Raw genomic sequence first — 144,179 nt, forward strand, 5'->3', positions numbered from 1 at the left:
AAATTCTTCATCCCACAGCTCAGAATTCGGGGTGATGTATTTATTTAGGAAATAAATACACTTCACAAGCTATAGGTGTTATATGTCTAGGAAAGCTTGAATGCAGCCAAGGTCATGAGAAATAACCTAGGGAATACAGGCAGACATGAAGTAAAACTTACCTTGCTTATAGCCAAACTGATAAGACATCTCATATATATTCTACATGCAAGTATAAACTGAATTTCACTGTAATCTGCACCTTTAACTTACTCTAAACCATAAAACTGCAGCAATGTGGCTTGAAAGGTAAATATGACTGACTTCAACCACACCTGTCCCGATTAAAGTATGAACACCCTACCATCCAAAATCTTTTGCTACATACACTTCTGATTAAGAAAGAGTAAGAAGGAGCAGAGAGAGAACCACGGCCACCGCCCACAACAGAACTTCAGATGTTCCGCAGAAAAATAAACGAGACTTAATAAATCCCATAATCTTGGCATGTGTGTTTCTGAATGTTCTCTCTTCCTTCAAAAGATGTATAACCTAAGCGCTCCAGCAACAATCAGGTTCCAGGCAGACAAAAAGACCCTCAGCACAATTCATACATAGATGACAGGAGTAGAGGGCCGAAGTGAGATATGAGCCAAGACTTGCAGGCTGGCTCCCAGCTGCTTTTGCTTTCCCAATGGATAACAGATACTGCATCAAGGCACACAATGTCATGCCGGTGAATTTGCTGCTCTCTGAACACCTCATTTTTCTCTTCATCTGAACTTATCTCAAAAGCACGCAGTTCACTGTCCCCCTTCTTTCTCTTCTGTCCTTACTCATGGCAAGGGAAATGGGAAAGATAGCATGGCTAGTTATTGTTAATGCATCTGAAAGTGCCGACATTAAAAAGGGGGTTATTCTGGAACATGCCACGGTTTTCCTTGCTATTCGCACAGGCAAGTAATGATCACCCTGATAGCTTCTCTCTCTGAAGTCGTAATAAGCTTACAAATGAACCCATTCAGCACATATTAAAAAGCAAGGGATGCTCCTTTGATTATGGCCTTTATGGAAATCTCTGAGTATTTGTTTTGTCGCTGCACAGCCGCAATTAGGACGTGCTGCTGGGAGCCGGCTCAGCTGCCAGAGCGGTGGGGTTTGGAGACACCTCCCAGTGCCATAGCAACACATCCACCTCTCCCAGCATCGGTCACAGGGAACCTGGCTGCGGTCGGTGTGGCGGGCAGGCAAGTGCATTTCAGTGCTTCCAGAAATTAAGAAGTAAAAGGTGCCTAATTAAACTTCCTCCACTGATGCCTCGACCGTGTTTATGAAGCAACATGGATAGCGCCACGCTGCTGCTCTCACGAATGAGAGAACACAGTACGTGTGCTGACTTTCTGCGGTCCTGCTCAGAGCACAGTGTGGGGTCACACAGCCACCAAGCATCTCTCCATACCTCATTCTCCAGCTGCTCTATGTACCCCGCTCTGGGGGGGGGGCTTGGTGTTGGAGGTACCTCCTTCACACTGCAGAAAAACTGGGCCATCAGAGGCATGTATGTTGAAGAGTCTGAAGGAGGCGATAGCTTTACTTTCCTGAGGTGAGAATATGGGGGAACTTGCTTCCATTGCCACCTATAGCACTTCCCCCACAACACCCTCATCCTTCCTCACACAGGGAGGGGAACCGAGTAACCTTGCAGAAATCTCCTTACCACTTATCTGCTCAGAGGCTGATCCAAATCCCACTTACACTGCTGACAGACTTACTTTTTTCAAGGGAAAAAGAAAAAGAAAGAATTTTTAACCATGGAAAAACCTAGCACAATCAGAGATGTAGTCTCCATTAAAGTTTGAATCTTGGTCAAATATTTCAGGCTAGCTAAAAGTTGAAAAATCATCCTTTTTTCCCCTTAATGAAGTGAATGTAACAAACAATATGCCTGCTTTCCCATAATATCCTTTAATTCCCTAAGCACAGTGCATCAGCGGGAGTCTTAAGTGGAGTGACTTGGGGAGCAACTCACTTTTTGCACACACAGACAGCAGCTTGCGTGCTGATGGGTGACTTTCACCCATGAAAAGTGTACGGCCTCCTCTCAGGCAGCTGGCACTCTAAACAAACCGCTTCTGCTTTGCCTGAAAGGCAAGACCTTTGTATGGAACAGATATTTTCTACATCTCCAGGAGACTGGCTGGGGTTAAAGCAGGTCAAACCATGTAATACAGATAGCTTTGTGTTGATACTACCCACGGTGCCTGTTAGGAAGGCTATAATTGTAAGAAACCATTTCTCAGGAAGGATATTTAATACAGTGCCAAAGAGTCTCCGCAGGCAGGCTTTGTTTTAAGGTTTGTGAGCTTTAGGGGGGGAAAGGATTGTATCTCGTGTTGCAAAGTGGTTAGGGGCCAGCACATTTTTAGCTCTGTTGTAATCTAAATAACACATCATGACAGCAGTGGAAACTTCACTACCAGCATCACTCATGAGCAGACTGGGAATAGCCTGGGGCAAAACCTGAAGCACCATCAATCATACATATACATAAGAATTGGCATCCACTGACAGGGTATCATAAGGACACTTTCAAAACTGAAACAGCAAGTTTAACCATGGAAATACCTGGATGCTGGTAAATTTTCTTTTACTCAGTCTTCACTGATATTTTACCTGCTGGAAGTCAGGAGTTAGAAACCGAAGACATAAAAACTCCTCTTAATTTAAATCATGAGGGATAGAATGATTTCAAATCTATCAGTGAATGATGAAGGCACAAGCAGGTCTCGTGGCCTTAAAACAGTACAAAGCCTGACTTGTCGCTGGGCTGCCAAGCACCTTGCTCTTCACTCCCAAAAAAAGAGCACGGTCTGATCCAATCTGGAAATTCCTATTTTTACAAAATCTAGGCAACCTCTTTAAGAAGGACAACAGAATATAGTCATAAAACCAGATCCCCTGTGAGGGGCTGGACCCCACAGGCTTGACCTCTGTGCCAATCAGGACTGGACTGAATTTTGACTCCAAAGTCACACCAGTTTTCAGTGGCTGAAGTTACCTATATCAACACCTTTGCTACGTCTCTTTTCTTGGTCAGCACGAAATTTGAAGGCGATGTTGCTTTTCAGTCAAAAAAAACCCAAAAAGATACATTTAAAAGTATCAAAATCAGGTTTGCAGGGAAAATGGCCAAAGGAGCCCAGGTTTAGGCTGAGAAAACACAGGGAACAACAGGATGTTCAAGCTATTCTCAGCACGGAGAGACGGTCCTTCTGGGGCATTGTCCCTGATAGGTTGCAGAGTTGCTGTGAGCTCTGTATCAAGGACAGAAAAGTTGTCTGAAATGACAGCATTTAACAGCCTCTCCTCCCATCACTGCTGTCAGCATAGGAAGAATAATCTTTCTGAAAACATTGTGGAGTCTCACTGTACAAGTGCATTTGTGAATAAATTTTGTGACAAATTTCAAAACAAGATTTGTGGTCACCATTCTGCATGTCTGATGATACAAAGCCACCTTGCATCAGAACATTAATACCACTTAAGCCTTAGATTGCTTTCTACATTACAGTCTGAAAGCCCTTTATGAAGCTCCATGTCCTTTATAAAGCTGATGTGGCTTTGCTCTAGGATAGCCTGCAAGCATCCTGTCTTCAACAGCTTCTATGGTCCCCCATGTAGTGCTCAGACCACTTTATAGCTCACCGAAACTCACAGGCTCTGGCAAGTCATTTCAAGTTGGTGTGTCATCCTTCTGTAACACCCATCACCCTGTCCCCCGCCCCATATTTAATATAACTGATAAGAACACTTACCTGCCACCCATGGAATCTGAGAGATTTAATTCATCCTATGAGAGTGCCAGGTTGCCTGCACTGAAAGCAGTTGATAAAGGAAGTATCCAGCAAGACAGCATTCCAAGTATTGTCAGTTCTAATGACAAAAAGCATTTTGCTTGTTTCGCCACCGGTGTTATTTTAAAGTACTCAGGTACAAAACCCCAGGTGGGGCCCTTCACAGTTCTGAACTCATGGCAATGGCATAGGGAAAGGTCAGCTGGTTTGTACCCCACCTTTGCCACACTACCCACAATGATGTGCTCAAAAACATGGAAGCATCCATGTAAGAGCTGATGTCTCCAGAACGCCCTCCTGCAGCCTGCCACCCCCTGCAAGTTTTCTCTGTGGGTTCACGCTGTCATCCCCTCACTAGGAAAATCCTAAGTGAAGAATCTATTGATAAGAGAGACATGGCAATTCCATCTCGAAAGGAGACACCACCCCCCACAAAGCTGAGGTACCTCTCTGACCATCATTACCAGTGTCCCCACACTCCTGGATGGCACAGGTGTTTGTTTGCTGAAGGCAAAGGGCACTCTGGATAGGAGCTGCGAGCTATTGCCAACCACATGTATTTTGAAACTTGACCTTCAGAGCAGCATGCCCCAACGCCACCCTGCCCTCTGGTTCCCCATATTTACAGCCCTTGGAAAACTGGTTTGTTCTTACATCTTTATTAGTATGTTAATCTGCACACAGGGTACACTCATGTAAATTGGCCTTCCGGTATTCCTCTTTACTGGCACCAGCCCCATACTGCTCGGGGCCCACACTTAACCAGCTCCACCCTTTCAAGCTGTGCACCAGGAGAGCGCAGCTCAACTCATGAGAGGGCAGATGAGGCACCAAGGATGCACAGAGAAATACAAGAGGTGGGAGATGTGCTCAGGGATCTGTTGTCATGATAGGCTGGACTCCCTTTCTGAGCCTCCACACTACCTAGGGGCCAAGCAGAAAGCTGGTGGTGACACTGGCCTACCCTGTAAAACCTGACAGAACAGCTTTGACTTTGTCCTGCAGCCGATGGAATGTGCAGAGGCTCACCCTGTCCTGACTGACCAAACCACCACCACCTCCAAGTGCAGGCTTGCTAGCATCTCTCTCTTGCTTCAGATTCACTGCTTTTATCTTTCATTTCCTAACTTCTCCTCCCTTCTGCAATGCACAGTCTCAACACTGTTTACCTGCACCTCGCATCGTGCAGCACATTCATCCTTCCGCCATCCGATTTCTGCATATGCACTGTCATTTAGCAAACCTGATTTTGCTCAGAAGCACCCAAACCCATCTGCGAGTCAAAAAGAAGGAATGAAAGAATAAAAGTGAACTTGAAGCAAGGCCCATTAAAGCACTTTACATATCCTGTATAAATACCAGCTCCTGAAATTAATTTTTTGGTGTGACATCTTCTCAGATAATATATTACCTTTCCATTATCCCAGGGTGAAACCTCCCAGGTTTCTCAGATAATGCATACCTGCTGCTTTCCCTGCTGTCCTGGGAAGATTACAAATGAATTAGGTGACTCCAAAGCGTTCTGAAGTAATAGCCAGGATAGCCTTCTGGTAAAGACAATTTGGAGGTGACCAGATAACTACAGAATCTATCAGTACTGACCGGGGGGATTAATTTCTGCAAATCAATGTAACATCCCTAAGCCTACGCCAAGCATCCAGAATAATGACTTTCTCATTCTTTAAATCTTTACTGTTGGCTCAGTGACTCTGAAATTAGTCCCTTCTACTGGACTACTGTTTGCTCTAGAGATTAAAAACAAACAAATCCATTTTAGGACTGGAAATTTTTTTAATGTCAGATCGCATTCAGGCATTTAACAGGGGAAAAAAAAACCTATTACGCTGCTAGATATGGTATCAGCAACTAACCTAAACCCCAAACCTGATTTTAATGAAGGCACCGACATTTGGCTGAAGACTTTGCCTATCTGCTTCAAGGGGTATGATACATTCATAGGAGTCACGGGCACGATAGGGAGGAATTTACCTCACACATCCACTGTTTATTTTAAGGACAGAAAACGCAGGATTTATTTCATGAAGGCAGCTTTAAGTTACCACCTGTGGCTATTACCTCAGCTTTGCTGCAGACCTCCATTTTACAGTCTAGCTGTAGAGGCTTATAAAAACAAAGGAATTTGCCTGGGGCAGAGGGTGCTTAACCTCATCGGGTTTGGCAATATCTTCGCTCAGACTGCCCTTCATTCTCCCAACCACACAACCAGACCAAAGCCTCATCAGAGGGGCAGCTTTTGCTCCAAGCAAGGCCACATTTTTCTAACTGAAATAAAATGGCATCCCATAACTATGTTCCTGTTACAGCACCGGTTTCTTTCCTGCTCTATCTGAAGGCTTAGTGAGCAATTTAACAGAAACTTTAGAATGTGGGAGCTTTTTTCTTTCTAAATATGATGTATCTGATCTGTCCCTTTGGTAACAAATCTAGATGTAGACACACCAGAAAATTTGGTTCTTTCCCATAAAAATGGACTAAGACCTATTTCAACCACACAGGTAAGAGCTAAACTAGCAACCCTGCTATCCTGGTTTTGTGTGGAAAGGTTTTGGTAGATGGGGGTGCAGGGGTACCTTCTGTGAGACGCTGCTAAAAGCTTCACCTAGGTCCAACAGAGCTGGCTCCAAGACAGACCCACCGGTGGCCAAGACCAAGCTAATCATGCACGGCAGTAGTGCCTCTGTGACAACTTATTTAAGAAGAAAAATAAACCAAACCTAGCAGCAGCTTTTGCAGCTGAGGAGTGAGAAGATGTGAGAAACTCTGCAGACACTAAGGTCAGTAAAGAAGATGGGGAGGAGGTGCTCCAGGTGGTGGAAGAGAGATTCGCCTGCAGCCTGTGCAGAAGACCATAGTGAACTAGGCTGTCCCCTTGCAGCCCATGGAGGATGATGGGGATGATTCCACATGCAGCCTGTGAAGAACCCACGCTGGAGCAGGTGGAGACACCTTGAGGAGGCTGTGACCTCCACGCTGGGAAGCCCATGCTGGAGAAAGCTCCTGACAGGACCTGCTGCCCATGGAGAGAGAATCCCACACTGGATTGGGTTTTCTGACCCCATGAGGGACCTACACTGGAGCAGTTTGTCAAGAACTGTAGCCCATGGAATGGACTTGCTTTGTAGAAGTCCATGGAGGACTGTCTCCTGAGTGAGGGACTCCACGTTGGAGAAGGGAAAGAGTGTGAGGAGCCCTCCCCCTGAGGAAGAAAATTCAGCAGAGACAACACACAGTGAACTGATCGCAGTCCCCATTCCCTGCCCCCCTGTGCCACCCAGGGGAAAGGGGTAGAGAATTTGGGAGTACAGTGGAGTCTGGGAAGAAGGGAGGGGTGAGGAGAGGTGTTTTAAGATTTGGTTTTATTTCTCATTGCTCTACTCTCCTTTTCTTGGTAATAAATTAGATTATTTTTTCTAAGTTGCGTCTGTTGTAATTGGTGAGTGATCTCTCCCTATCCCTATCTTGACCCACGAGTTTTTTGTCGTATTTTCTCTCCCCTGTCCAGCTGAAGAGGGGAGTGATAGAGAAGCTTTGGTGGGCACCTGGCCTCCAACCAGGGTCAACCTACCACACCTACATAGCACAGCACAAGGTTTCTCAACATCTGTCCACTTTAAACAGTGTCCAGCAAGAGCTCTCAACCAAGATAACTTACTCCAGATACCAGAGCAAAATACCCTATAAAGACTTTTTGTCCCACCCCACCCGTTTAAATCTGGGCCCTTAAAGCTTTACACAGACACTACAAACCTTGACCAAAAGCAAACACACACACATCACCAAACAAACAAAAAGGGCACTTCCTGTGAATGGATGCATGTCAGACCTCAGCCATGCACAGAAGCTCTTGTGCTTGGAACTGCTTCAGGAAAAAGGGGAAAGCCACCACAGCTGGGAAGGCCGCTCCTGTGGCTTCAGCCTACAACCCCCAGGGAGCCACAGGTTGTAAGAAGGTTGTAAACGGGCCCTGCATGGTGCTTGCCTAGTAGTAAGTGATGATGAATGAACAGGCAGCCCAGTAAGTATGTAACAGATCACCTGGGGGTCATCATGTATCTCCGCAGCAAAGGGAATGGACCACAAGGAAGCACAGCTGCCCTGAAGAGCGTGTGAGAGCACCTAAGGCAGGCTGGGGCCTCCCAGGGAGGGTTACAAGTTCCCCTTCCTACAAGGACACTGACTTGTCAGGCAGAGGTTTAGGGCAGGGACATGCTGTCATACACAACATCAGGATCATGAGAAGACCTGCAAAAGTTGCAGCTTCAATTCTTCACTGATGCTGGTTTTCAAAATACCAAAGGCAGCTAATGAGTGCAAACAAAAGAAAGGTCTTTTTTTGTCCTTCCAGCTTTGAACAGCCCAGCGACAGGAACTCTGCAGACCTTGGGTATCACACAACCTACCCGAGAGGTCAGGCCCTTTATCACAAGGTCTCTGCTCAGCAAGAGCCAAGCTCTTCCAGCTCCTCTTAAGTGACTCCGCTAGTATTCATCAAAAGGACAGTAAAAATGACAGCAAATGTTTTGCTAATAAAGCCTGATTTCTAAGATGCACTATGAATAGAGGAGAGGTAGCTTAATTAAACTAGCAAACCTAACTGAGGCCACTGCTATGTTGTTGTTTTCTCTTTAAGCAAAAATAGTGTAAAGTGACTATAATTGGGGGCTGGGGAGGGTAGGAGACAAAAATAAATTTAAAAAAAAAAGGCAGGAGAAGCTGTTCTGCTTTTGCATAAGTCTGACTGCATGATTATAGGATGTTGGAGATGTCGAAGAGGGGGCTGCTGAATATTTAACCTTAGAAATGGAAGCTTGGTTGTCTCTTGTCCTGTTAACATCCACGCATATCTTCCATTAACTCTAATTAGGGCTAACAGGGTGTTCATGTAAGTATCTCCATAATTAATGTTAATAGCAGTTACAGGCAAACGTTGATAGAAGATGAAATGCCAAGTTTCTTCTCCGGAGTTAAACACTCGGCAGCCTGTTTCTCATTCCCATTTCCCCCTGTAACGGCTCCCTAATCAATCCCACGTACCCCAGACAGTCTTACAGCACCATGTCCTGCAAGAGAGACGCATCAGCTGTGAGAAACAGTGTGTGCTGTTATTTATACAGAATATACACTCAGGCACACAATGCCTGGCACGTTGTTAGACCGGATTGCTTCTGCAGGCTCACAGCCATACAGCTACTGCAACAACATACTAGCAGCCCAGACTGACATCCTTTCTTCCTTCAAGATGCCCAGGCTTCACAGAGGAACAATATTGTTTCTATCTTATATTAAGATAAGTCATTTTCAATTAACAAACCAAAAAAAGCAAACAAGATTATAGCAACAACCTCAATTATCCTTATTATGCCATTACACCACCCTTAGTTGATAGGCTATGCTATATTCCCACATCAGACATTATTAACAAACCATTAAATTTGTAAATGGGAACAGCAAAATTATCTGCCATAATCAGAACAGTAATAATAATGCACCTTCTATTGTGCTTCTGGCTTGAGCCCTGAGCTCTGCAGCAGCAGTTCATTTAAAAGCATCAACAGACTGCTTCCAGCCAGGGGTCATTTGCTACTACAAAGTCTCAGTCTCTGCTCTCTTACCCATCCTAAGTGGAGAATCTCCATCAAACTTGTTTAATTCTGGAGCAGAGAAGATTTATAAACTCCCTTCAGTTGGGAAAGTATTTATAAAGCCTCAGGGAACCAGAGGCGTTTTCCCTCATGAGTCGTAGATATTATTTGTAGGAAACTTCTGATGCTGAAAGCCTTTGCCAGGGACTTCACAAAGGGGGCAAAAGGCACCAGAAGTGGAGCGGAGAGGCTGTGCAGACAGCCAGACAGGGAGGAAGGAGCAGGACAAAATCCCGCTGGTGCTGGCCGTTGGAGCTGCACTTGTGGAAAATCTGACTCATGCATCTAAGCCCTCCCTGCGCCCGAGCACTAGTAGTTTCTGGTCCTCACATGCTTTGCGGCAGCTCCAGTCACTAAACACATGTGGGCATGAGTCCCGCTGAAATTAATAGGTGCCTGCTCTAAAGGATGAGGAAAAAAATAAATCAATTTGTGTATTTGTCAACTCACCTATATTCACCTCATGTAACATTAAAGAAGCGATGTCTCCAGAGACTAATCTTAAATCAGAACTGGACATATTCTGGCTTTGCTATGTGAAAACAACCTTTTTTTCCTTGCTTTGTTTTCTGCCTTGGGGAATTAGTGACTCAGGCAGGATGCTGAAGACTCAGTGGGATTTATTTTTCATCATGTTGAGGGTGGGGTTTTTTTATCAGACATGCAGGCTTATTAATGCAGTTCCTCCCAGAATAAGATTTTCAACAAACAATTCTGTCTGGTGGAGGTTACTGTTCAGGAAAGCAAGGGAATAGGAAGCACAGAAGGTGCAGATCTGAGGCACGCTAGCCGTCTGCAAAAGAGCCAGAGCCACTTATCCTTCTAGCACACAAACCCCTTTGTCATCCCCTTCTTTGATCAAAGGGGAGGGTCAAACACAGGTCCCACAATGGGCCCTGCTCAGGGCACCCACACATCGCTTTTTATTGCAGCACCAGTCCCCACAGCACATCCTTCCTCTTCTGGTTCCACATTTCACCCAGAGTCCCCTGGAGATACATGCTATGTCTTGGACTGAAGCACCCTCATTGCTGCTGAATCATGGGACCCCACAACTTTGTAAAAGACTGAAGTATCTACAGGGAAAACCCCTCTCCTTTCCTTAGTCATATTTGGTTTACCAGAGGTACTTTTCTGCACCCATGCTGCTATTCTGAGAAAAGGAAAACAGAATATTCACTCACAGGTACAAAACCAGCGAAGATTTTAGCTACAGTCAATCTAACTAAACACAGCACATTTCTTCCCAAATTAAGGGTTTCTTTTTGAATATGCTTTGAATATTTATCATTTACTGGTTTTGACAACCACCAGGAGCCGTGGAAATCTATTTAACAGCAGAAGAATCAAGAATGACCAGAGCTCTGAGGACTTGCAGTAACACTGCTCTGCTCTCCCCTATGCCTGTACTCCTGGCATTTAAAAACACACCATGAAAAAGAAAACACAGTAAAAGTAACGCTCATAAAATTACATTTTAAAATCAGAGCGTTGTGAAGTAGCAGCTACAAAATGATGAGGTGAAACACTGAGCAGTAAGTTGCCTAGACGTTTTTATAGGAATTGGAGTAAATGTCCAGTAAGCGTTCGAGGAAATGGGAGTTGATTGAAACTTCTGACTACCCTGTGATGGCTGGTGCTGCTTCAGCATCTGGCCAGCAGGCTGACAAGGATATAAAAACGAGAGCAGGAGGGAGATCAGCCAAGTGCAGTGAACAGTTTGTAAGGGGATAGTTCATCTTTTCTTCATTATTAGTTAGCCTTGTGAGGATGTTCCCTGGTTATGCTGGATATCCAGTTAATTTTATCCAGGGCTGTGCAAAACACAAGCCTGTATTTGCAATATAGGTGGTATAAAGAGGGAGATCTTATTGGAAGGAATTTGCTTTCACTAGCTTTTTTTTCTTTTTCCTCAGCACAGACAAAAATGACAGGAAAAAAGTTTGATGTGCAGTTTTTTGGTAAGACAGCTTAGCTGGAAGCTGCAGGCATGAGTTCTGAGATGTATTACATAACTTCTTCAAATACTTTTGTCTTTTTGTAGGTCTGCTGCTCAACTCACCTCTACAGTTTTTCTTTTATATTCAGAGAAAAAGTGATTGCCTTCCAGTACAAACTGCGTATAAACACCTCTCATCCTTGGAGGTATTTAAAAGATGGGTACACACGGGGCTCAGAACACAATTCATTGGTAGCCTTGGCCGTGATACGTTAATGGTTGAACTCAAGACCTTAAAGGTCTTCTCCAATCTCAATGATTCTCTGCTTCTAAGTGCAATTTTGTGCAGTGAAACCTAGGGATGCTGATATATGAACTACTGACATATGAACAGCTCGTTAGTTTCTGATACTACACAGAAATTGACCTTCTGCAAATATAACGACCTGGATAGCATTGTTAGTGGTGTTGAGTGGGGAGGCGGGGGTGCTACTTATCTATTTCTTGTCATTCCGTGTGATGGATTACCCATGGGCTTCCTAAGAATTTGTTGTATCTTCTAGATGAAGCCCGAATCTCTCCACTGAGAATTTCTTTCAGTTTGTGGAGAGAGAATTGTTGTTTCATTCCATTTTAAGAGTGAAAACAGGTATTTCGTGTATTTCTGTGAACTTAGGGTGGAACTCTTAATCAAACAACAGAGAAAGTTTTAACTAGCCAGACGTGTGGCTGATGGGGCATTAACTTTGGATACAGAAGATTCAGGCTGATGTTCCTAGCCTGCCCAGTTCACACCCAGGAAAAGAATTAACATGTCCTCTGACCCACACCAGCAGATTAATTGTGAGCCTATCAACCCAAAAACTTCACAAAGCCAAACAAGGTGGTTCTTAGAGAAGGCATCTTGTAGTGACAGGGACCTACATCTCCTTTTATTTCTTTCTTTACTTAAAACGTTTATATTTTTGGACCACAAGAGAAGAAAAGAGAATCTCTGCAAATTCTCAACACCTTACATCTGCTTCAAGAGACAAGTGAAAAAGAACAACCCTTTTCTGCACAGTCCTAACGTAAAGATGATGCAGCGTTTTACACAGATTAAAGTTTCTAGTAATTTGAGGCTGAAAGCAATGTTTTTCAGTGAAAGGCATCAGTTTTTTGCTTATGTTCCTACTGAAAAGGTCACTTGTCATTCTATTGTGTACACTTTAGGAAACCTTTAGAGAGCTTAACATGGAAGACAATACAGGACTGAATACTATTTAAAAGTTCTCTTTGTAGAGAAAGAGCAAGGGACACTGCCTAGCCCAGGCTGGTATTGCTTAAGAACCAAAAGTAACCGCAGGAAGCCATCCCCATCCAGAAGCCACCAAAAAAAAAGTATTTATTTTCTGTCTCTCTAAAAGAAAATAAACCCCAGTCATAATCATCCTAACCAAAACAGATACTTCAGGTTGCAAACACTCTCAAAGCTGCAGCGGGCAATAAATCAGACTTGTCACTTCCAGCAACTGGTCTCTGGAGCTGTTTGCAACATGACCATAATATATTAATAGGAGGCTTTTTCCTGGTGACCCTCAGAGCCACGATTCCTTTGTTGGCTCTTCTTTAAACAAACACTCCTGTAACCTACAGGTGAATCTAAATTCAGCATTAAATCCTAATTATTTTCCTCTAATTAAAAACTTGAGGGTAGGTTTGGTTCTGATAGGTTGACACACCATGTCTTGCTCATTTAAAAAAAAAAATCAATTCAGTTCACCCAACTCGAAGTGTGTATATATATGATGTGTCCACTACATTAACTCATCATTAGCATCAGATAGATCACTCTGAATGGAACCAAAACCTTCTGCTTCCCAGGCAAATTGTCTCAAAAGAAAAAAAAATGGGCAAAAGAAGCTTCTGAAATGCGACGAAAGATCAGTAAAATGCTCTGAGGCCATGCCTAAACACAGCTGTACCATCCCATCCCTTCCACACCACTCAGAAGGGTAAGAGAGCATTGTCAATAAAACCAGAGAAAATGAAGCCTTATACATCTTAGATGTCCCACAGCTGGAGGGAAAGAGAGTAGTGAAAGTCCACTGATCTTCTGCCATTTCTCTTTTCTTAGTTTCAGTTTTGAATTTTGGATGGCACTGAATCTAGAAAGAGGGGTTAATTGTTTAACCTTACAAATATAGCTAAGCCTTTTTTGGCATTGCCTTTCCGCCTGTTTTTCAGTTTCCCAAAGGATTTGAAGCTCAACACACTGCTCAACTCTTTAGCGAGTGTTGTACCTGTGGATTCATTAAATAAAAACCTGGGACAAGACTCCGAGCTTTTTACAGGATTTGGATCTACCTGTTGTTACGTGCTGTGGGAAAAAAAAACCCAACACAACTCCCACGATTTCACTGAAATAAAACCTGAAATCAGGTTCTTTTGTTTTTCCTTTCTCCAATGCTTCGGTATTGTGCTTCTATCCCACCATATGCTACTGTAAGCTGGCTAGAAGAAGAGGTGGTGTGACAAAGCTAACTCTGGTTTAGAACTCTTTCAAATTATTTTTTTTTTTTGTCAGAATTTGTTCAGTTCCATAGCTATTTGTTTTCCTTTATGTCATGAGTTATGGTTTCTGTCCCAGTAAAGAGGCAACTAAGTAGCAATGATTCCTTGCTCTCTCGATAAAGCTGAAGTTTAGCCCAGCCTTGTCATTTATGTGGATCTATGTATGGAGGTAAGAATCTAATCTCTTCTGGTCACTGTATTCTAAAGCTCCTTCATGCTGAAATGGTTCCCATAAAATGTTACTCTACTCTTCATTCCAGCAGGAACCAGAGCACACACTCACTCCTCCCCTCTGCTCTTTCACTCCAGAAAATATACAGTTCACGTAGCCCTTTTGCCTGCTGTCCACACTCAGGAAACAAAAGAAATCAGGGGAGAGAAAGGGGTGTGTGTCTTTACTTTTAAACAGGATTTTTTTTTCTAGGGTGCAAGCTGTTTAATACAACAGGCTAGAGGGACATTAATAATAATCATCAAATACCATGTTGGGTCTTTCGGTCCAATCTTTCCTGGCAAAAGCTCCATCTAGACAAACACACACTCTAGACAAGATGGCCCAGCACTCTGTCCAGCTGAATCTTAAGTGTCCAATGTTGGGGAATATACCACTTCCCTGGGGACATCGCGGGGGTTGATCATTCTCATTGTGAAAAAAATTTAAGATACAGCATTTTATTGATAGCCTTAGTTAGCATGTACTTGTTTTACCGAAGCAAATAAGCTGGTAAAACACCTAACAAAGTTCTTTATGAAGACAGGAAGAAGAGATGAATAAGCAACTTCCATGACAAAACCCCTGTACCACTCTACAGTGATTTTATGTCTAACCACCTTCAGTCCTTTCTGCTTAGAGCAGACACTAAGCCTCTGTGAATAGTGTTATTTGCTGACAATCAGTGGCTCTGTGTGCATATTTTCATACATATATATGTATGTATATATGTATATTTATACACACACACAGAGCCAAGACAAAGCAGATTCTTCAGCCTCTCAACAGTCGCCTCATGAGGACTCTCAGTGAGCCGCCCCTTTCATCCTCTGCCATTCTTCACACGTGTGCGAACAGAAATAAAAAGAACAAACTAGAACATCAGAATAGTGCACTCAAATCATCAATCACTCCGCGCTGATTTCACAGAGATGCAAATACCTTAATAAATAATGATTTCTAAAGACCTAGGAAAAATTACCCCAAGATTCCTGACCTTCTGCTATCTGTCTTGCAACTGTCCAGTTTTTCAGTCTTCCAACTGTTTTGTTTGTAACATTAGCTTAAACTTAGGTGCTCTCCTCCTTCAGGAATAAAGACAAGCCAACCATCATGCAGGACAGGCTTTCTACTGTTGAGTTCCATGTCACAGAGATTATGATAACCTGTTTTTAGAAGGCCAACATGGAACCTATTTAAGTTCAAACCCAGTCCCTAGTAAGGTCAGTGGGAAGGTCACTGACTTCAATGTGGCCTTACTCAGGTATTCATTTCCCCCTCGCTGCATTGTACTCAGGTGTTTTCTCATCTTAAAGCCGAATGTATAGATTCTTAGATCAGATAGTATTTCTTCAAACAAGAGAAAGCTGGTTCCTTATGAGAGACCTTGCGTGCTATCTCTGTCTAAAGGTTAATTACCGTCACTCACTGACACAGTTTCCAAAGTGCTGTCGGAAAGAGCACAGCGCTACACAGGCACACACAGCAAAACCCATCACATTACAATGCCAACAAGCCCAAATTTAAAGTAACTGAGCTTAAAGATTAGTTTTTTACTGGTTTTACTTCCCCTGTTTGGTAAATGGCATAGACATTTACACGTGTGCTATACAACGGCGTGTCCTCCTAGCGATGAGCTTTCATGTGCTCAGCCAAGGAGAGAGGAGAGCGCTCTCACCGCGCAGCTGGCATCGCCCTATCTGAACAGGGGAATAATGCATGACTTGGCCAACCGCTGTCACCAAGCAGCGATGTGTATGAAATGCAAAAAGCATTTTCATGTTTAAGAGGAAATACTTTATTTTAAATATTCAACAGTCACTGTCATCTTCGTATTGTTCTCCCAGGGTCTCAGCCAGAGGGAAAGCAGCTCACAGGCTCTGATGCCGCAGTTGCCAGGAAGGCTACTTGTCAGCAGTTGTAGTGTGAGCAACAGCAGGAGGCTCGGAACAAGCATGTGAAATAAAATGTGTATTCAAGAGACAGCACAATGGCTGGCTTTTTAAGTGGCACGAAGCTCTTCACCCTGCGGGAGCCCTCAGATCTCTGTGCTGAGCAGCTGGGTTGCACTTTTCTCCTATCAATAATAATGATAAATAATAATAACGATAGCAAAGTAAAAGGAAACCCTGAGCTTACAAGCTGCATCAGGTGGACTTAATGCTCCTGCCTCCAAGCACGCAAGGCTTAATTCCCTCTTCTCTCCAGCCGCAGCCCTATTGTGGGCTGGCTGGGGGGCTGAGATGCAGGGCTGCCCTGTATCCAGGCAACCGGCACCACTGAGGCTCTGCAAACCTCTGCAATGCACTAGGGCAGGTACCCCCAGACTGCACAGAGTGCGGGAGAGAAGGAGCTTACCCAATTTTAAAGAATATAGGCAGAGAATAAAACAAGATTTCTAAGTCCCTTCTGACAAACAAAAGTTTCTAGGTCTCCCTGAGGCTACCTGCTTTCCTGGCACTGATTGCTGGGAAGGAGACTGGGACAACCCACAAAACTTACTATGACTTGTATTCCTCAAGTTCACCTCTTCCTATTGCAGAAACTTTCCAAACTTATAAGCCACCTGTAGGTAGCAGTCTCAATTCCTGGGGCTGTCTTTTGGCCAAGGAAAACCTACCAATTTCATGATTAACAGGCATGCATAAATATGGCACCAGAGTTCAAAGATGGTCTGTAGGAGAAATAGTCAGCTGAGAACCAACGATCCATCAATCCTTACATTCACAAGGGAAAGAAGTTCTACGTCAGCCAGGGGATAAACTTCTAGTGCCAGGGAGGTGAGAGGGAGTACTGACATTAGCTTGAGCGATACCCAGATTTCACTGACAGTGCTTCAGAGCAGGTTTACTTATGATGCTCTATGCCACTGTCCTGCCCTGTACAGCTGATGTTGACAGAGATTGGGATGGCCTTACTTCGGCAGAGGTTCAGTATTTAAGAAAAGACCAGAGAACACCATGAACTAAGAAAGTTACAGACAGGAGCTAAAAAGCACACAAACCTGGTCCCTCGGCATCTTCAGTTCGCAGATGGTCTACTGGCCGCTGGCATTCAAAACACAAATTGCAGAGGATGAAGGGACATGAAAGGGAACTGAGATATGCTCATAGATCTTCTGTAGCGTTCAGCTGCCTCCCAAACAATTGCTGGAGCTGCCATATGGACATGATATAATTGCAGATATAAAGGGAAGAATGATCATGAACAGAAGAAAGAAGTGTATGACAAATCACCACATTAAGATGCTCTGATTCAAACCAGACTTAATTCAAAGAAACCCTGTGTTTACTACAAAAAAGAGGTCACAACGGCCCTTTCCCACCTTACTTGATGCTCTGTCAGCATTTTAGGATCTTGGCCGTAACCAACATTCATGATACAACAGTACAGCAAACACAGCAGTCTAACCTTCCTCACAATCCCAGTACTGACATACTATTCCTTTCAGGATTTTTGCTTTGATTCCCAGTGACTAGAAACATTAAACAAACACAATTTATAAGTACATGAAATGCTAAAATCAGAAACGCTCTTTGGGACTTGGGAATTCTCATGGCTCTTACTGTAACCTCAGCTCCCTGCCTGTGTCTTCCCTCTTTAACAATTTATATAGCCTCACTGCCTTGGCAAATACCTCCTTTTCCTTCTAGTCACAACAGCTGCTATTGCAGGAGACAGCCTGGAATACAGTTACTCATCAGGAGAGGTAAAGAACTACCTCCCTGGAACACAGCCTCACCTCCACTTGAACTCTGAGGAAAAATAAATACAGTCCCTCTTCACTCCTTTGCGAGCAATGACATGAAACATCAGAAGGGACTGGCCAAAGTCCACATTATTCAGGTGTCCTCAAGGTGTATCCAATTCCCTCTCCTGCTGCGAAGGGCAGCTCTAGTGCCAGAGGGACGGATTCTTTGCAGTACAGGGGTGTCTGCCCCAGCCAACTACACCGAATTTACAACTTGCTTGAGTCAGAAGTGTGAGCTGAGACCTGGGTACCAGGTGCTTATGGATTTTAACCCCAGTTCACCATTCACTCAGAGAGGAGGCAAGCACTCCACTCAAAATTCTTATACATATAAAGACTGTCATGAATCACATAAAACTTCTCTAAGGTCTTTCCCCTCCCCAACATGCTCTTCCTGCAAAAAGCCCCTTGTAACACCACCTTGCAAAAGCAAGACAGCAACAAACAGCTGACTGTGGCAGAGCTGAGTTCCATCAAAGAATCTGGAGGCAAAGGAAAGAGGAAAGACAGAAGAAAGCTCGGGAATGGGACAGGCCAGAGATACAGCATCCCGCAAAGCTGAGCACGAAGTCTCTTCTGAGATAAGGAGTGCTCCAGATCAGAGGTGAGAGCAAAGATCCAAGGGGACAACTTAATCTTGATCTAGGAAACTACTGAGACATTCAGACCATGCTTCAGCAAAGCCCTACCGCCACTGGTTTCTTCAGGACCTACTACTTTAAACACCCATTTAAGTGCTTTAGAGACAAAAGGCCAGATGGCTTGGCCCACTGCAAGACCAAACTCTTCTGCCTGGTGCAGGTCTATGCAATTGATCCCTTGTTTAGAAATGCAAACCAAAATGAGCAGCACCAAAAGACACAACAGAGCGGGCTCAGTGGAGAAGAAACCCAGAGCAAGGCTGATTGATTATTCCCAGAAGCACTAACAGAGTACGTGCCTGGGACAACAGTCCCAAGGAGTGCGTGGAAAAGTTGGGAAAGCTCACCGAGTCCTCCCTTGCACCCACAGACCTCCCTGACTGATGAGCATATTTAAAACAGTTCTGTAAAGCTACTACAGCCTGGGTCCCTACTAAAATCAACACTCCCTTCCCACATCTCCTCCCCTTTGATTCAAGCTCAAATCCCAAATCTGGGGCACCTCCGGTATGTGTATAATGGTATCTGTCCAACATTCCCCAGTAATTGCATCACTTGGGATGGGGAGAGAGCGGCTCACTGGGGAAGGCATCATGAGAGATGCAGGCGAGGGAAACGAAAGACAAACAATATATTTGGAGGTTTCAAACAGAGCCTACTGCCAGTGCTGAGGCCAGCCATGTCAATCCTCAGCTGCAGTCACTGTGACACAATAAAATATTGAGAATTAGCAAAGAAAACACTTAATGATAACTCTGAGCACTCGTGCTTTATTTCTTGACTCGCACCTGAGACTATTCAATGACTGAGAGGTGGATGGGAAAATAGGACTAAGAAAAGCTACAGCAAACAGGCCACCTGAAACTGCAAAAGCAAGTCATCCTGCCAGACAAACCCCAAACTCTTCCAACAACAGAGCACAAACGAATTTTGTATTAGTAAAACCCAAGAAAAATCACTCTGTCTCAGTGTCAGAAAGAATATATCACGATGTTCAATGGATTTTGTTGTTTGGGTGACAGAACAAACAAAAAGAAGAGGAGAACTGTTTCGGTTTGAACTGGTAGACTTCTCTTCTGAAAGAAAACAACACAAAGGTATTTCTTCACATCAGCTCCCCAATGTTTTGTTCAAAGGTGAAACTATTTTCCTCTCCACGCACATTCCCTAACTTAGAAAACGAAAACACAACCTCTCCCTCTACCCCTAGACACCACACCAAACACAGTAAAACACCTTCTTATAAAAAGTTCGGATCAAGATTTAATAGAAAAATGTGATTTTAATTTTAAATGTTGAAAGGATCAACTATGGCATTTCTAAAACCCAAATATACTACACTCAAAGAATGAAAGAATTAGATGTTTGCAAATACATACGTAACCTTTTTGTTGACTGAAACTATTCACTTAATTTGAACTTGATTTTCTGAAGATTTATTGTATATGAAAAATTAGGCAAAAAAGGTTTGTGTAATCTCTTTCATAAAATTGATCCACTACAGAGATGTTATCCTCAGACTTGCTACACGCAGCTGATTTTCTGTTCACAGAAGATGAAACATCATATTGCTAGACCCGAAGCAGTTAAAACAGTACTTTTAACTTTGTACATCTAATAGTCAGGACTACTGAGTACCCCTAAGGATTTCTATTGCTAGTCCTAAACGCCTGGACTCAGGTTTATACTTGCATCTAACTAGTTTGAAGTTTTTCAACTACTAATTTGCCAATTACATCTTAAAAAGAAAAAAAGCATTTCATTACTCCTTTTTAAAAGCCACTATCACTTATCCCCTTTTCCTTGTTGAATATACTCAAATTTATCCACCATGTAGTCACACTAAGTCACCAGGAGAATCAGAGCTTTACTGTAATGATCTTCAGGCCTTTAAAATGACTATACATTTGTTCATGTAAGTAGTCCGAACATACAGTCTTTATTTTGTACGCTGGCTTTTGGCAGGAGGCGATGGAATAGCGGAACGCCAACTCCTGGTTCCAATAAGTTCAGTGAGTGTTTGGCCTTCAGTGCTGCTACCAGATAACACAGAACTAGGAGGTGGAAAGGGAAATGGAAAAGCAAAGGCAGCTTTGGCAAGTGATTCCACTTTCCAGTAACGTGATCCATATGCTAAGCCAACTCAACTAACAGTCCAATAACTTGTGATAAACTTACAGCTCTATTTTGAAAGCTGAACACTTAGGCATGGGAAAAAAAGGCAAACTGAGTCCTTTTCTTCTTGTTGACTGAGTTCTTGTGGGAGACATAGCTTAAAATTGAGGATATTATTTTTAGTCTTCTTGAAATGTACTCTTGGATGTACTCTGCAGCCACAAAGGTTATAAATGGTATGGGTCAGTTTGAGGGGGGCAGTGACAAATTCTGCCTTGACATACATGTTATCTGTACTGCACTGATACCTGTCTGTCTCTCTCCAGCATCAGCAGGGGATACCTGGACAGCAGGCAGAAACACCCAAGCCAAATAAGCTATGCCGCAGAACACAGGTCGGGTAGCCATAAACTCTAGTACCCTGCCATCAACAGTCACCAGGGAAAGGTGCCAGACACAGTTTGAGATGGCAATTACAGAACTGTTAGTTCCCAGGAAGTTTCCGATTACCCTCCTGGGCCCAGGGGCTGGCTTGTGCCACGCAAGGAGGGACTGGGACTGTACATTTCAAGCCAGTGCTGCAGCCCATCAGAAAATTAGTACCCGGTGAACATAGTGGGATTTGAAAATAAACCTTCCATACATTATTAAAAAAGGAAGCTTGTCTTGCTTAAACATACTTGTTTGGAATTTATTAATTTATTGCCCATGCTGCTGGGGAGTTGGTCCACTCACACCCTGCTTTGTCAGAGAAGTATCATTTGCAGACAGTCCCATGTTCAGCTCAAGACCTCCATATGCTGGGCAATACATTGCCATGATATCCTCTCCCCATCATTTGGCCACAAAATGCTTGCATGTCATCTCCACCTTACATCTCCGGCCACACACTAGCAAGGAGAACAGCCCTGACCATCCAGCACGAGCATGTTCAAGGCTGCTCAGTTCCTAGCATCTTAGCAGTGAGCACTGCCAACAGAACTAACATCTGCTAGGGTTGCAGCCCACATCCATTAGTAGCTAACTGGAGAACGAGCCCTTTTACAAAGGACAAAGCAGCCATTAGATTATCATTACCTTTACAGTGCACCAGCCTGTCCAGCGGATGACCTATGTGTAGGCTCTCTCTTGTGAAAAAGCTCTCAAGATTTTAGAGTAAACAGACACAGCAAGGCAAGCAAGAAACCTCAGCTTTAAAACAGGTCAGGGGACTCAAGGACACAACCTTTTTCACATTCTACAAGTTTTTCAACTGTTTTTCAATTTTTTAATGTAAAGCGCACAGACATGTTCATGTAAGCAGAGGGAATTTCTGGATTCTCTCTTTTTTTCCCCTCTTCCCCCATTATTCCTTTGACACAGAAAGGATGACCAATAAGAAAGGAATAAAGAAATAAAGAAAAAATAAACTCATGTCTCCAGAATGAAAACTTTTTCATCTTCAGGCTTCTCTGAAAAGGAATGCAAAGTTTCACAAAGCCAGTTTCTACACAAAATTAAATACCTCTACCACTTTTTCCTGCAAGACAAAACTTACCAGCTGTATTACCATCCTCACACAGACAGGGAAGAGGCGCAGGCAGGAATGAAGCTACTTTCCACTGTCAGAATGCTGGCTATGCGCAGAGCTAGTAATTGAATGCAAAACTCCCCAAACCCAGTTCACTACTTCTAGGGTAATACTGTCCTTATTCTTGACTCAAACAGTTATCACCTTTCACTGATCCCAGCTCTTGCTCATAAGCCCAAGGAAAAAAAAAGCTTCAAATACACGCAGATATACAGCTCTTATGTATCTGCTTCCGGAGAAATCTCTACAGCGAGAGAATAATTCTAGCAGCTCTTAACACTAAGTCCCCAGCTCCACACGATAGTTTTCAAAATTCACAAATCAAAAGCAATATACTTCTGTAGGTCTCAAAATAAGTGATGCAAAGCCTTTCCGCTGCCATTGTGAGTGATGCTGTGTCTCAGCCACTCCACCCAGAACTCAAGCATGGTGACGAAAGGCAGCTTTGCTTTCCTGCCCTGTCACACCAAGGTAAACCCCAGTTTTGCGTGACAAAGCACCTGATATAGTCAGGCAGAAAAAAAAAGGCTTTACATTAACTACTGTGGCATTAGAATGAAGTGACAGGAACTGATAAAGATGGATTTGTAATGACAATTTATTTCCTCCTACTTTATTATTACCTACATGTCACACTAGCTCCCAACTCCATAAGAAAACACTCTCAGCCAAAACCAGTCCCCACACGCACCGCAGTTAACCTCAGAAGCCCTGACTCCAACTCTCTGGGGCAATACCTCTGGCAGAGCCAGCAGCAGTGATGTTTGAGCCCTCTGGCTATTTGTGTCACCTCTAGACCCCTGTGAATCAGAATCAGCAAACAAACATGCACCACATCGCTGGCAGAACTAGCCTAGAACACCTTTAGCAGCAGGAATTAAGAGCTGAAACCTCCTGCTACCCCAGCTGAGATCTTGAGCTGGGTTCCTCAGCTCCTGGAGCCCAGGGCTGGCTGCTGGCCAGTGCCAGGCAGGCTCAGGGCTGGCAACACACTCTGCCTGCCCTCTGGTTGCATCACCAACCTGATGCTCACCCTTTACACTCGTCTTTGACTGATAAACGTGCATACAACAAACGCATGATCATTGGCCATGACAGTTATTAGGACAGTTATAAATGTGAGCAGACTGTAATCAAAACACGAGGCCTGGGAATTTGCAGAGGGCTGGAAACAATGGCTGTCAGGTGAGGGGCGTCCTATTTGTCTGCGCAATGTTAACTCAGACATCCAATGACAGGCATGTACTTGTCATAAGTCATTAGCTGCTTCATTGGTAAATTGAGAACTGAGCACATGGGGCATCGCATCGTTCCACACCACTCACTGTCAGCGATATCTCCTCTTCATGACACAGTGGACAGCATTTGGGAGGCACCACATTATCTTCTGTGAAGAAAAGGCTATGTGAGGGCATTCCCCTGGCACACTAGTGCAAACTCAAGCATCTTAGTAAACCCAGGAGGCTGCCACAATTGTGTATCTAGTATGAGCGCAATTTATTATATGGAAAAATTTTCGTGGAGACTCATTTCGCAGAGGTAAGAGAGCAGCACAGCTTCTCCAAACAATTTCACTGTCAGTCTAAACTTAAGGAAAATTAGAACTGTCAATACAGCATCTGCTTCCTTTGGTCAACACGGCTTCTATTGCCAGGCTTTAAAAGAACCTGAACCTCATTTTCACAGAACTGTGACTTTTTTTAAAAGTTGTCCAATTGTTCAACCTTTTAAGAAGGAAAAAAAAAAAGTGCATTTGCCAACACTTAACACAGGGGATGATGATAAAATACCAAACAATTTTCTGCAAAACCATGTTTATAGAAAGCATATTCCTTTTCCCCACTTCCGTAATCACAGCTCAGCACTACACAGATTGAGGATTATGACGTGATGGCAGTAAATGAACCCCCCATTTTTTTGCTGCTGTTTCTGAGAGGGAGTGGGGTTTTATGTGCTTTTATTTTTTAGGGACTCCTCAACAATGTCAGTTGCTGAACAGATTTTTACAGGGAGAATCAACAGGGAGTCAGAGGTGATGGAGCACTGCTAAAGATTGTATCCCAAGTGCTGATACAAGCGGATACAAGCAGAGGAGTGCCCAATTTCTGTACACATGCTCAAGCACACGCTCACCCTCTCCAAGAGCTGGCTGTGCTCCCAGGTCCCACACCTATGCTCTTCCCATGCTAGACTCAACCTCTGCTTTCTGCAGTCGGCAAATTCAACCTTATTTACGCTTGTGTGGTTCCACCCATTCCATTGCAGAAGTCACGAAGTGGGTTTCTTTGGACTTCTGACTTTTGGAAATAAGTGGGCAGTTTCTGTTCATCAACATGAAGAGCTGCACCAGAAAACAACCACAAAACCTCTGAGGTGTTTTCGGTCCTTTTCCCAAGCCAGCACACGTTGAGACCCACCCCTGTTGCCTGTGGAAGCACCTCAGCCTCTGAGCTATTGCTGCAAGGAGCCTTCTTTCCCAAGGGCTCAAATGTTTCTTTCATCCCCCTTTAGAGATAATCAGACTATGGTCACCCCCAGCGGTGGCCTCGGTCACGGAGCAGAGACCAGAGGAAGCTGGTGGCCTAAACTGGTGCACATCACTCACTCGGCACATCAGCGGACATGGACAAAGCACAAGTTGGGAGCAGGAGGTTCAGGTCTTTGCAGCCCCATGTCCTCAACTGACACAGCACAGTCAGGATTAGCACCATTTCATGAAACACGTTTTCAGGCAGAGAGAGGGAGTGGAAACCCCAGGTCAGCATCACCATTTTTTTGTCCCAGCTCTTGAGCACAAAATCATAAGGTTCTGGTGGAAAGAGATTTTCACCCCATAAAATTTCAAGTGCCGAACTGGGTCCATCCAGTGCTCACATCAGCCCTGGAAATAAACGCTGAATAAATATCAGGCTGTGAATGAACAGGGAACAGAGGGGACACTGCACGCCTCTGTCCCACTGCCTAAGCATCCTCTCTAAAGCAACAAAAATCAAAAGGCAGAGAGGACTGTGGATGATCACATCATCATCAACTCCTGCCATTCTAGCTGAACCTCATTTGCCCTTTCTGCTTTGCATTAATCACCTAAATTGTGATAAAAGGACCACTGTGAAATCTTTGGCACAGATCATGCCTGTATACATGCATACTGTAGCCTACTGCTTTCCTTCTGCCCAGATCCTCCACAAAAGCAGAACAACTTTCAGCAAGGGAGGGAAAAAAAAAAAAAGAGAAAAAGCCAACTGTAAAAAATCAATTTTTAGAAAGAATGTGGCATGATGCCATTTTCCTTATATGGCAACTGGTATCCCATGTGGAGTCTCAAACAATAGCCAGCCTGGCAGGGGGTGGAGTAAGGAGAGGACTTGGGGGAAAAAAATTATATATATATATATTCCCTGCTGGCCCTCACCCCCCATTTCCTCTTGGATTTCTTTGTGACTGCACTGAAAGGGGTCAATAGCTCCCAGCTTGAGAAATGCAGCTTTTGAAAGGACTATCACCAGCATCTGTATTTAAAGAATGTCTTTTACTTCACAGCCCCCCCTCACCCCCCAGCTAATACAGTTCTTTTAAAAAGCAAGCAGCAAGATAAACTTTCAGGGAAAAGAAAAATGGAAGAGTAGAGGAGAAACCGTGTCTTTCTGCTTTGGTTTAACTGACACTTTCACTAGACACAAAAAGCTTGACTGGCAAAGCAGGGACAGGGAACATAAGCTGCAGATGATCTAAAGCGCTACGGATCATTACATCCTGCTTCAGTCACCATCTCCCCATCTTTTAAAGTCTGCTACAAAACCACATGAAGCAGCCAAGCAGCAAGCTGGAAAAGAATTTCAACCGATTAAAAAACCAATGGGCAAATTAGCACTGGACTTCTGGAACACATCAAAGCTTTGCAACTCAATCTTCGGTGTTTAACAATTCTGATCTGACGCAGACAGTCTAGTCAGACTTTAATAGGCTTAATTAACCTATCTTGATGATGAAACACTGGACTAGTGGCTAAGTCTTATTTAGGCTATTTGAAGAAATACTCCTGAAAAGCTATGGCGTTAGAGCCAGGGACTTATTGGGAGGGAGGAGGAACAGGACTGAAACCTTCTCCTTCAGTGCGACTGGACACAGGTCACACAGAAAGCTGGCACATGTGCAGTTTTTCAGGACCCCTGGTCCTGCTGTACACTGCAGCCTCATTCAAACATCCAAGAGCAATTATACCACTTTCTGTATTGGGTTGTGGTTTTTTAATTCACTTTGGAAGTGGATGACTCCAAGTGCCCACGCAAAGAGTTTGCACGGATCAGTTGTTGCTGTAGTTTCCAGGTGTGAACAGGTCAAAATCTCCATCCATGTCCTTTAGAAACTGAGTAACAGTTCCCACTACTAAAACTTTTCCAGATTCAAGGAGTAAAACGGATGAAGTGTCACAGAAGGAAGCTCTACTTTGTGTTGAATAGAGAAAGTCTAAATAAGACCAGCTATGATTTTCAGGCTTAAATTTATTTGACTTTATATTCATCTGGTTATCTGACTGGAGCTTTTCAGTAAATATCAGCAGAATCCTACAATATTCACCAAAGACAGGCCTGAAATTCACAGATGGAAAGGTGCAGTGGTCCCTCCAGCAGCACCACACAGAACAAAAAGCCATTTCATATACTTCTTACCAAACTGTCCAAGAGACAAGTCAAACATGAGGTCAGCAAACACTCCAGAAACAGAGCAGCAAATAGCTTTTGAGAGTCTCTAGCATAAGCAGCATATGACTTTGCAGTTCGCTTCAGTTTCCAATCACCCTGTCTTTCTCACAGGCATTCAAATACATTACTCTGTGCCTTATCAGATCCCGAATTAGTATTGCAGAAAAGCTCCTGTGAGCCTGAGAACTCTGTAGTTCAGAGACATTTATGGGGCTGTAATGAGTACTGACAGATAAGCCACACTCATGCATACATGCTTGCAACTGATGTCTGGTTTAACACAATACAGCCCTAAGCCTTCATAATACAGCCTCGGAAACAGAATCCTCCCATCGCCTACTACTAATTGCATCTGCAGTGGTCAGGGGTTGAAAGAGAAGTAAGCAGATTAATTCTATTAGACTGTGGAATAGTATCCCAAGGGGACAAGGGAAAATCCCATCATTTAAAACAGGACTGGTAGACGCTGCTGGGAATGATGTTACACACTAGTAGGGGATTAAGGGTTTGGACTGAAGGGCCTCATCTTTTCTAGATCTGGTTTCCATGAGTCACTGTGATTTGAACTGCAGGGCTTTTCTGTTTGTTTTTTTCACTTCAGGATGACCTGAAACATCTTGCCCAGTTGAAAACTAAGTAATTTAATTTCTTACTTAACCCCTTCTTCCCCAACTTCTACGTCTTTATTTCCTTTCTCAAAAAGCTTTCTGTTCAAATTAAGGTATTTTTCAATACAAAATAGAACAAGAGGTCTAAGTTCTATTTTATTAATACCCCATCTCTAACATTTTTCTTTTTTCAGCATATTCCTCCCACACTTTTAGCCTGTATTTATCTAAGCTCTATTATGAGCTGTCTTGATCCTCTGAAAGTACATTTTTACTGAAACCACTGCTAGTACATGCTGTACATATCACGTAAGGTTTCACCCCCACAAAAACGATGGGCAGAGGTGGTAAAGCCCCTCCTGTGCAAAATAAATGGGAAAAAAAATCCTCTGCTCGTCCACTGCTGCACAACCGGAGCCCAGAAGCAGCAGAGCCCAAAATCAGAAGCATGCTCTGCCTTACCTGTGTGCTGCTTTGAGGGGACAGGCCTTCAGAGAAACACTTGAGTCTTCTCAAGAAGTCAGGTCGTACTAAACTCGCATCAGTCAGGGTCCTTGTTTTCAGGTCCCTAGCACCGTGATCCAGGCTGGTCAACCTGTCAGAAACAGCAATGACAAATGCCTAAGATGCACATCTCCATATGGAGCCAGAGAAGGAAATTGTGACCTTGCTTTAGTCACTTCTTCCCACTTAGGTAAAGGTCAACTCTTTCTTGCACACCCAAAGAAGGTGAGAGGAGGGGAAACGTATGCCAGAGACCCTGAAGACCTCGGCAAGGCCCGGACTGAATGCAAAATCTTCCTCCTTACTTTCCAGTCCATTTAGATGGGGCAGAAAAGGACTTTTGACCAGAAGGCTTGAAGAGGAAGAAGACTATTTCCAAAAGAGTGGAGCAACAGTTACTCCTCATCTCCCCCTCCCGCTCCCCAGTGCGGCAGTAGAGAGTCACCAGGGAAACAGGAGAGGACAGGAACGCCACAGAACATACTGTGAGTCCCTCAAAAGCAAGTCCAGGAACACAGGATGGAGTAGGGTGTAAAACATCAAAGCAGTTAAATGTTTGAGACACATACACACACATACTATGCAACAAATATGCACATACACGTGCACTTAGTGGACAGACGTTAAAGTACTACTGTATGCTGAATGGAGGGCACCAGAAATGCTAAGAGGGCAAAGTGATGGAGCTAAGAGGTAGGTAAGGGTGGAACAAAGATACCAATGGAGCCAGAAGGAGAAGGGTTCAGTGGAACATCCTCAGGTGGTAAAAGCAATATGCAAGTGAAAGAAGGTAAATCAGAGCCTGGAGAAAAGCAGAAAAGGCCAGTGGGAAAGATCATGCCAGATCTTGTCGGTTTTCTCCTTGCAGAAGTCAGCCAGACCCAGGACACAGAGGTGGAGCCAGCACTTAACAGAGCAATCACTCTGTAACGGCTTCTCTCTGGAGAACAGCACCGAGTCTGGATCTCATTCTCCCTGACAGCTCTAATTCAGATATGAAGCTGGCGCCACGCAAATCCATTTCATAACATTACTTCTCTCCTCTGCAGTCTACCTTGCTGCTTTGCTCTCCTTTGAAACCAAACCTCTGTACACTGCCCAGCCCCTCCAGCATCTCAAAGCCAGTGCCAACTGTCCACATGCAGCATCAGGGAGCATCAGTTCCCACCCCCTGCCCCCCCCCCCCCCCCCCCCCAGCTCCTCCCAGGGTCATGACAAAAAGCTGGGGGAGAAAGTCCTTTCACAGCAACTCCACAAGCAGTCCTCCAAGGCACTGAGATGTCTGCAGCTGGACATCTCAAGGTCCCCTTCTCTGTCACGATCTCCAGAGAAGCCAGCCACACTGAGCTGAGGCAGCATTTATTTGTCAAGCCAGCAGATTACAACGCCACTAACAAGCTGATTGGGAAGCGCTGACGTCACACCAGACCACACAAAAGGAAATCCCAGCCATGCGCGTGGGTTCAGCAGCCCCTGCTCTCCTCCACAGAAGTGCTATTTTCACACTCCCCACACTTCCCTGGGACAGTGGAGAGGGCTGTGGGACACCAGAGTGCTGCACACTGCATCCGGCCTGAGACACCCTGCTGAGGAGCACTCTGCACCCTGGCCGTTCATTTGACAATGCACCAGAGGAGCAATGGGGTCTAGTGAGCAGACCAGGGACCCACCGAAGAGGCACTTCGGCAGCTGTTCTCCTTGCCCCTGTCTCTGGTGGGCTCGCATGCTTTCAGCTGAGCTTCATCTTCCTGTGGTTGTTGACTAGCTTCCTCCCTGCCCTGTGCAACCTGACATTTCAAATACACATATGCCAGCCACATCTTCACTTCTTTGAAGGGGAAGGGTCACTATTTGGGAGACCCAAGTGCTCACACATAGAAAATGCGTACATCCATATACTTCTGCACAGGACAAACTGTCTGCTGCATCATTGAGCATGGTCCTGGTCCTTTCAGACATCAGTATTGCAGCCTTTGGAGACAGGGAAGGAAAAAAAAAAACCCAAAGTTTAATTTATTCAGATTTGTAAAGCGCTCTGAAACCACGAGATGGAAGGTGTCAGAAGCAGGTGTACTGACAGTCATCAAAAATTTGATTCAATGGCATTTTTAGTACCAATTTTCCCTTTCCATTATGGAAGAACAACTGTTTGCTGTCTGTGTAGGCAAAACCCATTCATCCCCTATTACCATTCCAGCTGATGTACCATTGTCATCAGAAGCAGAGAGTTCTAATATATTTAGGGTTACTAATACTGTATTTTGTCTTCTGTGTGTGCTCGCTCAGATGAGAGGTTTCAATCATCTCTATTCAAGGAATATTAAGAAGCAGAAGATATCTCAGGTCATCTAAATCCTCCTCTCCAGTGCAAGATCATGCCTCTCCCCCCCCCTCCCTGCTTTGTTTATATCTAATCCAATTGAGAGTGTCTGAAGCAGCGGGAATATTCTCCTTCCTCCTGGCAGACAGCAGAAAAGCCTGACAGAGAGCTATCTTCAAGACTTGTTGCCTGCATAAACAGTCTGATCTTTTGTTTTAGTTAATGTGATTCCTTTGCATCTGACTAGAGCAAAGGCGGCGGCACAGGGGAAACCTGAATACCGACAATAAAAATCAGGGACTGCATCCAGGGTGTATTCAGAAGGACAGAGGGACAGCAACACAAAGGGATGCAGCCCTCCTTTAGCGCTGTATGTGAAGCTTCAAAGAGGAGTAGAGCCAGTAGAACACGGGTCATCTGGGCTTAATACATTTTTAATATGACAACAAAAATAAACAAAAGCTCAATGTGGAATTTCTCCTGTCCCCGACCTTACAGTCTCTAACTGCTGCTGGCTGCTATTAGAGACAAGACCCTGGATTAACCAAGCCCTGACCCACCCTAGCAGCTCTTGGGTGTCTCTTCCACAACACCACACTAAGGCACAACTCTCAGGGCTTTAGACTTTGTGGCTCCTGAGCTTGATTTGATTTAAAGGGGTTCAAGAGAATCTGATGGAATTAAACTTTCTTTTTTAATTTTTATTTTAAGCCCAACCCTCACCACAGCTTCCTCCCCACTTCAATGTTCATTTGCTTTGGGGGCCTGACAGCAGTATATTTTGCAAACAACATTTTTTTTCCCTCCACCTTCATATACTGCTACAATTACACACATGCTTGTGTAAAGCCACTTAATCAAGCATAAGGAACAAGAGTCTGCACTATAAACTGACACCGAGATCAGGAGAAACACAAAGGATTCCCATTTAACATTTTATACATCACAAGTAACACCAAAACAGATGTAAAACAAGCCAGTTCCTCATTATATTTTACACTTACCACAACAGAAATCTTTGTACACTAGATGCAACTGAAAGGGAACTGTGGAGTTGGCATTAGCCTGACAGATGCTGAGATGAGCTGCACAAGAAAGGAATACCTCAGCCCAAAACACCGCATGTTAAAAAGGCATCTGCTTATTGTTTGATATGTGTATTTATTTACATAGACAGCTTACTGATGCTGAAAGCTTGGGCAGGGTGGTGCAGGCTGGCATTTTTAACTCTCAGTGGGCATCCAGCATGCAGTCTGCTATCCTTTAGTCACATCACAAGCTTCCATTTTATTGCTGAGTGGTGGCAAAAGGGGGGGAGTGGGGAAGGGGTCCCCTCTGCTGCACAGACTTGGGTTGTCCTCCCCCCACCGAGAAGCTTGCTCTCAGCACACACTGCAGAGCTTCCAAGTTCAGCCTCCACAAGCATGCTCCCCCTGGGGCTCACCCTCCAACTTCTGGGGCCTCTGTGCCTTTGATACAGACATGAGAAGAGTCCCTCAAAAGCAAGTCAGGCGCTGCTTCTTGTGCATAAAAAGAGATCTTCTTTAACAAGAAAGAAAATTAATTAAGTGGGTAAAATCCCACAGGTTGCAACAGCAGCTGAGGAATTATCTTTCTATCAGGTTGGTAATGAGGACTAAAAAACCTCACACAGACATTAACAGCTTTATACGGGCTCATTGGCATTCCAGATCAGATGCAAAGCTTGGCATTCCCAGGAGCAGCAGATGCAGCTCCAGTTACAGATCAGACCCTGGGCAAACCACAGTTTGCCCTGCTGAAAAGAGTATCACCACGGCGCCTATGAATGAACAGTAGGTTCCTATCTAGCAGAGTAACTTTTTCCCACAGAAACTATGCCCAGGGAGACTGTAGGTCAAAACATCCAATTTCACCTCTGAAACCTGTGTTTAGAGATTTCCTCAACATGGTAGGCAGAGTGAGAACAGTCTGGGCTCCTCACCATAAGAAGGACATTGAGGTCCTTGAACGAGTCCAGAGAAGGACAACCAGGCTGGTGAAGGAGGGCAAATCCTATGAGGAACAGCTGAGGGAGCTGGGGATGTTTAGTCTGGAGAAGAGGAGGCTGAGGGGAGCCAGGTGACAGGAGATAGGACAAAAGGAAATAGCAAGAAACTGTGCCAGGGCAGGTTCAGATTAGATATTAGAAAAAAAAAAATTACTGAAAGAGTTGTTGGGGCCTGGAGCAGGCTGCCCAGGGAGGGTGTTGAGTCACCTTCCCTGGATGTGTTTAAAAAAAGGGTAGATGAGGTACTTAGGGATATGGTTTAGCTTAGGACTGGAATGGTTGGACATGATGATCTTAAAGGTCTTTTCCAATCTTGTGATTCTGTGATTCAGTCAGAACATGTCTAGGTGTACATCAAATGATGAGATCAGACACTGCCCATCCTTTACGTTACTGACTTCCTCATCCATGCTGCTGGCTGTTCTAACACCCACAAGTACTATGCAGTTCCAGCAAAGTAACACAGATTATCATCCCCGACGCAGAAAGACTACCCAATTTGGGGTCAATAGTAAGAAGGAAAGCGGCAATGCATTCATGTAACCACTGCAATAGGGATCACTACATGAAGAATCAACCAAGCTTCACACTAAACTGCACCAAGTTACTAAAAGCTACATTTCAGAAATGCATTAACTTCCCTGGCTACTAAGGTGAAGGTTCCCCCCCCCCCCCAAAAAAAAAAACCCACCCACATAAAAAAGAGTAAGAAAAAAAATAAACTACCGTCCACTTTTCAAAAAAAACACCTTTGGACATCTTCCTGCCTTTTGTTACTATTCATATCACAGGAGTCCCAAGAGGCCCTCCCTGAACTAGGCTGTGTGGGAAAAAGGAGGAGGAAAAAAGAAAAGCATGACAGAGACCCTGCTCAAAGAGCTTTTGGCCTGAACAGACAAAAGGCAGAGAAAAAGGAAATACTAATATTTCCCTTGTTACACATGGGAAGTAGAAATGCGAAGTGGTATCAGTGGTAAAAATCAGGCAGGAAGCTCGTGACAGAGCCAAGAAGGGAGTAACTTCAGTCTCAAGCCTGTCCCTTCAGTATAGAGATCAGTGTTTTGTCCCTTCTCACTCTCCTGTCTTTCCCTGAAAGTTTTTTTTCTTTTACAGCTTGTAAAGTACATCCTTAGAAGAAAAATCCCCAGTGTGCTGATATGCCTTCTCACTGTCAGGGGGAGAAGGTTTCAGGATTCTGGATGTAAATGAGCACAAAGAATTCTCAGCTGACACCCAAAAACACTTCCCCAAAGGGGCCAATTTCTCCCCTTTAAATGAACAGCAAATGCTGGTGTGTGCTGTTCATTTTTTAATATGCCTCATTGTGGGGGCTTTCAGCTGACCAACTCAGTCAGAACTAAGCCAGCGCCTGTCCTTCTGAAGCAGATGTTTCGCGTTTTACCTTTGTGTTATCAATCAACAAAGACAATATCCCAACCAGATGAGACAATTATTTTGCAATTACACTGAAATGAAAGATACTTCTTGCAAAGGTTTTGCTAATTACCCAGGCTTACCAAAGGCTAAGGATAATGGAGCATTTTACCTCCATTTCTGCCTCTCATTAATCCAAATGCCCTCAATGCCCTAAACCTACTGAAAAAAGAATTGGATGGCACTTCCTGAGCAGTAGGATTAAATTCCCCGTCCTGAGGAAGCAGGTTGCCTAACAGAAGTATTGACATTATTAATAGCAATTTTCAATCATTTTACATCATCTTTTAACAAGCACCACTACTTCCTTAGCTCCTCTTGGGTTTGAAACATCTGTAGTCCATAAACAACAACAGTTACTCTAATTGCTTTTCAAGTTATTCTTTCTTGTTTGACTCAGAAATAATGCGTTCTGTCAGCTTGAACTGTTAATTTAGGTTTGCTGCTGCTGCTCTCTCCCCTTCCCTTGAATAAAGGACTGGCTGATCCCTGGGATACTGCGGCACGGCACTTGGGATATTCACACTCAAGCTGTCACTCTATTAGCTCTGACAATCCAGCTGGTTTGTATCAGGGGGTTTTAAGACTCTCATCTACCTCTTGTTTCTCTTTCCTCAGATTCACCTGAGCAGACACATTGACACCTCTGGGCAGGATGTTCCCAGAATTATGGGAGCATCCAAGGGTGGAAAGAAAACAGACGCTCAAGGCAGGGCAGCACACGCTGTACGTGGAGCAGTATGGCTGTTACTAGCAATTCAAACATCTGCCGGCAGTCAGGTTAGTTTGGAAAGGCTTTGAATCCTGCTTAGGAAACCTTACTCCATGAAGGTGCCATGAGCTTCCTCACACGGTGTGAGATCCAAATATACTCTTACACATAAAACTCAGTAATGTACAGTACATGTGGGGGGATTCTGGTACTTCAAAAGATTTCCCAGTGAAAAAGCTAATACAGAATGGAGAACTTCATGGAGTTGTGTTAGCTCCCTGTTGGAGCGCTCTGTTGGTTGGCTGTAAGTTCTGCATAGCTGATACCTCTGCTTTCTCTTCTTCAGATCCCCTTTCTTGAAACAATCGCCAGATTCCTCCCTCAACTCCCCCCCCCCCCCCCCCCCCCAATAAAAAAGCCTCTTAAGACCTGATTGTTTTTCTTGAAAGACACAATAATTTTGAAGGACTTAGCAGCAGTATTTCAAGAGGAAAAAGCACACAAAACCCAATAATCAAATGGTAAGGGCCAAAGAGAAAGCCACAGAGAGTTATGGAAAAGGATATGCAATGCTGTTCCATTATCCTCTTGAAATGAAGAGTAAAAGCTTGTGAAATTCCATTCCAGTGCCTGCAACTCCATCTAAATCCTCCTGACCACAGTAACAAAGCTATTACATACCATGCATCCCAGCATTTTCATCATGCTCCAAACATCTAGCACATGGCTCAAAGGTTTCAGCCCTTCAGACTAACCTTGTGATCAGCACACGAAATCAGATTGCTAAATGCAAAGAGAAAAGGAATACTATTTTCCAAGACACGGAGGAACCTACTCTGTCCCTTCAGATCCTTCGTTATTTTCCCCATTGATCAGGTCAGGTCTCCTGGCCCACATGGTGCATCCCCCTAACCTCTGTCACTCAGCATTACACCTTCTGCTGCTTTCAACTGCCTTCTTCACAGAACGTGAGGTGGCTCTAGCTGTGCATAATAAACCATGACAAATACCTGATTTTTGCAAATACCCACACTTAACCTCTGGATAAAGGCTGCAGCAGAAGGGTGCAGTGCAAATACAACTCCTGTCCAAGTCAGTCCAGTCAGCGCAGCTCTAAACATATCCATGAAGAAACTTTATTAGGACATGCAGGACACATACCCCACATGGAAACAGAGTTAACCTGGCTTGGTTGGAAATTACATTGTCATTGTGAAGTAGCGCTCTTCACGGGAGGAAACTGTAGTAAATCAGGAGCTGAGCCCTGCAGAAATAGCTACTACATTTTCAAGTACCAAGAATCAGACGCCGGAATATAAATACTATTAACAACATAAACCTTAAAGGGCTCAAAAACATGTATTCTGTCCGCACAACAGAAAGGCACCTATTCATCACAGAAAGACACTAACTGGAGAGGATGAAGAACATACAGGCTCAGCCAAACAAACTGCAGCAAGGAAGAACTCCAAGTTAGCACCAGGCAAAGGGGTGCATCCATTCTCTTCTTCCTCTCTTAGAAAAATAAAGATTTTAAATAGTGATATTTTAACACATAGGGTGTTCGTTTTTTTCTTTTTACCTTCTACTCCCTACATGTTCCAGGAAAATAAAAGAAAGAACTTCTGATCACCAGTCCATCAGGAAAGAGCAAATCTAACAGACTTTTTTTCTGGAATGCAATGTAAAAATGGCCAGAGCTTTTCCATGGTCCAAAAGAAACATGACTACCCGTAAATGTATTAGCAATTCCAGCACGTGTCAGAAATAGGGAGATGAGGTAATTCTTCCCTTAGCTAAGGCTCAGTTGTGCAAGCACCTTAAAGTCATTCTGTATGGTGTGGCATTCAGCAAAGTTGTAGTACATCAGAACGGACTAAGGAGAAGACGGCTATTTATTTCTTGGTGGTATTTTCTCAAGATGGTGCTTTTGAGAACTCATCCCAGCTTTCATTACTAGGCCATGTCCCTGTTTCCAAATGTTTTTCATCAGCTGCTTTCCCCCCCAATCCGCCCCTCTGGTTTTCTCTTCTGCCCTCTCATTCAACAGGCAGAACATGATACTCTGCGTGTTCTCCGACAGCACTGAATGAATCCAGCTCCCAGAGCTGTAGCAACAGAGCACCATCTCTCTGAAAGCTGCAGAAAGCAAGCTCTTTGGTTCACTGGCACAGCGTGCCAGCTAAGACACATCGCTTCCTGGCTTTATTAATACAGTTATTAAAAACATGAGAAAGTCTTTTCTGTTGAAAATCACTGTACTGCCAAGGAACATCCTTTTGGAGGACTTTGTTAGGCAGTTAGTGAAGAGGCATTTCTGAGCCTGCTGAACACAATAGGAGGAGGGCCAGCCAAGGGAAATGACAATTCCATGTCTGTAATGGGAGCACCATCAGATCCCAAACAGGTAGGGAGGACATTTTCAGAAGTGATCAGTGGTTTGGGGACACATATATGTAACTGTCTCAAGGTGGGTAACCAATAGTCTTCAAAGCATGTAGAAATGCACAGCCATTTCTGAAAACCTGGAGCTTTCAAAGTGTTTCAAGTGAAGCAAAAGAATTCTTGACCCATTCCCAAAACTTTTATGTGCCAGTGAAATAAACTGTGGGACCTTTGCCTTGTTCATTTACCCCACAGTTATGAAAGTGTTTCCAAAATACTGCAAATACTGATATTATCAGCTATGTTGCTTTTGGAGCCTGGTCACAGAAGAGGACGTGGAAGTCAAAACACAACAGCCTGAGCAGTTGAGAGAGCTTCTGACTCTCAGGTTTCCTCCTGACAATGGGACTGCAAATACTCTTTGCCACTGCAGAGGCCATTCCTTCCACGCGAGACTGTACAGACTGCTTTTCTACTACAGAGCTGCCAGCAAGGCTCTTCAATGCCTTTGCAGTGAACACAGCCTTGCACCTTGCCTTCTGCCTGACCTTCCCCCAGGCTTTTTTTTTTTTTTTTTTTCCAATTTCAGCCTGATTTTTTTTCAGCATTTCAATAAACAGTGTATCAGCACTTCAGCATTTTGTACTGGGCTAGAAACAGTGAGATTGAGAGACAGGGGAAAGACCAACACTACCTGTAAGAGTTTGACTAAGACAGGGTGTGAGCTTAAAACAGCATATTAGACTTGCAGTTAACCACCGGAGCTTTTACTCGCCCTTGGCTTTTGACTGCACCATTCCACAAGAGTCTACAGGAGGAAGCATCCCAGCTAATTAGGCAGAGATTACAATCTAGAAATCATGACAAGGAAACACTCAACTGCACAAAAACTCTCTGCTACGTTATCTCTTTTGGACTCTGGGTCACACAGAAAGGCTCCCAGCACAGTTACGGCATAGCCACTAAGACAGCATTGCCTGCTCTGGACAGCTATAGTTCACTTTGGGTTGAATTAGGTGTTTAAAGGTCCTCAGAAAGCAGTTCCTAGCTGTGGTAATGTGAAGAGAGGTCCTCCAAGGGGCAACCTTTGTTCACTTTTGACTCACCTGCTGAAAGTTGTGCTTATAATCCATGATTACTTAAGTCAGCTCTAATGTCTGGCTACCAGTTGGCAAGCTGTAGCAGTCTGCAGACAGCTCAAGCTAGGACCATGAATAAATAATTTCTACCAGCTGATTAATATTTTCTGATAAAAAGAAGGCAGGTGAGAAGGACAACTAAAGTCCAGGCACCAGCTGACATCCCAGGAGAAAGCAGTCAAGAGCAACATTACAGCACAAGTGTCTAGAACCAGAGACCTCCCTCCCCATTGGACCTAGCCTCTGGAGCAAGACAAGCAGAGGAAACAAGGAGCAAGACAAGTGGAGGAAGCACTCGGCTCACCAGGAGTTTTATTTCCCTTCACTACCTCCTTTGTATAGCTGCCATACTGTCCTGTGCTTACCCAGAGCCAGGTGAGTCAGGGATCTCCTTCACCTTCCCTGTCCTCACGGCCCACAGTCAGTGGACTCCCACACCAGGAACTAACTGGCAATGAAGAAAGTCAAACCAAATAACTAGCATCATCTTCCCACCAAGCTCTCCTCTGCTCAATGGTCTGCCAACCATTAAGACAAGAAAGCCCTCCCTAAAAAACAGCCACATGATGTGAGAGTGCCTTTCCGTGCCTGGATAATGCTCAACAGGGTCTTCCTCCATGTTCCCAGAGCACAGCAACCAGAAAATCCACGCCAGACAAGCAGCTCTTCAAGGCAGACATTAAACATTCATTTGTAATAAACACCCTCCTGAGCCCCGGGGACCTGCGGGAGGTGTAGGGAAGCGCAGCACACGCAGTCCAGAGGCCAGGCTCACAACGCCTCGCGCTGCGGTTCTTTGAATACACGAAGAAAAACAGAGACGTATTTTGAAAACAGCCCATGCGCTAAGGAATGGAAATGCAACGTTGTATTTTGGTTTTCCCTTACCTCTGAACAGCCAAAGCGCACGCCCTTCAGTTATGTTAGAAATGTATACAGGAATTTCAGACCTGCTCTCTGCGTGGCTTTTCAGCGCAGTCCTTGGACTAAAACGTCTCCACTCTGGCAAACTTTTTATCTTCTCCCTCCAGATCAGGGGGAGCAGTTGGAGAGAGCGAAGGAGGAAAGGACCCGTGAGATCACAGACCAAAGACTAGGACTTGGGAGAGCGGCCAGCTATTACTCCTTTAATGGCTTTAGCTTGTCCGGTTCGTGTGTTGGATTTTATTTATCTACTGATTCTATATTCACAGTACTGTGGTTCTAAGCAGAATGGTGGGGTTCTAGGAGTATTTAAGAGGAAAAAGGTTTTTTAAAATCAGATGGAAGCACAGGCATAAGGCAGGGGGCAGCCAGTACTGAGGACAGAGGTCAAGAGAATGCTTATAACCGTTAACAATGCATACGTGGATCTTCTGCAGATAATTGATTAATTTCATGTAGGGGAAAACCTAAGTATGACAAAGATGACTATTTTAATATCACAGAAGGAAGACGGGCAAACAGAGTTAAAGTAATAAAAGTGCAGCTGTGTGCATAGCTTAAGCTTTACAGCAAATTTGTTCATTCATGGTACTGTCCACTGTGTATTAATATTTCCATAAATACCCTGTAAATAAGATTACCAGCAGAAACTGAAACAATTCTTTTTATGCAAACGTTAAAGAATGTCTGCAGAATAAGAATTTTGTAATTCAATGAAAATATTCGTGCAAGAAGCTCAATCTTATGAATTATACGCATTTAGTCATGGAACAGAAATACTATTGTGTGACCTATGTGTCAAAATACAAACTGAATTGTGCAGCTGGAAGCTGAACACTTGAATACCAGCCACTGAATACTAAAAAGGAATTGCTTGTAAACAACCAGCAAACCAAGAAACAATCTATGAATAATTTCAAATAACTCATGCAATTGAGAAGTCAGTAAGCAGTTCAAAGAAAATTTGTCGATAGAAGAACTTACATAGAAAATGATATTTTAAAATTGCTACAAATTATTCATGTAGCTATCACAAGAACATTTATGATTCATCGTGAAGAGACATAATTAATTATACCCGGGGTTGAAAAGGCATTTTCTTTCTTGTATTATATTCTGTAACTGATCAAGAGTATGAGGATAATATTTTTAGTTCTCATTCTGCTGATCCTCAAAGCAAAAACCATTAGCAAGTGATGGAAGCAAGATGATGACATTTGATGGCTGAGTAGTCTGATTCACTCTCACCAAGTTTGAGCAAAATCTGACGTCAATGAATCTGTGCTTGAATGTATTACTGTCATTATTCAATTTAATTTTCCTTGATGGTCATACCAGATAATAATTTCATTCTCTTGATTTGCAGAAGAGCAGTGACACCTTCAATTCAATGCAGGACAATCCTCTTCAATCCTTTAAAAAAGTACCTGGTTTGCTACTAATGTCCAATTGGAAGAACAAGACCAAGACCAACATAAAAACCCTCTTAGAGCTGGATTCTCCAAGAATCCCTAAGAACTCTCTAAGAGCTGCAAGATAAGGATCCCAAGCTGGACGTGACATTGGAAAAAGAAGACTGGTGGCCTTTCTGCACTGATAAGTAAATTATTTGTTGGGTTTGCCACAGCACTGTATGAAGAGGCAGCAAGCAGCCGCCAAGAAGCCTCAGTCCCCCAGGTCCACAGCAGCACTTCCTGATGGAAACTTCAGGAGCCTTCCAGTTCATGAGGAAAACATTGGGTTGTGGGACACAAGGAAAGCTGGCTCTGTTCAACTGTGATGAGATCTACTCCAGAAGCAACAGGAAATACATTTTTAGAAGGGTCTCATGCTGAAGCAGAGAATTCCCAGAGGCACAGATCCTGTTAAAAGCATTAGGCTCCCTTGACCTCAGTAAGAAAATGGCAGGAGCCACCACTGCCACAGAGATTTCGCAACATGAAAGAACAATTTCATGGTTCTATTTCTCTTGTCAATTTTGAGTTTTGTTTACTTTATCAGTTCTTCTATTGGTAAAACAGAGAACAGTGACATCCTTTGTTTCACGCAGAAGCTTTTATTCCCTTCCTCTTGACCTGAAATTAGAGAACTACAGTAGATGGTCTGCGAGGCTCTAAGAAGATTGATAAACCACCATGTTTGATAAATCACAGAAAACAAAGCAGCAGAATGGGGGAACAATCTCCCTCACAAACAATTTGAGGGGTTTATTATTCTTCACTGCGTCAAGTGCCTTCATCCAATTGGGGTTCTACCACCTGTCTCTCCTAAAAGGTTTACAGCTCTCTGCTTGTTGCAGTGAACATCTCATCTCCACGGCTTTCCATAAGTTACACCATTTGGGGAAATGTTAACAACCATGAGACTTATAATACTTCCTGTATGTTTTACAAGCGGGTCTCAAACACTTGTACTCTTTCCTTCACATCAGGTACAAGACCTGATGAAGAACTTGGTTTGAGGAGTGACTTGATATCTGCAGAAAAGCAGCAGGGCAACCTAAGCAGACAATTACTTTTTGCTAAGTACTGCTTTCCTCTGTAACTGTACCTCTCCTGGCCCACATGAGATTCACTGGTACTAAGTGCTGTAGTAAGGGTAGATTACAGCTTACATTAGCGTATCAATGTGGTATAACGAAGCATTGAATCAAGACTAATGTCTTTGGAATTAAGAGAGAGAAGGTAACTGAAAAGGACAGGAGAGTGGTCACAAATATACTACGTGTTATGTGTGGAGTCCAACAATTTGGAACTGGCTCTGGCACGGTTGTCTAGTCAAGATTAATCACATTTCTGCCAGCACTTAGCCAAGCTTCTGTGATGTCCCTTCCCTGGACACTCTCTTCTCCTGTTTGGGTCGCGAGTCAAAGGCAGTCCCAGGACAACAAACACCTCCTTTGGAGCTTTATTTAAACAAACAGAGAGCTCCTCCTGAAGAAATGCCAGTGCAATAATGACATCCAAACCATTTTTCAACATTTCACGACGTGTTTAAGAAGAGATGCTGTCAGGCTGAAAAGCTCAGCCAGCTGGCCGTTAGGAACCAGCCACACTTCTTGAGGTGACTGATTTAACTCTCCCCTTTGTATTTCTTGCCCTGCATCTCCTTAGGATGAAGCTGCAGTGTAACTCTCTCACATCCCTGAGCTGCAGAGGCTGGGCAAAGTTTGCCCGGGACACCTTGGGGCTCTCCCAGCCCAGGCTGGGGGGCAGGCGAGGAAGCTCCCAGCCTCATCCTCCTAATACACGAAGGAACTTTGCTGTCAGGAGGATACTACGTTGCACATCACATTTTTTGGTCCTCACAGAAAATGTATCTTTAAAAAAAATTTTTTTAAAACATTACTTTTTAAAAGGAACTGTAACATCACCAGGAAAATCAAGGAATTAAAACTCAGTTCCCACAGAGCTTTACAATGGTCACTTGACTCTATCCTAGAGACTAACAACTTTATTACCCCTTCTCTCACTAACATACCCCTAACCTATCCCAGCTCCGTAGCTACATTTTTCTCCAACAGATGGTCTAAGTAATTAACATAATTTTGCTAAATTCAGGGGAAGTGTTCTCAACATGTATTTATTTAGTTTTGAAGGCTGATGCTTCTATTTGAGACATGAGAAACCACATTTGCATATTTAGAAGGTTACCTCCCCCAACACTATCAATAGGCCTAATAAAAGATGCAACCTACTTTCCCTGTCAACCCTTGCCCAAGAAACTGCCACCACTAGATGTATTTCCATACAGCTCTTCCCACTGAATCTGCTTATGCGCCTCTTTGCCGGCCTGTGTTCCTATTTCAGTTGGTAAAGAACGAAACACTAAAGGCAACAGCTTTCCCCCTGAAGCATACTGAGGCATTCGCTTGCTGCAGCGTTTGTAATTGCTGCCAGTAAAGGCAGGGTCGTGTCTTCCTTTTCTTAGACCAAGTTCTCAGAGGGGGACGAGATCAGTAGGAGCGGAGCTTGCGCTCAGGAGCAAGAGCACTTGCTTTCAAGTCCTCTGTACAGTATTTATAAAGTATCGATGGGAGCAGTAGGTGGCAGCTGGTTAACATCCTGCAACATCACTACAGAACGATTTTGACCAGAAGTTAAAGAGAGCCTCATAATTAATTGAGGCTGCAAGAGGAATGCAGGCAGACTGACTAATTACCCTGGATACTCTGGCTAAGGTGCTTGCTGTTGTAACACGTGTTAGGGGATCTCAAGTGTTCACAAGCAGCCAGGATCTCTGTTCTGTGTCTCCACTAAAGATGCATTTCTAAATACCTAGCACGGCTTCCTCAGCCAGAGCCCTCACTCTGTTGTACTGCAACAGCCATCCTTTTCCCTTCCCTGGCACAGCACAGCCTTGTTCAGATCTGTGCTCTGCTGACAGCTGTAAGGATTCCCTGTGATCTACTGACGGCAGGAGAAACAAAATGTGCATATTGAGGCCAGCATAAAATAATACAGGAATTGCCACCTCAGCCCCCTAGCCCCCCGAATTGGACATTTACATGGGAACAAACAGAAAGTCATTCCTACACTGAGAACCTTGCGAGGTTCAGCAAAGTGAGCACAAGGCAAGCGGAGGGGGGATATAAAAAAACAGAGTAACTTTCAAACAGCATCATCCAAAACTCCTGCTAAGGGTACTTATGCAATAAATCAGCTTCTGATTTCTGCTTAGCTTCATGACCTTTTAAATCCATGAGTGGAAGGCTTTCTGGTTAGAAAAAAGTAAAATGAGGGATCAAGTTAAAAAGTTCACCTGGCAAAAACGCAAGAGGCTTAAAACCCACCAGCCTCATTTCTCTGGATTAATCTGCAGTACAAATGTGAGGATGCTAATGATTTATTTCTCACCCCTCTGCACCAACTCCCTCTTGGTCTCTTTAAGATGGAAAAAGGAATAATAATAAATGTATGTGTTCCTTTCATTAACAACTCTGAACTCTCATTTCTGACTTGGTATTAAAACATCAAAAACAAGCTCCCCAACCCCCATCACACCGGGTGATCAATGCTTCTTTACCACTTAGAGAAGATCTAAAGAGGCACCTAATACTTTTATTATGTTACAGTCACTGGCATAAATTCTTTTCAAAATGTAATAATCCCCTCCATGTGACACTTGACTCCCCAGTAGGTCCTTTTGCAGTCAGGTTAATAACCTTCATATTATGTAGGTAAAAGAAGATTAAAAGTGAATATATTGAATCCAAGTTTATAGTATGGTACCTCCTCCTTTTGTTTGGTTCCAGGCCCTGCTGGCCTTTATCTAGGACTTGACAAATCCATCCATCCCATTTGGCACTGCTGGCAAATGCTTCTTGGTTGAGCATTTGGGATCAAAGAGAGTCTTCTCATTTCCTTACACTGCAGTCTCACTTTAATTTGTCTTCCTAGTCCAGCATAAACAATAGCAAGAAAGCGAGAGAGAATAATTCATCTCCCTTAAGAAATTCAGCTCTAAAACATTTATTTCCAAGTACTGCATTTTATCCATATTGTCTTCAGAACAAAATACCGTATTTTCCAAACAAAATGCTGTGTCTTCAAACTTCAACAGGCTCCCAAACTCATCTGAACTCATAAAGTCCTCAACACAAGACGGAAAAGTGAGCTCTAAATACAGTTTTGTATTCCCAACAAAACATGGGTGTTTTCTCACTTCTGTGTTTCCTTCCTGAAAACAGCACCCAACAGATCTGCAACCACAGCCTGTTCTGCCAAAGTCAGGAAGCCCCCGGAGCAGCATCCTCCCCCAATGAACCAAAGCAGCAAAAATTCTCTTCAGGTATCAGCAAGGGAGGGCGCAGAAAATGCCCCCTTGCTCCCCTCCAGCAAGGCTAAGTGGCCCAGGTTGGTTGCCTGGCAAAACATACCCATCAACTCTTTGGTATTGCCTGTCCTCTTCAAGACTGGTCTGTAGAGAGGTTTTCGTGCTGACAACATGTGCAAAAACCAGATGCGGGCAAGAGCAACTGGGCTCATTCAGCATGGAGCAAGAGAAAAGAGGAGGTGGCTGGGGAAGAAGAAAAAATATGGGAAAACAGAAAAGAGCAGCAAGCCCTAAAATTCTGAAGTGCTTTAGCCCAACAAGAAGAGGATTCTACAAATAGCAGCATGAACCTGGTCAAAATCATGCAAAAGGAAAGCACGCTGCCTGACTCCACCTGCCACACATACCGCTACAAATCTCTCATGCCCAAAGGAAGCAGGACCCTTGTATTTCAGGGATTTGATCATGTTTCCAAAGTGAAATTCAGCTGAAAATAAACAAAGCCCCAAACACCCATGAAACACAGAGCTGTTCTGTGATATAAACTCAGGCTTGTCGTTCTCAACTTGACAGCAGTCACCAAGAACAAATCCCTGCTTTGAGTGGAGAATAGATGGCAGATGCAGCCAGGGAATCATTTCTGTTGGGTGCTGTCAAGAGTTTCAAGCTGGAGTAAGCAGAATCTATAATCCTTTTCTTCCATCCGTTCCAGTCAGGTCCTGGATTGACATGGATAGACTTTCAAGGAAGTTTTAAAAGAGATCTAGCCAAAAGGCAGAATTACAACTTCCTTATCCTGGTCACCTCCTCAGGTGACAGGCTGCAAGTTGACTCCAGTCCCTGAGAGGGACCAGACATGCACTGCTGTTTGCCAGAGGCACAACAGCGGGACTCCAATGGGCTGGGAAAAATCCAGCCGTACTTAGGTAGGGAACAAGGCTTTGCAAGAACCCTTCCTTTTCTGTTTTTCAGATGTTGAACAGAGTCAAAATCCTGTCACACTTCATCTTCTTCAAAACAAAGCAAGTTGGAAGGAGGAGAGGTTATTTAGCTAGGGTCTAAATCAAGCATAGTCACTTGTCATCATTCAGCACTGGCTCAGCACAGACAATACACACTTTGCACTGTAAGAAAAGCAAACGAGGGCACTCTTCCTGCCTCAGTGGATTTATATTCTAAGGCCATCAATCTCATCCTGACACTTGGTATGTGTGGCAATCAGCAGATGGATCACTGTCAAAGCACTGCATCCTTTATACCTTTCTTATACTGAAGAGAACACATCTATATTTGGTGAGTCCTTTCTTAAAAAAAAAAAAAAGCCAAAACATCTTGAATTTCAAACTTTTCTGAACAAAATGAGAGAGGAAAAAAAAAAAACCTAAAAACCATTCCAAGATAATCTCTCCTAGTGTTCAAATCACTCTACTTGAAAAGCAGCTTTGAAGAAGCCAGTGTTCAAAGAGTATTTGGAGCTAACAGAGCACAACTTATTAGGAACGAGGAGAGCTTGAAGCATTCTGATTCTCCCTTGGTAAGATCTGATGATGTGATTTGAATGTGATTGCCCCCAAAGTAGAAAGAGTAACCCCTCTGCAGGGCCTGCCACCAAGCACTCCTAGTTTGGGGGTTCTAGCTACAAGCGTATCTTCATTTTCTAGTAGAGGATCAGGTAAAGGGAAAGAAACTTTGCACTGGCATAGGCAGGGTAGTGACTTTCACGCGTCCAGCCTGTGTCATGCAATATTGCAGCCTCATATCTGATTGATACCCAACTGCTACATCAGTCCTGCCTGGCAGCTCACAACTGCAACAGCTTGCTGGCCACGCTATCACCAAGCCACCCTGCAGAAGCAAACTTCACACTGCTTGACCACTGATGAAGATGAGCCAAGGCCTTTGTCCAATACAGTCACAAGGATGAGAAGACCTGATTTTTTTTCCAAGCTCTTAGCTCTGTAATCATGCGCTGCTCCCACTGCACAGCAGAATGAGAGATGAAGGAAACGGGGCAGGGAATCTACCCCCAGGGAAGTTCTCTAAGTATTACTGGAAAGAAACCTGCCTCAAGTCCCACTGAAGGGCACTGGAGGAAGCAGACATCCATCCATACATGCAGCCACACTGCTACAGGTTTCACCAAAGCCTCCCTGATCTAACAGTCATAACACATAACTTTTAGATGCCCAGCCACAAACATCCGTCAATACTGGTGCTGGAAGAATTCAAACAAACTCCTGTTGTCTCTGAACACAAAGTCTCTTTTTCTATGGTTTGCGATTTTTTCCTCATCCTCTGGGAATCATCCAGGTGTAGCTAACAACTACACTAAATCAACATGGCTGCAAACACCACGCAATTTAATTCCTTGGTTTCCAAGGCATGACATCTGATGCCTTTATTTCACTAAGAAGAGAGCAGAAAAGGATAGCAGGGCAGCTAAAAGCAAAGCATCCTGCAGTTCCAGTGGATTTCCGACACTATTTACTCTTTGGTTAGATACCTAGTATGAAGGAAAGCCCAGATGAAAGGAAAGGATTGACACAGGTCTGAATGAAGTCCACTGGAAAGTCCAAAGCTCTGACTCTTCCTGCAAAACACTGGATTTACTCAGTGCACAGTTCCTCCTTTCTGTCATTTTTTTCATCCTATACACTGCTGCTGGGTCTGAAAAGAGTGCCTGAAGTTTCATGCCACTTCACACTAGCTGCCTTCAGCTGCAGTGAGTTGGGTTTGCTGCCTCCCAAGAGCACAAGTAGCATGGGTGCTGCCAGGCTCAGTGAGTGGAGAGGCTGGGGAGAGCAGCTGTTACCCCCCATCAGCATCTTTTGGAAGACGAGTCTGGCCTTCAGAGCCTCTGGGCAGCTGGCTGTGGTGAGCAGCCATATCAATGTGATTGCTGCTGTGACCTCTAGACAGCAGGACTTGCCAATTAAAAGGTAAAAGGAGAAATAGCCCAGCCCTGGCATGCTCCTCAGGGACATTCAGCATCCAAAGAGAAGAGACTTGTGGACCTCTGGTCCTTGCATGCAGAGGAAACACCTCCAGCTCTGCCTGAGCCCAGCTGAGGTGTGAACCAGAGGCAGTCATCAACCCAGCTGAGTTAAGCCTATGGCCTAGAAGCCTTAAAGAGAAGGTCTAAAACATGACATTCACATTCAAGTTGTGATTTCAGGTTTATACTTGGGCACATAAATACACACAGTGTCACTGGACTGCCACACACTGCATGGAGAGTGTAAAGGAGGGGAGCGAAGGGCCCACCACGCTGACCGGGATGCCCTCCACGCGGCCTCAAGCTCCAGCTCTGACGCAGAGCCCCATTGTGAACAAGCGATCTCGGGGGAAACATTCACATCCAAGCAAACATCCCTTTAAAAAATGAAATAAACAAAGCCCTTGCCTTTCTGAACAGACTGAACCAAAGTTAAAGCCCCAACAGCCAGTGTAGCAAATTCATCCTTTACCAACCATGGTGCCTAACGCAAGGGAATGTACTCTCTGAATGTCCCTGCAACAAATATGCACAGAGGATAAGCCTCCCTTCCACCTGAGGGTAACAAAAATACCTCCAACTCACCAAACTGTGACGGACACGCTAGAAGTCAGGGTGGCAAACCACAGCATTATGCATCAAAACGTGATTTATGGAAAATTGTGCATGCAAGCACACAGGTGAGGGGGAGAATCCAACTTCTCCCAATTGTGACAGGCATTAGCTCTTCTGCAAAATTCCCTGAAATCCCCAGAGGAAGGTATATGCAAGGCCAGTGAGACTACCCCAGGCCCCTGCCCTCCTTTTCATGAAAGCTTCTCATAGCAAAGACAGCCTTAAATGAGCATATGATGCAAAGTATAGGCTGGGTTTTCTGCTTGCTGACTTCAGTTTAACAGCCCTGTGACTCCATTTGCTTTGGTGCTGTCACTCCTGGTTTATGAGGGACGGGAAAAATATCAGGTCCCCTGGGTGCAACTCAGCCACCACACTGTGTTTTCCTGTAAAGTGGTTCAGTCATACTCTTTGAAAATAGCTACAGCCAAGAGTGATTTTATAAGCTTACAGGAAAAGTCTCTCAAGCAAGACACCAGGGCGTGGGTTGCAAAAGGTACAAAATACCATATATACCCCTTGGCCTAGGCGTGCTTTAGCAATCTCTGACTGCTGACATCTGTTAACTTCAGCAGACTTTATAATTCTGTTTTAAAAACAGAAAAATTCAAGTACTTACAACAGATAAAACCAAGCAAACAAGGAAACCACCCCAACAAGGAAGCCTACTCCATGCCCATTAAACCTGAAATCCTTTCAAACCTTCTCTAGCAGCTGCAAGCATCCTTCTCAAAGTTTCTGGACACCTCTTGGCTAGTTGTACAGCAACTAAACAGAAGCCTCTAAGGATGTCTGTCTCCTTCCTTACAGAAAGACAGACAGAGATTAGATTTGTCAAACATGGATAAGAAGTTAGCGGGGCCAATAAGGTTAGACATGCCAAGCAATTCAGCAAACAATTCTGGATAGTAGTAATAGATCTCTAGGCTAACTGAGTATGATAAAGGATGACTTTAACCCAATTACTTACAATGATTTTAGAGGTCTGGGAAGAGCTGAGCACTACAGAGTTGTAATCAATGAACGTGCATGAAATTGGGCAGGTTCCCTTCTTCACCCCATCCCCCAAAACCACAGAGCCTCAGGTTGAACAGATCTTGGGAAAAGAGCTCTGAATTTTTCTAAATTTTAAAACACTGACCAGGTCTTAGCAGCAGGGAAATCGAGACAGGTCTCAAAACTAATTTTTTTTCCTATTTCAGAAAATTATCTCTTCTCAAAGACTTCATGGTATTACATGAGATGGAAAACAGTAGAGACATATGCTTGGTCTGCACTCTTTCTGAAGAAAGCCTTTCCCCCCCCTACGAATAACACTGACTGGAACAACCAAAAGAAAATATTTGTCTTTGAGGAATGCTCCATTCCTTTCTCTCTAACCTATGAGCCAAAGACCCTGAGGCCATGTTTTGCTCAAGATGGTGCCTCCCTACTTTCTGCAGCTCTGCACCGTTGTTCCCTAAGAATGAAAGCCTCACCAGTCAGAGGCCAGCCGGAGGACTGCAGCTCACTTCACTTACACAGGCTTAAGACAAAGATCAAGGGGTTTGTGAAGCCAAGGCCATTTTCTTCAGATTCATAAAACTCTAGATGGGAGAAATATCCCGGTCTCCGAGCCACACACCACCACATGACATTTAATAATAGCAAAGACAACAACTGGAGGTTAGGCCTGAGAGTTTCTCAGTCAACTTGGCTTTGATGTACATGGCTTTAATAATAAACCCATTTGCTGTCCATGTTTTCACACCGAGGCCTTATCCAGAAGGCATACCAGCTCTTCTTTCTGGCTTTTCCAAAACATTTTTCATTTATGTCACAAAACAGATCAACCTGGGTTTTGTTTGGGTTTTTTTTTCCCCATTTAATTTAATTTGTGGTCCTGGCTTTTCATAGCACCAGAACATTTCCTTAATGCTTTGTTTAAGAGCATACGCGTATTCACACGTGCTTTAACAAACCATTCTGGACAGGGAAGTTTTGGGGGAAATTGCTTGGAGTGGTTCAAAAGAAATTAACACTGTTTTATTAATAAAACTTCTAAGACCATAAATACAGCTCCCAGCCATTTCTTTTTTTTACTTTTTAAAAACATTCTGTACCCTAGAAAAAGCCTGTAAGTTACTGCAAACTGGCAAACTCCCCACCCCAAGGATTATTTTGTGGAAAAGAGTATGAAAATATTTTTTATTGCAAGCATTCACAGCTATGATGTTCTCGAATTACACTCGAAGTCTAAGACAGAGCTAAGTGTCAACAGGATACACCAGCATGGTCTGTGCTGAACCAGCAAATTAAGGAAAGAGAATTTTCCTTCAAGACTGAGCACTCCCTTACAACTCCAGGATCATGGTGTCTTACGTGTATTTTCTCCTTTGGATGCTTTTATGAGTGTTACAGAGAGAGGGAGAGAGCTCTCAGAGACATCTGACTGCCCAGAAATCCATGCACTTCCACTTGTGCTGGACTCTGCAGGGTACAAGCACCGCACACTCGGTCCCTGTGTAACCAGGGAGGAGTGCCTGCTGGCAACACTGCTAACGAGCATCTCAGAGGCAGCTCTTTATTAGTAACAGCACAGCTCTGTGCAAATCTAAATGACTTCCAGGCTAAGCTAGCATGCAACAGTGGTAGGAAGCAAAATTCCTCCAAAACAGCTGTGATACACCCCAAGTAGAGCACTACAACTCCTTAGTGGGCATGGGTCACAGACTTGGCTCAGGATCACCAATACAAGGGAAGGAGAGCTTAAGAACCTAAGGACCTGCATTTGTTCGTAAAGGGTCTGTTAAAGGAAGTTTGGCTGGTAAGCAGGAGAGGAACAGACAATTTGGGATTGATGACATTAATTGATTTAGAAGTCTTTGTATTTCAAGGGTTTCATGGCCAGATATTCACCTACCACGTGGATGCTGGGCACAACTGATGAACTGGGAAAAGATCTAAGTGTGAAACAGCAACAGTTAAAAGAATTATCTAAGGATATACTACTCAGACGCGCAAATAATTCATTATCTCCAGGAGGAGGGGTGGGGTCTAAAAAATGGTGTGGGAAAGTAACCATGTGAAGTGATGAGTCAGCAAGCAATCGGTTAAAATATCTAGGTTTAGCTGTGAAGCACTGGCCCTCTGGAAATCATATCTGGAGCAGAGCCTAATACTCTCCAGCTGCTCCTTTCCACCCTAAACGCAGGGGCACCAACCTTAACCAGAAAGGCCAGGGCAGACACAGGAGAGTCTTCCTGCTCGTTGAAAGATTAAACACGCCCTCCTATGAAAAACAGGCAAAACAAGGCGTGCAGCTACTCCTGGGCTCTTCTCCATTCCCTAATTCACCCCGTGATGTGCACACCACTTGCACTGGCTGGGAATCAGTGCAGCACCACAGTTACTTCTGTTCTTTAAACAAAGCTCCGCTGGCCTTGGGTGACTAGATGGTTAGAGCCGAGAAGCAGGCAGACGGGCTGTGCTCTGCAAGGGTTCAGAGCTGGCAGTCCCTCGAGGGACAGCGCACGTGAGCAGCATGCAAGGGTATAATGACAGACACTCCGAGGTGTATTTGGAAGACCCTAGAATGGCATGAATGGGGAAATTCACGGTAGGAACCAGAGGCGTGAAGGGCTCTCCTGCTCGGGCACCAACAGGCTGCAGAGAGTCCTGCTCGGGGGACAAAGGGCAGCGAAAGCCATGCTGGCCTGCTCTGTCCAAGCCGTCAGGACCACAAACCCTGCCGGCCACATTTCCAGACAGTGCCAGCTAACAGGAAAGTACAACCGATCTAAGCTGTCAGAAGCGGTTTGGTAATTAGCACAGGCAAAAGTCATCTTTGGGCATGGAGGCAGCTTAACATGAAACATTAAATAAAGCTGATCTCCATCAAAGCGCTGAATTTGTTCAGCCAGCCACAAGCAGGAATAAAGAGAACAGTCTCCAAAGAAATTAATCTGCTTCTAACCCTGCTTATTGTCAATTACAGCATTTGGTGGCTGACTCAACAAGGGGCTAAATACCGCTCTGCCCTAGCCCTGAGTTCCCACATAAGGTAGGAGATTATCTTTTTTGGCCCCTCACATTCAAACTTTGCTATCAGCTATTCCTGCTACAAGGACTGCATCCACAGGAGAAAACTATTTTCCTCCAAATCACAACAGCCTTTCTGAGGCTGTTTGGCCCTCTTCAATCAGCAGCTTCTCTTGCTGAAGTCTTCTTCAAGAGCTCGGGCTTGTTTGAAAGAAACTCAAACTGCAGCAAGCTCATACACAGAAAGGGAGATCTCAATTCTGCAAGAGTCAATTTGCAGCGCTGTGCCAATACCAGTAGGCTTCCCTTCCCTGCAATATCAGTTCTCACTGATCAGCATTCATACACAGTGTTAGTGCAGGGGAAGAGTCCGGTGGTTTGTGGGAAGGACTGGATCCTGTGCAAGACCATCTTTCAAGCCCTGCTTCACCACAGATTTCCCCAAGTTATTTGGATAAGTCACCTCTCTGGGTTTCCACTTCCCATGTGGGCATTAAAGCCCCTGCCCTACTTCAAGTAGGCTCACCAATCCCATCGCGTGTTGCGTGGCCAAGCCAAAAACCACAGTAGGCGAAGGAAGGTGGAAAGATGGAAGCTGGCCAAGCTGAACCTGACAGAAGAGCTCCCGCATGCAGGGATATGTTTTATCAGCGATGTCTTCCATTATTTACTCCTTGGTTGGTCTGTTTTTTTTCCCAAAACACCAGAATCACTAATAGTAAAGGCACATGAAAGCACAACTTCTACAGAGAGAGTGCAAGCCCAAACTTCTGGCCTGTAAGGTAAGGCACAAGTACTGCCTTGCTCCAGCTGATGCTGCTCGCTTTCAAACTTTTCTATTGATGCTCTTCCACTTGTAAGACACTCAAGTGATGATTAAAAATGCTTTTCACACACTATCAGTGTTTAGCTATGAAATTTATCTCCTGGGTTCTGCAATACACTGGCACCTGCTTTGTCCTGGGCAGAAGAGGAGAGACAGAGGCAAGATCGGGGCAAAAAAACACAAAGAAAAAGAAATCCTTAAACCTTCTTCTATACCTGAGAAAGAAAATCAACTCCATGCTATCTGCTGGTCTCACAAATTGTGAAAGCCCCAGAAAAGCTAATGGTAGAACATGGCATGAGCAAACAAAGAGATAAGACCAAACAAATGTTGTATTAGAGGGGTAAGAGGCTAAAGGGTGAACTGGACACAGATATCTCCCTTCCCCCTTAAAAAAAACCCTTTGTACCTCATACCAGAACAGAAGGTTCATTCTCCATCGTATACACTATGGAAAAAATTCAAACTAGCAGAGCAGCACATGCCCACTATTGCATTAGGGTGCAACTTTGCACCCCCCCCCACACACACAAAAAACACAGAAGAACTACCCAAAGACACATGATGGTGTAATGGCACCAAAGAAGACATAAGCAGGAAAGTAAGAGGAACTACCTTTACAAGAATTCCTTGTAGCTACCAGCCCCTGAAAAACTGGCTGAGATACTGCTTCTTATAGGAAAGCAGTGAAGAATGCCTTGGGCATATTCCTTTCGTGAAGGCTCAGAATAACTTTCTCATTTCACATGATGATTTACAGTGGACTTTAATCCCCTGCAAAGGAGCAGGCAGGGCTCTACACAGGATGGACACAGAAACTATGCAGACAAGACTGCTGTTGGGATAACATTTACTTTAACTCTAATTTTCTGGTGACACATAGAAGGGTTTGAAAATAATAAAGGTTGTCAAAATATTTTCCATAATAAACTCCTACACACGGCACATTTACAAGACCAGCACAGTTTCCTACCCAGCTGGTGCACTAGCTGCTGCTACCAAGAGATTCTCCGACCGCTAAGATGTCATCTCAGCTTGGGTGCGAGCTCGCCTTCCCACTACACGCTGAAGCATCTCCCCCTCCTCATCACTGACTCTTAGCATGCACAGTGCCTTACATTCTCCTAAGTGGTGGCTTTTGGGGAACAGAGGATTTCTCACCTAAGGGTAACTACTGATCTCAAAGGTATCTGCTGCCCCAAAACAATGCCAATGGGGAAAGCAATAGAGCTCTGTAGCACATAATGCCTCTGGGCAGGCTGGGGAACACAAAAATAAGTCACAACTCCCCTGTTTTACTTTACATTGCCGTGGGTACATATGTAGGATGCAAGGGTACAGTGGGGGGGGGGGGGAAATGTGTCCGTCCATTTTTTATAAACGTCAGAAACAAGACAGACAAAATAAATTTAAGAAGTACCCCCAATTTGAGAATGGCAGATTCATCCCCACCAGGCAAGCTATGCTTCCCATCCCTGGCTTTGGGATACAAGCTCTGGAAGAGAGATCTTGAGGTTCTTTATTTCAGACCTCCATTTAGTGCCCTAGTAAAGCTTCTTAAACACACGCCCCCCCCCCTTTTTTTTTTAATTGGAGATATAAAAAGAGAAACAAACAAAAAAGCCCTCAAAAAAACCACAACAGGGTGAGGCACCCATGCTCTCTGCCATAACAACATTCGCTAATTAAAACACAAAGCAGCCAGGGCTGCAGGATTAATGGACACGGTTTCCTCTTTTCAAGTCTCGCCCGCTGACAGATCGCCTCATTCCTTCCTTGCTCTTGAACCTCTCAGGAAAAAAAAAAAAAAAAAAAATCCAGTTTGCTTATCTTACAGTGTGGGGTTGCCATGGAAACCGCATCCCCCTGTGAGATGCTCTGTCATAACACTTCAGCACTGTATCAAAGGCTTAAAGACACAGCATCCTCTGCTCTGAGGGCTTCTGAGCCAGCCAGAATCTTCACAGATGAGCAGCTGTCAAACCTAGTGAGAGTCTGAAGTTGGGAGGGAGAGAGAGAGAGAAGCAACAGTGGAAGCATTCAGTTGCCCAGCTCTTTGCAAAAATCCACATCGCGCACTGGCAATTAATATTGCCCAACAAATACTTCAGTTTGGTGTAAGAGACATTTTGCTGTTTGGAGAACCTGCCTCCTGACAGGCTGTTGAAAGAAAGGGTGCTGGCACCAAAACATAACCCCATCACTCTACTGTGGGGTAGCACAAAGCACCTCTTTAGTCAGGGTTTTATGTCAGATTAGTCTTTGAGCCCTATTTTCTCAGTCCTTTAGGAAGAAAGGAGGGGGAAAAAGTAGCAAGCACAATAATTGCCCATAATGGGAACAGGCCTCCTATAGCCTGCTCCTTAATTACAGGGATGGCTTCCAGACTGTAATCACTAGGGGTCCAGATGGAAGTTCTCCAAGCTCTTTGAGGGACAGAATGTGTCAGTTATTAATTAAACATATGAGGCAATTAGCCTCAAAACTTCGTAGTAAATCACCACAGCTGTGTTACTTTCGCTTTTTTCTTTGGTGAGTGCAAGTCAAATGCACAGTGCATTTCCCAGGGGGGTCACAAGAACTGCAGCCAAAGAGCATTCCCAAACAAGACCTTTGTTGTTGGGTGGGAAAAAGTATCTGCAGAAAGCTTGTTTTCAGAAGTCAGCTACTTCACAGTCACATCCCTCACGAGATGACGATGGATTCTGTGTATGATAGCTGTTCACTGCTCAAGCCGTCTGGTGCGCAAAGCAGCTGAATTCTTCCTGCCGTCCCAAACAGCAGCCTGAGGTTGTTTTGGTACAACAAGAGGAGGAAACCATTCCTGTGGTTAACTTGACCCATATTCCAGCATCAGCTATCATCTGTAATTCACTGGTTTGCAGCTTGTTAAGACTTCTATCTTGGTAGACTCCAGCACATGTAGGACCCTGTTGTTCATTTGTCGCACATTTGAAAACGAGATGCTGTGTTGCATTCTCTGTCTATCTCCAAGTCCAGAAACCAGGCCAAAACCACTGTGGTTGTTACAACCCAGTTAGTGATTTAATCCAATATTTGTATTTGCAAGACAAAAACCTCTCTCGGTCACATCAAGATGGCCTGACGTCAGTGCACTGTTAGCTTGCGCTTTAGTCTGTGTTTTAGCCTGTGGTTCGGTGCCACAGTTGGAGATCTGTCATCTACAGAGACCTTGGTTTGTTTCCCTACATTTTCCTCACGTGTAGCTGACAAATGATGCAATAAATCATTATCAACAATAGTAAGACCTGGGTGGTGATGTCAGCCCCCATTTTACTCTAACAAAATGTTTTGACCTCTTCCCCAGACATTTTAGCATGCTTGGAGAATAGACTTTGAGAAAACACATAGGAAAACTAGAGAAGAACAAGATGCACAGCCTGAAATCAAGTGCTCTAAGCTCCCCCTGGCACTTGGCAAAACACTGCAAGAAGAGTCTAGGAAGCTTCCTTGGAGCCATCAGCCACTGATTTCTCCAGAAGAATCAGGTATGTTCAGTCAACCAGCAACAAGAGTCAATCGCTGGCACAGTTCAGAGAACACAGCAGCCTGAAGGAGACCCAAGGCCACCAAAGGAAACCCGAGCCCACTAAAGGTTGCCTAAGGCAGAGGACAGAATAGAGAGGAAGTCATGGAAGAGGACAGAATAGAGAAGGCGGCATGCCACGTAACCATTTACCTTTAGGATGGTTGAAATTAACAAGGCAGCAATTGGTTGACATGCAGAACCGCAGTACTTCATGTGCAGGCAGCTCTCATGTATAAATTTATATTCCCCTCCCTTTGTTCAACAGGCCAGATCTGAACAAAATAAAATGATCTTCTGTGGGAAACCATATTACTCTGTTGAGCCTTTTTAGGATAAACACTAGATGTAGTTTCTCACGTTTGCCCCAGCTCTGTCCTTGTGACTGTAACTCCCATCTGCCTGCCAAGTAAGCAGACACATACAGTGTGAAGTTTGTGCACATTTTCTATCAAATTCAAACTGAAGCACCGAATACTCAGTATTTCTGAAGGTAAAACCTTTCAGAATGTTTGCAGACAGTGCACAGAAAATGAAGCAAAATCTTAACACCATCTCTGATCAAAAGCCTGACCCAAGTAAAGTTTAGTTGTACGATGACTTCAGAACGGATTTCTAATGTCTCTAAAGCTTTATGCTCAGAAGCAGGCAGCTAAAACTCAATACGTGCAGCCAAATACATCACATTGTTAACAGGGCTTTTACTAGGACAATCTCCCCAGCACTCATTGGGTTGGAACAAACATTTCACTTCTCTGCATAGCCTGTGCCACTCTCAATGCAAACCTGACAGCATTTGCTCAGCATACCAAAGAAAAAGGCAGTGTGTGGTGTTCCATAAGAACCCAAGTGGATGTTCCACAAGAACCCAAGTGGACCTTAGTTTCATATATTTAAGTTTTAATCCAAACAAAAAGGAAAGAAAATAATCAACTACCAAACAAAAAACCACCCACCTCCAGGAACTAAGTCACTTTCTGTCATTCCCTTCTAGAAAGGGGCAAGAAAGAACCTTCAGCAGTCACCAGTTTTAAGCTCGGTGTAGAGCTTAAAACTTGTACAGCCCTGCCCACTATAGTCAGAATGTTACAGCAGAGGTAGTACTTCCAACTTCCCTAGCCAAAAAGAATATAATACTGAACTTCAAATATGAAAGCAATTTAACCACACTAGTACATTTAAAGCTTGAGGGTCTTTGACATTCATGAAAGCAGGGAAGTTGTTCAATATACAGAAGGTTACCCAAGAGTAACCTGATAAAAAACAAGCATCAAAATCAACCCAAACATCAAAAGAATAATCTCTAATTAAATATGCTGGGGATTTTGTCAGCCTATTACCAGGGTCTTGATGATCTTTTCTGATTTCCCAGGGCTCAGAAAGGAATAACGACATTAAATATTCTGTGTGTACTTGGAAGAAAAGCAGTGAGGGAGAATTGACACAAATAGCTTCAAATTACTTCTCAGATCCTACACCTTGTACTTACAAAAAGGTGGGACTTCAACATGGTCAACTCCGAACATACTGTCACTGCCAAACAAGCCCCAAGAACACTGCGGCCAAGGAGCTTGTTTTCTGGAGGTGGCTGGCAAGATGCTACACCACTTTGTGATGCACAGGCAGAATGCTTTTGTCCTTCAGAGCTGCTTTTTTTTTTTTTTTTTTAAATTTTGTAACGGTTGTGGACCTCTCTGTCTAATTGCATCCACTTCATCTGTGAAGAGAGATTTATAATGGAACATAATTTTGAGGGATTAACTTCAACGCTGGTACATGGCCCATGCAGAAGTGACAGCAAAAAATTTATATTAGCTGTTGCTCCTGCCAAAGAATAACAGAAAAGCTTATTACACAGGCAATCAAGCTCCCAAATTAGCGCTGATTTTCACCCCATGCCACTTTACTGCTGTTAATGATGGGAAGCGGCAGCAAATATGAAGCAAAAAGCCATCAGGAAACTAGCTTTCAGGTTTTGTTGTTGAACGGGGCAACAAAAGTCCTTGTTCAGGTACACATCTCAAAAGGCAGCAAGAGCTAAAGACAGACCACAAAGCTGGAGGAATGACCTACAGAGCAGGGGCCTTACTGAAACGTTCTCAGGGAACTTCTAGTCCAGCATGCCTAATTCACAGGGCTAGGGAAGCATCAATCTTCTCTCTTCCTCCACCCTACTAAAGAGGTCTCTTAGAAGCTGTGTTGAATGCAAAGCTGAATGCTTTTGGGAGCCACGGCCACGTTTATCTACAGTCTCCGGGAAGGTACATTGCTGCAGCAGCACTCCCTAACCCACAAGACAGGGCTGCTGCCCATATCCTGTGACAACCCCAGTGATGCAAGAGCACTTTCAGCAATTTGGGACCATCTGTGGGGACTGTCTCAGCCCTGGCCAGGGCTTAACTTGAGACATTTGTGTTTTAACCCGTGGAGACCTCAGTACTGTAACTATGATGGCAGTCATCATGTCCCCACATGGAAGTTTCACTACAAACATGCTGTGAACTGTGGTGCTTCACAGTATTACCACTCCTAAGATTCACTCCCGGTGTGGTACTACTGACAGACCTGAAACACTGGAAGCAATAATAGCGAAATAAGTCTGCAAAGATAAGAGAGACGGAGCCCCTTCCTAATCTTCAACAGGAGAAAGGAGGGTTCTGGGGATTCTGCCATCTGAGAAACATCCAAAGGCACAATCTGGCCTCAAAGACACAGAATGTGATGTGCTTAAAAGAAAGCAAGGCTAGAAGCAAGCCCTCTACCCTAGAAACACCATGACACGTTGTAACCAGAAAGTTCACACTGATCATACTGGGTTTCACTTCAAAGAGATCCTGACTTCCCAGGTCACCTGAAGAACTTAACCATTCTCTCTGCTTCCCTATGTGCTGCTCATACCTCCTTGAAGTCAGTTAAAAAACCCTTTCCTTTCCCCTGGCTTTTATGCCTTACGGAAGCGCCTTGCAGGACTCAGGTGCCCACCTACAGAAAAGCATTAAGTTTTCTTTCAAAAGCAGGATAAAGCCTTGCTCAGCTCTCACTGAAAACAGTTGGATTTCTTCTACCAAGCTCCAAGCTGGAGCCACCTTAGCTGAAACGGTGTATGCATGTACAGTTAGTTCATAGTTTGTGCAGAACCTCAGTGGATTAATCCAACAAGAAGAACCAAAATAATCCCAGATCATTACCACAGATAATTGAAGATCCACAAAAATGACGCAAATCTCCTTGCAACACACTAAGAGGTTACAAGTAAAATATTTCTTCTTATTCTTCTATTTTCTGCTATTTGACAGCATACTTCCTGCATGGATTGGCTGTTGGCCTCAACTACAAACCTCTCTATATAGTCCTCTTAAAACTGCTGTTTAGCAAGACTGGTTACCTCTGTTCGCACTACACATGGCCATTGTTACGGCTGAGAAGAACTAATTTATGGAGAATACTCCATTATCCTGGCATCTTCAGCTGCTACTGAAAGAAGGCACCACAGTCAGAGGCAGTAAGGGAGGGAGAGAGCTGTCCTTAGATCAACTCTGATACAGGAATGTCTCGGTCATGTCATGTACTCCTGAGTGTGGCAAGACCAGGCTGACAGTCTGGGCTTGACAGCTCTGTGACATCCCTTCTGTTCACTTGCTAATAGAGTCTAGAAAAGCTTTTTATAGCAGCTGGCAGAAGCAGTAGTATTAACTTGAGATAAGTTCGTGCTACACTTACTTCACTAGTGTTTGGTTTAAGGGCGTACCTTCCTAAGTTTCCAAGGTAGATCCCCTTCACCAAGGATGCTCAGACTAAACCAGGGCAGCTACCTTTAAGGATCCAAAACCCTACCTGATAGTTCTGCTAAGGAGTAGCTGCAACTCACCACTCTGGAAACTGGTGGATCGGTCCAAATTACAGCATGAAGGGACTACCAGGCAGCTATTTAAATGAAAGCTTCCAAGCAGGTGGGGTGCACTGAATAAGCAGTCCCACGGGTGACAGACTGGAGGGCAGCATTAGATGGGGCAGGTGCAGCCATAAACTCAACAAGGTCAGGGAGCGAGCACGTGGTTGTGCAGGCACTGCAGAGGACTAACACTGGAGAAGGGGAGCAGGCAGGGATTACAGCTCACTAGCACCTCCAGAAAAATCCCAGCCCAGCCTCCAAAAGCACGCATTCTGTACATCAGCCAGCAAGGCCCTTAATGTACAACCTCACCAGGGACACCGCAACACAGGGAGCGGCGCATCCGGTTGGAGGGGCTCTGAAGGGTGACCGCAGCAGAAGTAGCAAAGTAAATTACAACATTGTCCTCGAAGCCACTACAGGAAAAAAAAAAAATCAGCTGGAGACAAGATTCTGGAATACGAACTGCTCACAAAGAAAGTGAACACCATACTGGAACCCTGATAAGAAAGCAATTTAATGTATGCATAGCCGTGGTGCCTGACAGCATGAGACCCCATTAAAGGCCCACAGGCTGCCAAATATACACTTCAAGTGAAAAACCAAAACACAACCACAACACAACCCACAAGAAGCCACGTATGTAATGGAGAAGGGGTATAAATAAATAAATAAATAAGTAAATACACACATAGATATAAAAATTCCTGTGCATGAGGCCACAAACCAAAGAGGCCCTCAGGACCAGAAGCTGTACTGCTGGACACTCACACCTGTGGTACACACACCAGAGCCAAATCAAATATATCACAGCTAGGTCTCAGTAAGGAGATACCTTAGTGCCATGTGGAGATGCTAGCTCAAGTTCCAGCAGGACTGTGGACACCACATCCTACCTCTGTTCACTAGTCACACTGATGTAGCTATATTACTTCCAGTCCCCAAAGCACTCTTCTAAACACTATCTCTGGCATCACTTCAGTGCAGTATAGTCAAGAGTAAAAATAGCTTTTACACCTCTTTATATTTCTACTCCCCTCTTTCCGCAGTGCGCTCTTTCTCTCTCTCCTTCTAAGGAGGAGAGACACATCAGTTAAGTCACCCAGCAAACATAAAGAGCTTATGGTTCCTTCTAAAAGGGACACTACAGCCACAAAGCTACCACTGCAATTAGTGATTTGAAGTCTAATGGAGCAAGAAGCAGCAAACTATGCAATAAAGTTTTACAGAATAACCACACTAAGCATGACAAGAGCACATTAGGCTGGGAACAGCTGTGGCCATACCAATTTCAAGGTCCCCAAGATGACTTTTACATGTGCCGGAAAGAACCTGCTTCATTCAACACCTTTCAAGCTTGATTGAATCAGACAGTCTCAGCGGTTCTCACATACGAGGCATGGAAGTTCAGCAGCTATGAGCACTCTCCAGTGGTATGCCCTTGCCCTCTAAGCTTGCCCTAGGTATCACACTCAGAAGCTATAGAGCTTCATGGAGCTATCCAGGGATGCACGTCTGATCGAGCCAGACAACCTCTCTACAACAGCAACACCACTAAGGGCAGGATCACTCACGTTTTGCTTCTCATACTGGGCTGGCTGTTGGAGCTGGAGATGGTAACCCAGCCCAGGAATTGGGAGCAGCGCTCGCAATGTTGGCCTGGCACAGAGCAGCTTACCTATTCAACTCTGCTTTGGCAACTCCTGGCAAGTCCTCAGTACCTCTGTGCCTCAGCTTTCTCATCCGTGTACCGGGGCATCACAGAACATTTCTGTATCTCACTGGAGTGCTGCATTACCTGTGGTGTGCTCACCGCTAGAAAGAGAACAAGCAGTGCGCCTCCTCTGCTCAACATACCAAGAGACAAGCTCTAGTCCCAACTTGAAGGATCTATGAAAAATTAATATCTTTGACCCTCCTTTATACCCATCAGCAAAATCCACCCACCCCTGTAATTTGCTTTGAAATACGGGAAAGAGCAGTAATTGTTCAGAATTATTCACTGGCTGGAAGACCAACATCTAAGGGTACACGTTCTCTGCAGACACGAACTTGCTCTATCCCAGGGCTTGGGAAAGTACCAGTTCCACTGGTGCACATCACTCTCGTTTGAAAGCCTCACCACAGCAGGCACCACGTGAACTTGCCTGCCCGAACTCACATTTTAAACCAGAGCAAATATATTACCGCGAAATGCACAAGGCATGCCTCAGCAAGTTACCTCCAGCCCATTTTCCCTGTGAACATCTAACAAAACTGAAGTTTACGTTAAATATACACGGAGGATTTTCTCTTTCTTTTGAGGACAATCAACATCCGAGTTTCTCTGCCCCAGGAGGTACTGGCACAATCCACTCTGATTAGACTCAGGAGGGGGAGCAAACAGACAATTACTCTGATAACAATCTTATCTGAGGACTGAAATGAGATTAGCTGCCTAGCTCCAGTGATTCTTCCTCAGATACAGCGTTAAAAGGACTGACTAATGCAACATGGGACAGAGAAGGAATTTCCCTACAGAGCATGTTGGTTAAGTGAGGTGCAATTCTTCCCCTACTCATCCCTTTCCAGCCATGACAATTATCTGTTAGGACCAAGTGGCCATGAATAGCACAGGTCCCTGGCTAGACATCTTCCTGACAACACAGCATCGGGGCAATTTTTTCCTTCTAGCTTTCTACTGTTATACAGTAACTTGTAAGCAGAAAGCAGAAGGACCTTCTGGGATCCTTCCCTGCCCACAGGGAGCAACTCCATCCCACTGTCCTTCCTACTGCTTCATTTTTGCACTCTCCTCTCATAATTTTCAGATGGCAGCACACACAGTGGCTTTCCATGAACCTACTGAACAATGCTGTTGGTAAGTCCTCTCAAACGGTTTTGATTTCGCTTCTCTGACTTGATTCCATTCTTTTTAGTTATTTCCTCTACAACAGCAAGCTAACCCCTCTCCCCTTGGTAGTGTTTACAGCCTCCACATCTCTGGAATGATCTCCAGCAACAGACAGGGTAACATCAAGGGATATTAACAAAACTGCTCTGAGATAAGGTTCCCAGGTATGTCTGCATTTCAATCTCACAAAAGCAGGGTAATTAATATAGTAATAGGACAGATGCCAAACTGCTCAGGAAGTTGCTTATGCCTTACGTGTACCAACAGGTTTACACACCAGGACTGTATCAGAATTCCCTGCAATAGCCACAACAGACCAGAATTCTCAAGGTGCCAACTTCATTGCTGGCGAAATGCGTGTATTGGGAAGTGCATGTGTATGTGTGTATCTTGATCAACCAAGCTACAAATTTTGTGTCCCCATTACAGCCGTTTCACGAACTCTTTACACTGCCCAGTTGCAGGAAGGACGCAAAGACCTCTGAAACAGATTCCCCAGAAATCTAACACCACCCAAAAAGAAGAGCAATTTCAACAGCCTGGGTGAATCAAAGTGATGGCATTTTGAAAACTCATCAAAGAGAAGTTGCTAGCAAAAAAGGCAGAGAGGTAAACTTTCTTCCTGCAGTACATGACAGCATCATGCTTCGGTATTTGCAGTTTTCTTTACATGTCTATTTAGACTAAGATGAATATCCTTACATAAGTAAGCAGCACAAGAAGAGGGCCAACTGCTATGCTTCTGCTTTGCTGATTTGAATTCGAAGCATTTATTTAGTTATAATCCTTTATATAGGAAGTTTATTTATACAGACAGGGATTTCTGGAATTCTGCAGGATTAGTCAATCTACAGCATTCTCAGCGCACAAATTTTAGCATCAGAATTACACTGCCTGGATATTCAATGCCTAGAGTAAATATTTGGGCTCATGAAGGTTAAATAGATTAGTCAAGATGAAGCCAGGGTTGTCTGTTTATTTACTCAGACGCTTAAATATCACTCTTCTTCATTTAAGAAGCCTAGTTTAGAAGAAAAACCCACAAAGCAACAAACGAAGCATACTTGCCCAGTCTGAAGTGAGACAGCACCAAAATTTCTATCCTCTTCAGCCTGGGTACACAAGTGACAAAGCCACACACTGAATCACAAATCTCACACTCCTTGGTCTCCTTATGGGAACCGCACAGAGGAAACAACAGCTCCAGCACAGGCTTGCTGCTCTGAGTTTCAGCTGCACCAGTGAAGTGGGTTAAACAACCCCCCTCCTGGTTCTATTCAAGAGGGAAATAATTGGTGTGAAAACCATTTGCAGTTCAGTTACACTTTTGAGATGTAAAGAGGCAGTTATGCACAGGGCTGAATGAGAACTCATCCCTAAGTCCTACTGCCCAGTGGATTTCCCAGACATTTCAGGCATGTCCCACATCAGTTTTCACCAGAACCAGCAATAAATTCCAACCCATTCTCGCCAGAGCAGTGTTAAACTGGGTCCAATTCCTGACCCCACCTGCTATAATCCCTCAAGCACCATTATTCTGTGGCACATCAAATGCCTGATCCGAAGCCTCTCCACTGCCAATAGGGTTTGGATCAGTCGAGAAGGAACAGTAGTTAAGTGCTGTCAGAAAGCAAACCTGTTTGATTTCACCGTTTGATACACGCAGATTAAGACTGAGAGTAAAATGAGAAACTAATAAAAAGACTATGTCAACAGGTACAAAGCTAGCAAAACCTAAGGGCTTGAGGAGGAGCCGGCAGGCATTAGTTCACATCTCAGGCTGTGTGTTCAGTTTCAATTTCTGAATCAATTTTATTTAAAGGCACAGACATCAAAATGTTTTCCATTAATGCACTAGGAAAATAAAAGGTCTAGTTCAAGTAAACACCTCTGCAGAAAACAACTTTCCTCTCGCTGGCTTTTCCACCCTTCACTACTGCACGCCAGCCACTCCCCAGCGAGGTCGTGTCCTGTTTACCTCACTCTCAAGAAAATTTGTGTACAAAATTTCAGGCACTTTGGAGGAAGAAAAAAATATCTTCCCTCCAATCCACATTTACTCTGAACAGATGTAACATTCCTAAGAAGCTCTCAGCTGACTGCCTTTGAAGTCTGGAGAACAAGATGGAAAAAGGAAAATTAAAAAAAAAAAGAAAAAAAGCTCAACCTTGAAAGCTACATTTCTTCCCTTACAAGAAGTTGCCAGGGACTCTTGAGAGAAATAAAAAGCAAGTTCTCCAGATCCTTATCTTATGCTATTTTTGAGAGGCTTTTGTTTTGTTCCTTTGCTCTTGTCATGTTTACAACTAGAGGACTTCCCCAGATATGACGCATGTGCAAGCAGAACATTCCCTCTGCTCAATCTGCCCCCCATGCCAGGTCAGGGCAGCCCCCTGGCTTCAGACCCAGACCTGCCCAGCCACAGCTGGGGAACCAAGTGTGACCAGGAAGATTTTACAGCCGGAAAGTTGCGAAGAGATGCTTTGCAAATGCAAAGCACTGGCCCAAAGTAAATCCTCACCCTCTAGCGCTCCCCCAGCAGGTCCCCCCCTTGCGATGTGTTGGGGCCTAGCACTTGCACATCAACACCCCTTGGGAGTCACACAACCCTTCACGGTCGGAAATACCACTATTTCAACGGAAGCAGCCTGCACTTACCCCCTAATTGTTAGCGGTGCCTACATTAACTTCAACGTGGCATAAAGGGGCTGCTTCTTCCTGTTTTACTTCCCTCTGTCTGCCATGTCCTCAGCGCTCCTCTCCTTTCCCATATCCCACCCACCCAAATTTGCCCATTATTAAGCACCCAGAGCCTTTTGTTCAAGGTCCTTAAACAAAAGCCAAAGTACTGCATTTCCTGGCAAGAAGTGCCTAATACCAAGCAGTCACTTAGGGCAGCTCTAATAGATTCGTTTTCTCCCCGGCACAAAAACAGGGCATGCCAGACAGGCGAATTCAAGGACGTGTCCTTTCCTGAATTCCACAGAGCGAGATAAAGTAAGCGCGAGGCTCACAGGCTTATCTTAACTAAGAGGCTTTCCCCGTTCTCCCACTCAGTAAAAAACTAATTATTTACCACCGAGGCACAGAATAGGTTAAAGTTTCCTCTGTCTTGCCTCAGCTCCCTTTGCAGATTAGGGGAAAACAATGAAGTCTCCGCACTTGGTGATATTGCTAATGCTTCCTGTGGGGATAGCAGTGCCGGCTGCAAAGAGGATTATGATTACGGTTTAAAAGGAGTGTGCGCTGTACTGCCACAAGAGGCACAGGCTTATCAGGAAAGAAACCAAGCTGCCCCCAGACTGTGCATGTGGGACTCCTGCCTGCCTTCAGTTCTGGCTGACGGCCTCGGCGCAGATCACGCATCCGCCTATCAGGAGTGATAAAGCAGCAGCTGAGCTTGCAGGGGGCACAGCAGGGGATAAATGAGTAACGCTGTGCAAGCAGCTTGCATACGCTCGCCATCAGAACACACAGCAATGTTTACAGATCATCCCACCACATTTGTCTGCATCAAAACACGGAGCTGGCCAGGGCGCGGCAGAGCACATGGGGCTGTGCATTCCTGGTCGTGGCTGGGAAATCTTGAAAGAAAGAGTGTTGGTGGAGCTGTACGGGCTGTGTTGACATTGGCTGGCCTTCCACAGCCAAGACTGCAAGTGCTATGAAAAGCACAGCGTTGTCAGTTAGATGCGCGTTGAGCAGAGCTAGCTTTGAGGTACAGCTCCAAGAGCCCGTGAAGGGTCTCTGTCAGCCCTTTCAGTCTTGCTGCTGAGCACAAAGCTGTCTGAGTTGCAGAAAGAGTAAGAAATTGCCTCGGCATTCGTAAGACATATTTTTCATCACTGTGGGCTCTCTGAGGTACCATTGGCAAGGTAGCAACTCACTCACGCCCATACATCTCTATCAGGTGTTACAAAAGAGACACAGCACAACTTCCTTCCTATAATACCAAGGCTTTGGCCAAATCAACCATCAAAATTTCCTTGACTTTAAGGAGCGGATAACCTAAGCAGCAGGATGCATCTACTGGCTCATGCCCAGGTCAGCGTGCCACTTCCCCCCTCCTTAATAGTTGCACAGCTCAAATGAACCAGCATGAGAACCTGGATCCTCTTAAGTCTCACATTTGGAGTAGACAAATCCCGCTGATGTGCCAGAAGGTTTTGTTGCTGTTGGTTTGGGGTTTTGTTTGGTTTGGTGGTTGTTTGTTTCTTTTGTTAAACGCTATCAACTGTGCTTGTTCTTGAAGTTATTTGTACAACTGATGCAAGCTGAAGTTACACAGATAATCCCCCTCACCCCTAATTCTGTTCAGAGTGGTTTAATAGCTCCCTATCTGCTCGCTGGAGGCTAGAACAGTGAGTAACAGCATTAACGCACGCTCTCCTGAATTTTTACAGGCTTAGAAATCACTGAGCTTCACCCCTCAGCCAGACCTCACACAGCATGACACTGCCTCATCGCAGAGTTGTTTTAAGCAGTCTTTGCTACCTCCCACCGCACACCAGACCAAACCCTCCACAAAGCAACAGTTTTAAGATGCTCACAAGACACTTCCAGGAATTGCTGCATGCCTTAAACTAAGATGTTTTGCTCCTGCAGAGGACCAAGGTCTCTTCAGCTCAGTGACAACTGGACACTTTTCACTGACCAAAATGAACCTTCTTGTGCTGCTACAGCTCATGAGCCTCTCTACTAACCTTTGCTCCTGGTTGCTGGAATCTTCTGGGTTCCCTCTCTATCCCCTTTTCCTTGCCATTAATCTCTGTGGAAGAGAAGAAGAATGTGGTTGAAAGATCAAATGTTTGCCGGACTTATGGCTTTTAAAAACAGAACGCAAACTAACCCAGAACCTTTCCTGTTAACCTGCCTTCATCATCAGGCTTGTGCTTTAAGGGACTTGTGAGCCCCTGCAGACATCTGAATTCCATCTGACCTAATGTTTCTGATGCTCCTTAGTCTCTGAGAACAATGGGGCAGAGACATTTGCAACAATACATTAAATAAAGTCACTGACTTTCAAATCTTAATTGAGTCACCATGTGGGCCCTGAGCCTTGGGAAGACAAAACTTCATTGAGTTTCTCGGTTTCACATCCTGAGAGCCCAGCAACTTCAGGTATGCAAGGAAAATGAATACCTCTGAAAAACATCCTGCCTGATGGTGTTTTAAAGATTATCTAAGAGAATTAATAGGATTATTTGATAACAGACTCTGCCCAAGACGACAGCGAGAGGAAAGGCAGCCTTACCAAGGAGGACCAACATAAAAGCAGAAGAAAAACAATAAAAAGAAATCCATCAAGGTGAGGGCTGGATAAGTAGGCTGAGGAAAAAACAGATTGATAGAGTGAGTTCAGGTCTAGAAAAAGGTACTTCATCATCACCTCTGGAGATGAGTTATTTTCTTCTTGGCAACAGGGATACTGAATTGTATCAGCAGCATCAGGGTAAGGTTTCCACTCAAATCTAATCAATACATGTCTGCTCCTTCCAGCCTCAGTAGCTCAGATAGAGACTGACTAACAGTGACATACATTGCCATACTACGAAGACCTTTGATACCATCTGCATAGGAGACCCATCCAAAAGATGGGACGTTGATTTAAAACGAAGGAAAAGCAGAAAGATTAAGCCCATCACTTTGCCAGGTTACCACTAGCAGTGATGCAGATAGAAGAGTATTTTACTCTCAAAGTATGGGCAGAAGCAGTCAAAACTGCTATTTAAGAGAAGGCTGGAAGCAAGGAATCAAAAATAGATATATGGGTAAACTTTACACCTTTGTACTCTTTGAGAATGCAGAGCTAAGCCTGCATAACCTCTACCTTAATCAAAATTTAATTGAAGATACTGGTTACTTTGATAACTAAATATACGACTTTCAGGAGACACCAGGTACACAGAAAATTGCGTTACAGCCACAGTAAACAGGAGAAGCAAGAGCAATTAATCTGTCTTCCAGCATTAATCATCACATATGGCATTAAGACCCACATCGCATATGGCATTAAGACCTACACAGACTCTCTGATGCATTTCTCACCAGTCATCTCTAACAGAGCAAGAACCGAACCAGGCTGAACTGACCACATCCCACTGAGGAGTTCCACGCTTCTGTAGCCTCTTGAGCTGCCTTACCTGAAGGACATTTAGCACTCCAAAAGCTTTAAACTGGGAAGAGCTTGCTTCCCTACCTGGACATAGCTCACTCTGCCTGTACGGAGACTTTGGTGTATCAACTTTGAGAATGCCATTTATACATTCCTAAAACCAATCAGGATCCCTAAGCTCATACAAAAGGAAATGAAAAATATTACTGTCAAACGCCCATCAGGCCTAGAAGCCTAGGTGACTGTCATACAGTAAAGAAATTAAAAGGCTGCATTTGAGATAGGGATGGGAAGAGCATATACTATCTTGAAAGGCTCTGATTAAAGCTGTCCTAGTATCAAAATTCAATTTCTTTCAGGTTTTGCAAACAACAGCCTTGAGCTGAACGCTGCCAGACTGCCTGCACCCTTTAAGGAGATTAGGTTATTACCAGCCAACTATGCGAATCCTAAATCCAGTATTAATCCTAATTCCCATTTAGCCACATCTTCATTGTGCAGTGAAAGCTGGCTGTGCATGAATTTGCGCATGCACTCTGCCACGTGCAATAATCTGTGTCGCAAACAACTGACACTAAACCTCCTGTATATTTAAGAAATACATTTGGACCTTGGTTTCCAGAAAATCCCAGTAAAGGAGAAAGACTGGAGCTGGAGAAAAGAGTGGGCCAAGCTGGAATGATTTCTGAGAGATGATGGGAACGGGACAGTTTCCAACCTAAAAGCTTTTAGAAGCCAATAACAGGAGATTTCAGCCCTTGCTTGGAAGAAAACAGGATGTGCAGCCGAGTTACAATGACTTAGAAGCAACCGTGACACTGACCCCTTAATGCTGCAGGGGTGCTGCCAGTATCAGACAGCTGAGATGATGAGCCCTGGTGACTGCAGAAAGCACTGCCCATCTCTGTGGTCACATGCACTCTGACAAGGGAAGTCTTCGGGGGCAACATTAAACACTTCCTCTGAGCACAGCCTCATTCCCCTCTCCTCCTAGATGTTCTGAAGCCAGCATGGCCCACCTTGCCACGGGCTTGCTACAAAAGCTTTCGCTAACAGGTAGCTCTTCCTATTGTAATTGCCTCAGAGCCGTGAAAGTGCCATCCTGTGCCCCCTCCAACATAATTTTACACCAATTCTTTTCCAAATCCCATCGTGGCAGCCAAATTGAGCATGACTCCATGCTGCCAAGGCTTGCTGAATTGTTCATAGGCAAGATCAGGACAGACTGAGGATGAGGACAGACTGCTGCTTGGTCTGCTGTCAAATGAGATAATTTATACTCAGTTTATAAAAAGTTCTCACAGATATTTGGAAAAACCCTAGGATTGTTTCTTGTGTTTAAAGCACAAGAATTCACTGCAGATGAAAGGAACCTTTCAGGAAACACATCCCCAAGAGATCAAAAATGTGTTTGGCACCACTGCCTATTACAGGCAAGAAGACTTTCCCACTGGCAATGGAGTGAACATCTGCTGGAAAAGGCAAAGTTTTTTATTTTTAAAAGTAAACACAATAATTGCTGAAAACCTCTCTTTCCATCAACCCCAAACTCATCAGGCAAACTTCTCAAACAAAAAGCAGTAGAGAATATTGTCCCTAAATTTCACAATTGGAGGCAAAACTAGATCTTCCTTCACCTTGCAAATGGCTATTACCTTGGTCACCAGGACACTCAAGTGGAGGCCCCAGTAATGTTATAGTACACTGGAAGGACAGTAGGCTGTACATCAACTGAGCTGTGGTAGCTCTCCATGTGCATGCTCATCCCCTGCAGCTGATGTGAGCTAATTTAATTTAGCAATGATAGAGTTCAGCTAAATTGCATTACCTTTTGTTTGCCATGGGCTAAGACCACACACGGACAACAACCATAGCTCATCCAACAGCTAGGTAATCTGACCGAGTGCCTGGCTTCTGGGAATACTGCAGACTCATTCATATACCCTTTTTTCCTAACTTCAAGCCAATGTCTGAGCAGCGACGTGTCCAGTCTGAGCAAATAGGGAACTCTCCCTGCTTCATGTCACAGGCTGATCTCCTATGATTCTTCTTACTTCAGCAATATAGATTAGTACATGCAACCAAGGCCAACAGCTGTGGGATGGCAAATTGCAAGTTTTAGTCTGTGGTTTCTGACAATCAGCATTTCGGCAGCCCTTCTTTTCTCATTCTGTCAACACAGAAAAGAGAATCAGGGCTTTTGAATTATGCAGTCAATTAAAAAAATAAAAGGAAGAAGCTAGAGATTCCTATTCTATTCTGCACCAGAACACTCTCCCAAGGCAACCCTAAATGAAATGAACACCTGCACTGTTTTCTATCAAAGAATGTGACCCATCCCTTTCCAATAAATGTCCTTTGCAGACCATGCCTATATATCCTACTCCTGATTTGGCCAGCCCAGCAACCTCCCTCACAGGCTCATCCAAAGTCCCGACTCCAAATGGCATGTTTCTTTGGAAAGAGTAGAGGATTTTGGTTTGTGTTTAGTATTTAATCTGCAGAGATTAACTGCATACTTAATCACAGACATGAGGCTGATATGTCATGTACATACATTCTTCTGTAAACCCTACTTTTCCCACTGCCAATACTTTCATCTTCGACCATGGAGGAGGGGATTGTGGCAGAAGAATGCAGCTCAGGGTCATTTCTCTCCACACACAGAGAAAAACCAAAAGGGTTTTGCATAAGGACTTGCATAACTTAAGATTTTTGTCTGCAACACAACTATGGACACAATAAAAGCCAACTATTTATACACACAATCTTAAATTTTCAAGATTATGCAAAATATGCTTTGTGTAAGAAAACAACTAAGATGAAGGTAAGGAGATTCTCCACCCCACCCCACCCCCGCAGTGGTCACAAACATTTCCTAGAGAACGATTTCTTATTAAAAGGTATTGTTTGCAAAACCTAAAGCCACTCACTGAGAAGTGTAAGAAACAGAAAGAGAAGACTCCACTGAAAACAGCCTTTAAGTATGCATGAGTTTGACTAGACGATTTTAATTGTCCATGCTGGGAAAATACAAAGGAAGGGAAAATATATATTCCTTATCCCAAATATATTAATAGACAATGTCTCAAAATAATAAATTTGCTAAGAGCCACATAGGAAAATCACGGTCAACACACATACTTGATGTCACAAACACCCCAATTCTTAGTGCGCTATGCACCAGCCATACCTTCATATAATTTAAAACAAAGTCATAAATAAATCCAACCCAAGTGGTATCATTTAGAATAATCCAAACCAGTTTTCCCTAAAGCTGATCTCGCTGGTATCCTATCCAGTCTAGCTTAGGATGCCCCAAGCAAAGCAATACCTCATCACACTCATGCTGAATTGGAAAGGAAAAGCCTGTGCCACAGTCTCTCATTGCTGTCTTGTCCCTTTACCTTGCTTCATCTGATGCCATCCCTGTACCAAGCCCATACAGATCCCTGCAGAAAGGCCCTTTTTTATATTGCCTGCCCTTGGTCCTACTCCCATGTGGCACGTGTGGGCAGCCATATTCTTCAGTTGCAGAACAGAAAATACTAATGCTTTGAAGATACAAAATAAGCTGGCAGCTAATATTTAACAGTAAGTGTCCTTAGAAAAAAAGAAAAGAAAACCAAAACACTGCAAGTTCACTGAAACCTGTAAGCCACAACCTTAATGGCAAAAATAACCCTGCAGCTCAGTGATTTGGGCTCTCCTGGGGGCTGAAATTGCCTGATTAAAAAGATAAGCACAGACAGACCCATTGCTCTAAAATATTTCAGAGACAGCTAAAGGAATGACTGAGTCTCCCGGGTTTAATAACACTCACAATTTCAGTTATTTATAATGCTGGTTATCCAAGTATTTACGTGGCTCCAAAGCAGAACGTTAACGGAATCTCTGTAGAGTTGAATGAGATATTCCTAACATGTCAAAAACCCAAGCCAAAAGCCTAAATAAATGGAACAGGAGTTTCTCCCAGATAAAGACAGTATCCGTTCTTGCCTCCTGCGCAGGCCTCACCAGCCCAGCTGCTTGGGCAGCCGCAGCAGCACAGCGCTACTTCAAAGGGAGTACCTGCTCAGCCTGAGACAAGCCTCGCTGCCCAGGTCACAGCTGCTACAGTGCAAACACAGACCATGGTCCGATCTGCAGTGTCCACCTGGATCCTACATCTGCCCTTGATTAGGATGGCGAGGCAAGATAGCTGCAAGAGAGTTTCCTGAGTGAAAAACCAGAGTAAGCAAAGGGAGGACATGCCTGCAGTGCTGTGGCAGACTTGCGTTCAACCTGCTGCAGGTAGGATGACCCATCCTGTCCCAGGGACCCTCAGGTACATACCTGACTGAATTTCTGGCAGGTGCAGAAGTCCCAGCACCTCATCAAACTCTATCACAACAGGAGGCATCAGTGACACCGTGAGCACGGTGCGCATCCCCAAAATCAGGCAGGGAAGCATTATGCCTCCAGTCTGCTCCCCCAGTCACCCCAGAAGAGGTCACTGGAGACATCTAGGTACAGCAACCTGGTTCCAGTTTTCTTTTGGGGGGTTTTCGGGGCGGAGGAGGGGGGAGCTCCTCAGCCCTGTGCTGGCCTTTTCTGTAGAATATTGGTTGCAGGGAGTACCACACCACACCTGCAGATTGGCTACACTGAGCAGACAGAATTGGTCTGTCCAAACAATGGGTGTATGATTATTCTTTATCTCTAGGTGAAACTGTGGCTCACAGATGAAAAGCTACTTAGAACTTAGTTTCTGTCAGGATCATCCTTTTCCAGTTGCACAGCACCATTCTCACCTCCCCTCCAACAGCTCCATATGTTGAGAGGGTTAAAAAAGACAGCAAAACCATTAGCATTTTGATAGCTTTCCACACATGTATAGCAAAAAGTCTTTAAAATTCATTGCACTCAGATAATCCTTCAAGTCTAGCATTTCCTCCTCAGCTTGAGGCAACCAACTGGTTTTCCTCGCCTTAATACCTTAATAGAAAGCTCCACGGAGTTGCCAGGCTAGAAGTCTCAAATATGCTCAAGAAAAGCAGAGTCCTGAAGTTCAAGAGACGCCATGTGAAGTGTCTGGGGTTTAATTAAGAAACAACTATAGGGGCATCATCTCAGATACGGCACATCCCGTAGATATCCCATCTTCAGCGCATCGCACAGCTCACAACACACGCACGCGCTGTTTTCCTTCCAAAACGCTGCGCACATCCAGCCCCCACTAATTCCAGCTGCCGCACGAGGCACTCGGCATCTCTGAAGAACGAAGAAATGAGAAACCCCAGCCAGGATTCAACACAAGCTCAGGGACTTGAGCTCTCATCAAGATCAAGGCTGATTTTTTTTTAGCGCTATTGCAGCCTCCAGAACAAAGCTGTGATTTCGAGCTGCGCGGTTGGCAGCAGCTCCACACCTGTGCCTGGGAAGCTGCTGCTTTTTTTCTCTCTTTTTTTTTTCCTTTTTTATTTTTCTCCAAGCGTGTGCCTTTTTAACAACTCCAAAGCAAATCACTTTCTCAAGGAAGCACCCAGGAGTGCCTTGGGGCAGAGAAAGCAGCCATCTCACTTCCCAGCTTTGATTAAGCTTGTTGCACTGAAAGCAGGGGAGTTCTTCAGGACCACATCACTCCTCAGGTACCACTAAATGGGAGGACTCAAGGAGTCGCTAGCTTGTTATGGACTATTAGGCCTGATTAGATCCTCTCTGCAAACACATTTTAGGGGGGTAAACGTTCTGGAAAAAGCCAGTCTGTTTAAAGGAAAATGTTTGTTATGAACCTGTACCCGCTTCTGAAAAAGTTTAACAGGTCAAAAGTTGGCATTCAAAAGAAACCAAGAGCAGCAGCGAGACAGCATTGCAGTACAATGTGGGAAAAGGAGCTTCAGATGCCAGGACTATGACCTGCAGTCTCCCACACTCTTAACACGTACCTCAATCCACAAAACATTGGCTGCTGTGGCTGAGAACTCCCCTCCCCAGTCCTTCCAAAAGTTCAGGAGATCTTTGCTCCTCTATGAGAAACAACCAACCAACCCTTCTCTCACCCCCCACCCCAAAATCACAACCCATAAACAGAGCCTCATTTTCAGAGAGAAAGGTGGTCAATCCAAATTTGGCCAATGCACCCTTAACACAGACAGGAGAGAAGGCCTCATGGCATATCACAGTGTTACACTGTACATTTGGCTCCAAGGCAACAGAGCAGCAAGCCGTTTAGTTAGCTGGGGAAAAAGTCTTCCTATAGCACAGGAAATATTCCCTCCCCATTTTTTAACCCATGTTATCTTTCCTAGGAGCAAAATTTGGATAGATGTTCTGGAGGAAGAAATACTGACTTTGGTTCTTCCTTAAAAGCAAGATTTCTTATTTTCTAGGTTTTTTACGAGCTTCCAGTGACACCTCTAAATGAGAGCTGGTAAACAGGGTGCTCTGCCTCAAAAAGGTGCTACAAAGACACAATCCATTTGCAACTCTGAGATGTTCAGATAACGCAGACCGCAGGGAAAACTCAATAACAAGTAGTACGTCATCACTGCGATGCGAAAGAGAGAGGCTGCATCTGCCAGAAAAATTCTGAGCAACAGACTCCTTCTGGTGAGCTGGGACATGGGTAATTCAGATGCCTGCCCAATCTGTTCGCTCAGGCACACTGCACTGTCTTGTTACCCACCAGTCAATCTCTGGTCTATGCCTAGGAGTACACACACACACAACAGCAAACACTTCGAGCCATGTGAATCCGCTTTTGAATGCATTTACAGTTACTGGAAGGGTGAGAAGATCACCTTATCAGTTTCAACAACTGCATCTGTTTCACCACATCCTTGCTAAACAATGGTGTTTCTGGTCAAATCCTCGCTTCACTAGGCAAAGTTCCTCACAAGGCAGAAAAAAAACACTCTCAGGGACAGTAGAACAGGAACAGGGAAGGACGTGACAAACCTTGTCCATGCAGGTTACCTACAAAGCTGCATGACAGACTCAGGCACCTTTATATTAATTATATTCTATAAAAAGAAAATATTAAAAACCATCATGGTTTGGTCCCACTCCATCCTGTTGCAGTTCATAAAGGATCCAAGATCACAGCTGAAGATTCCATCTTCGCACGAAAGGACAGTCTGCAGGTGTACTTTTGTAGGATGCAAAAGGGAAACAGATCCATTACAGGGCTCCTTTAGCTTTAAATGATCAGTCCTGCAGCCCTGAAGCCTACACAAATACAGCTCTAGCCACAGAAAGGATTTCGCAAGACAGTCTCAGGGCACAGCTGGGGCACGCAGCCCTGACCTGGGTTCTGGCAAACCCACCATGCTGTCCTAGGGTCTGCCTTTGTTTCAACAGGATGAACGTGTGATGCAGCTCAGCCCCACCTCTAGAGTTCTCAATTTACCAAACTATTCTCACACTAACTTCTTTTCTTTTTTTTTTTCTTTTTCTCCATCCCTGATTCAGAAGAGTGAAAGCTCAGATCAACACCTTGCTTTTCGCAGTGTTTCGGGATTGCATGGCAAGTTTTTGGTAGTGGAGGGTAGGGCTGCAGGGGTGGCTTCTGAGAAAAGCTGCTAGAAAATTCCCCTAGGTCCAACAGAGTAAATACCAGCAGGGCTCAAGGCCAAGCCCATCAGTGATAACGGTAGCACCTCTAGGACATCAGAGTAAAAAGGAAAAAAAAAAATAAATCTGGGTACCAACTTTTTTTGCCGCCAGAGAAGGGAGTGAGAAGATGCAGAGATGTCAGGCTGGGTCTCTTCTCTCAGGTAACAAGCAATAGGACGAGAGGAAACAGCTTAAAATTGCACCAGGGTAGATTTAGGTTCAGTATCAGGAAAAATTTCTCTACTGAAAGGGTTATCAGGCATTGGAACAGGCTGCCCAGGGAGGTGGTGGAGTCACCATCCCTGGAGGTATTTAAAAGGCGCGTAGACAAATTCCTTAAGGACATGGTCTAGAAGCAGACTAGGCAGGGTTAGGCTCGATGATCTAATGGGTCTCTTCCAACCCAGCTGATTCTATGTGAGATATTTTAGCAGAAACCCAATCAGTGAAGAAGGGGGGAGGAGGTGCTCCAGGCGCCAAAGGAGAGATTCCCCTGCAGCCCATAGAGAAGACCATGACCATGGTGGAACAGGTTGTCCCTCTGAAGCCCATGGGAGATGATGGGGAGTACAGATACCACCTGTAGCCTGTGGAAGACCCCAACGCCGGAGCAGGTGGAGACACATGGAAGATAGTGTGACCTGCGTTGGAACAAGCTCTTGGCAGGATCTGCAGCCTGTGGACAGAGAAGTCCATGCTGGAGCAGGTTTGCTGGTGGAATCCTGACACTGCAGGGGACCATGCTGTAGCAGTGTGGTCCTGAAGGTCTGCACTCCATGGAAGCCATGCTGGAGCAGTTCTTGAGGAACTGAAGCCCTTGTGAGAAAGACTCATGTTGGAGAAGTTCATAGGGGACTGTCTCCTATGAGAGGGACTCCACACTGGAGTAGGAGAAGAGTGTGAGGAGTATGAAGAGCGTATCACCCCCTGAGAAGAAAAGAGCAGCAGAGACAAGTGATGAACTGCCTGAAACCCCCATTCCCCCTGTGCTGTTCGGGGGGAAAGAGGTAGAGAATTCAGGAATAAAGTTGAGCCCAGGAAGGAGGGAGGGGTGGGAGAAGGTGTTTTAAGATTTGGTTTTATTTCTTACTATCCTACTCTTTTTGGATTGAGAAATAAAGTAGATGCATTTTATTCCTTGTTGAGTCTGTTTTGCCCATATTGGTAATCACTAAATGATCTCTCCCTGTCCTTATCTCAACTCCTACGTCTCTTGTATTTTTTCCCCTGTCTAGATGAGGAGGGGAGTGATAGAGACATTTTGGTGGGCATCTGTTCTCCAGTCAGAATCAACCCACCACACTCAATAATTTAAATATACTTAAGAAATGTGCGGAATACAGACATTAAATGGATGCAAAGAAGTCATTTCACTCACTGATTAGAAGATGCAAACTGACTTTTGTGGGCAAACAGTCTAGTCCTTGAAAACGTCTCATGTAATTTCCAAATGCCAGCTATCATTAAGCACAGTCTAAGCCCTGAAGGAAACAGCAGCTTATCTTCATCCTCCTAAGGAATCTAAGGATCTAGGGAACTTTAGCAATCAGCTTCTTAGAGGCTCCTTTAGAGGTTCTTCCAATGCCTGTAACCAGAAGCAGCAAGAGGCAGAAAGCTGCTGCTATTTCCACCAAAGACAGGAGACTTAGACTTGAATAATTCAAGAGAAATATTTTCTTTTCTTAGATAAACATTTATTTTGTGAAAACATATTAAGAGATTTTCAAATGGTGGGTAACAGGTATTGCATTTTTATCATGCAAAACCCAATTAAAACTGAGGCTTGAGGTGTTTTCTTATGTTCTTTCAAACACTCTGCACCTGGGGTCTGCATCTTTGCCTGCGGGACTCACATGTTGGAGCTCATACCCAGGAGTGCATTCACATTATATGATTGCCAGAGTTGACTGCATGTTATGGATTGCCTGTGCAGTACCCATCAGAACTGTATGGAGCTCCTGTTTCTGGTTTCCACTGGCTCAGACCTTCTGCAGCCCTGTATTTCTGTGCACTATGAACACACCTTATGCCTCCTACTTTAACTTGAAGGAGAAGGAGGGGTGAAACCAAAAAGGCAAGCTCAGACTCCTCATCTACCACAAGGTGAACAAGTCTTCTTAAAGCAGGTTAGCAGAGACCACCTGAGTACACACGTGGCTTCATGGAAACAGGAAACTCCAGTTATTTAAACCTCAAATACACAGCAAGGGCCTGGAATGTTTTGCCTTCAATAGGAGTGTTTTGTCTTTGCCTACATGATGATGAAGCTTCAACCACCAGCCTTTTTTCTCCCCCCTCCCCCCCCACTTTTTTTATAAAAGCAGGGGGAACAAAAGACAAAGTAAAAGCAGAGCGGTATTCTCATATGATCAGAACTGGAGCGTGCACCTCAGTTTCACAATCCCAGCTTCTACAACAGAGAAAGGAAGCCCCTGAAAGCTCCCCACTGCCAAGCAGCACAGACTGCATCAGGCTTCAGGTGCCTGAGGAACACTGGAGTAACCAGATACAGGGTCTTTGATGATGCAGAGAACAAATGCCCTGGCTAAGCACACACCGAGCTTACCAGAGATCCCCTCCTGGCTCACTCCCTATTATCTCCTCACTCTCTAAAGGGCATTAAGAAAGGATGAAGAGAGGACCACTTTCCTTTGCATGAAAGAGGGAGGGAAGAAACTGGAAGAAGCCTGTTACTCAAACCATGTGTTGCCCCTGCCTTTGCTGAGCTCACTGCAGTCAAACCAGCAGAACATTTCATCCTGTTCCAAGAAGCTCCTCTCTTGCCCTAAGCATTATTTTTCCTACCCTGCCCAACAATAATGGCCCAGGCACAAACGTATCAGCAGTGTTCAGCTATATTTTCCTTGGCTGCTTAAGGTGCTTTTCTAACAATATTCCTCAGAGAAAGCAGGGGTTTAGGAGCTATATAGCCTTGTATAGCCTTCACTCTGCCAAAATATACCAGCAGCATTTCAGGGTCAGTCGCTCTCCTCCTGTGACTGACACGCTGATTATTTTTCCAAGGTCTCCAGAGACTTTTTCACTGCACTCCATGAAGAGCACATCCAGGAGAGCCACAAACCTGCAGAACCAGTGAGGAAGGACAGCAAGGCCACTGAGGGAGACACAAGGACACCAGGATGGGAACTTCAGTTCCACATTTTGAGACATAAAACACTTCTTTTTCTCATTTCATACAGGGATGAAGGTTTCAAATCCACCTTGGATCCTTCATGCAAAAACCCACGTGCTCTGGAAGAGCAGTCCTGTGGTTCGGAACTGCTTCAGGACCCTGCTTTGGATCTGTGACAGCATAGGTGAAAAACCCAAACCACTTGGCTCCTAACCAGCATCTCTGTTTTGACAAAGAAATTTTATCCCAAACGCAAGAAATTTGCCCAAGAAGAACTGAGTGGAGACCAACCCTTTCCCACAAAGCAGTACTGGTTTCCATAAATCAGCATTTTCTGCAGGCAAATTGTTTCCTTGACGAACTCCCAACCAGTCCTAGCCTCAAGCAGTAACTAGTGTGGTTTCTGCTGAAGACACAAGCCTGGAAGTAACCCACCCAACAGAGGTTCTGCTTTGGAACTGCTTGCCTCCCCTAAGCAGGGCCAAGCCAGCAGCACGCAGAAAAAACAAATACGGTTTCCTGAAGTTTGCCCTGACACCTCAGGATTCTCTCTTCTTCCCCTAAACCAGCAGCCTGTATTGTTAAACAGAGGAAAGGAGGTGTGGTGGGAAAACCTCACATGCTCCATTGCTGTTTATTCAGTCCTTAGTCTGTGGGATTTGAGACAGTAAAAACATTGCTGATGCCCGAAAGAGTGTGTGCATGTACATATGTGTGTGGCAAAAGCTTTTGTGCCTGACCTGTACATTATGTGGACCAATTTACGTGCTGGGGCTGACAGCATCTTTCTCTTCTGTAGCTCTAAGGAGAGACAAATCTGCCTGCAGAGGGAATTAAACAAAAACATACAGTAATACCACAAACATATCTCAGTTTCTCTTGCTGGTTTAAGACACTTCCTAAGAATTGGCTTGAAAGCATCTCCAGAAGAACAGCCTTCTTAAACTACTTTCTCCAGAAATAACGTTTTCCCCCTTCTAAACACAGATTTAACATGTACAATACAGGATTATCCTATATAGGTCACCAACACTCCGTGGAAACCTGTGTTAGAAGGGCTATTTAGATTAATAGCTCTATTTCCACCCTAATTTTTTTTGGCTTCTCTTCCATTATTGCTACGAATATTTCAACTGAAACAACATCTTCCTGCCTTTTGAGGATCCCTGCTCCTGCTGCCACTTCCCCACCTGGAGCTATAATCCTACGCTTGTCACAAACCCAGCCACTGCTGCAGAAGTTATTACAGCTACAATCTGCAGATTATAGCAACTTTTAATAGGGGATAAGCAGCAGGAAAAGGTGAGCTTAAGCAGCAGAGAACCCGCTGGTTCAAAGAGCCCTATTATTAATATTTATTATCTTTAAGCATGCATTGAGCATCATTGCCGATAAAAGAATGAACCAAATGCAGGACCCAAGGAACGGAGTTTGTGTAAGACAAGACAACGGGAGAGCATAAAGAATGAGCACAACGTCTGAGGAGGAGGGGACCCAAAGAAGAGGTGGTAGCAGCAAGGGAAAAGCACCACACATGTTCCTAATCGTAAGAAGTATGAAGAGAATTAAAGAATTCCTCAGTGTCTAATCAGAACTGTTCCCCATAGGGGATCTTCTGAGCATTATTACAAGGCACTGGCATATCTTTAAAGAATGGAGCTTTGATCATAAAAAGCAAGTGTGCAGAGGGGGTAACTGGAAAAACAACAAAAGGAAATGCAACCGCATCACCCTGTGGTACGAGAGCAGAATCCAGCCCCGGACAGACACTTTTACACAAAGCTCTATGTAAATCAAGTTAGGCATTGTGTAAAAGGTTAGAATGAGGCATACTTCTCACCCAAGTTCTCCATTTTAAACAAATTCCTCTTTTTTCCCCACATTCTATGTGCCTCCATTTCCCCAGAGGGACATCCCCCCCCAGTTGTTACTTCTCTTTCATAACAAAGATGCCAGCTTGTGGCTTACACTGTTTTAAACCTTCACACTTTCAAACAACCACCCCTGACGCTTCACAGTTCCGATGCACTTTACCCTGATGAGCTAACAAGAACGCTCATCATACCCACGTGCTGGGGGTACCGTCTTCATTTTCACAGCTGGTGAAACAGATGCTCAGACAAAGCAACACAACTTGCCCAGAGCCAAAGAGGCTATACAGCGGGCTGACATTAGTGATGCTGGCATTTGCACTGCTCAGTTCTGAGCAGTAAAACCAGTGATAGAGGACTTGGGAGTCAGAGTCAATTCTGATGGCCTCTGCTCCCCAAGGCTAGCGCAGAGCTTCAAAGCTGTTCCCAAAGAGCATCACGTTACAGAAATACAACAAATCCACTACAAACGGAAACTTGGAGCTATCTGCAGCAGTATTAACAGATAAAATAAATGTTTTAAAACTAAACACTGATTATTCTTCTGCCAAGCCCTTCCCTCTGCAGTATCAGAATATGAACATGCAAAATGTAAAGCATGAAACCTGGTCTTTTCAGCACAGTGAGGGGAAAAAAAAAAAGAGAGACATAAAACAAACCAAAAAACCCCCTCTTAATCCAGCCAGTCTCTGGGAATTCCTATTCTTCCTTAGTCTCATCAGACTGTTGTTCATGACTGATGTCTCCTTTAACATTTAAAAGGGAATCATTTTTTAATTGGCACAACATCAGTGTAAGCCAAATTCCTTATCAGTTTGGAAGATCTTTTTGTCAAGACTGCAACCCCAGAGTCATTCATCACATCAGCAAGGTATTACATTGTCAGTTCTCAAGATGTCAAAGTAAAACATAGGTCAGAGAGATATATTGGTGGTTCCAGCCTTGTGCCTTGAGCATTTCCTTATTTTGAAAAAAAAACCAACCTCACCTTGGTGCAACTCTAGAAGATCTCTGTGAGATGTCTGTGCCATATTCCTATTGCAAGCAAAAGCTTTGTTGATGAACACAAAATAAGTGTCTCATTCTAAGCAGGTCCAAGAATTCCCTCTGACATTAAGAAAGGGTAGCCAGCAATTCAAAAATACATCAGATCCAAAGTCTGTCCCTCTTAAGAACTTTCTGAGACATTACATCCTTTATTCTTAATTACTTCTCATAAACATCCCTTGTGCATCCGCCTTGTCATTATCATTATTAAGTCCCACCAATTATTTAGCAGCCAAGACTGGCATGCTGTTTTCAAATGATTACAGGAATTAAATATGTCAACAACAATCACAGAACGTTAGGAGATGGAAGGGACCTCTGGAGACCATCTAGTCCACCCCCCCTACCAGCGCAGGGTCACCTAGACTAAATCACACAGGAATGCACCCAGGCAGGGTTTGAATGTCTCCAAAGAAGGAGACTCCACAACCTCTCTGGGCAGTCTGTCCCAGTGCTCTGTCATCCTCACAGTGAAAAAGTTCCTCCTTATACTCACATGGAACTTCCTGTGCTCCAGCTTGCACCCATTGCCCATTGTCCTATCGCTGGCCATTACTGAGAAGAGCCTGGCTCCATCCTCCTGATACTTGCCCTTTACATACTTCTAAGCATTGATAAGGTCACCCCTCAGTCTCCTCTCCTCCAAGCTAAGGAGGCCCAGCTCCCTCAGCCTCTCCTCAAAAGGAAGGTTTTCCACTTCATCATCTTGGCGGCCCTGCGCTGGACTCTTTTGAGGAGCTCTATGTACTTCCTGAACTGAGAGGCCCAAAACTGGACACAATATTCCAGGTGCAGTCTCACCAGGGCAGAGTAGAGTGGGAGAAGGACCTCTCGTGACCTGCTAACCACCCCAGAATGCCATTGCCCTTCAATGACAATGACTCCCATTCCAAAATCCACTGCATTTCCATACTACTGTCTCATTTACCATGGCAGCAGGTGTTGAGAAGTTCATCTGAAAGGTAGGCACAGGTTCCACAGATTCCTGTGAGAAACAGGATCCCAGGAGGCCTGCGATGCCAGCCGAGCGCAGGAATAAGCTCTCTCTGTACAAGCTGATCTGGTTCTTTTTGCTCCCCAAGAAAACAAGATGTGCCATCAAGTGAGCCAAGAAAAAATCTTGTCTTGCTTTCCCAGCATAGCGTGTTCTAGTTCAGTGCCCTGTGAGGTCCATGTCTCAAGAGCAGGCAAAATGCCAGCCAGTTCATTTAGACCATTTTCCCAAAGAAGTGTAGACACCACTATTTAGTACAATCTTTATTACTCTAAAACTCCCTCCTCATAGACTGTCACACGCTGAGCTTTTCATAAGGAGTAAATATAGTAACTGTTTCCATAATAACGTTAGAAATACCCCAACAGATTAAATTCAACAGATGAAACAGGGCCATAAATACGTATGTCTAGCAACATGACCAAAATCACCCTTCTTCAAACTGGGCATTGGGCCATGAAGAAAAAAAGCCGCTAGCATTACAATTTCAGCTCTGAGCCTTGTGAGAGGCACAGAGCTACAGAAACAGTCAGCCCAGTAATCACGCACTGTATATACATCCCGAGCTGCAGCCAGGGCCTCTAAGCTCCTCAGCCCCTGCCAGGCCCTGCCACTGACCCACGGTCAACAAGTCACCATATGGTTCTATAGCCTATTCCTCTCATCTATCTTGTTGACTTTCCAGACATCTGGGGTGGCATAAAACATATTTAAAGCTGTTTATGACTCAAGCGAGAAGTCCGAAAGAATATAAGAGCTATTATCATCTCAAGACTACATGACTTTGCACATTAGCAGCTTAGTTCGGTTCCACTTGCCCAGGATCAACAACCACTGAAGGATTTTGTCCTGACACTAACATCACAGACATCAGGAACAGGGAGGATACTGCATCCAGAAGACTAACTAGGGCAGACTCCAGGTCACACCACGCATCACACAGACACTCAAAGGAAATCCCTCTCTCAACACAGCTATGCATCAACTACATGCAGGAGACAGAAGGGGTAGAATAGAGATGAACTAAGCAGTCGGTCAACAGCTGAGCAAAATCAGACCTAGGCCCCGATTCACAAAATCATGCAGCCCCTTTCATAATTACAGAACCAAGTAATACCAAGCACACGGACAAGATTTAGTTTCAGTGCTGTTCATTTCATCAAAAGCATCCTCTATTTCTTCCAGATACACTGGTCTAAAAAAAAAATAAATCTGAATTTCATCTAGGCTTAAGAACTGACTCTTCTGCAGTGACCTTTCAATTTCTCAAGTAGCTGGATATGTCCATTTTGGACCAGGTTTATTCAGTAAATGTGCAACAAAGGGAACATAGTGATAGCTCAGGAAAAAAAGCCCTAAAGAGTAAGAACTCTCACGACCAATTATCAGAATCCTTGGTGGAGGGGACAGCAGGGGTCCTATGCAGAAACAAGCCCTGTACTAATAAACCCACGACAATCAAAAACCCACTTCCATCACATCTACAGACAATGACAAGATACTGGGGTTGTGGTTTTCTTATAAGTGAATTGGTAGACAAGCAGCTCTCCATAAGCTAGCAATAAGCCCTCATGGCCAAAAAGGTATTCTGGGATCCTTTAAGAAGAGGGTGGGCAACAGGTCAAGGGAGGTTATGCTCCCCTCTACTCTGCCCTGTTGTGGCCCCATCTGGAGTACTGTGTCCAGTGCTGGGCTCCACAGTTTCAGGCAGACAGGAAACTACTGAAGAGAGTCCAGTGGGCTTTGAGGATGATTAAGGGGCTGAAGTATCTCTCTCATGAAGAAAGGCTGAGAGAGCTGGGTCTGTTTAGCCAAGAGAAGACTGAGAGAAGATCTGACCAACGCGTATAAATATCTAAAGTGCAGATGTCAAGAGGATGCAGCCAGCTGTTTTTCAGTGGTGCCCAGTGACAGGTCAAGAGGCAGCAGGCGCAAGCTAGAGCACAGGAAGCTCCATCTGAACATGAGGACAAACTTACTTGAGGGTGTCAGAACACTGGAAGAGGCTGCTCAGAGAGGCTGTGGAGTCTCCTTCTCTGGAGATATTTAAAAAACAGCTGCCTGCACACAATCCTGTGCAATGTGCTGTAGATGACCTTGCTCTAGCAGGCGGATTGGACTAAATGATCTCCAGAGGTTCCTGCCAACTCCTGCCATTCTGTGATTCTGTTAATTTTTTGAGGGTAAATTGACACCACATGAACCCTCTCAACTGTCACACAACATCCACGTACTTGTAACATGTACGTGGTCATCCCAAGCTTCCTGTATCAATACACATACAGACGTCATCCAGATGCAAAGACCCCGCACACACACAACTCACCAGGATACTGAGCCTTTCTGCCTCTAGCTCTGAGGAAGACCAGTGAAGAGACAGCACCTCCAGCACAGCTTCACTGCCCTAAAAGAGTAGATGCTGCTGCTTATAAACTTTGGGGAAACAGAAATCCTCCGAGCTCACTGGCAGAGAACAGAAGGCGGCAGAGGTGCAGAAGGAAATCCCCTCCGAGGGCAATTTGTAAAGGTAAAACATCTTTGTCCTTTGTTTCTTTAACTCTTCTCCGTGCGAAAATAAATAAATATAATAAATAAATGACCAAACCTGCTGACAAACTGGTTTAGCAGCTGGTGTGGTTAACACAACAAAACAAATAAATCAATGCACCGCCTTCCTATAGCCACTTCTTTCAGTCTCAGACAATTTGTACTAAATTAGCCCATGTCAGATCTTTAGCAATGCAGAGATGATGAACGGCAAAGCAGCTGCTAAATGCTCCAAGGAAAGAGGCTTGGGGGGGAGGGGGAAGTCCCATCAACTATTTGGTGGCACTGCTTGGTGGACACTTGATTCACCAGAATCCTCTGAAACTAAGAAATAGGATCACTCATTTCACACGTTTGAAAACTTGAGACAGCAAGAGCAGTGAAAAGGAAGAAATGTTGGTGTAGAGGAAGGGAGGGACACAAGAGGAATGCTGAACTGATCAGTCAGGAGCAATGGTAGGACAAAATGCAACTCTGCTGTCATACCAATTACAAATGAGATAGCAGCAACCATCAGAAAGCAAAAGTCTAGACATCTGGAACACATCCTGGTATGAAATACAATTAAAGTCCAGCAGTCTTCCCAGTGCTGAGAAGGGATGGGAAGGAAGGGAATGGGCAACACAAAATATTTAAGCAAGTTTTAGAAGGATTACTTCTCCTAAATCACCATGAGAAATAATGGAGTTGTCTGGACTGATTTCCTTGTTTAATTTTCCCCTCACGGCCTTCATACTTCCAATTAAGATCAGCATTCATGTCCAAGAAAAAAAAAATAAAAAAGAGAGCTCCCAAGGAATGAACAATTTCAGATCCCAAACAACCCATTCTTATGTATCCTGGGGAAGAAATACACAGGTTTCTCCTCTTGTGCAAATATAATACTTAGGATTGGATCACTCTTTTGAAGGGAAAACTAAAGCCCAAGACTTCCCAAAGCAAGTTACTTTCCAACCCACACTGTATTACATCCATATTTTTTCTCAAAAAAACACAAGAAAAATAGATCCAAAATATTTGTCACATTTTATTGATAAGTCCCTTTAAGTTAAAGAAACCAGAAATCATCCTAACATCAGTCAAAAACTCTTTGAAAAGGAAAAATAAGGATTATCTTGCAACGACCCACCTGTCCACCCCCCAACAAGGACTTCTTCAGCAACCTCACAGGATTAGCAAGGTACAGAGATATTAATGTGTTTTAATTACAGTTCCAAAACAGACCTTGGACCTACTACCATCTCATGCAATGACTCATCTTTAAGATGTCAGGAACTAAGCGCTACCTCATAAAACTCTCTGAATGCAGCTTGGACCACCATCTGCTTAATTAGATACCTTAAGCCTCAATCCTGTAGCATCCAAACCTCTCTCCTTTCAAGTCCTTCCTATCTACGACCCATGGCCCCATAAATCCAGTAGCTTCTGTTCCCAGAGCAGTTGTGTCTGTTTTCCCGCAGCCTGGTGAGAACACACAGGACTCAAGATAATTAAATAAAAACACAGGAACTGCATTATTTATTTTAAAGGAAAACGTGTCTTCTAGGAAAAAAGTCCTTTATTTGGGCAAATCTGTAAGCTGTTTATCAGCTTAAACTCATTATCTGCCCATATGGTCTTAGCACTGTGGTTTTAAAAAAAAAATGGGCATGCACTAGCTGATGAAATGTCATCTGCCCTTATGCCAGAAACTAGTATTTTTGCATTGACGTCAAATTAGGATCCTTGCCACAAGTGAAGGGCTACCATAAGGATAGTCATAATATTTTAATTATGAAGGGATCTTACAGAAGGCGGCCAGGAAGGCAGGGGCAAACCCATTCACAAAAATACCCAGTCTCTCAATTCACTTTTTGTCTCCTCTGCTCTAGTTCTTTACGTTTTGTTGAGGTGGGGTGGGAGGAGAGGTAACTTGAAGAAAAAAAGGAAAAAAAAGAGGCAAGAGAATGAGAAGCTAGAGCCAATAAACACACATCAAAGCATGAGATGGCTATGCTTCAGCTGCCTACAGTATTCAACCTGGCATAGATTAAGGCAAGATAAGAGGTGCTGGGAGGCAAAATACTACTCCTACAGCAGCCCAGACCCTCTCTCTCGCCCTCTCAGCCCTGATGATGAGAGTACATGAAGATCCCAGCCAGCTCCGCTGCACTGGAAGCGGCAGGCGCACACGATAGACTCAGCTTTACAGAAACCCAAATTTGCCCACTGTCGTCTGCTGTCAGGGACTAGCTCCACGCAGGGAGGTTGTCTGAAGCCCTCCCCGCTCCCCCATTGAGCCACTGCTGCGGAGCAAGAGCTGGGTTTATTGATTCTGTGAGTCACAATTAGCCACGGGATGCAGGACCAAAGGTTTAGCACAGGACATTAAACCTGACCGTCTGAGCTGTCAGCTCAGTTATTCCAAGAAGAGAGAAACAAATTGAAGTCTCAGGAACAGATGTTATTCATGTTTTACGAGTGCAGCATTAGTTCTCATTACAGATACAGTTCCTGCCTTTTAAAACAGACCTGCAGTGCTGCATGTATGGAATTATTTGAATTAAACAACACGCAGGGAACTTGGCACAGGACTTAAGGATACCTCAGCATTTTCATACGCGCACAATGATTCCCGTTTCCCTTCGCCCAGCTCCACCCCGAGAAGTATAATACATGTTAAAGCAGCCAAAAAGTGAGATCACGCCAGGATACGGTCATTCATTGCCATCAGCTGAGGCGAGGGTGGAAACGCTCAGAGCCCACTCCTGTGAAAAACACACTCAGCCCCTTCTTAGTTTCCACTGCGAGGAAATGAAGTGCTGGGATCTGTTCTAAGTTTTAAGCAAGCCTAAAAAGGGAAGACTGGTGCTCTTCCCAGGATGTCTCATCCTTACCACCCAGAGGGGATACAGGGATTTCCCCACAATTTACAAAGGAAATCTGAAGTCCTTACCCTACAAGCAAAAGCAATCCCCCAGGTTCATTTTGCTCCTCCGTACCTACGCAGCGAGCGGAGGGGCAGTCAGCACCACAAAGACGCGGCTGGAAGAGCCGCGCCGACACGGCACAGCGCGAAAGCCCTCTCGTGGAAACTGCCAGCATCACCCACCCAAGGCCTTCTCCCTTGGAGCGGCCACGGCACGGGGGTCACGGTCTCCCCAGGGCACTGCGCCTCAGTCCTGCTCCCCATTACCCTCTGAACTGAGGGCTGATGGCTCATCTCCAGTTGGGCTGTGGGCCGATGGTTTGCCTCCATCGGTACCTTTCCCAAGGCGTAACAACTACGCGTTCACCTGCGTCTCTCGCAGGTTTCAGCACGCAGCAACTTGGGGAGCCCTGCAGCCTGCGGGAAGGGTCTGCTTTGCAGAAAGGGCACGAGCCTCGGGAGAAATTCTGCCTTGATTCTTCTGGCAGTCTGCGGTATCTCAGAAAACTTAAAGCTCTTCCTTTCTTCTTCTTCTACGTTTAAATTAACAACAACTGTATCCCGCGGTACTTTAGCTTCCACCAACAAAAGCTGTACCACAGCCATCACAAATACAGAAACATTAACTGCCTTCCAGGGAGGGTCAAACAGTTGAATCATTTTAACGTACTATAAAATACTTTGGTGAGAGCAGACGATAAAGAAATGCATCTGTGTGTTATGCTACACAGCCGAATTTGAAAGATTCCCTCCTCCCCAAATTATAACGAAGCACGCACCTGGTTCTCCCAACTGACATCCCTACCGCCTGCTCTCAGCTTGTATACTTCTGAGACAGAACAATTGCTACTCCTTACAGAAGCACTAAACTCCAAAACTAGCATTTTACCGGTAGGACTCATCAAACGCTTGGATACAGCCTGTTAAATTAAGGCAGCTCTTTAATTAAACTCCACACACTTTTCACCCACTAGTAAAAACCCTGGGCGAGGCTGCGCTCACAATTCGCCCGTAGCCAGCGGGCACGCAGCCATCACCGGCACGCTTCTGCCCAGGCAGCTTTGGTAGCCACTGGCTATTCAGCGAAATAACGTGCCTGGAGTCCGTTCATTGTGTTCAGTTCTTCTCTTACTATAATAAAAGCAGTAATCAGCCGGGAGCTTACTAATTGCTGAGAGAAGGAAGGAACTGCGGCTACTACTTCACAGAAAGCCACCCAAGCACGACGCACCTGAAAACGTCGCCTATCGAAGTTAGGATGGAACTTCAGGCGCCCAAGCTGTGCCGCTGGCGAACCCCACGCGTCTCGCTGGGGCGGCACCTCGCTAACGCGCTGGTACGGCTATCAACCCCTATCAGAGAGCGGGAACTGACCCAGGGTGGCGGAACTGCGGTCTGCCCATCAGCCAGGCGTGGAAGAGAAAAATTCCTACCGGGCTCAAGTCAGAAACACAGGGAACACCCCGACCGACCTCACCCGAACCTCGGGGATGGCGGTGCACCCCAAAACCCTACAAACGCCCGCCCCAGGCACAGCCTCCCGGCACCCAGCGGTTCCTCCGCAGCACCCTGCGGGGCGGGGGGTGACACAGAAATATTGAGGCTCCCGATGCTGGCTCCCCGCGGCCCGACACTGCAGAGGTGTCACCGGCGGGGCGAGTTCGGCTGGCTCGGGCTGCCGGGGAGTCTCCCAGCCTGCTTCCTCGCCGGCGTTACTGTCAGGGAGGCTGGTGTTTCAGCCCCGAGAAACTTGCACGCCCAGCTTCCCGGGGAGCCGCGGCGCCCCACGAGCTCCCCGCCCCCGGGGCAACAACGCGGCGGCGGGGGGAGGCCAGCCCCCTCCCGCGCGTCCCCCCAGCCGGCGCCCAGGGCAGCGGGAGGGCGGTGCGGTGCCACGCCGGAGCCAGCACCCCTGGCAGAGAGACGGGACCCTCGGTCCGCTGGCCGAGGAAAGGTCGCCGCGCACAACCGAAGCGCCGAGAAGCCAACGCCGGCCCCGTTACCTGCTGATGACCGCAGCGGGATCCCCGGGGACGGACCAAGCAGGCGGCTCCCGGCGGCGCTGGGCTCCCACTACCGTACGCACCCCGTGCCCGGCAGCCGCGGAGCGCCGCCGCCGCCAGCGCAGCCGGCTCCACCTCCCGGCCGTGCCCCCTTCTCCGCCTCCGCCCCCGCCCGGCTCGGCCCGGCCCGGCCCGGCCCCGGCGGGTGGGCGCGCCTCAGCCCGTGCTCCACCGCCTCTCTCCTCCCACCCGCCGTCCGCCCCTCCCGTCTGTCCCCGTCGCCCGGCAGAAAACTTGCGGGAGTCGCCAAAAGCGGCCTGGGGGCTCGTCCCTCTCAATTAACGTGCCTCGGCGGCGGTGCGGGAGCGGCAGCCCGAGGAGGGTGGTCCAGGGGCAGTGGGACATCCTTTCCCCCTCCCCGGGGTGGCTGAGTCCTGAGCCCGCAGGAGGCACCGGAGGAAGGAGCGCTGCCTACTCCCCGTCTCCAGGGAGCGACCTGATGGGCTTCTGATGCGCCGGGGGGAAACCCTGGGATGCAAAACATGGAGACCAGGAAGGTGGGAGGTCACTGGTTGGACCGGTATCTTCGTGTGAGCTGCCTAAATGCATTCGGAGATCTGTCAGAGAAACTTCAGACAAAGAGTGACGCTCCCGGATTGGAAAGCCTTTCAAAAACACATACCAAACCAAATGAAGAGCCCATGTTTCTGACACGGGAAAAGCCAGCCCTTCCAAGCCTGCTTTCCTCAGGAAATAACGGCTGGCGCGGCCGTGCCGTGTGTGCACGCCAGCAACTCCTGAGCCACTAAAACGATTTCAATTAAGTTTGACAACTACAAATTTCAGAAAAACTGTAGAAGAGGTCGTCTCATTTACTGCTTTCACGCACAGGATGACTGTATGCTGAGTCCAACAGCATCCAACAGACACCAGGGAACTACGGCGGGGGTGGGGGTTGGGTCTCAACTCAATTGTCCCTTAGGGAAAATCACACGTCACTGGTCCTGATGCTCACTAAAGTCCTTGCTGGGTTGGAGGGAAAGAAATTGAAGGAGGAAAAAGTGTGCAGAAGTAACACTGCTACTCAGTAACAACCAGGAGTGAGTCTGTTAGTAAACTGTGGGTTTGCCCCAGCTGAGAGTGGAGGGGGGGAAGTTAAGGGAGGGGGAAAGGGAAGGAGAAGAAAACCCAAGGAACCAAAACCTCACTGGCTGGGATAAGGATAGTTCACTGGGATAGCAGAAAAGTAGATATAATAATAACAGGACTTTATAGCAAAATATATGAAACTGGTGATACACAATGCAGTTTCTCACCGAATCACACAAACTCAGGCTGTACAGCTCAGAGCCATCCCAAAACTGGACCATCCCCAACACCGCATGTCCTGGAGCTGCTGTTACTAATCCCTCCCTGTCCTGTTCAGTTTACTAACGTATAACCACAGAGATATAACTAAAGAATTTGTCATCCTGCAAAGGCCAGATCCTGCCAGTGGTCAGATGCAGATGGGTCCTTGTACTGAAATGTCCGTGATGCTCTCTATAAGATGTGGGATGTGAATCTGGACCCTCAACACTTATTAGAACAAGAGACAACATGATGTCTATAGCAGTGCAGAGCGAAGGAAGAAAGATGCTCCAGCACCTGTGTATAAGTATCTCAGCTAATGTCTCGTGTATGTGGTAACAAGCAGTCACGGGGCTCCCCAGGGGTAGATATTTGTTGGCATTGGTTTTCTTTTTTTCCTACTGTGATATAAAAAAATAGGGAGATACACGTAGAAATTAACAATTATCATTCAAAATCCGTTTATGAGTGATCACAAAACTAGACTACATGACCAGCTCATGTTTGTAACGTATGTTTTGTTATAGTCTATCACTTAAGACATAATAATTTCAAGGTCTGATATTCTCTTGCAATGCTTGGGCCCCTGTTTTTCCATTTCTGTTTCACTATTCATCTATTTGTGTCACAGCATGATCCTACCTCTCCTTGGTCTTTGTGGCTGAGTAGGGGATTTCCATTTCTTTATTAGACACAGTTTGACACGAAGTAATAGCCTTGTTCCTGATTTGATTCCTTTGCAAAGGACTCAGAGTGCTATTTTCCAGGAGGCTGGCTTGTCATACTCCTTAAGCAGCAGATCATGGGTCTGCCAGGCAGAGATTACACTTGCGCTCTGCAGACCTGTCAAACTGGGCTCTGTTGGTCCCCCCCTGCACTCTCCCCCACCCCAGTCTCACACATTTACCCCTGCACTGTCACAGGGCCACTTTAGGACCCCACACACCAGGCAATTCTGCTGCGTACCTGGTGAATAAACCACAAAAACGTGTGTGCATCTGTCCAGCTGCCCAACTCCTTACCCCTGTACACATCTCATGCTGAGGGTATCTAGGAAACTAAGTGGGTTTAGTCCTGCCCAAAACACTGCAGTTTGAAACAGCTCTGGATTTCTATAGACAGGATCCCTTTCTCATCAGGGACACTCTTGGCATTTTCCCACCAACTGTCCCCCCTTCCCTCCCTCCCCTCCTCCCAAGTGACATCATTATTCTGATATTTTGGAAAAAAAGCGCAGGGCAGCGTATCCTAAGACTTGTATGTGTTTTCTGTTTTCCACCCCGCTTCTATGAAGCTGTTTTGTAAATGAACAAAAGTCAACTATATGTGACCCCAGCTTTCACATCTTCCACATGCTCGCATAGGCACAATAGTGCTCTTACATGCTCAACTGTGCACTTTAAGGGGCCACTATTGAAAATGAGCTTCCCGAGTTTATAGTGCTTTCACTGTCATGAAGGAACGGCTTTGTGAGTCCCAGCCAGCACTGAATTGAGTTTTGCATTTAAAGCTGGGGTTTACAGGCTTTGTTATGTGTAAAGGATATAGTACATCCTCTGTGAACCTCAAGCGTAATAGCAACCTTGGATAAAACCAGTTTTACCACAGATAAACTTGTGAGAGGGCTGTTTTACTTGTTTTCTGATAAACACATCACTGGAATGAAATCACAAGAGCGAAATAGTTGCATGTTTTAGCCCAAAAATACTAAAGCAACTTTCTCCACCATCGGAAATGCCTAGAGCTGCAGCCCTCCTATCTGTCCCTTGAATGTTACATCATAGGTCCTATCATCCAAACAGTCTCTCTGTCACGCTTCTGATAAGCTTGGGATATCAGAAGCAGAAACTACATAGTTGGGAAGCCGTGAACAAATCAGGGCAGGATCCTCACTGGTGTAATGATACAGATTTTGAGAGAATTGAATTTCACTCCTCACAGCTCAACCATTACTTACAAACCCTTTCCTGTCTATGCTTTATATCTGAGTTCTCAGCCTCACAGTTTCCTTGCTGCTTCCTTCCCTGGCCTCCCCACCTTTCCTCCCACTTCCTAAGCCTTCAGACTGCTCCCCCCACCCCCTTTCATTTCCTATTATTTTCTCTCAGTAATTCTACTGAGGTCTTTCCCAATTTGCTGTGAAGGTGGATAAAGCAGGAATCCAACCACGATCCAGCTTGGCTGCGGTTCCCAGAGCTGGACTCACACACAGCCCTGCTCATTACCTCAGCAGATGGGCAGAAGGAAACTCTCTGGCATCTGCATGCTGGAACCTGAGTCCCAGTCTATTTCCAGATAACTGTGGCTCATTCCAGGAGCAATCTGTGCTCAGTAGAAATCACACAGTGTTATTAACTCTGTCACGAGACTGAATGGCACTTCTGAGAGTACAAAACAAACAAGGCCTTAGCCACAAAGATGTCAAACTGACTGTCTGAACCTGATCACCTGCTCCCAGATAAAGACAGTAAAGTAAGCTGTCTTGTTGGGTTTCTTCCCCCTCACCTCCCACCCCCCCGCCGAAATGTCAAGCGCTGGTAGCACTGACTGAAGCTGCTCCGATCAGTATGCTCTCTCATCTGCTACCAGACTGCTTTCCCAGGGCCCTTCCATCAGGCCTGGGAAAACAGCATGAGGGGGCAGTTGATGTACTGGTAGTGAGAGGTTTGTTCAAGCTTCATTATTAAAATCATAATTAAAACCTTGCCAGTGTATTTTTCAACCCAGTTTTGCTTTCCCAGGCTCAGCTGGGAAAGCTGAAGCTGAATTGTTTATGAGTTGGTTTCTTTGTCAATATCAGCATTTCCCAACCATTTTCATCCAAGCAACAACTAACATTTTGGAGAAAAAAAAATCATCACAGTCCCTCATGCCGCTTTGCCATGGTAATTTTTCTTTTTAATCAAGTAGTAAGCTGTGTTTTGAATATTCATTTACAGATTTATCTTTCCCAACTTTGTTTTCATGTTTACTTGATCACATGGTAACATACGAGCGTGTGTTTCTGAAGCAAAAAAGCATGTTTTGTCATCATTTCCCATACTTCTTTCTCACGTCTCTCAGCCCCACAGATCACAAGATGGAAAGCAGACATCCAGGGCAAAAGATACTGTCTTCTTAAGATTATCCAATCCACGACCAATGATAATTCATGCTCACTGAGATACTCAAGTAGGTAGACACAATTTTCCTAAATTCTTTCCTGCCCACTTCCCCCCTTCCTTGTCTTTGAAGCTGCAAGACGACACGAAAGAACTGGCAGTGGTGCATAAAACCAAAACTCCAGAAGCAACAATTGAATGAACCCTTGGACTCTGCCCAGAAAAATGTCAATTAAGAGAAGGCTTTGTAACAATTTTAATATTCATCATCAAAGGGATAACTTTTAAAGCAAAACGAACACATTTCAGATGATAGCTATCTCGCCTGCTAACAATAGGTAAAGCTGCATATTACTGAGCTGAAGAAAAACCCAACAACCCAACCCAGAAAATATCCTCTCCACTATTTGCTTTTTCACCCCCTTAAGTTGCCTAAAATGGACCTTATGCCAAAGCCCCGAGATTTCTGACTGCACATCCTTTGAGAAAGTTCTTCACATTCATATTTCCTCTGGAATTTATGGCTGAGCTTTTTTTCTGTATTTGAGCTCCACACGTTAACAAACTGTTTCCTGCAACCTTTTCAGCAGCGTTTACACTAAGGACAAGCAAAAAGCAGGTGCCCACTGCACCAGAAGCCCCTTTCCCCTACATGTTTAAATAAGACAAGAGAGACAAATACAGAGAAGCCATTATCTCCATTTACAGATAGGGAACTGGGGCACAAAGAACGAATTCTGAAGGAGTACTAGAGACCCGCGGCAGCTCCAGAACATGAGCTATGAGATTCTGGATCTCAGACAAGTGCCTTACTCATCCAAACATCTATCCTCCAATGTTTTGATGCTTTTTGGCGTTTGCATTTCTCTTCTAACACAAAGGGAGGAGGCTCAAATGCACTTATAAAACTCCAGCTGACACTAAAATGCTGGAGTTGTTATTATTCTCATAAGATTTCACAAAGCACCTTTCTCCTTTTAAAAACCAGAAAGCTAACAAACATAGCTTCAGGGTTTGTTGTTCATTGAGATGTTCCAATTAAATAAAACTTTATTGGACAGTTAAGAGTTCTTCATGTTTCTTTTGACAAAGAAAAGGTCTGTAGTTCACAGACATCTACAGAGAAAAGCAGGAACTGCCAGGAGGCAGATGGAAGTGTTGAAAACTTCACTTCTGACAGCAGTTAGATGGTCACCCCCCAATTTGTTTCAACACAGCCAGTTGTGTTGCCATAACTTGTTAAACATCTGCTAAAGACATATGGAATCCTCCTGGGGGATGTAAGTTGATGCCATTCATCAAACTATTTCACTGTTTCCCTTCTCCCCAAATGACTTCTTCCAAAGAGCCAACTGAAGCAAAGATCCTAATGTAGGAAGGGATTCCTAGCCAGGAAAGTGGTGATAGCTCCCCTTGAAGCTGAGAAGGTCCTATCCAAGCAAGTTCTTCTGAAGCACACGTAACATGGTGAAGGAGAAAACCAAAGCAGCACATCATAGAACTCCAAATCACTCATCCTGCTGAGCTCTGAGGTGTTGAGTCCTACAGCAAAGCTACTCCCCGTCCTGCAGAAGTTGGTTTACATGGGCACTACTGGATTAGCTGGGAGACTCCTGACATTGTGACCCTTGGTGTGGAAGGACCTAAAGTTTTTCCTGGTGTCACATGAAAGAGAGTTTTATTACACGCAGAAAGTTGGGCTATCCTCTGTCTAAACACTGGGATAAACAATCATGGCTGTGTAAAGTGACCAGGACTGAGGCAGACTTGGAGGGATTGAGGCAGACTTGGAGGGATTGAGGCAGACTTTGTGCTAGGTTAAGATTCTGAAAAGTGTAATAATAATGGTCCTTGTGAACCCTTCACCAGGCACTAATTAATCAGCCTCCCATTTTTACAAGTGGGAGCAAATGAATGCCAGGGATATGTGGTGATTTCCCCAATTGGGCACCAGGATTAGAATTTAGGGCTCTTAACCTGTGATCCTGATACCCCATCACTGCACTTTCATCAGCTACTTGAGACACAAGGCTTCTTTACCTGAAGATGAAACACGTTTCACTGGCTGAACACTCATTAGTCAGTGACTGTTGTACAAATTTGATTGTTTTACAGCTTAAAAATAGGGATTCTTGCAGGCCACCGTGGAACACAGGTCGGAACGATGTGAGCCCTTTATCTGACTGATTCCTGCTGGGAATGTTTTAAACAACATTGTGAGTTACTAGCTGCTGTTTCCTATCAGGAAGAGATAAACCACGGATTTATTAAAGGTTGGAGCCAACTTCACCCCCGGTCTTGCTAGATTGATTTCAATGAAATAATGCCAAGGACACATTCTCTTAGCTGAGTAGCTCTTAGCCACCTACTAGGATTAACTTATTGTACTTAACATCACAAGAGCTTTAAAAGCAAGAGAAAAGAAGCATCTCCTTGTTTCCTGTTTTTCTGAGCTATTCGTAGAGACGGATCCAGAATCATGATTCTGTTTGAGAGATCCCCAAAACACTCTTACAGTGGCTGAATCCAGCAAATCCTTGAAACCTGGTAGGTATGGAAAGCCTGGCAAGAGCTCTGAAGCTTCCTGCTCTGCGCTTTTTCTGTAACCAGCCCCTCTGCATAGCTTTTCAGGCCATGTTTTGGCACCTGGCATCCTGGCTGTGATAACAGAGCGCAGAAGTGGCTGCTAGAGTCCAAAACATTAAGAAGAAAGCATTAACTGGACTTTCCTGAAACCATGAGAAGCACAGCCGGGTCACAACTAGGAGTTTTGAGGGGAACAGGGTGTTTGCCGGAACCGCTCCCACAGTGCTGCTTTTAAGACCTTCAGTTTGTCTAGTGGAAGTGCAGAGGGGAAGAAGTGGTGCAGGCCCTCAAGTTGGCTCTTTCTGCGCAGCCTGCAATCCAGTCAGTGCGTTCCCAGTGTCCTCCTTCGCAGCATGCATCCCACCACCTCCCTCCTGCCTTCACTCCCTCTTCTCTTCCCTACGCTCATTGTCTCTAGCCCCTATGTGTATCTTGTAGGACTTTCACTCTTATCATTTACTTTCACCTACACATGCCTGTGATAACCACTCTCTCTCAGGTCTTTGTGTTGTCTTCCAGGTGATCTCATTTCACAGGCAAAGGCACAGAGCAGGGAATGAGTGGGTAAAGGAGGGCCACAGGCAGACAGAAAGGGCTCCTTAGCCTGACAGAGCAGGGACAAAAAAACCCTCTGTCACAAGAGGAAGCAATGGCATGCTAGAAAGGATGAGAATGGAAACTCTGGCTTTCTTGGGAACAGCCTCTGAAATGAAGCAATCATTTTGGGAAGCCCTGGGTATTGACAGAGCAGCTGGTCTCCTTCCAACTGGGATTTGCTGTGTTCCAGCGCTATAATCAGGCAAATACAGAACCTGCCAACCAAGGCTATATTCAGTGTGCCAGGGAGCAGCCGTCCCTTCACCTGAGCTGGGAATGGCTTCACTAATGTGCAGCATGTGGACGAGTCACTGAAGAGCCTTCACCCTTCATCAGTCAGAGAAGTGCAGTTGCGTGTGCAGCAGGACTGGCAGAGACAAGGGGATGGCAAGCGATTAAGCATGAAGCCTAATGGCCCCTTGAGAGCATCAGGAGCAGGGAAATAAAGCAAAATTATAAAAAAAAAAAACAAACCACCCTTCACCTGAATTTTAATCACACCCAAGGGAAGACATGAGATTTAATACAAAACATTACACAGCTGCTTTGCTACACGAGATTAACTTCATGTAACAGGATGAATAAAAATATTCCCACTCCAACTTTCTGAAACATTCTGCCCTGAGGCAGTGAGAGAAATGGCAGGGAATGCAGAATGAAGCCGGGAGATGAGCTAGAGATGCTTTTAAGATCTGTGCAAGTCACCCATCCACAGCTGGGCTCTGACACAAATCTCCTTCAGCATCTCAAATTAATAATTCATCCTTAGCTGGGCGATCATTACTGGATCTCTTTTTGTAGACAGACATGCAGAGAGAACAAATATAAGAGTTTATACTGGCTGGCAACACTGTGAATCTTTGAAATCAACAGGCTCTGACAGCACTTCTTAGGCTGTCCTAGTGCTACACTTAGAGCCTGGGCATCTGCAAAAGACTAAATGTGCGTGTATGAGGAGTGACCCACTTCTGCGAGTGGAAGCTGGAACGCCTCCCAGATGCACACATGACTTTTTGGCAACAGAGAAAGAGAGAAGTTCAAGGAAACTAGGAAGAGAGTTCAGAAGAACAGCGTGAACAACAAGGACAACAACCAAAAAAACCCAACCAAAAAACCCCACCAAAGCAGAGAAACACCTACTTCTAAGCTCTTTGTAATCAGTCATCCAAGGTGAGCTGCTATCAAGGTCACAAGAGATCTTTGTGGTAGAAAGGAGGCAACTTCCCTCAGTCACCAAGAGAAGTCATAAGCTCATGTAGCAGCTTGTCAGTCAGCAGGGACTTAGTCAGAAATTGATTTACAAGAATATCATCTGGAGATACAACCTTTTTACTTTTCAAGCTGGAGAGTAAAAGCATGTCCCTTGACAAGTAACTTTCCATGGTAACCCTATCAACCATTTATGAAGCAAGAGTGGTTATTTCCTTACAGCTCAGCACGACAGGCAGTGTGCAATTCACTCAATACATCTCCATTCATAATCAACATATCCTAAAATTAACTGTTTCCTATTCCTGGTAAAAATTATCTGAAACATCCAACTGATCCTTGTGCACATTTCACGCTTATCTTTTTCAGGGCAGCAGTCCCATCAGGCCCTGGAAATGAGGCAGCCTCTAACACTGACTAGGCCTTGGAAAATAAGTCCAGACCTCAACAATTGCTACAAGTTAGATATGATTTTCTTCTGTTATGCCAGATGAAGATTCACAACCTCAGTGCAATGCCAGCCACAGCAATAAGCAAAACAGAGCTGCCTGGGACAGCACACTGCCTGCTTACTCTCTACAGGAGCTCCAGAAAGACTGCATTGCTCCAACACAAGTCAGGGTTATTGGGAACAGATGCAGCAGTCACTTACCTGATGCCTCTCAGGTGCCTGGCAGCAGCAGCTGTAGCAATCCCAGCTCCCCAGTGCTCTCCTCTTCAGCCTGTAATTGCAGTTGCACCCCTTCCTGCTGCTCTGCTCTTGCCTGGGGAAAAAAGTCTCACACCTGTCCCTCATCTTGGGGGCTGAAAAATTCAGACTCATCTATGCTGTTGAGAAGCTTTGAGTCACCCCCAGGCACTGGTGACGCTGCAGCTGGAGGTGTTCAGAGTGAGATGTAAATCAAGATACGTGGTCATAAAGCAGCTAGTGACAAGTCTTGAAGGGAAAAAAAAGGTGTTATCTTTAGTAACTAGGCCAAATGCCAGCTCCAGCTAAGATAACAGACATTCTACTGACTTCCTGCAATTTTCCTTCAGTGAAATATTATCCTCTTTACTTCCTGCCAGAGTGTCATTTAACATTGCTTTGCCAGTCTGCCGTGATTCACTCAAAGGAAGCTGCGTTTCAGTAAAGCCTAAAGTAACTTCACCACATTAGAGATGCTTCCAAACTGAGGTTCAGAGTGTGATTTACTTACATATTCAAGAGGCTGCATGAATTTGGCAGTGTTGTTTCACTTCGGTCAGTGGAATTAGCAATAATCCTTTATTGCAGGAAACCCCAAGAAACCAGTTAACTGCATGGATGGCCTGAGCATTCCTGTCTGTATCTGCAGAGTGGATGCTACTGAAATAGTTTTTTCGGAACAATAGCAAGACCATCTCCCTATAGCCCTCTGATCCAGGATTCCAGTGGTTGCTAATCCTACCATCAGGAAACAACTGCTGCTCCTCGAGACTGCGCTAAAGTGCTCTTCAAACAGCAGGTACCAGCCAGCTTCCACTGCCTTTCATCACAGTAGCTTCTGGGCCATATCTACATCAACATTTGCTGCACATGCTGCAGTTTCTGCCTCAGCAATGCCTTGTAAATGCCATCAGGTGATACAAATGCTTTGCCATAACGAACCGCTTGAACCCAAGATAAAACTGCACCAAAGCAATTTATGCCTTCCTGTATATTCGTGCTGGAGCATACCAGTGTACCTGGGGAAGATGGAACAGCTCCCACAGTAAGCAGGAGGAACTGGTGTTTTTCTGTTCACAATGGGTTTCCTCAATCAATCAGGCATGCTCGTTAAAGCTTGCTTCCTTTAGCAGGATCACTATAAAGGGCAATTATGGAGGAGGAAAGGAGTACAGACTCATGACTTGCCATCTTCCAGGATTTGTCCTGAAGATTAATTAAGTCCACTACTTTAAAGAGACTGAGTCCCCACTGAATGGGTGACCAAGATCTTCACACTCTTGCATGACTTTACAATACACATGTAAAGCCATGTCTTTCACAGGATCATTAAGTACTGAGCACAAACCCCAGGCCGAGGAGGAAAGGCATAGCTATTCACTGAAATTCAGGAAATATCAGAGCCTCGGGATCCATAAGCCCAGCCCTTCTGGCAACTTCTCCATCAAGTGTCACACTGTTCGCATGTTCCCGCTTCTCACTTTCCTTCCAGCGCGCTGATGGTGGTGTCAATAGAGGTGGGACTACAGCCAGCTGTTCTCTGACATGAGGTGTGCCAGGCAGTGGGATACTGCTCACAGCTCCAGAAGCTGTCAAAGCCATCATGGATTTATATTCTGTGGAAGTAATTAAGGACTCCCTGCTGCTCCTCTACTCGCCTCCCATTTGTAGGGCAATCACATCAGGCTAGAGTCACGCTCAGTCAACACTGCCAGCCTCCCCTGAAGCCAGTGGGGACTATTAAGAGAGGTTACTGGGGCAGATGGAATATTCCCCACTAGAACGCACACACAGAGCTATAGATTTTGCCCTTGAACATAGCCTGTGGCAATTTCCAGCAGATAAATGAAAGCTGCTATTATCATTGATTTCTTGTTATAATTATTTGCATCACCTCTTGCTTCTAGTCATAGCGATCCCATCTCCAGTCTGTGGTAGAGACACTCATTCATTTTTTATTGTCCCTGTTTGCCTGATTTTTTCCCCTCCAGTGGCTCATGCTCTCCAGGAGTGCAGGGATGCAGAGCCTTTGTGCTAAGAGAGTCTGGGAGGGAATCTGCTGCTGCTCACCAGACTCCCTGTGATAAGGCTTGCAAGGAGATGGGACTGGCTGTGAAATGGTTAAGCAGTTTTCTTCAGCTAGCTTTGATCCTTCCCTCACCACCACCCAACCAGCCTAGCAGTTCAGAGACACAGTCTGCGCTCACTTCTTCCTTCTGCACCAAGCAAAAGCCTTTATGACATAGCGAGTTACTTAGGCAGCGGGCTTCCCACCGTCATGTGAGGTTCACTGTGGGATCAGGACCCGTGAGTTTTCCCAGGATGAAAAGCCAAGCTCTTCCAGTTTCCTGCCTAATAGCAGATCCCTCTGGCAGAGTCCTTGCCCCCCCTCCCCCCCCGGGTGAACTGCCATTGACCCAGTGAATTCAATTAGTATGGTTCTTCCTTTATCAAACAAACCCCACATGGCCCAAACCAAACATGGTGTATTTGAAAACAAATGGATTGAAACGGCCCTAATCTACTCAGACACTGTCCTCTGCATATGTTCCCTCTGATTCAGACTACCCACAAATACAATCAGGGCATCATCAGGATCCCATCTTGTCTGCGAGAGGAGAGGGCAGTCCGACACCCTGCAGAATGAAGAATACCAGTGACCAGGGCCTGTACCAAAAGGACCATTGCAATGCCTCCACAATGTTTTTTGGCCCTGTTTTCTGACTGTGTCCACTGCTGAGCCCTAAGGGTAAGTGGGAGAGTACCTCGGCTGGAGTCCCAGGGAAGGAAGCTTGCACGACCTTGGCAGGTACTGTTTTTCCCACACACAGGGATGCACAGTACCATCACTTGCAGTCTGGGCAGACCATGCTAGCAAATGCCCTTTTATAGGCCACCACAGCATCTTGTCTGGAGGGCTCTGGGTTACTTCAGTCACTCCATATATAAAGATTTTTAATGTATACCACAGGAAAGTTGTCAGCACTCCAAATTACGGGGCCCACTGAACAGCTATGTCTGATCTAGGATGCATGCCAGAAAGAAGAAACCCCACATCAAGGAGGATTTCCTACCTGTCTTGCCCAAAGGAAGGACGCAGCTACAATGAGGACAAAGGAACAATCTTGCTGGCAGTTTGGCATGGCCACAGATGCTGCACTTATGATTGCCATCCTAGACAATACAGGCTTGTTTGGGAACCCTGCTCTAACCCTGAGCACCGATCATCAAGTCAAGGCTGTCAGAAGTTGCTGGTCAATTTTAAGGGCCTGGAGCATCTCCCCTGTGAGGAAAGACTGAGTAAGTTGGGACTGTTCCGCCTTGAGAAGAGAAGACTAATGGGGGACCTAATTAAAGTTTATAATTATCTTAAGCAGGGGATGCAGGGGGAATCAGCCAGCCCCTTTTCAGTGGTCTGTGGAGACAGGACAAGGGGCAATGGCTGCAAGCTGGAGCACAGGAAGTTCCGCACCAACATGCGGAAGAACTTTTTCACAGTGAGGGTGACAGAGCCCTGGGACAGGCTGCCCAGGGAGGTGGTGGAGTCTCCTTTGGAGATATTCAAGACTCATCTGGACGCCTGTCTGTGCAATATGTGCTAGGGAGCTGCTTTGGCAGGGGGGTTGGACCCGATGATCTCTCGAGGTCCCTTCCAACCCCTACAATTCTATGATTCTATACTCCTGACATCTTTTCAGATGTGTGTCCCACACCCTGTCATCTCTCAACTAGAAAAGACCAGGACGCAGAACACAGAGACAGAAGAAAGTCAGAGGGGTGCCCCTACCCAGCAGAGATGTGCTGGGGGAGCAGCAGAAAAGGACAGACATCCACAGATCCCAGCTCCCTTTTGCTTTGGGGCACAGATGGAGAACAGTGTTAAGTCAGGCAGCACACCTTAGGAAGACTTTCTGGGGGTTCACAAGGAAAGCCTGGTAACAGAGGATCAGAGACAGCGCAAGGGTGAGAGAGCTTAAATAGCACTGCTGCAAGGTCTGGAGGGATGGTGCCTTGCTCTCGTGTAGGACAGAGGACTTGTTCCAGAGATAGACTGGAATGTGTCCTGCTGGTGACACACACAGGAATCCAAGCAACACAACTGGATAGTACTCAGGGCTGCAGGACCACCAATAAACAGATTTAGTCCTTCCTAGCACAGCCCATTTGAGCCAAGCCTCCAGTGGCAGTGCCCACTGAGGCTAGTCTCTTCTGCTATGCTGTGCAGAGGCTCCTCATTCCACCTTATCCTTCTCGGGGGTAAGCTGACAGGAGGAAGGCAGCAAGAGCCAGGGGCAATCATTCATTCCAGGAAGATAGATGGGGGAAAAAAGCACCAGTGAATCTCTTTCCTTTATACAGCCTTCATACTTCTGTTTTCAGTGTATTACACGTCTTAGGTGAGTTTAACAAAACTGTGAAAAATTAAATCCTCTGAAACTAGACCAGAGATCATAGCAGAACATTTTTGAAGAAACTACTGAAAAATGTAAGATAGAAGTTATGATGTTTTCTGTTCCAGGCTGCCTAAGATATAAGGCAGAACATACATGGCCCTGAGTGGTGGACGTAAATTATCCCACTGGAATCAGTAGCCAGCACTCCAAACTTCTGAGACAAGCCACTTTTTGAGACACTTCCTTTGCTCCAAAAGCCCTTGACAGGTTTTCCATATTGTCTAAAATACTGGACATGATCTCTTTCACTTTTCTTTCTTTTTTTTTTTTCCTGTCAACCCCTCAACCCCCTCTCTAGAATATAAAGGGCAAAACCAAAGAGGAATTTCTGTTGCGCTACTGAACTACATTCAAAGACCCACTAGAAGTTGTTGCTACACTAGGCCCAACCCAGTGGCAGGCTGCTCCCTGGGAGAACTGATGGGCAGATTTTTGCAACCACTGCTGATGCTTTTTCTCTGCCAACACAGCACTCCCCGCAGAGCACTTGCATAGCAATGCAGCCCCTTTGAGGAGAAAAAGCTAAAATTCACCTGGAGGAGACTTCTGAGAAGGCCTTCTAAGGGAGCTGGAGAAAGTAGCACCATTGGCAGTACAAGCAGACTGAGCGCAACAGGATTCACGGGGAAGATATATTGATCTGTCTGTACTGATACTGAGATTTGGGAAGCCCCTGAGAATGCTTGAAGTTGCTCATTTACATTTTGTTACCCAGAATGCACTTCAAACTCATCTATTTCCCACAGGCACCCACATCAAAGTTGTGGAAATCAGCTATCTTTGCGTGAAGGTTTTTCTTTTTAATTAAACATTATAAACTAAGGGCAGAAACTCCTTCTTCTTTCACAGCTGGAGAAAGCATAAAGGGAGAAGCAAGGGTAAAGGAACAGAACCTATCAGTCACTGTACAGAGAGAGATTGCTTGGCCGTGGATGCTTAAAATTGCCTCCTAACTGCTTGGGTCATTTGCGTAACATATGGTGAAGCATGGAAAACCCACCTATAGCCCAAAGGTCATTATGCCACCTGCAGACCCCAGACAACATGCAGCCTTGCACAAATACACATGGAAGTAATTAGGGAGGCAAGGGAGCTGGGATTTGAAGCAGAACCCCCCTCAACTCTGCTGCATTAATCCTTCAGCTGAGATGGAGAAGAAGTCTGAATTCCCAGGGGTCTGATTGCCACAGCTTGAAGCTCGGGGTGGAAAAAAAAAAGTGATTTACTGTTTCCTTGCTACTAACATGCCATTGCATTGTGGGGCTTGGGTGGAAAGAGGAGCATAAGGGAGTTCCAAAGGGGCCAGGTTCCCTTCTTTCATTGCCTGCACAGCCGCAGCCTGGCAGGCTTCTTTCTCTTGCCAGCATTGCTTTTCCATGTGCATTCAGCTTAGAAATTACATTTGAGTCCCTTTTCTTATGAATTTGCAGTTAAAGGTGACAAGGTCTTTGGGACCAATGTGGTAGATCCTGGTGTGTGGATAAGGGAATGCAAAGTGACAGGGAATCATTTGGCTTTGTTTCTTCCTTATAATGACGCATCCTCTGGCATCTAAAGTTGTGGACTGTGGCCCCTTCCCTGCATTACACCAATCAGAACCACTTCCTTTTACCCCAAAGATCTTACAGCCAAGCAATGAGCATGATACAGTATGACAAGGAAATCATGGTGGTTGAAGGGACACAACAGATTTGGAGGGGTGGATTGAAAACTAGCTAAAAGGAATTGGGGTTGAAGAAGAAGGGTAAGAGAATACGTATACCCATGAGCGACCCATGGTTCAAATGCCAATAAGTCTTCAGTCTTCTCTCCCAGCAGATCCAAACACATGTGGTCGTTCTACCACTGGCAACTTGGAAAAAGTTTACCAGCCATCAATGTCTTCGTGATATTGGCTTATTACTCTTGTCTCCACTCTACATCGCTTCACTAGATATGTCATCTCTTACACACAGTTTCTCATGCTTTTTCTCTCAAAGGTTCACTGCTCAGGCCGCTCCTCACACAAAAATTGTAAAATATCACCTAGAGATCTCTGGTAACATTAATATATGGAGAAAAAAACCCACAGAAACCTTGTGACCAAGACTTCACCTCAGTCCCAGGGCCTGTTTCTCAGCTCGAGTCCTTTATTCCCATGCCCTACCTTACAGAAGGAAGGATGGACTTTTTCCCCAGCAAGAAGAGGAAAGGCAGGTCAAATGCAGCTCACACTTCCTGGGGCTTGTACAGCCATCAGGGTACTTCTAGTGGTTGGAGACCTAAAATATCCAGCGTACATGTACTGGATGTATGTAGCAAGGTTTTGGTAATGGGGCAGGAGGCTTCAGTGGTGGCCCTTGTGGCAAGAGGTGAGGAGATGCCCCACTATGGATGCAGCCAGTTGCAGCCAGCTCCACCACGAGACAGATGAGCCTATCAGCCAAATTGGTGGTCCTCTGTGAAAACCTGTATAAGAGAAAAAGGATAAAATTCCTTTTTATCTCTTGAGAGAGAGAGGAGAGAGGAGGCAGCAAAAAGAATGGGAAACAGCAAAGACAACACCAAGGGCAGAGGATGATGATGATGGCACCAAAGCAGGTATTTCCTGCAGCCCACCAGAGAGCCCACACCAGAGCAGATGAAAAGCATGAGAAGGGAATGAGCAGTAGACAAAAACTGCTACGTACTGATCATAACTGCCTAGCTCCTCTGCAGGGCAGGGTAGAGGAGTCTGCAATGAAGAAGTGAAGTTGGCAATAAATTAATTTCCCAAAGACGAGTCTGTTTTGCCCATGACAGTAATTGGTAAGCAATCTCCTTGTCTGTATCTCAACCCATGAGCCTCCTCATTCCTGTTCTTCCTGTTGCTGGGGCGGATGAGGGTGGGGGGGGAGGGAGGGAGGGAGGGAGCAAGCAGCTGGTTGGGAGTTTGGCTGTTAGCTGAGGGCAAGCTAAGGCAACAGAAAAGCCTAGCTTTCCTAGACCACGTGAGCCAGCCTGCAACATTCCCCATAGATGAAAATAACTGGTTTCATGGCATCCTGGAGCGCGCAGGCACTGCGGCGTGCTGGGAAGTGGCACATCACACTCCTCTCACTTCATCAAGTCGTTCGCATAGACTTAGTGAGTGATAAACAAGGCACCGTGTTCCTTTTTGTGCCTCCTTTACTAAGTGAACATACATCACAAGTGCAGCCGTTTACAAGGCTTCTATGTCATCGCTCCCCGAGAGGTTTTCTATCTAATTTTAAACTAACTGTTTACATTTTCTGGATTGTGTCAAATAAACAGACACCACCATATGGAAGCTCAGGATACAGGAAGAGGCAGGGATGGGTAAGACTGCTAAGGTCTCTCCTCATCTCCTCCTGGAATATAAATATTGGGCATGCAATTCCTAGCACAGTTGCCTCTGTTCTTGTGGAGTTGTCAGGTTAAATATCCTCTGGCATCACAAAGAGCTGGTTTTGCTTCTTGAAAAAGACATGCAAGCTCACGGGGGGAAGTTCTGAGCGAATAGATGCTTCTGCACTACCTTTGTGCTGCTGGCTGGCCAGGGATTTCCAGGCACTTTGCATGATGCTGACACTCATCTGTAGGATCAAGATTATTTCCCTCCCATGGTGGTTATCAGGGAGGAAGGGGGTTGGTGTCTGCTGTTCCTGCTGAATCTCCCAGCTCTGCATTTTCTACCCACCTCCTGGTGGAGATAAACAGATGAAAATAGCTATCTCCCTTTGACAAGATGTTCTGTCTCCTGCTGAGAGAAAAGAAAGCAAAATGTACTGGGATCAAAGTCAGAACTGTGGGAGCTGCTAGGTGTTTCTCCCATTATATGGAGAAAAACATGGCATAAGGATACAAGCTACCCATCAAATACAAAGTGGGAAGGCGATCCTAAGTTCTAATCATGGACTACCATCTTCAGTTGGGTTTTGGAGCCTTTCCCTACATTTGAAAGTGAAGAGCAAACCCTAAAACTGCTCTAGAACAGCTTTTACTCTGCAACTGGTTGGCAGGGTCACGTGCCATACAAAGTAAAAAAGAATAATTGTGTGGGGACAATGGACCTAAACCTTCCTCTTGCTGATTCAAGCATCAGAGCTCAGGCATGCTCAGTTCTATAACCCAGACTAAGCCTTTTGCTGAATGTCCCCAGGCTGCCATTTCCGGAAATGTTGGCAGAAAGTTAATGCCGTGTCAGCAACCCTGAGTGGGAGATGGCAAATATTTAGGCACTGAAAACGCAAAAATGCGTGTGCTCAGAAAACGGCTTAAGAGAATTTCACTCTGAACACAGTGCTTTCTAAAAAAGAATCATAACTCATCAATGGAAAGCTAGATAGCTACAATTAGTTTAAGTGCTGCTTAATTTCCTGTATGAACTAAATGGATGTGTTTTAGGTCTGTCTTAATACAAAGGTCTGAAATTTCAAACACCAGTTTTCCCCAGAAGGGGATTTCCCATCTGACCCTTAAAGATGCCATCTCCCTGTTGAAAAGCAAGGTTCTGTGGCTAAGGGTCAAGGAGCACATGGGCCCTGTGAGACAGTAATGTTTTTCTGTGATACCGGTCCAATACCACAAACATGAGGTAATCACAGAATGGCAGAATAGCTGCATAGCTCTCAAAGACAGGCACCTCATATTTGAGTCTCTGAGTACCCCGGGGAAGGGAGATACACCTCACCATCTAGTTTAGGGATTTAAAACACCTTACACCGGGTGACTTAAAGCCAAATCCTCTTGTCACTCTTAGAACTTTTTTCACAGGAAGTCCAGCTTCTGTGGAGCCATCAGAAAATAAAACAAGGCAGTGCCTTTTTTCTTCACATACTTTCTCTACTTCACACATTGGAGAGAAATGCGTTACTGAATCACTTCCCATCAGAGCAAGGAAAGAGCTTTAAGTGCTTAATTTTTCCCAGTCAGGCTGGTGCCTCAGTGACAGCAGACTGGCTGAACATGGGGTCTGAACGAGCCACTCCATGAGCTCTTCAGTCACTTCTGAGCCCTTGTATGTTATAAGCATTATCAAGGTGGGCGGTCTCATTACCACAATGCAGAGTCGTGCTCTAGGGCCTGGACAGATGCCTGACTCTTGACCACTCTGGGGTGCTGTGAGGAAGATAAGCTGGCTGTTCTTTATCAAGACGCCTGCTGGTCCCACTGCTTGGTAAACACTCTGCAGGCTTTTGCTGTTAAAGAGCTCATCTTACCAACAGATTCCTTACAAGAAATAGTTTCAGCCAGAGCACAAAGAAAGCACACACAATTCCTTCCGGTGGGTGTCAGCATGACAGTGAAATAGATATAGGGACATTGTTCAATGAATGATCCATCATCGTAACACAGCGAGAAAATCTTGGCAAGTATGTTTTGACTCCGTGACCAAAATTTTTATGAACTCAGTTCCTGTGGGCTGAGAAAAAGCTGGAATGCCTACCTGTGATGTAAAGTGCACTTTTTGACTGTTCAGGTTTTAGCCAAGATTGTTTTTCACGCCTCTGACAAATCAGCATCTCAAGCCTTTCCTTCCACACCAGGGTAAGGAAGGGGCGGCATTAACACAGTCTGAAAGGCTCTGATTTGGTGCTTGGAGAAACAACTGCAAGGGAATGCCTTTACTTAATATATAGATAAAACAGCTAACCTGCTGAGTCATCTTACTGTTGCCCTTTTGGATAGAAATAAGGACCTGCCTTTAAGATCCTCTCTTTCTGTGACCACAGTTATCTGTGTTGTATTTTCCCCCTTCTGAATAAATCTCTTTCATAAGTGAATACTCACAAAGGGGTTCAGCCAAGCAAAGCAGCAACCTGAGGCTCTGGAAACATCTAACCACTGAACACGCTGCAACAGTCACTGTTACCATCTGCTGTACCAGAGAATCAAGGTGCATGGCAATCTCCTCTTCTGGGCAGAAAGCTGTTCCAAGGTTTAAACAACATTTGGAAGTAAACACCTGCCAGACAGAATAAATGAGAAGATCTGCACTAATCCACACGGTAGGTGGCACTTGGCCAGCTTCCACATCTGCATGTCTCTGTGCAGCACTGTGCCTTGCATCACCGTATGCGTGGCAGGGCTGTCATGTTCCCCAGAAGCACCGGGGGTGATGGGTGTTTGCCACCGACAAGGTACAAGGATGTATGGTTTGGCAAGGCTTTGTTAGAGATGAGACCCCGAGCATCCATCTGGGTTTTGCAACTGCTTGAACACCTACAGCGCTCACCAAGAATGAGCTTGAAACTCTTAGTACTGCAAAGCACTTGTAACAGCAGTAAAAGGTACAAAGTTTAGGAGACATTATGGGCAGGAAGTAGCGGTGGATTTAGACTTGGCTCTTCTCACTTCTACCTAGCCTTTACACTCTCAAAGAGCTCAAATTGTAAGTAAAATAATTATTAGAAAATATTACAGCAAAAGATTAATCACTCAACTTTATTAAGCTTTAATGACTGTTTTGATTGCTCTAACTGAGACGACAGGGCTGATGCCACTGTATTTACTAGACTACTTTAAAACAACATCAATAATTTCAACATTAGACCTGCCGATTTTCTCCTTGTTCAACACTTGGCCAGCAATCCAGACTCTTTGTGTCTGCACGCTGGCTTATGGAAAATGGGATGGCATAGTGCCACAGCCCAGGGAAGCATCATCACCCAGATGAGAATGATTGATTCAAGAAATGAAAGTCAGCACTGTTAGTTACTATACCAGAAGCTGAAGAAGGGAGCCCTTTACAGGCCTCTCCCATGTAAAATGTCTTAGAAACACTGCAGACTTTGGTGCACAGACATTTACTCTGCAAAAAGTGGCAAATCCCAACCATTTTAATTTTGCCAGATAGCTTTATACATTCTGTTAGTAAACCAGTAGTGGCAATTTAATTGCATTGGAGGGATATATGGTTGGGATAACAGGAGACATTTATGTCTGCATCTGTCTACATATATGCTTGTCCCAATTCTATGTTGTGAAGAACAGAGATTCCCCATGCTGTATGCCGTGCTCGTTTTTGCTCTAGCAACAGTGGAAGGTCTTGTCATGGAGTATTGTATTACACAAGGCCAGACCTCACTTCTAGTGGTTACTTAACTCTTTTTTTGTTCCATTTCAAACCTTGAGTTACTGAGGTCAAATACAGTGACCCTAGCCTTCATTTGGCATCAAAGGGAGGGATACAGCCTTTATGCACTGTGGGAGCTTCAGCTTCAAAAGACGTAGCGTCAATACATGCAGGAAAGTGCCTCCAGCACTTACCCATTACTAGCTGGGGACAGGCAGGATTTTCCTATAGGTTCCCAGCGGGCCCAGGCACAGGGAATGCCAGCAGAACACTTGCTGTGGCTGAGAACAGCTGAGGCTGTACAAAGCAGGGCCTTTTGCAGATCTTTCAGTTAGTCAGTTCCTTTAGGATGTGGGGGATTACAAGGAGGCACATGGGAGGACGCACCTGATACTTCCGATATCCCAGATCTTTACAGGGGCACACTAAAAGGGCAGCATTCAGCTATATTTCTCTTCCTTTGAAAATCTTTTGTATAGGCTGTGGCTGCGGGCAGCTGGCAAGAAAAATTTGCTTTACCAGATGACTTTAACGTTGTGGGTCTGGCTTCAGCTCACATCACAGGGACTTCACCTTTCACACTATACCGAACCTCAGACAACAAGGCTGGTGGCCAGACCACATAGATGGACTTCAATATAGTGTGCTTGTCCTCACAAGGTGTGTTTGCCCTCCCTTGGTTCTCAGATAGCTGAATCAGCCTTTGGGTTTCTGAATTTTTCCAAACTGAAGAGAGGCTGTTGCCAGTAGACCTCAGAGCGCCTGCTGGGTGTTGGGGGGCTATGAGCAGGTTTTTCTTCTGGTAGACTTTGGAAAAAGCTACTATTTTAAAGGCTGTTTTGGATATGCTTTCCTTCCCTTCTCTCGTGTACCATTGTTCTTTGTGCCACTTCTGTTCTCTGTTAAATTATACAGTACGATGCTCTATAAATTGCTGCGATGGCCTAGCTTTAAACACAGATGTGTTAGTGCAGAGAGAAACCCCTGTGACTATGGGACTGCTGCTGGAAGCAGCATGCCTGAATTAATATAGCTGCCAATGTAATTGAATATAGAAAGTATCTCGATAAAATATAAAGCAAAGATTTAAAAAAACCCAAACAAACCCAAACCCCCAACAACAAATCCTGCAGAAAAGCACTCCCATCTTCACAGCGCTAAGGTAAATGCCTTTTCCATCTGCTCCAGCTGTGTTCAAAGTTCTGTAGCAACAGCTTGAACACTGCAGTCCTTATTACAAAGCTCAGATGCTGTTGCGCACCTCCCCATTCTCTCACTGGGAAGAGTTAAAACTCCTCTTGCTTTGGTGTGGAAGTGGTGGTCTGATAGCAACAGACACTCCTCAGGAATTGTGATACAGACACACCCTGGTACTAGCTTAGAACATCCCTGTGCTGTATCACTGAGAAGTTTTTTGCATGTAGAGTAATCATCACCAGAAAACTGACTGAAGCCAGCCCTGCTCTAGGAAGGATGGAGAGCAGAAAATAAAAGGAAACCAAGGAACAGCGGGAGAGTTTATCACAGATGCTTTGAGAAGGCTAAAGAGGGTCCTAACTCATTGCTTTACCATATATCCCAATAAATAGTACGCATCACTGCTTAAGAGCATACTTTCCAATGCTACCGTGCCGCCAAAGATTGCTGTCAAATGTTCTTTTTTTAACTCCCTAAGCCTTTGTCCACTGCTGCTCCAAACAATGGCAGTTCATGAGGATGTGGAACAAACAACCACGATCCCTTTCCGAATGTTTGCTACGGTGGGAACAAATAGGGGACGCTTAAAGGAAGCATGGGTTGAGAATAGCACAGGTGAGAGGAGAACTGGCACAGAAAGGCTTTTGCAATTACAAGCCAACATTCTTTGCTCTGCAGCGGAAAGGAGGGAATCTTCTCCTCAGCTGGGACTGTGGCTAAAAAGGGAGGTGCTTTTAAGTCTAAGTATGAGGCAAGGTGAGGATTTTCATGTCCCTTCAGAGAGCAACAAAGGTTGGGGGAGAACAGGGACGTAGGGGCAGACTCCTCCAAAAAGGTGTTCTCTAAAAATTCTCTGTTTAGAGTAAATTAAAAAAAAAAAAAAAAAAAAAAGAGGTGTGTAAATCCCAAGCAACAACAGGAGAAATTTGCAGCCTGTAGAAATTCCTCTAACAATGCCTTGGGATCACGTAAACAAAGTTATTAATAGAAGCCTGCCTCCCAAGCAGCACTCAAAGGCTGCTTCCTCCCATTCTTCTATCTGCACCAATGCAAGGCAGACAAGCCTTGGCTTGAGAAAAACCTCACTTGCTCCCTTTCTGTTTTTATCTTTCTCTCCACTGTATTTCCTGTCAAGATTGGAGGTCAGAAAAGCCGGAAATCTCTTTGTACCTCTGTGACTTTCAAATTCTGACCAAGAAACGTAGCTCAGATGGAGCCCAACAGCCTCTGCCCTCTGGTGCGGGACAATTTGGGAAAGAGAACATCCCACAAGTGATGTGACTGGGCACATGTGGCTGTTTTTCACCAGTAGCTGGGACTAACAGAGGTGAGGGTGGGAGCTGGGTACAGTCTGCTTTTCTAATTACTTCAAACAAGTCGGCACGCCTGCTTCACAACCCCAGGACACATGGAAGACTTGACCTTGCTCTTCCTGAGGCTTCCAGTCAACGTCCCAGTGGACAACCCCAAAACATTGCTTTTTCTCTGCTCTGGCTTCACAAATCCCAGGCAACTCTTCAGTAATTTTGCTGGGAAAAGGCAGACTTTTATGTGCCCCTGGGTTTTTTTGAGGAACTGACAACCTCTGAGAAAATGAAGTGTGTTATATTTCCCAATTGTTGCCATACTTTATCCAAAAGTTAATTTGCTCAGCTTCTAGAGTTACAAGAGGGCTGTGGAGTAAAGTGAGAAAAAAAAAAAAAAACCGATTACACAAACTAGGATTATCATACAATACCAGCAAATTTACCTACCACATAGAACACACAGGCAATGAAAATCAGATTTGTTAACACAGCAAAAAAGAAGCCAGTATTAATATTGCAGAAACACAAAAGGTCAGGACAAATTTCTCTGCACTTACCTGCAGCTATGGACAAAGTATTTGGTAAACTTTAGTCCTGCAGGGCGGTGATCCAGTCAGAAAGTATCAAGCAACAAAGAACAAACCAAAAAAAAAACCCAAAACACACCCATTATTTTGACCTGGTAACTTCTCCAAACTCAAATGTAGCAAGATTTCAAAATTCAGACCCAAATGAGATAAATAAACAGAGGTAGGCTTATGGTCCCTGCCACTCCCTGTCTCTACATACAATCTAGAATATCTGGGCATCAAGCTCCGGTGTGATACACAGGTCATTTAAAACTGGCATAAAAGTACCTATTGAGCATAAAAAATCCCACCCCACAACCTCTGCCTGTACACATGTAGAAGCAAGAGCTGCTGCTGTCTCTGCTGATAGTACTTCAGCAAAATACATTTGAGGACTCTCCTCTAGCATCTTTTTGGCTGTATTGCTTTACCATGCCACAAGGACCCAACCCTCCTTGCTCCCACTTCAGCACTTTTGAGTTGAAGCAGTCAGTTTGAGTCTGTAGCTGTCTCCTGGACACCCTGACATATCCCAAGCGAAGGCAGGGAAATAGCGAGAACTCCTTTCTCAGTCTAAATTTGGGCTTCTTTTGTTACTTCTGAAAATTCCTTTGCGTTAGTGACAACACAGCACATGTCTGTTGAAAAGGGTACCTGCTCTGACAGTGCCCGAGGGTACACAGCCCGACTAACTGCTGGACAAAATAACTGACACTACTTCTGTTGCCAAAGAAGACCTGGCTAGAGGAGTTGGTACTGTGTGTGGCTGGCTGTCACGGCCACACAGCAGCCACCAGCAGGACATAAATGCACCATGGCTCAAAGCCAACACCTTGGATAATGTTCTTGGAGCTGAAAGCACAAGAGTGCATCATGCTGAGGCATCAGAACTGTGAGTAAGTTTGGGTTTAGGAGCCACACAGCCACAACGCTTAGGGCTGCTGGTGAGCAAATAAACAGGGAAGCCATCACGGAGCTGTGCTGCATCACCTGGACTGAGGGTTTCAGGACTTGGGACAAGCTCTTCCCCTTTTTTCCCCCAGATGTTACAGACCTGCCTCAGCAGCTCTGCTGAAAACTGCGTATCACAGAAGGAGATTTTACAGATGCAGAAGAAAAAGCCAAAAGCAGTATATTTATGATATTTTAACCATCATATTATTAACTGTTGGGACTCCTGCAATTATCACAGAAGTCAACAGATTAAAAGTACTCAAAAGATTACAAGATACTTGTGTGGATAATGGGACAAGCAAGGTTACCATAAACAATGTAAAATAAAGAAGTTATAATCCCATAAACCAATCTCTGCTTTCCACAGGAAGATGGAACTTGCCCTGCCCTACTCCTCAGTGGTGACCCTACACTTTCTGCACTCGTCTCTGAAGCTCTGCTATTGGGTACTCGCTGAGGCAGACTTATTTTCATATTTGTATATCTTATTGTCACATATCACTCTGGGTTGTTCTTGCATCATGGTGCACTATAATTCCTGGATTCTGTCTGCTTGGGATAGCGAAAAGGCAGGAGGGTCTGATTTATGGGGAAGGCAGGGGAGGAGACTGAGCTTTAGAAGAAGAAATATCCTTGGACTTTGTTGCTCCGCCCTCCCCCCCCCCCCCTTTCTTTTTTGTACTGTTTTGTACTGACAGAAAAAGCTGGGAGAAAACTGAGCAAGTCTGTCAGAACAGGGAGTAGTCTGTATACCCCGTCCTGATGCCAATATGCATTTGGGCTTAATCCCATCAAACTGCAGTCAAGAAGATGCTCAGCTAAACAAACAAGCCTGAACCTCTTTCTGCGTTACACATTCAAAACCCAGAGGACTACTTACTCTCTAGGCACCACTAATGATAAAATCACCATAGAGCTCAGGGTGTGCAACAGCAGCCCACAGATTCCCAATGACTGTTCTCTAAAGACAGCGTTACGGCAACCAAATACCACGAACAGTCACGCTGATGGCACTCTTCCAGCAAAATGTTATCAACGCTCTTCTTCTGTACACAGCTAATTATACCATGCCCAAATGCCACGGGGAGATGGCTGCTTTATCAGGAAATGCACAGAAACATATGCTGCCATATGAAGGAGACAGCCTTCACTGGGACCATTTCTGTGACTGTAGGAGCCCTATTCTATTATTGTTTATAAAGCAAGTTCCTTAGAGAAGGTAAGCAGGAAAAGGGAAAAGCAGGGGGAAAAAAAGGCTAAATATTTCCATCCATCTTTTGGTACAGGAACACCAGCATGTGGGAAGCATCGTAGAATCACAGAATACCAGCTCAGAAGGATCATCTGGTTCAATCTTTCTTGGCAAAAGCACAGTCTAGACAAGATGGCCCAGCACCTTGTCCGCTGAATCATAAAAGTGTCTGATACTGGGGAATCCACAGCTTCCCTGGGGAGATTATTCCAATGGCTGATTGTTCTCACTGCGAAAATTATTCTTCTCTTGTCCAATTGGAATCTCCACAGGAAGGTTGTCCCTTCTCTGCAGAAGGAATAACAAAGCTATATGAACACATCACAGGGCCCTGTTCCCTAAACAGGAACTTTGCTTTGTTGCTAAAAGGCACTGAGCTGATATATCCTACTTCGGAAATTTAACCTAACTCAAGGCTTATGCACCACTTAAAGCCCACTTAAAAATGCAGCAAGGCTCAATTAAAATGCAGTTGTGCCAAACTAAATGTCTTCATTTCTAGCAGTAGGTTGGAAATGTGCCAATAAATCTTAATTAGAAATTATCAACCTCACACTAACCGAAACCCATTTCCATTCTTTGTTCTCAAAGAGCAGTACCAAACATTCAGCAGAGCTGACTTTTTTTTCTTCAGCTCAAGGGTCTCTATCCTTATCCTCCTCTCCTCCAGCCAGGGGCAAATCCTTTGTAACTTGTCTGCACACTCTTACTAACCTCACACTTGGGTGACTGGTGTAGCTGTCAGTTGCCGGCAGTCATGTGCATCAGTTGCAAAGGAACTGTGAGACGATAGTAAATAAGAATAGTAGCAGTTTGCATCAATGTAGAAATCACAAGGTGTTAAATAATGAAACTGTCCCACTCCTCATCTCTGATTGCAATCCCAGCTAAGAATTTGCCTTTTACCTTTCAGCCTATGAAATTATATATCTTCGGTGTAGTTGGATCTTGGTGCTTTTAACACGGAAGTCTCTGGGTTTTCTGCACCAGTGAGGAATCCACATGCCACTGGTGCAGCACAAAATCCAAGCAGAAGAATAAAACCAGTCTCACTACACACATGCAATTTAGTTTGAGGGCCTTTTCATAAACCCCTCCTCCCATGGCTTGTACCCACTTCAACTGCAAGGCTTCATCAATCAAGATGAAATGGGAAAATAGGTTAAGAAATCTCTCAAAGTTGTAATCTGGACGGCAGTAGTTAGCCAGCAAGAAGCACTTAAATCAGCCAGCAACAGAACAAGTGCTGAGGGGGATGTCAGCAGCAGCTATGTGCTTGGTTTTTCCTGTTTCCTATTCAAATTCTTGCCCTGGATCCATCACAAGAGAGTGTGTGATGCAGTTCCACAGGAGGGTGCAAAGGCAGCGAACAATAACAGAGGCAGCTGAGAGAGTCTGGCAGGACAGTCAGAATGGGATGTGATTGGAAGGTGCCCGATAAACAATGTCAGCCCTCAGTAAAGGGGACAAGGCAAGACTTTCTGAATACCACTATCAAAAACCCCCCACATCTTAGTGCTATGAGAAGTCTTCCTGAAGAGCCTACAAAGAAAGGGGCTCTTGTTCTAGAGATGCTTGTTATTGTTAAGCCCAAGTGATTTTCACAAGATTTATATCCACTATTTTACGCCACGACTTACACCTTGCTGAAGGCTCCCTCACAGGCACCAGAAATTAAGAAGCTCAGCTACTTGTGCAGATTTGGGTGAGATTTGCTTTCACGCCTAAGGTTCAAAATACAGTTGAAGCTCACCTTATGGTTAGAGCTTTAATTCAGGCTTTTTATTCCTCTGCCCCTCTCCCTTCATATGGATGTCCTGATGTCTAATTGTAGGTGAACTAATATTGCCATTTTCCTTGAAAGGATGCTTACTTCTTCCTAACCACCCCACTTCCAAAATACCTGTAGCAGTTTAACAATCTCCAATACTGCTGCTTCTGAAAAATTCCTAGCAGTTTTTCTTGGCTGGGCTGCAGAATTATGTCACAAGACTCAAGGTGATGGTGTCAGTACAGTTTTGTAGGGCTGTCTGATATTTTGCAGTTAAAATTAGGCACGAACTTGTTCTGAAAGTTTTATAATTGAAAACAATCTGCATCCTGTAGCACAAACCCTGGACAATACTGCTCCTTTAAGCTTTTGCAAGAGTTTCTGTAAGCTGCCACGCTTGATGCAGAAAGCTCTGTCAGGACTGGAAACTCTGCAAGTGTTTCCACTGACTCACTACAGGACCAAGTTATTCCCTGCCCTATCACAGCTCTGTATCTACCTGTAATGGGAATAGTAATCCCTGTCTAACAGGGGTCTTGTAAGTTTTAATATTTGCGGAAAACATTAAAGTGCTAAAATGGAGCCAGACACCAAAGCGTTACTCTGTGCTCTGCTCTTGATGGAGGGGATTTAGGCATTTCAATTACTGGGCTCCGGCACAGCCTACCTTTTGTTCATGGATGGATGCACTAATGAGCAGAGCTGGATGTAAGCTTTCCAATAGAACAGTTTTCCATTTGAAAAATGTCCGTTTAACAGAATCAAACTATTTCATGGGAATGTACTTGCTTAATTGAATTTTCTGGCAGAAGCCTGCCCAGTTCCTCACAGGTTCTCCTGTGTACCTGATCAGTGAGTAGAATCGAGAGCCTGGCAAACATATCTCCAGCTGGGATACTAAAGATTTTCCTGGCAGGAAGCCTGGAAGCCAAGGAGCCCTCTTTGAGCCAGAGCAACCAGGACTGCTAGCATCCCAGCTTTGAGGCAGCAAGCCCGAAAGAGTGACAGCAACTTCGAGCCATGTGGACAAGTCTGCTTCATTTTGAAAAACCCTTCAAAGACAGGCATTTGGATTATATTTTTCAATTATGGCTGCTAGAATTTACTGGTTTTGGTCTCATGGAAGACAAACAGTTTTGCCATAAGGCTTCTTCCCCGGGCGGGGTTTCTGGGCTGCCAGCAGACCCACCAGGCAAGCCTGCTGTCTTGATTTCCCTGTTGGTTTATGTTCACACCTGGAGCTGGGGGAGGAAACAAGAACAGTTCAGCAGGAAGAGAGAAAGCACCTCTGAAGATGTTTGTGCTGACAGCAGCCCATCTGGGCTCTTTTCAGGGACAGGTGGTAAGGCAGGGCCGTGCTGACCTTCTTAGAGATTTCTGATTGCTGAGTCCACTGGTGTTGATAGATTATGTGAAGAGCCAAAGCAGGAGGTTAAAAGCCACCAATTACTTAAAAAAAAAAAAAAATCCAAAGTGATAAGCAGCAAACTGGCAAGCTAAGCAGTGTACTACATCAGACAGCCAATATAATAGAGCCTCCTGAGTGACCTCTCTACGGAGTCAGGAGACCAGCAGATGGGTTTCTGCATGTGCAGCTGTATGACTGGATAGACCTGCTAGGAACTGCAGTTGTGCACAGTGCATTTGTCCCTACTCTGATCCTTTCTTCTCTTCCACAACTGTTGGTGGAATCTGCATCAGGTGTTCAGCTGCTAGACCCACCAAATGCACACGTCCATTTCTCCCTACCAGTCCCTAGTGCTGCTAATCCAGCTGCTTCCACAACTGTTCAAGCAGAGTAAAGGATGGGTGAAGAAAAGGCAGTAGGAGGAGAGGCAGGAGTTTATAAAGATCAACCATGAAGCTCTACAAATGAAAAAATGCAACCCGATAAGTAACTGAAAAGGCCACGCCACACTTCCTGGCATGTGTGTGTGATCTTGGTTCTCAAGCTCTGAAGCTTACACTTTCTTTCTATTTTTAAAGGAAAAAGAATTTAAAAAACCCACCAAAACCAACAAAAAACGCCTCAACTTTTTCTAAGCATCTTCTTTTAGAGGGCAAGTTTTGTACTGACAGTTTAAATGTGTGACCCCTTAAAAATGCACATCCTCCTGCCAAGAGACCCAAGGCTCTGCGTAGACTTGGAAGATTCAGTGCCAAAGGAACCTCCCCTTCTTTCCTCTCAAATGCACAGTTAAAAATAAAATATTACTAAAAACATCGGCAGTAGCTCTGACTACATATGTGGAGTGGAGGGAAAAGAGTGAAGAGTAAGAAGGTTATACTGATTCTCCACCTTGAACTTAAAATTTTGTTTGTAATAACAATTGCTAATGGCTTGTTAGCAGAGCTAATTATGAAAAGTCTAATAGTGAGAATTTTGTTCTCTCTCTTTGGAAGACTAAAACATCTAATGTTTCCTACAGTCTATTGAGAAGATAAAGAGCCCAGAACATCATCACAAAAACACGCAAAGCTCTTCTGGAAAGCCTTCAGCTTTCACTGATTTTTACTTTAATTTCCAAACTGAAAGCTTTGCTTCATACCTTTCCCCATGTCAGTAAAATACACCCACATGAAGCAGAGCTGAGAGCAACAGAGTAGGTCACCCTGCTGAGGCTCAGCAGCAGGAGGACAGGATGCTGGCACAAATAACAACAAAAAGTCACAGAATGGCAGGGGTTGGAAGGGATCTCTGGGGATCGTCTAGTTCAACCCCCTGCTAAAGCAGGATCATCTACAGCACATTGCACAGGATCATGTCCTGGCAGGTTCTGAAAGGCTCCAGAGAAGGAAACTCCACAAGTGCTATGGGAAGCCTGTTCCAGGGCTCTGCCACCCATCACAGTAAAGAAGTTTGTTCTCACATTCAGATGGAACTTCCTGTGCTCCAGTTTTCCCTTTCTCCTGTCCCTGGGCACCACTGAAAAGCATCTGGCCACATCCTCCTGACACTCACCCTTTAGATATTTATAAGCATTGATGAGATGCCCTATCAGTCCTCTCTTGGCTAAACAGACCCAGATCTCTCAGCCATTCCTCATAAGTGATTCTCCAGTCCCTTAATCATCCTCAGAGACCTCCACTAGACTCTCCCCAGTAGTTCCCTGTCTTCCTGGAACTGGGGAGCCCAGCACTGGACACAGTACTCCAGGTGGCCTCACCAGGGCAGAGCACAGGGGGAGGATAACCTTCCTCGATCTGCTGGCTGTGATCTCTCAATGCACCCCAGGATCCCATTGCCCTTCTTGGCCATGAGGGCACACTGCTAGCTCACAGAAAGCTTGCTGTCCACCAGGACTTCCAGATCCTTCTCTGCAGAGATGCTTCCCAGCAGGTCAAGTCCTGAATTGCAGAAGAACAGGTACACTTGCAGAGCTCTAGAGAGAAGGGAGGCAAGACTCAGAGTAGGCAAATGCATAGGATTTTTTCTTTCCTGTTTTCACACTCTCTGCCAACAGAATGCTGCCTGTGTCTGTTTTCAAACTTCCTCCAAAGGTAGGAGCTGGAGCTTTGCTTCAGAGAGGGGAGCTGCCAAAGAGAGCAGTGTTGCCCAGGCAGGAACGGCAGCAGGCTCTGTGGAAGAAAAATGACAACGAGAGGAATGGGGAGCTGAAGATTCAGAAGTAGATGATATCCTCTTTCTTTCACATCTTTCTTCCCTCCTTCCACCTGGGCACTTCTATAGCCTGGGACTGGATATTCGTATCTAAGATGAATGCCCTTTCACTATTCTACCATTGGTCCAGAAAACCCTTCCCTTCTTCCCGTCAGAACACTAGTAGCCAATGCCTGAAGTAGCTTGTTGAAGACTCGCACTAGGAAACACAAGGAGAAATATGGAAGCAAGGAGAGAATCCCAGGTTTGCAATAACAGAGGACTGGGCTCAAAGAAGCTTGACTCACTGCTCTGCAACAGGCCTATCTCACCTGTTAGTTCGTTTCACTCCTGGTCTTTTCATAAAGTTTATAACGCAAAGCAAGGAAATCCAAAGAGAACATCTGAAACTCTTGGAATACTAGGTCAGAACAGAGATGTGAACTTTATCTTTCACAGAGAGTTCAAAAGCTGGCAGAGACTTAAAAGCAGTGTCTGAGGAATAGCTCGGTCAAACTGGCAGTCTCAAATCTCACCTTTGATAGAGCTCAGCTCATCCCAGACCCACACTTTTTGCTGAGCAAAAGGCATAATGTCTTGTTAATAATGAATAGCTCTGTGCCTTCTGTACTTAACACTGGAGCTTTGAGCAGATCCACAGCACTTTATAAATTATCTATTGCAGCTGATTCAGGGCCCGCTGGGAGTGTTCTTGCAGCAAGCATCTTGCTCGCCTGTAATGGAATCATACCATTAATGCAATTTGAATTAGGCATACATTATAGTGCACAGGTGTCTAAGCCAACAGCATGGAGGAAGCACCCTACCCCACCCCCAAGGGACTCTCATTCTGGGGAAAAGGTGTGCGAGTGAGAGACTTTACAATTGCACTAAAACAATGCCAAAGAAATAAGCAAACTACCATGCTAGAGTGGAAGGAAGGATGTGTCTGTAAGGGAAGAAAAAAGGTGGTCTTCACTTGCTGGTAGCTAATTCCAAACTTCCCCCTTTTCTGGTTATGAGATGAAGAACTTTCCTATGCTTCATCCAATAATCACTTCAAGAACAAAAGCTCACAACATTTTTATCAGCCTCTGAGGCTTCATTCGTGGTCCCTGATAGGAAATTCTTTCCTCCTTTAGAAACTGCCTATTGTCCGTGGAACAAATTCAGTGTCCTTTGGTCTGGCTGACACTCTGAGCCAAGCTGGGTTTCTGGAGAAGAAACAGATTCTCACCATCTACACAGTTACTCCTGGAGTAACAGTCCAGACTCCCAGAGAGCTGGCACCACTGGGTGTGGTGGCAAATCTTGGCAGCTCTCTAAGGCAAACAAAACTTCTGCTGTATTACAAGTAACATTAGCTTCCCTGGAGCACAGGGTACCGCGATCTCACTTAAATCTACATCAGGATAAGCTTTCCCAGTCTACTGCTCAGGTCACCATTATACATCCAGCCTGACCAGCAAGGACCCTTTCTCTGAACAAGTTGGTAACTCAGAAGGAAAATGAGAGCATGATCTCTGTTTTCTCTCTCCCTGCAAGACTGCTGACGAGGCATCTAATTAACATCAGTTATGGCTGACATTTTGTGGGGGCAGGGCAAACCGAATGAAAGATTTGCTAATTTATCTCATGCAGGGCCTACCAAGAAATACCAGACACTAATAACTACCCATCACCGCTGAGCTGAACTGGATCTGAAACGGCAAGTCACAGATAAAAACTTCCTGATCTCCTCTGCTGTCCTGCCTCCTGCTGATCACCCTCATTAATAAATCCCTATATTGGTAGCAAAACTATGAAACAGACTGAACTCATGTAATGATAATACATGTCCTGAAAGAAGCATTGCCATCAGTTAATTTGGCATTTTTCTCAGTGATTCAGCAAAAACTTCTCTGCTCACTTACTTTGTGGGCCTGGTCTTACCAGCCTTGGTCTTTCTTCTCTGATGTCAGTGGCAGCCAACGCTTCAGTAACTTTCAGTCGCAAATAAACAATTGGTGTTTGAGCTGAGTATCAGGTTCCCAGACATAGGAACATTAACAATTCATACTCCCAATAAACCATCTCAGAGCCCTTCTGGGGGCATTCAACACCAGTGTGTTGTGGTTCCACATGATCATGGTTGACACCACTCTTAAATCCTGCGCTCTTCTGCTGCATGAACACAAATGCTCATACCAGATTCTCAAAAAAATGGTGCAAGTGAGATGACATAGCAGACAGACCTGTTCTCCACTTAATGTTTACTGAGAAACATTCCAGAAAGCCGAAGAAAAGGGTATTTTCATTTGCAGCCTGCTGTGTAATTTCCCCACGTAACAAATGTAAGTCAGATGGTCTGTTTTCTTAGTTAGCTTTCATTTACCACTTAAAAATAACAATCTGATGATGTACAGACCACAAGAAAACCACCGTCTAGTCATTCACTACCCTCACGAAGGACTGTTGATGCTGCCACCTCTTATACCTTTCTTTAACAAGTAACCAAACAATGTACACCTCCCTCACAGATCTCCACAGTCATGGAAAAAGAAAAAGCAGGCTACTTTCAGCTTGGCAGCAGTTGCTCCAGGCAGATCCTTGCCATTGCTGGTCATCTGGAGGCTGACCCCCAGAAGCAGAACAGCCTGGACAGATGGGGTGGCTGCTGCTGAAGGCATCAAAAGCAATAAAATGCTACCACAGTACCTGACACGTGACAGCAGCTGTGGTGATCATGGCCTTAAGAGGGGCTTGAGCATTACATCCCACAAAACATACCATATGATAGTGTATGGTGAAGAGCTGCAGGGTGTCACCTGAGAGATGATGTGATCCCTTACATCTATAGAAGGTGAACTACATTTGTGACAGCTGCCAGAGACAACAAAACATACAGTAAATCACCTTGTTCATCAACTTTTGGTGACACCTTAGATACATAAAAGGTGTCTTCCGAAACTACTTATTTTATCCTTACAGTTTTCTCTGAACCTTGCTTACATCAGCATCTCTTAGCATTCAACATAAGAGTCAAAGCAGAAGGCCCAGTGTTTTAATATGGGCTGTTGACAGCTCTTTGTGTTTTCCAAGTGTAGATCAGACACACATTGGCCGTTTCCATGGCTGTGAATTGTACTTCCCGTTTGGACACACACAGGGAAAGAAACCTCCTTTAACCTGCATTTCCTTTACTTCAAGTAGCCCTGCAAACCCTTCCCACGGCACCAGTGCTCCGAGAGAAGCCCAAAGGGGTTGCACTTGAGTAAAATCATCTTTCAATAACCCCCTCCCCCCCAAATATGCTGCTCCTCTGGCAGTGCATCCTGCTGGCCCTTAAGGGATAATTCATGTGCAAGGCTCCAGATTTAATTAGAAGGCTTCCTGTTTTAACACTACCAAAGGATTAAAATAATTGGAAAAAAGTAGGCAAGCTGTGCGCCCTTGAGGCTTGACAAGCCACGCAGGGTGAAAGGGAGACAGCCCAGGCGGGATGGAAAATTCCACTGGTTCTCAACCTCTCTGCCCTTAACCTCAAATATTTTGCCAACTGTTAATTTAATCTGCAACCCTCCTTCAGTTGACCTCAAGGCTCAGAAAGGGCTGAGGTTATCACCTCATTTCCAAAACTGCTCGTGGAGGGAAGCAGCTGGAGTTGTCCAGCTGTTCCACCAAATAAAGGAAATTAATGGAAGGGAAGTCCTGTGAGTACACACACAGAGGGGAGGCTTTGCAAGTGCTGAGGGCAACTGCAGAGGATAAGCCTCCTCTGAAGGAAGAACCTTTAGAGGAACGTTCATTCTAATGGGAGCTGCAGTGGAAGAGCAATGAGATCACCTGTGGTGCCCACTGCAGAGTTGCTACTGAGGGAGGCTGGGATGGAGCAGTGGGCAGTTGAACTGAGGAAAGGTGGCAGTGGCTGCATGGGCTGTGCTCACAGGCGAGAGACTCTGGGCCTTGCAAACAACTGCCCATGAAGCACTTAGATGGCCAAGACATTTGATTAGCATCCAATCAGCAAAACAACTTTGTTGGGTTGGAATACTGTGAATCGCATGCAGAGTTTAGCGAGCATCTACTGTAAGTCTATCCAGGAGTGAAGGTGCCCTGGACTCTTGTTTAAAACCCTGCATTGCTGCAAATGAATGAGATAGAAGGACATTTTCAGCTGAATCGGAGACTGATCATGCCTGGTGCTGTTCTGCAGCTCAGCTGAGGCATTTCAGGTCCTTACTGCTCCCACTACTCTAGCTCAGACCATGACCCAGTGCCTCAGCTCTGGGGATGCACACAGACTGACCTGGGTTTGGGACTGACCCTCTCACTATTCCAGTCTTGTCTCATCTTGTTTGAGATGGGCTCCCTTGTTCCTGTTCCAATCCAAAACTTCGGTGGAGCAAAAGGACTGCAGCAAAACAGCGTGAGTAGGTCTGTGGGGGAGTAGGTAACAGCAGGATGACTTGAGAGGATCAGATAAACAAATGCTCTTGACACAACCCTGTCAAAACCTAATCCTACAGCTCCCGAGGTGAAATGCTGTTTCACACTTCCACTGCCTCCCTGGCTGCTGAGCGTTTCACGACATCTTGGGTTTGGAGACAGCAAGCTTAAAACTTCTGTTTCTGATAGCTGGTGAGTACACAGGCTCTGCTTCAGCCCGTATGCAGCTGTAACAAGGACAGAGAGATGACACAAGTGCCTCTGAAGCACAAAGGCAGACACAATGTCCTGTGCTTTGAACAACTTCGCAGGCAGCTTCTTGCAGCAAACTACTGGATTTCTCCAGGACTGACAGATGAAAGTAGCGTTTGAGTGGCTTGAAATGTTTTCAGGAATGTTTTAGAAAAACAGTTTTTATCTCTGACCAAATTCTTTTAATTCTCCTTGGCTACAGATGCGCCAAGAAACTTTTCCTTTAACCCAGAACATTTCTTTGTGCAGCGAGCGTATAGCACAGGAACCTTACACAAGAATGATCCCAGATTGTAACTCGGAGAAACTGTATATAGGCTGAATCCCAGTGAGGGTGTGTTGCTCTAAAAGGCAGGAATAGAGTAGCTAGCCTTTCCTGAGGATAACGTGAGTCTGAGTCTTACTGGCTAAAAAAGATGGGGAGGGGTCCCTTTAAGAAAAAAACGTGGAGACATTCCCTAATTCTAGAAAACAGAAAGAACAGCTAAGGCTAGGAAAACTATCATTAAAGCTTTGAGTGACCCAGAGAAGTTGTTCTAACTTTTGATATCCAGCACACACATAGCATGTAGCGGGGAAGGGAAAAACCTGCTATCCAGATCTATGTGGTATAATGATAATCTCTAAATTCATGGACATGTTCAGTACTTGAAAACTCCAGCACCCATGAAAGGCAAAAGGTGTGATGAAGAACAACCGGATAGTTCTCCTCAGAAATCAATGGGCTAACACTTAATCAAAAGCTTTTTTATTCTTCCTAAGTAGGAGCGTGATGTAGGATCTCTTCAAGCCTGCCTAGCATCCATAAATGGTAGCTTTATTGGCATGTAATTGATTTGCAGCAAGCCAGTGACTTTCTATCCCTATTACAGCCCCCCAGCAGCCCACAGTCTGCCCATCTGCTGCTGTTCAAAGGTACCGGGAGGAGGCTGCAACACCCTCTCCAGAACAGCCCCCTGGCTGAATCACCACGCAGTCAGAGAGCTTGGTCTTGGGATAAAGCTAGACTGTCCCTCAAAATGCACCAAGTCTGCTTCCACTTGCAGGAAGATGACATACAAGAAACTCTGGTGCATGGCAAAAGGATTCCATCTATGTACCAGTGGTTACTGGAAAAGGACAGGGATACCATTAGGGTTAGCTCACTCAGCTTCCTGCAGACTGTGGTGTGCAGAGAGCATTTTGCCACAAAAGCTTGGACCCACAAGCAACCATCTTCTCTCCAAGATTCTCCTTTACCAAGCAAATCTTCATCAGGAAACGTTGGAGGAAAACGTGTCATGTGCGAGACAGATGCAAGGCTTGCTGCTGGGATTTGGAGTTGCTGCAGGATCTCATGCTGAAAGGCCCAGTCCATGACAAACCATCATCACATCCTCCCTACAAACTGTGATTACTTAGGGCTTCATTCCCAACCTTCCTGGAAATGTCAGAACTGCCAGACCACCTTTACTGACTTGCTAACAAATTGCAGGTGTTTCTTCTGTGTCCAGGAAAATGAAAATCAATAAAATTGCCCACTTCATCCCCTCCCACTTCTACCCCAGCACACTAATACAGGCTCAGAAACATTCCCAGAAAATCCTGTTACCAGCTATTGTCTTTTTATCCTGCTGTTGGTGACCCTGACAAACAGAAGTCTGAGACAATATAGCCAATGTAACAGTACAGGCTACAGCCCATTCTCTAAGCTTCATGAAGCCACGAAGACCTCTTTCTCTATAGCAAGGGAGCCACTTTTGATGGCATGCCAAGTAATGACTAGAGTTGGTTGGAATTTTTCATTCAGAGTTGTTTTTAGCCTGGTTTACTAAGGAAACGAGACATAAAACCCCCAGTTCTCCTTCAGTCTCTTTACCATCCCCCCAAAAAAGCTGTGATTTTACTGGCCACTTTAAACCAACTTGAAGGGGTGTTTTTGGCCCCAAACTATGCAGCTTGTACAAGTTCAGTGTCTGGGTACAGGAGAGAGAAACCTTGCTAAGAGCACCCATCCTGTGCTGAAGTAAAGCTGTGGTGACTTGGGACTTAGCAGATACCTGAGACTCCACAGGAGAGAAGACTGTTATAAATGAGCCCACTGTGAGAAAAATCCTTGAAAGCTCCTTACGCCTTGTCACATATTGGAGAAGCCTGTCAATCTGGAAAGAATCATAGGAAGCCAGTTGTTGCTAGTCCAACATGGCTATTGTTTGTTTCATTAGACTGCTTTTTAGAGCCATCACATTAACTAAAAAACAGATTTTCATGAAACTATACATTTTTAGCAATTTTGGGGATTTATGTTGTATGCCTGATGTGCTTAGGTTATTAGGGAAGCATGTAGGCATCTTTATTTGAAAAAAAACCCAACCCCAACCCACATCTCATACAATCAGATCTGAGACTGGGACCTAGGCATCCCATTCCATCTTTCTACCCCTCTGATACTCTGCACTGTCCCTTCTGCCTATAGTGACCCACCTTTTCCCCTCTACAGCTAACACCATTTGCAACAGGTCACTTTTTACACACACAGACACTCATTTTCACCCAGTGTAACACGGCATGTGGGTGCTGTTGCCCTGAAGCTAACAGTCCTGCTGAGTTATGTATGAAATCAGTCCAGTGGGAAAAGATCACCATGAACAGGCTGAAAATCCCCATACTTAGGTACAGCTTCCAGCTGCCTTTGACACCCACAAGCACAATGTTGTGCCACCAATGCAGCTTCTCATGACCCCACTGTACTCATACCCTGGCACGTAACCATCACACGACACACAAGCACTGACGTGCTCAGTCCCAGATGTGCTCCAGACCGGTAGCACCGATTTGCTCTGGGCTTGCTGCTGTTTTTGTGACTGGCTTCTAGGTGAATCTACCTATGAAGCACTGTGTTGCTCTAGCTTTAGAGCGTGGGGACTTGTGTAACAGCTCGTCCTCCAAAGAAAATGTCAGGGTATCACAAGATGCAGTTCATAATACAAAACTGTCAATATGCAGGCTACTGCTGGAGCTGGGCCTGCCTCATGATTCTTTCTAGTCTGTGCAGATACTAGAAGTTGAACTTTTCTGCCTTCTGCTCCTGGATTCTCCTTCTCTGTTCTCCTTGCTGTACGCAGAGGTAGGTCACAGCACCAGAATAAACCTTACCCTGAGGCAGCTGGAGGGGGACACCACGCCTCCTCGTTAGGAACCATCCCTGTATTACAGAGGTTTGCAATATATACAAGATGGTGTGGGACCACCCCTTCAGATGTCTCTGTCAAAGGGGAGAGCTTTCACTCAATCTGCCTTTTCCTTCTTGTTATCATCTTCACTCTGGGCACTTGTTTTTTTCCCCATGCAAGTTGTTGAACGCCCCAACAGAAACCTATCCCCATAACAGAAAGAAAATTACTCCACACGTGTCATGCTGCCCTTTCATCCATCAAAGGAAAGACTAAGCATGAGGGGAACAGGGAGTTTGTCTAGGGAAACTAAGCCGGGGGCTGTCAGGCCGTAGCCATCTCCCTTTCAAGCTTTTGTGTTCTTAACATCTATCGGTATCCAGCTGCTCAGGGGCTCCAACCTACATCCAGTGCCCTCTCTAATCTGGAAGGTACTTAGCAGAAGAGTATTCAGAACATTAGGAGAGGTGCACGCTTCAGAGCCTTGTACAATAAAAGGATTGTTGGACCCCATCCTAAGAGAGGACTATGCTTCCAGTTCCAGCAGTTGTAGTGTCTCCAGTAGAAGGCAGTGACCGATCAGCAGGTACGTACTGCCAGGCTTCCGCTTGCTTTGCCAGCTACCTGTACCCCTGGCGTTAAAGGCAAGGAACACCTGCCCACAGAAAGGAGAAAAGGAAGGGAAATAAAAACTACTTGGACTACCTGAAAGTAATTTTACACATGCAGGGTCGAAAGACCTTGTTAATTTTATGCCAAAGAAAGCGCTAGAAGTCTCTCAGGAAGAGGCCAGCTGAGCAGCTTGTTCCTCAGGCCAGCTAGAGAGCACAGGAGAGACAGAGGGAGATCAGTCCCTCACCCTGTTGTGGATATCAGCTTATGCTGGTTCTGCTGGCAGTCCTGATCTCTCCCACCTGGAAGCAGTAGCTGTATGCCGTGGATTATCACTCTGGTCAAATTGTCTTGTTCTGAGTAGCTGGGTAGAGGATCTAGTTCTCACAGGCTTCTGAGTGGACTTTGTGTTCCTTACCATGCCACTCACAGGAAGAAAAGGAGATGGTCAGGGTCTTGTGAAGGGACGGGAGAGGGAGATTTCTGCCTTTCAATGAGTGTGGTTACAACATTCAAACACCATCTTTGTGCACTGCTTGCAAGTCCCTGCAGCCTCTATACCACAGAGCACTACAAGCTTTGGCTTGATAAGTGAGAGTAAATACTGCAATAATTCACATGCTTCCCTTCCCCCACCCTGACCTTAATGGAAACCACATGAGGAACACAGGACACAGGGGAAGATCACTGGGAAAAGCAAAGCTATGCAAACAATTAGCCACTGAGCTGATGGCATGAAGGCCTGGCAGCTGCCTCACACCTCTCTCCTGCCAAGGAGCCACTACCTCTTCATAAGCACGAGCTGCACCTCCTGTCACTGCTCCGAAGTGGCAACACATTGAGGACACAGAGGACCAGGAAGAGAGGCAGAAGGGACAACCTGGCTCTCCTAATCCTTCTCCTGCTAGGGGGGACTCTGCTACCTGCACATCCTCAGTGGGATACTGTTATTACTATTGATAGACTCTCAAGCAGACAGTCATTTTATCCTGACCCAAAAACACAAACAGAAGAAAAGAATTTCTTCAAACTTTCCAAAACAATTAAACTTCAGAGACCAAGCCTGGAGCACTTCAGTCAGAAAGCAGATGTTTCCAAAGCTCTGAACTTCAAAATGGGGCTTAGAAAGTCCTGAAGGAAGTATGTAGATACCTTTACAATGCTAGGCTACTCTAAAGGGAATTAAAATCCTTAAGAAGAGATAATCCACGTAGGGAACCTGACGTACAGCAATGGATATGAGTCTCTAAAGACTGTGTATCAAATGACCGAAACGGTGATTGACTCTTGCAGAATTATCTGGGTTAGCGCAGCTCCTTGGAGGAAAGCTGTCGCCATCTTAAATAGTCTCTAATATACTGTCATCTCATACACCTTCCCATCCATACAGCTTTCAAGAGAAGGTGATGTGAGGAATTACTGTGACTCAGGCAGAACAGGGTATGGGAAGCATATCTACACAGTGTGTGTGTGTGTGTGTGTGTGTGTGTGTGTGTGCACATAAGCACACGTGCCATACGGCTGCTCTTCCCACCACCTTTGCATTGCGCTCAGCGGACTGCTGACCTCACATGACGTTCTTGATAGGTTGTCTCACATGAAGGAGCTCACACAACCATCCCTGGAATCTCTAATGAATTACAGAGGAAAGATGGTTTTGTACTAGTGCTATGCTCCAAGTGCTGGGGCTCCAGAGCTCAGTTTACAGCTTAACCGCTGCCTTCCTGTGTGCCACACGGTGTGAGAAACACCTAACCACGGTTTCCCTTAATTTCCTTTTCTAAAATAGAAATACACTTAAATAGACTTAAAAAGAATACTTTCCACAGCTCCCAAGAGCTTTGAAATTCTCAAAAAGAAGCAAGGGGAAAAAAAACAATTTTTTTAGGGTATTTTGAAGGACCAAGTGATGAAATTCTTGCTAAAGGAAACAGAAAATGAAAAATAAAGGTCAGTTTGTAAAAAATACCATCAGGTGAAAAAACATGTGAATTTTATTAACTGAAGCTCATCTATTCAAGTAACCTTGGAATCGAAGCAACACTGGAAACAAGAAAGATGATTCTGTATCGATCATGGGATTCATTATAATTTTTCAGTGTATGCATTTGAAAGATGCAATGTCTACAGAAGTGGTCCCTAATGTATAAAATCCACTAGCTGCCACTCTCAATTAAATGTAGTTAATGAGATCTCTGTTCACCCTATAAAGAAGAGGTTTGTGCTTCCATAGTTCATTGAAAATGGAGTTAAAACATGGCTGGGAATTTAATTGGTTATTGTGGATATCACCAGGACACGTCTCCTATGGTCTGTCTGGTGTATATGAGGTTCATAAAATCCAATAAAGCATTTAAACAAAATCCAATAGCTGCCTGAGGCCCTGGACTTTAATACCAGAACATGAAGCAGACATACATAGAAATGACAACTGACAGGGCATCCCTTGCTGATCTACACATGACGAAGGAGAAGAAGCTTTCACAGCTATGTTGCCCTCCCCCAGACATAGCAAGGCACAGCTTTATCCCATGCCAAACAGGCACAAGAGAAGCAAATTAGAGGTGCCATGCTCTATCATGTGCCAGATGAAGGAGGAAATATCTTCTGGGAGCTGCCAAGGGGGTAACCGTTTGTTTTTTGGGCCTCATGGGAGACAATGTGACCTGGAGGAAGCACGGGGCTATTGAGGTGATTCTAGCAATTGGAGATTGTAACGGAGTGGGTGCTGGTGGTATTGATCAGGACTATGCTGTTTCCTACAGTTTTCTGGTCAGAGATTCTTATGGTCTGGTTTTAAAGGACTAAGTGAAGTTCACCCCTCACCTCTCTGTGGATTTCTTCCATGAGATGACAGAATGGAAGGTGGTCTCTGCCCGAAGCCCTTTTCCCTTTATTTTGTGCCTGGCTCCTAGTGCATCCCAAGAAATGAACTGACCTCTTTCACCAATCACTTTCAGCACCTTATTTTGAGTTCAGTTCTCTTCTGGAAAGGGTGCAGGAAGAAAACCGAACTGGGGGATCCCTGTCTGACTTTACTTGGAAATTTATTTTTCTCCTGGTCACCAATTAAGAGAGGCCAAAACAAAACAAAGCAAACATTGCAAATTCAGCACTTTTTTTTTTTCCCCCCATCTCAAAGGATCTAAAAATACTCTGGAATTATTGAGCTGAAAATCACAGTTATAATAAAGTGGAAGCGATCCCATCAGGCAAGGCAGGCCAGCTGTATCGTTACTGTTGCTGGGCTGAATCCTCAGAGAGACCATTACACCATCAGCTGAGCAATTACAAAGACTCTAACTGCGCTCCCCACAATAACTATCCTTAAGTGGGCATTGGCCTGACAGACCATGTAGCAGCCAGACAAAAAGCTGAGCCGAGCACCTGGGGATGGTAAAGGTTAGGTGCCTTGTAGCAGTAAGCCACGTGTTACCAAATATTGAGTATTAGAAACATTCACTCACCTGTTTCTTGTACTGATTTCCTATGGATCCTCATATTTGGGGTTCTCTTCGAAACACTGCTTTGATCCACATAGGACAGCAGCCTACAAGCTCCCTCTTGAAGCTCTATGATTCTTAAAAGTTTCCAAACCTTTCAGCTGTGTCTTGAGTATGGTTCCAAAGGTTATAGGTTCCCAGAAAGCTCTACTGACTCAAGACAAACCAGCTGCCCCTTAAGCAGCTTGTTAACTGACTGGGGTAACAGGCTAAAGCAAGAACCACAGAGTTATGGATGGCAGCAGTAGCACATCTCATCCTGCTGGAACTGAAAGGGACTTTAGCTGTGATCAGCCCAGTTGGTTCAGCTAAATTTCTCCCTTTCTGTTTTCTGTGTTTCCCACCCATTTTCTTTTGCTGATGGTACAAATATTTGCAGTTCCTGTTAAGAAATCTGCTATCATGCCAGCTTCAGCTCTCATCTGAAAGCATCATTTTCCTTTCTCTCCAGTTTGTGGGCTGGTTCTGTCCCACAACAGATCACAGCGTGATTCAGCTGTGCTGTGGTAGATTGCACTTTTTGGGATTGCTTTGTTTTACTTGGCATGGAGGGGGCTGCTGTGCAGCAAGGGAAGGGCAGGGGAAGAGAGCTGCTGATTCATTGCAGCTGTTGAAACAATCCCATCACCTCATCTTCTCCTCTCCTTTCCTTCCGAAAGCCTCACTCAGCATTTCAAGGCCAGCCTGGGTTCCTGCTTGCTTTTGTTTTCCTACCCCTTATGGATGTGGCAGCAGCGTGAAAGATATTCTTGAGTCGTGCTTTCTCCAGTCAGGGTCCACCTCCAGGTCCTGCAGAATCCAAACCCACATCTCAGAATAAACATACAGCACCAGCACTCCAGCTCCCCTTACCTGTGGTGCCGTGGGCACTAATTCAGTGGCTGAATGTAGGCTGCATTTATTGTCGTGTCCAGGGTGACTTTGCCAGGAAAATGGGAAGATACCTACCTGGAGGGCACAGCTCAGCAAAAGCTCCTGGGATTATTCACACTGTACCAGGAATATCTGTCATTTCTTGAGGAAATTCTGGCAGAATGTATTAATTTAAATTTCTTAGGGGAAGAAAAAGGTACTTGCAGGACCAGGAAGATAATTCATTCTTCTGCAAGTAATGGAGGCCAGAGGCTCCACACATTTTCAGAATCAGCTTCTCCTGAATCCAGTAGACAATTATGGTATGCATATCATGGAGATACACGGCATTGAATCCCAACCCTGAAATCTAGGGACACAAAAAAAAGGACTCAGAGATAAAGCTTGGTATGCATAGGACCTAGGTTCTAGAAATGCCTGCAAGGGCAGGGATTAAGATTTATATATACAACTCCTGTCTTGTGAGGTGAATTATGTGACCTTAGCTAGGAAGACCTGTGTAACTTTGTGACAAAGAACAAGGAATTAAAGGACTATAAAAGATATTTTTTGTCCTGAACTAGCAAACCAGACATATGGACAACAATAAGAGCATATTTACAGAAGTTGTGGTGCAGGTGATCAAACAGATCTAAAATCCCTGGATCTTGGTTCTGCTCCTGATTTGAAGAGTATTGTGCAAGTTGCTTCCCTTCTCTTTCCTCTTGCCTTTCCTTTGTCTTATTTAGATAGAAAATACCTGGATAGACTATGTTTGGATACCACCTACTACAGCAGCATCATGAACTTCATCAGCATCTCCAGCCATGTTGGTAATAATAATAATTGAATGTGTTCTCTAAAGACCAGGCTGGTTAGTACATTAGAGACAAATGGGAGAGAGACTTACCAGGATGTTAGGAGATAGCTAGAGGGATAAACTTCTCTAGTACTATGTGAAAGGTAAACTGGGATTGTTAGGTTGAGACAGAACATTTATGCTTTTCCCACCGACGGACGTTATCATCAGATTATGTGCGGAGGGAGACTGGATGGAAACAAAACACTATCAAGTGAGGCCAAAAGGAGACTTCCTACGTGCGACTGTGGTTTGGGACATGCTTTCCCAAGTACTTGGCGTCTTTCCTTTCTTATTAACATGAGAAGAAAAGCATGTGGAAGCTGAGCTCTGCATGGGAAACTAGTGTATAGCTTTGGGGCTTGGAAGAATGAAGTTATGTGCTGGAAATGCTTTCATACATGGAAGACCTCTGGAGGGAAGGCAGGGAACACTGAGAACATGCTCAGTGCTGTCTCTCCCTGAGGGCTGGTGTCTGGATTTTGTTATGAAGTGACCATCTTTTTAGCAAATTCTATGCTGTAATTGTGGATGAGAGGACAGTGGTAAATATTGTTTTATTTTGAATACAGAAATGTCCTTGCCAGCCTCCCATAGTGTCCTCATAGTCAAGCTGGTGAGATTTGATTTGAATAGGTGGAATATGAAGTCAGTGGAAAATAGGATGAACCTCCAGGCTCAAAGGATTGTGTCTGGTGACTGGTGTTTCCTAGGGACCAATATCGGGAACAGTACTTTTTCATGTCAAGCATTGTCTATGTTAATAAACCAAACTTTGGGATAGAGTGCACCTCATCAAGTTTGTGGATGGTACCAAATTTTGATGCTAGAGGACAGGGCTGTTATCCAAAGGGACATTGACAAGCTGGAAAAATGGGTTGAGAGGAACCCGATAGATTTTCAAGGAAGACAAATTCAAAGTCCTGCAGTTGGTACAGGGTAGTCCCATGCAAAATCTGTATTTTAGGCAATGCCATTTGTCCTGACCACAGCCAGTGAATTCTTTTACTTAGCGGGCACCAGCTGGATAGAAAGCAGTTTTGCAGAAAATGGCCTGGCAATTCTAATGGAAGACAAATCTAACATGAGCCAGCAACATACTTTTGCATCAAAGGCAGCCAGCCTCGCGCTGTGCTGCATTAGCAAGTGGGGCCAGCTAGTCAGAGGTAATTATTCTCCTCTTTGGCACTAGTGAGAATATTCTTGGAGTATTGTGTTGGTTTCGGGACATCAGCACAAGTGGGACACTGACATACTGCAGCAAGTCCAACAGAGGCCACATTAATTAAGAGAAGATTCAGGACGCTTGACAACAAAGGAAAGGCTGAGAGATCTGAGTGCCTTCACCAGAAGGTCAGGGGGAGAGATTATTACTGCCTTCAATTATATGACAGGAATCCCTAAAGGAAACTGAGCTAGACTTACCTTAGAGGTATGCAATGACTTCTTGAGAGCCAATGAACACAAATTACAACAAGAAACACTGGCTAGGTTATCAGGGGAAAAAAATCATTCCACTTGAACACTGGAATAGGTTTCCCAAGAAATGGAGGAATCTCCATTCTCAGAGATATTCAGAACTTGAGTGGATAGAAAGCCCTGAGTAACCTAATCTGAATTGATCCTGCTTTGACTGGGGGCCTGGACTGGATGACATCCAGAGGTCCTTACTGACCTCAGTTGATCTGTGACTCTTTCCAAAAAAAACATGGTCTTCATCATCCTGCATTCTGCCCAGAAGCATAACTAGCATACTAGGCTTTCTATAGCACTATCTTCCTGGCAACGGCCCCTCAGGAACGCTTTCTCCTGAGAATATGAGAAACCTGGCATTAAGTGTCTTTCCCTGCTTTGTGGCCTGAGAGGGTTATGCATCCATGAAGCTTTGAGCAGACTCAGGAAGGTTAGGTATACCTTTGGTTTGCTTATGGACTTTTTTTCCACTGCAACGTGAAGAAATCAAACATGAGTGCTGCAGATGACTGCTGATGCTCGATGTGGGCAGAACACATCCTAAGATCTCCTTAGTGCTGCAGGGAAGCCAGGCCTTGCCTGGCAGCATGTGGAACAGAATCCTCAGATGGGTTGCCAGGCAGTACGGAAGGAGCTGGGCTTATTTCTGCCATCAGATGACCACTGAATTTGCCTTTTGTTTTTGTTTTTTGGTTGTTTTTTTTTTTTTTAACAATATGTGTAACAGCAGCCAGGATCCCACCAGAATATCTATTTGATCTCAGTCAGCACGGGCCCAGTTGGAGAGTCGAGAAATCTTTTCAAAGGTTTGGATTTTTCCTGACCACAGCCCGTGGGTTTCTTTCATTAACGTTTCTGGGCAAACAGCATGTATTTCAAAGCAGTAATGCTGCCAGAATGGACACTGAACTACAGCTGTTATCTCAGAATTGGCGACATTTATATTACCCATTAGTGTAACAAACGGTTGATGTAAGTCAAAGTAGAACCAGGCCCTTAGATATTTATCTAAATTAATGGAGTCACATTACTATTTTGGTAGCAGATGAATCAGAGTTCCATGTCTTATCACAAGCCTTCCCTCCTGCTTTCAAGAGGCTAGGCTGTGGGAGAGGATACGTACCCCACCCCAGTTTCCCAAACAATAGCTACCTCCATCCATCTTGCACTATTTGTCAGGAAAAATATGTGGTTTTGTTAAAATCAGTGGAAGCTCAAGAAGAAAGAAATTAAATTATTTCAGTTTGGATTAGTAGGATCCCACCCAGTGTGGAAACAGGCATCTTGAATATAACAAACAATTTAGGATTAAATTGCACACTTGGTTCCATATGATTGACTTCCCTAGGATTGTGCTGACAGAAATGAAAACAGAACTTAACTCCTCAGATTTCAATTAAGTAGATAAGTCATTGTCTATGCTTCCCTCCTGGTTACTTTGAGAAAAAAAAGTCCATTATTAACTTACAAGATTGTCAGACTTGGAATTCTATAGTTGTCAAGTTCTGAAATGTAATATACACCCAGAAAAGATATTGTCAAATCTAAACGCAGATGTGATGTGAATGAGAGGGCTGTGTGTGCTCAGTGCACCAAGCATGAACCCCCTTGATATTGCCTCAATAACCCATCTCAGGGTATCACTTACAGGTTTATCAGCTTTTACAGTTTTATTTAATTCCACAAAAGTGCTTTATGTAGGACTGTGTGTGATAGAGACTAGTCACTCCCAGTAGCTGACGGCAAGAAACCAGGCCATAGTCATCTGCGAGGCGTAGGTGCTATGAGCATCTCAGACTGCATGTTACCAAGGTTCTCCATAGACTCATTTGGCCTATTTCCCTCATGCTGCAGTGCATATTTAAATTTAAATGGCAGCTAAAAGCCCAGGCTACTGACCTAATCATCATTCAAGTATTTTTTTTTTCCATTGCTTTTCCCTTTCTGTCTCTGCTGCTATAATAAATTAGCATGCTGCATAATGGGTTTAGGGTGTTTATTTTTTTCCCCCTCAACACCCTCAATAAATGTGAGAAGCACCCAAGGGCAGGGAAAGTGCACACGACTCAGTAGAAAGAGCCTTTTGTGCTCTTCACAAATAATATAGTAAATGAAGAAGCAGACTAGCACCTGGATTGTGTCAGCAATACATTGTATTTCCAAACCTAATATTTTATCCTTCACGGGAAAAGAAAATATTTCAGTTCCTGTTCTGCTACAGAAAACACAAATTTTATCATTTTTCTACGAAGTGAAAATCCTTCTATTCCACACTTGCAGAAAGCATTCATTCCAAGAATCTCAAATGTTGTTCTGAACATGTTTTCACAGTATTTCAGGATACAAGAGGAACTATGACAACTGCTGACATAAAGCTTAATAGAATAATGGAAATACTCTATTACATTTAATCACTAAGGGCACCTGCTACTTAGTACTGATTGAAGCAACTTATCTTAATTTCTAGATCAAGTGTCTTCTGTTAGTGCCTTAATGAAACAGTGTGGCATACAAGAAAAATTACTTTGCTTTGCATAGTGCCATTTAAAATCATTCAGGAGGAAAAGAATCAACCCAAACAAACATTTCAGAGTTTCTCCTGTTTTGTAAACATCTCGATTTCCATGCAAAACCTTTTACAACAAAGGTGTCTCTTGGGCAATTTTAGTGTATGCACAATATGAGTTCATCGTTAAAAGAAAAAGGGGTCAGCAAAGCCCAGAGCAGGAAGGACAGTCTTATTTAACCTTCAGAATGCCCAATTTCAGTGCTTTGCAAGTCATGTCGTGTTGATTCAAGCGGAGTAGGCGTAAGGTCTCCCTACTCCAAAGTATGAATATTCTCACTGACATGCTGCACCATGTAAAAAAATACCTGGTTTAGTTAAACAGGGTCTCAAACTATGTACAGTCACAGCAATAAAAGCAAAGATCAAGCCTGTTGAAAGCAGGGGTGTATTAGTAAGGATATTAGCAAGCCTTACTTCGGAAGTAGAGGAAGGAGGCACCCAGGCACTGTAAGCAAGGAGGGAGGGAGAGAGGGAGGGAGGGGTCAGTGCAGCCCAGTGATGCCAGGAGGCTGCTGAGAAGCAAAGAGGAGTGCTACCTGCCAGATAATTCCACTGCCAAGCCACACTGGAAGGTCTGCTTGCACAGCCCTGCTTACAGCTAGGCCCCACTGAGAAGGCAGTTTCTACACAACTTTCAAAATCAATGTACATATTACCCAGTTTTACTGTCTCTCTCTTCCTGCGGTGCTTCCATCTCTCCCTCTTTAGACAATCCCTGCAAGGGACAGAAGTTGCATTTCCCCCTCCGCCACAGCTTTGATTCTAGTGCCTGTTTCCTATGCTGGTGTTTCCCCTGAGGGCCGCTATTACCCTGCTCTTCCCAACCCCACCCTATTTCTGCCCTTTCCTCTCAAGGCTTCATTTCCCTGCCTTTGATCTTTTAATTGGCTATTTCCCGCTTTTCTGCCATTAGCTGCTTCCCTGCCTGCTGGCCACTGTCCTACACTTCCATCTACATTGACGAAAAAGGGATGAAGTGGAGACCAGAAATGGTGCCCAGGAGCTCACAACTGTTGTGTGAGGGAACTGAACAAGCTAGAAAAGTGAGAGTTATCTGGGAATGAGAAGCGTTTGCAGTCACTATTACCCGAGGCTTTCTGATGGGCAGGGGAAACTTTGTCATCTTAGTTCAGTAGTTCTGAACCTTTGCAAGATCTTGTAGCCCCCGAGACTGTGCTACCCACTGCTCTACAGAATGATGTGATCTTCTGCAAGAAAAGGGGTGGGTTTTTTGGCGTAAAGATTTTAGTCTCTGGCTCTGTCACAAAACAAACAAGAAAACCCCAACTTAGATACTTCAGCATACTGAAGGATAAGGAGCTAAGATCGAAATTAAACCCTTATAAACTAATCACAGATGTGCAACAGCTTGTAAAGAAAACATTTTCTAATATGTGGAAATATTTCTTGTATTTTAGAGAGAGAGATGCATACAATGTGGAATAAACTTCTGAAATACTGTAAATCCAGCTTCAAATACCTTTTCTACCTTCCAGGTGGCTGTCAGAAAGTGCTGGAGTCTTTTTCACTTCCCTAATATGAGCTGAAATTTTAATCAAACCCACCATGCTCATAAAATATCTCTCCAGAAAACCCCAATATGTCAGAAATTCCCAGCCACTTCTAGAAAGAATTCTTAGGACTTGGAATAATTTGCTACATGGTTCTGACATCTTCAATCCATTAAACTGTTAGAGGGGGAGGAGAGCTTAACAGGAGAGAGAACTATAGTTTATAAGGTAGCAGCAGGGGAGTAAAAGGGAAGCTGAGATGAGAAGGGAAAAGGAAGGAAGAAGAAAGGGATGCAGAGAAGCATGGATAGCTCACTCTCTTCCTAGGACAGGCCAACAGCTAGATTTTTTTTTCCCTGAGAAGGATCAGCCCACCTCACAGCTGCTCAGAACATGAGCTGGGAGATGGGAGGGGAAACAGGAAAAATAGCATTTTGCTTCCAAGCAGAAATTGCACTGGAAACAGGCACCTGGGAACATGCAAGATGGGATTTGCAGGCACAGCTGTGTAACATGGAGAAAGGAGACATATTTTGTAGGGAAGAGTGCTGAAGAGTGCTCAGGTGTCTAGTGTGATCTTCTTTCATTAATTCCCAGAATTTAGAGTTAATTCCCAGAATTTGGAGAACAAAAAAGAAAATTGAAAAAAACCCTCACTTATTTTTATAGCAGCATCTACTGTGTTGGTGCCTACACTCACAACTTGGAGTCTCCCTGACCATCAGTTGCATGCCATCCCTTCAGCGCACTGAGGGAGTGACCTCAAATCCAAACCCACATCCTATTTGCTGCCAGAAAGCACTTTCCCAAGACACTTTCTCCAATTGCAATGGATCTTCCGTACAGTAGATTTCATGGACCTGTTAACCATGTGGATTTCTAACTGGGGCCTGTGTAAAAACACAGACTGTTCATCATTCAAGGTTTGCTTGCTGTCATGATATCACAGCCTGAGACTGGTATTTCAGGTAATGGAATCAGCCAGAAACAGCAATAGCTTGGTTTTCCTCATATTTTGTATATGCAGGAAGAACTTACATTATAAACACTGACTGAAGTTCAAAAAAAGAACTAGTCCAGTTACTTTAAGAGACATTTCTAAGTGAAAACACCGGGGGTGGGGGTGGTGTCAAAACTTTAAGGAGAAACAAAATGCTTGTAAGAAATTTAATAATTACAGATTTTTTTTTTCCAAAAAGCGGGTAATATTCCCAGCTTCCTTTCTTCCTCTTGCTAGTAAGAAAGAGTGGAAGCAAGAATAAAAAATTCAAAACAGATTTTCAAAAGTTAAAATTCACATTTATCTCTGAAATTGAATTCTCATTCAAAACCAAAACTATCTTAATATTTCAGACAAGCATACAAATGTTTCATTTATGAAAGAACATTTCATGGAAAGACAGTGAGAACAACACAGGCAAAAAGTAAGGATTTTGTAGGCAAGGCATGAATTTTTTCAGATAG

At 44.7% G+C, this 144,179-nt stretch overlaps 1 long non-coding RNA gene across 1 annotated transcript; it reads right to left on the bottom strand.

Moving 5' to 3' along the window:
* Positions 1 to 28,117: 28,117 nt before the first annotated feature.
* LOC311190683 lies at positions 28,118 to 91,863 on the bottom strand. Its single transcript, XR_014617232.1, has 3 exons — positions 91,812 to 91,863; positions 68,301 to 68,365; positions 28,118 to 28,182 (listed from the first exon to the last, which is right to left on the bottom strand). It is a non-coding gene; the product is annotated as an uncharacterized lncRNA (long non-coding RNA).
* Positions 91,864 to 144,179: the final 52,316 nt, after the last annotated feature.

The sequence above is a fragment of the Gallinula chloropus genome, assembly GCF_964237585.1.
Source record: "Gallinula chloropus genome assembly, chromosome: 4".
Lineage (NCBI taxonomy): Eukaryota > Metazoa > Chordata > Aves > Gruiformes > Rallidae > Gallinula > Gallinula chloropus.